Source organism: Colletes gigas, unplaced genomic scaffold (assembly GCF_013123115.1).
Source record: "Colletes gigas isolate AHSC1104 unplaced genomic scaffold, ASM1312311v1 Colletes_gigas_Sc00004, whole genome shotgun sequence".
NCBI classification, from domain to species: Eukaryota; Metazoa; Arthropoda; class Insecta; order Hymenoptera; family Colletidae; genus Colletes; species Colletes gigas.
Window position 1 is genome coordinate 6,000,089 of NW_025106633.1, and position 144,179 is coordinate 6,144,267.

The 144,179-nt window shown below is 40.2% G+C and overlaps 3 protein-coding genes across 3 annotated transcripts; 2 read left to right on the forward strand and 1 right to left on the reverse strand.

Moving 5' to 3' along the window:
* Positions 1-7,275: 7,275 nt before the first annotated feature.
* On the reverse strand, positions 7,276-74,572 carry LOC122405351 (retinal homeobox protein Rx1-like). Its single transcript, XM_043410031.1, has 5 exons — positions 74,398-74,572; positions 41,497-41,729; positions 9,794-9,891; positions 9,533-9,711; positions 7,276-7,439 (listed from the first exon to the last, which is right to left on the reverse strand). Exons 1-5 carry the CDS (start codon positions 74,570-74,572, stop codon positions 7,276-7,278), a joined length of 849 nt encoding a protein of 282 aa, XP_043265966.1.
* A 26,833-nt stretch (positions 74,573-101,405) lies between these two features.
* On the forward strand, positions 101,406-106,981 carry LOC122405319 (kynurenine/alpha-aminoadipate aminotransferase, mitochondrial-like). Its single transcript, XM_043409980.1, has 8 exons — positions 101,406-101,737; positions 101,969-102,156; positions 102,951-103,121; positions 103,510-103,770; positions 104,179-104,358; positions 105,343-105,469; positions 105,766-105,974; positions 106,108-106,981. The coding sequence occupies exons 1-8, from the start codon at positions 101,584-101,586 to the stop codon at positions 106,159-106,161; spliced, it is 1,344 nt and encodes a 447-aa protein (XP_043265915.1). The 5' UTR covers positions 101,406-101,583; the 3' UTR covers positions 106,162-106,981.
* Positions 106,982-107,855: 874 nt separating this feature from the next.
* LOC122405320 (kynurenine/alpha-aminoadipate aminotransferase, mitochondrial-like) lies at positions 107,856-112,869 on the forward strand. The gene is made up of 8 exons (XM_043409981.1): positions 107,856-108,055; positions 108,225-108,412; positions 108,688-108,858; positions 109,247-109,507; positions 109,807-109,986; positions 110,561-110,687; positions 111,075-111,283; positions 111,573-112,869. Exons 1-8 carry the CDS (start codon positions 107,989-107,991, stop codon positions 111,615-111,617), a joined length of 1,248 nt encoding a protein of 415 aa, XP_043265916.1. The 5' UTR covers positions 107,856-107,988; the 3' UTR covers positions 111,618-112,869.
* Positions 112,870-144,179: the final 31,310 nt, after the last annotated feature.

The window sequence follows — 144,179 nt, forward strand, 5'->3', positions numbered from 1 at the left end:
CCAGGTGTGGTCGAAAATCCTCTATATTTTTTCACAGTTCATAATAAAATTGTATTTTCTCAGATTTCAGGAAATGAATACTTTTAATATCGTTTCTTCCATTTTCTCGCGTATCGCGATACGAAAACGCACCGTTTCGATATCATGAAAAATGTAGAAGTATCAGTTTGCAATTATATACTCGTTTAAGAATAATTCTACCGAAGATTGTTTGAATTGCGAAGGAGCGAAGAGAAAATTGGCAAACGATGGAGTTTCGAGGTCGTTGGATGCCCTTCGTAACGACGGGAAGGGTTCGGTTGTACCCCAATACTCCGGTATCCATTTCCATCGTAGCCACCGAATTGTCTTCGGGACTGTTTGAGCATTCCGCCCCGTTGGTTTGGTGTTTCATTGATCTGGTTGGTCCTAAACTGGTCTTATTCGGGTCTCTTGTCGGTTCTTTACTTTGTCGGGGCAATAAGGTTAGGCAGGCCAGGCATCGAGCAATATTAGACAGACGACGGCTCTTCCAGAATCTAGGTCCTCCGCCGCTCTTACCCGCTCATCCCCCTTACCTGTCCCTAAACAAATTTAATAAAGCCACGATTTCCGTGCCAATTTCAACCCTTAAGAGATTGCCTGCCGCCTTCAATTTCTACGCCGTTGCTTAACGTGATATATCGCGCATTGGTGAACGGTCAGTTAGGTCGAATCAATTACCCAGCTACATTGATTCAACACGCTGCGATTGGAAATCGTAGGTAATTGATAAATGTAGGTTGATTTTAACTTTTCTAGTCGTCCATGGTTTAGGCTAGGTTTAACGTTTAGTTCATCTAATAGGAACGAAGCAAACATGGCTTCCAACGCCATGTTTCTTATTAATATTTGTGTACTTATTTTGTTTTATATTGACATTGAAATTAATTAATTAAATAATTAAAATGTGTCTCTTTCGCATGGAAGGAAGGGTTGGGGCAAAACACAATTTCTTCTGTCAACTTAAGATTGTTTTATAAATGTTTTTGCATCTGAGAAGAAAGTAGTCTAACAATTTCGAATAAATAAAACCAACGTGTAAAAATTTATTCGATCGAACATTAGTTGTATATCTGTTCGTTGAAAAGTACTCCACGAATCAAATTTCGAAATCAGCTACGTGCAAACGTTCGCCTTCGATCCGTAATTCGAAATTTGTATTCAAGAACCGTCTTCGGTACCGAACTGCAAACGCGTTCGGCGCGATACTCGAGGATCTCCGAGAGCCCTCTCGATCCTCTTGGCCTTTTATTTCACCACCCCAGTTTTCCAGCGTGTCCACTCGCGTCTCACGCATTCTACGATTCTAGAACCGTCTCTTTCGCGGCTCCTTTCGCGCTGCTCTATCACTGTTTGGCAGCTCGCCTCGCTCCCGAAGTATTATTAGTCTTTGGAGTTAGGGAGTACGCATGGACTCGAATCTCTAGGCTCGCTCGCATGGTTAACTTCTGCAAACAGGAATTACCATTTTATTGGGCGAGTTCTGCCACCCTCTTACCGCCGGCCCCTTCCAACCCCTCCGCCGCACTTCACAGCGACCCCTAACGCGACGATTGGAATACCTAATCGTTCAGGGACCATTCAGCACCATTGTTCCAGCTAGCCGGCGTTGTTGGTGCTGTTAACGTCGAATCCTTTCACGCCCCGTCGCTGCAGCCACCCCCGGTTTTTCCTCTACCCTCCGAAAAAGGATAACCAGCTAGCACGTTTGCTCGCGGCCTCGCGTATATCGTAGCCGTTTATGCAGTTTCGCGGATCATTTTTCTTTTTTTTTTTCTTCAAACGATCCTTTGTAGCGCAGCGTGCCACGAGGGATGAATTAGGGGCCAGTTTATCGATTATAATTATATCCCACCCCCTCTTCCACGGGAGGGAAGCATCCACGGGGAGGAATATTCGCGCCTGCTCTTTTATTAAACACTTTCACGATCGCGAATATAGAGTGCCCGCGTCTTTTAGACTTTCAGAGTGCAAAAGTCGGTAGCCTTTGAACCGACTCTGCGTCCGTTCATAAGCTGACGAGGGACTCGAATTAAGTGTCTTTTGGCTGTGTATCCAACTTCCGGGAAAACAAAGTACCCCGGGGGATCGCTCCATCTATGAATTATGCAAGCATTTCGTTATGCAATAATTACTTTTCTTTTAAATATGTATAGTCCGGCGGATATTGTCGCTAATAGATGTGTCGGGGCTCGACTTTTAATAATGCGTGGGGAACTTTTGGGTCAATTTGGTTAAAAAAGGAACGTGTACGAATGATTTGTTAGTTACTAACGAAAATCTAATGTTTAGACCTTGGTGTCCGATTTTAATAGAAGATAAACTTAAAAACTTAAGTTTGGTTATGATGTCGCAATTCAGGAATTTTGTTCCCAGTGCGTTCGTTACATTTTGTTCTAATGGATGACTTGGAAGTTAAAATTGAAATTAATTCCATCAGTATAGTTGCTATGTAACTAAAAAATGTAATACAAAATATAAAGAAAGGGCTAATAAAGAATTCAGGCGTAGGAACGTTTGAAATCAGCTGGAACGAAGTAATTTCCTGACATAAATTACAAAATGACTCTTAAAGTATTTGCAATGGGCACACATTAATACTTGTGTATCCAGATTGATGGAAAGAATCTATTTATGTAAACAAACGTGCATGGTTTTAATTAAATAACAAGTGTAAATGCACTTGTTTCACCAAAAAAGAAATTATATTATTAAGAAACTCTTTTCACAGATTTCTGTAGCCTCCTTTTGAAAAGAGCTACAGTAAACATAGTTATAGATAGATTTGGAGTTAATAATAATTTCTTGCTCTCTAAAACAAGAGATATTTAATTTAATGGGTGAAGTGCTTTTATATTAAAGAGATCAACATAGATGGTTACCTTTCGTGGTCTATTTAACGTCATTTTAATTCTGTTCGAGGAACAGTCTGCTTTTATTAAGCGAATTTTACCGAAAATAGTAAGACTCGAATTAAATTTACAAGAACAGAATCTTATCTCGTATCATTCTAACAGTATTCATAATATTCTCCTAAAAAACAGAAACACTTTTATAATAGTTCCTCCTACGTAATGAAGCGAATAAAAAATTTAATTCCAACCATTATTCTTACCGTTACAAATCTATAAAATAATAAAGGAACACGATGTCCTGCCACTCTTTCGAGCCTCTTCAACAACATCGTTGGCCTTCGACAACTGCAGAAACCGCGTGGAAGTAAAAATGGCGTTCCCAGTCGTCAGTATCCATTAATACCGATTACGACATTGCGGGGGCGAGTTCGTTGGGGGAGGATTTTTAATTTCCTTCTTTTTTCCGTCCACCCCTCCTCTCTTTCTCTCTCTCTCTCTCTCTCTCACTCTCGATGCCACGACTTCTTCAATTTGTCCCGACGGATCTTCGATTTCAATTAAGTCGAAAGTAAGGCGAATAACGAGATGCACGGTGTCGGCTCGAACTCGACGCTCTCCGCGAAATTAATTAAACCTTAATTGAAATCGTTCTTTGAAATGCTAATTCTTTAACAAATACGCGCGACCTCGCGCTGGAACAATTAAAAATGCCTCCGTCGCGTTCCCGTCGATTCCGTCTCGACGACGAGTTTCCTTCTTTTTTTTTTTATTCACGAGGCGTTATTAGCGTACGCGTATCGAGCCAGGGCGCGCGACGCGAAAGGTCGAACGACGCCTTGAGGGGGGGAAAAAAGCAGATTGGAAGGCTGTTCTTGTGGCAAAAAGAGCCACGCGAAACGCAGGAAAGGGACTTTTCATCAAGGGCTTTCACAAAACGTGCAATTTCATCCTGATCAGCGGGTATCGGGCTTCTGCGATTTTATTTCGATCAAGGGGGTCAACTGTTCAAACGATATACGTGGTATGATTAAATATGTACATCAAATTTTATTTTATCACGAGCAGGTATATATACAAATAGACGTTCGGCGGGAGGGAGGGAGGGGAGTGGGGGAGGGGGGGGCCTGGGTAACTGTCTACGTTCTCTCTTCACCCTCTACTTGCTTCTCTTCGTACAGCGTGGAAGCCGATTGGCGGACTTAGGCGAACCTCCAAACGCGTCTGAATATTTCAAGTCGATTAAGGGAATTGAAGGTTTGATCGTGCAAGGAGAAATACTAGCTTAAATGAACGAGAAATGAGCATCGTTGGAACCGTGGTCTTTCAATTTTCTTGTTGGAAGAGTTCAACGATGTCACGGAACCAGCAAAATGAGAGAAGTTTAGTCATCGGGATAAATATTTATGGAATAGGGCTGTAAAGAATTATGTTTCATAATAGTAATTAGCCATTCAGTCAATACGAAATCCTGATAGTGGAACAACCTTTTCCACGGACATCAGTTCGTCGCTAATAAGAATTCTTTCGCTGAATAAATATTTTTCGAGTCACATTTTCTTCTAACGCAAACGTCACAAAATTAATAAAATTGTTCAGAACTGACGTTCACGTCTAAAAAATTTTAGATTCATTTATAAACTAACTTCCATTTATATGTTTCTATTTCTCCTTGCAACCAGACCCTTGGAGACCCGCTTGTCCGGCCAATTGCCTTCCAAGCGAACGGTTCCGCAATACCGTAGTCGTTTATTACGTAATTATGCACAATTCTTCGCCTTAACGTATTAATACTGCAGAATATTGTTTATGTCAAAATGCGTCTGCCGCCTCCTCCTCTGCACTTTGAATCTATATGCTACAAGAGATATTTATCTAGTCTCGTGGTAACCGAGGAGCTCGATCATCATTTCGCGTTGTTTCTAAACAAATTCTGGAAGAGTTCGTTTTGTCAGAACGGTGACACTTGGCGCTCGTTCGTACGCACCACCGAAAGGCAAAATCGATCATCGCGCGGAGAACGCTGGATCCGTTCGTCGATCGTCCATCTCGTTCCACGGGATCTGTCGTCCGCTAAAATGAAACGAGTGACAAGTGTCGTCCGTAAATTCGTGCCGTGAGCCGCCATTTTGGCTGGCGTGTCTCTGGATTCTCGCGCGCTCATCCGAGGTACATGATTATCAAACAATTATGCTAATCGTATTTTGGATACAGGACCAGTTTAACGGGGAAAACGATCGTTCGGCCGGCCCGGGCCATTGACCCTTTGTACCAATTAATTTCATCGAGATGCGTCGCTCGCATGCTCGCCCTTCGCCGATCGATTCGATCCACCAAGCTGTTCCTTCGCCAATAATTCTCTTATTTAATCGCGAAACCGTTTTCAGAACGCATGGTCGCAGGCTCTCGATCTGTCGCTGTCGATGTTGAACTGACGGATCAAAAGAATTTAATTCTCATCGATTTAATTTAGAAAGCATCGAATAACGATTTCGAGAATATGACGATATTAAAAAATCGAATCGAAAGCCCTGGGACTCTCAACGATGCATCCTGAACGCGGCTCGTAGCTTCCACGAGTGAAACTGAGAACATACCATCGACTTTTTGAGGACCAAACTGTTTAATCGACGACTTTTCCTTGTTCGAACAGCTCTGTTAGGAATTGAGTATATCGTGCATACTAGGGAAAGTATTTTGGATGCAATCTGGTTTAAAATATACGACACGATGATTCGAAACAGATTTTAGAATATTAGTTTGCGATCGACTGCTTTTAGAAAAGAAAGGATCGGGGAAGTCTTATATGTTTTGATTTTAAGATTGCTAGTTTATACTGGGATTCTTCTTTTTGTTTTTAATAGACAGGGTATCCCAAGCTGTAACTGTGACCATGATTTGCAGGCACTTTTGACGATCCAAGAAAAAATGTTTTAAACAAAAATCAGTCAGCTGAAAATTCAAAAGAAATAATTTTGTATCGTAGCTGACCTCAAACCGAGTTTGACTCGAACTATGATCTATATTCATTGTGATCATTCACTATGATCTGTATTCGTGAAATTCGATCCAAGCAAAGGTTTCCACGTTACCGATTTTGAGTTCAAGATCATTGCAAGGTCACGATTCAGAATCAAAAGTATTGTTAACTGAATAGTCGACAGTATGTTTCTAGCCTAAATGTTATCAATCGCAGTCGTCTCGATTCGCCACAAAACACGCTGTGATTCGATGGCGCGTGTTCATCCACGCGCGATTGTCTCAGGCACTCGATCGGCTAACGCGTTAGCTAGCGACGAACTAGAAACGAAGAATCTCGGTAATCGACATCTCGAACTTCCAGCATCGATGCTACGAAACCACCAAATGCGTTTAATCGTGCGATTATTTGGACTCGGTAACGGCGGATAGTCGATAATTATCCAATTAATCGATCGATGCTTTCAAATATCCTAATGGTCAAAACATCCATCTTTTAATTCCAAACAATCACAATTGAATTTTTATCAAGAGTGTTAGAAGGACAAACACAGGCAAACCTAGCCAAATTCTGATATTCCGGCAACCTGGAAATAAACTTTCGACAGACCTTCGACCTACCAACTGCCACTTAACGACTCGTCAAGTTGCAATGTTGCTAGCTAACGCGTCGAAGCAACGTTCACACTCGGGATCATAAAATCGTTTCTGTCCTCCAGGATGCGCGCAAAATAAAATGATTCCTCGGCCGCGATCAAGGAAACGTTCCCGGTTTCATCGAGAACCGTGGTCGACATCTTTGAAAACTATATGCAATATATTACTTACTGAGCTGTACGGTTCAGGAAGTTAGGGGGGTCCGTGGTAGCTCACGCGGCCGGAGCTAAATCGAACGTCTTTGGATCTTAACTCTACCTCTCCTCTCGTAACGGTACAAAAAGTCTCCGCGTCTCTGACCTCTTTCTCGATTATTGCACTATTATCGTGAACTGGTACGCGACACCAACCGTCCAAGGGACGGTATTCGAGCTCGTCGCGAACGATATAACAAATTTGATTTACCAATCAGCCGGGCAATAACCGGACCAGGAACTCCACGTTCGCGATTACCACTGAACCGATTATTCCCGGTTGCACGATAATCCCTTTCCATCGTCCAGGACCCGGTGCTTTCTCGTCGCGTCCCGATATCCGATAAACGTCCCACTGGTAATAGAGACGACGAGTTCGAGTCGTTCACCCACTGGAAAGAGGGACGAGAGACGACGTCGGTCTGTCCACCTGGCGCTGGACGCTTCTTCCGGGGGGGCTGGAAGGATCGAAGGTAGAGCAGCTTTGCTTCTCGTCACGCCCGCGGCGTGAAAATCCTGGCCACCGTGCGATCCTCTGACGTACGCAGCCTTCGTGGGTTGTACGTTAAACTTCAGACCATTTGCAACCCTTTGGTGATGCTTTCGACGTGCTCCTTGGCTCTCATTCTCAGGGCCTGGATGCTGGTGGTGCGTGGATCGTGGCCAGGTGGACTTGACGGCGCCGCAGGAACGTGTCCCCCGTTTCCTATGCTCGTCATCCCTGCGCTCAGGGCTCCTGTCGATCAAACAACACGATTTCCGGCTTTAATGTCTCGATCCTTATCGCGGGCTACCAACTATTGCGTGCAACATCAGCCAAGAACTCTTGGGCACGGTAGAACCTCCATTACACGAGCCTCCTTTATCCAACGATCACACATTTTACAAATCTTCGCAATTTCGTTCTTTCGAAGACGTCATCGGACTTTACTGGCACGCAGGCAACAATTAAAATAGCGGTGCAATGATAGGTTATACACCCAGGAACAAGAGTTAAAATTATTTAATCAAAGTGTAACAGAAATGCAATTCAACGTCGCTGAAGGAACTCGTGGGATTTAAAATGATTCGTAAGTTTCAAGGAAGATCGTTTGTTCGTAATGTAGCTTCCTGTTGCTGTTTCTACTCGAATATAAAACGATAATGATTCGATTCGTTTCTCGTCATCTTCGAAAGAAACGAGATGCGAAGATTTCTAAAACGATATATGAAATTAAAATTGAAGGTATTCCGGAGAAATGAACATTTATTTTCTTGTGTGACTGGCCTAAAAGTGGACAATATATTCTTCCAAACTATAACAATATGTCTATCGACCCCTACCAGATCGGATAATGGAGGTTTTACTGTGTTTGAAGGAGTTACGGGTATCTTACTTGATATCCGCCGATACTATAATCAATCTTCTCGGTCAACGATCGATCGAGGTCGGTAGAAAACTATACTGGGCGCCAAATATTTTGGCCTCTCAAGGCCACTGAGGGGTAACTCCCACTATACCATCTAGCTACTCTGCCGCTCTACCTCTTCGCTCCGCGCTCGCTCCGTCGCATTGTTTGTCTTAAAGCCAATAAGAAAGAAAGAGAGACATCAGGCTACCGAAACGAGCATCTGTAGAAGAAGAGTGAGAAGGTAAATATGAGATCGAACGAGTCAAGCAAATATGTTTGGCAGTTAGAAGACGAACGAAGATTGTACTACGGTGGGCTGTGAGCTCAAACGGACTGGCCTTGAGGGGCCAAAATATTTGGCGCCCAGTATAGGAACCGAATCTCCGTGTAATTAACAATTCCAAAGTAAATGTGCCAAGTGTCTTACAGTTCTCTGTCCTAGACCTAATTCTGACCGAAATCTGAGTTTTCACATTAAAGTTTACTATAAATAGGTAACTGTTTTTATCGTAGCTTAATCTAGACCTCGTAGGTGGAACTATCGATAGAAAAAGATTTCTTTATGTAAGATATTTCCTGGACAGTGTGACAGTTTCTTCGTCACGGAGAAAATGTTTGTACCTGTTCGTGAAGTTTCTTGCACAGTCGCATGAGACTGTCCATAACACGTGGTATCCACTTTAGTGCATGACAGGAGACATAAAGGCAATAGAGAAGGTTTACATAAACGTTTACCCTGTTCAATCTTATTCCCAAGTTACAGCTATTTTTGTACTCGGATAAATGTTGATTATAAACTCAAGTAGTGATATAAGCAAGTCGAGAAAAGTTAAAGACTCAGAGACATGCTTGGGATCCATTCTTGATATGCTACAATTGAGTAAAATACACACAGATGCACCAGCCAGCGTCGACTAGTTTTCTCTTCCAACTTCCGATGACACTGGAATTTCTTTCGATTTCCTTACAATACAATTGATTCGACTAAAACTGTTTTTACACAACGCTTGATATCTCGTTGTTAGCTTTCAGCCTTGTCGACTATTTTCTACAAGTTACTCTAGTCCATTCTCTTGGAAATGCTAATTTGATGTTTCATAATTTCTTTATTTGTTGCGTGTTAGAAGAAATAATAAATAACAGATGCAACGAACACATGAAATCTTTGAAAGACAAAAACAACTGCAGATTTGCATTCAGCCTGATGATTGTTTCGTTTCTACGAAGGAAAGCAATTTTATATTACCGAGACACAAAAATGACTTTGGAAATAAGATTAAATATTGTTTGTAGAAATTTTTTAAACTGTTTTTATGTTCCCTGTGCGTTACTGAAGCAGGTACCACATATTACGAAACATTCTGTGTAGGTTTTCCTTTCCGAGTTGCTCAATTATCTTTGAATTCTCGAGGAAATATTATTAGGACAAGGATCTTACCCGGTACGGCGTTTCCAACGGCGGCGACGTTCGGTGGCGATGGCAGTCGTCTCGGGGACGTCAGATAACTGGGATATCCCGAATGAGGTGAAGCCAGGAAGCCAGGAAGGGCGCTTAACAGACCCGGAGGAGTGAGCCAAGGATCCCCAGGTAACCCCAGAGCCGGGCCAGCTACGCTTCTGCGAGAAACAAGGAATTACGATTCGTTTAAACGCTACGTCAAAATAAATATAGCTTCTTAATAATTTATACGAGAATCACCTCATGTTGGCAGCGTGGTGATACTCGCTGAGACCGAGTCTCGCTGCCTCCATCTTCTCCTGCCTGCGCCATTTTGCTCGCCTGTTCTGAAACCACACCTGAAACAATAATATATTTCATTCCAGACAACTATTTATCCAGCGAACGTTAGTGAAAATTGTCAACGAGAGTGGCTCACTAACACTAAACCTACCACGATTTTTTTTTTATAAAAAAGCGGATAAAATTTCGTATCAAATTCTTGTTAGCGTTCAATGCAAATAGGAAATACACAGCAAAGATGAAAGGAGAGAATCTTCAGTGTCCACTGTCTTGGAACAGTCTAACAACGCATATTAAAAATAGTTAAACTTTAGAGGCGTGCAGTTCCGAAACCACTAGTGTTTTATTAATTATTGAGGTATTGTTAGAAGCGGTAAAGCTTCCCCTTTAAAATGGCTTTTGGTTTTTGTCGATCCGACTTTTCGTTTTCGAGATATCGTAATTTATGTAAAGGGGTGTTTTTCTTAATTTGATTGTCTCTGTCTCCGTCTGACGTGTCGCGCTGGACCTCTTTGTCGCACGTGAAACGTGACTCTCGTGACCTAGTTTCGGGCGTAGTATTTCCAAGAATTTACTACGCACTGTTTACTATTTTCGCGCGCGCGAGTTCATTGATCTCAATGAACGCAACAAACGCTACGAACCCTTATATCTCCGGAACTAGCCACCGCATCGTTTTGAAACTAAAATCGCTATATCTCCGGAACTAATAACGCTATCGACTCGAACAAACGCTCGTTTTAAAGGGCATTTCATACTCTATCCGATGACTATACCAAAGTTCCGTGAAAAATGTAAAAAACAACATTCTTGAAGGTTTATTTAATATTAAAATATAATTTTGTCCATCTTTTGAGAATCTTCACTTTTGGGGTCTCAAATCTTTTGGATTTTACAATCCTCCACTATTAAAATATAATCACAGTCCATATCGATAGTAATAGTAACTCTTTTTATAATTTCCATACAAGTATCGCAAGATTTAACAGAAACTTCAGAAAGACAAGCGTATACGTATGTACATACGTACATAGATATCAAGATTATTTGAAACAGTTAATTTACTCATTCCATTGACAAAGCACCGATTTAACTAAAACTGTTCACATTAATTTAAACGACCTTTTCGTATAGACTAACACTCTTATACTGGGCCTGTACCATAAATAAATAAATGCTGTTGCTTCGAAACAACGAATTTTCCTGCAGCTATATAGAGCCCGATGGAATCAAATCTTTATCAACGAATTAAACGTTGCATTAACAAAGCACCGATTTACCTATAATCGTCCACATTAATTTTAATGACTTACTCGTGTACGCTAATACTTTTGTGCTGTACCCGTTCCATAAATAAATAAATAAATGCTGTTGCTTCGAAACGACGAGTTTTCGTCCGGGTATATAGAGCCGGGATGAAATCACATCCGATTCGCCCGTAGTTTCTGATAAAAGATGTCCCGAGGCAAACTAAACGAGGCGGAAGCGTCAACACAATCTGGAAATCGTGCTTCGGCTCGTGCAAAATTGCCTCCGAAACGGGGGAGGACGCGGCGAAAGACCGCGCGCACACCGCAGGGCCAGTCGATTGAGAAATTTTTACTACAAGCGACGAACGAGGAGGATCTGAGGGCCGTCGGGAAGGGAAAGACAACCCCTAACCAAGGGTGGCTGGAAAATGGAGTTCCTTTGGCGCGTTCCCGTGCAGCGCGAGAAAAGTAACCGCTCACGGGCTCTTTCTCTTTTTAAAATTTCCCTCTTCGACGTTGCCCGTCGTCTCTTTCGCCGTTTTCGTCCGGTTCTCAGCTTTTCCTCCGTTCGTTTCTTCGATTTCTCCCCGTTCTCGACGGAACGCTGGCAAGCAACGAGCAGCTCTGGAGGGCTGCGGAGAAATGTCTCTGGGCGGGGCGGTCCACCCCTGGAGGCAGCGCGGGGCAAGAAAAGGAGGTAAGAAGGGAGCCCGTAGGGTGAGTCCGCGCGGGGACCACCCTTCGACATCAAGAGGGTAACGAGGCTGCGGGGCGAAATCGAAAGTGAGCGACGTGACGGCGCCTCCGAGGTGGACCCGAGCAAAAGGCGAGAACGGCAGCCGTGACGAGGAGGGATGAAAAGGACGGGTCGGCCATGTTGATTTCTTTATTGTAGCATGGCTGCTGTTGGCAGCCCGCTAAAGTCTATCGCGATAAGTATCGGCTGCTGGCTTCTCGCCTCATGAATTATTCAGCGCCGCGGAGACACGCCGATAGGCCCTATTCGCTGTGTCCGCGAGGAATGCACGCGGACGACGGTGGAACGAGCCGCGACAGGAGAAAAGAGACGGTGGTAACGCGAACGATCGGTCCGGCTCGAGCGTCCTTTTTTGGCGGTGGCCGAAGTCGCATCGTCACGACCGCGTGGACGGGGAACCATTGTAGGCGGCCGTGATAGCGATCGCGTTGTGGCTTTTCGAATTTTTTGTTACTACAAAATTCGACGAGCTGCGACTTCGTCGAGAGCTCGGGGGGACGATCGTTCGAGGGTGGATATTTAGCAGAATGCTCTGGGTCTGACAGGCCTCGTGCGATCGCTTTGTTTTTCATGTACAGGGTCAGGTACGAACTAGCCCCCACGATTTTTCAGCCCCTGTTGGTGATTTAACGAAAAATGATTCCTATCGAAGTTAATCGGTATTTGAGGGGGTCTTCTACCGTAAAAGGCGTTTTTTTATGTTCTTGGGCCTCTTAACGCCTTGGTGGTATCGTCGAATAATTTCATATATTGTGGCAATCGATTCATGGCAAGTTTTAAAGTTTTAACACTTAAATTTTAAAGTTTTTAATCCTATTTTTTATTATTTCTTTTAACACACAAGTAACATACACTACGTATTTTAACAGCGTAGAACATTATCCGGACTGTTACAACATTTTATTAGACTCGTACAGATATTTTATTCAGTGTGGTGTAATTCAGCAACAGAATATAAATTCACAATTATAATTCACAGCAGTTAACGAAACGAATGTAGTTCCAAGAGGACGTTTAACAATATTACAACAATATAATTAAATTTGAAACAGTCAACTCTTGACGTTTATCCGGTAATATTAATTTGTATGCTGAAAACAAGCGTCCGCCATTATAGAATGTACCTGTGCGTATTTAAATTTAAAATACGTCACGTGTTCCGCGTTTATGTTATTTAATTATGCAGAACGCTTGTATTATAAAAACTATGTGAAATAGAGATCTTTGACGAAAGAAATCATAGTTTTAGTTCCCCATTTCGGTCCGATTTCTATTAAAATATGCATTTGTATCAACATTCACAGTATTGTTAATTTTGATATAATTTTGTGTTTTCTACAGTTTGTTTAGAGTCGATGTTTGACAAACCTGTTAAAGTTCAGAATATCTTTCATTATTTCTAATATAGTTTGTACGAAACACTTTTATTTTTCACAATTAAAAGGTTATAGTGTAGAACAACTTTGCATTTGGTCAACCTTTGTTACGTCAGTCCTTGAAAAGAATGCATTGCATTTAATAATACGTTTTTAAAAAAATTACTAGTTTGTCCAGAGTTTCTGATAAGCTTTCCTAATGAGACCTTCGTTTCTTTTTGTAATTAAATAATATCTAAAAGGGACGGGTTTAATTGAAGGATGAAATTCGTTTCACGACAACTGAAATTTCCTAATCGTATAATATTCACTGAATATTAATCAGCATAGCGGAAGCGTCGGTGCAAATTGCAGAGCTGCGTTGGCTGCGATTTTAGTTAAATACATTTAATCCGCGGGAGGATAATAATTTATCGTATAGAGTAATGCTGTATATCGAGATTAAACGTTTGTTTCTTAACATTAATTCTCGCTTGATTGTATTTAACCAGATTTCAGTTTAAGTTGCGTTGATTTTTCAATGAATGACGAATAAGTACAGATTAAATTGTTTCTATAATTTTAAAAATTTTACCAAATTGACTGTCGCAACAAAATATAACTTTTTGTACAAGCACCAGCTATGAGACTGTTACCTATTTAATTTTTTTACTAATTTTTAAACACCTTGACTGGAACAGTTCTTTTTTAACAAAATGCAGCTTTCTGAATGGGACAAAGATACTCTACTCTAACAAAATTTTTGAGAACCCATTAAAGAATTGCAGTTTGGACAAGAACAATTCTCAAAGCTGTCAGATTATCTCACACCTCTAATATCATCACAAAATATTATAGCAAGTAGAACTGAAGGTGGCAAGAGTCCTTAATCTTCCAAGCACGACATAACATTCAATCCCAAGCGATAGGATAAAATTTGTTTAAATTTTAGCAATTATTAAAGAAGTCAAGTCACAGAGAAAGTGATAAAATTTGATTGGTAAACATGAAAATACACACTCGAGTGTCAACAACTATGAAAGGTTCGTGGATTTGTAGATATTACGAGAGGTCGTGCACGAAGGGTTAATTTGGCGCGTCGAACAATAAAAGAGCAATCCGAGACGCAGACATTCCTATCGTTTACAGAGCGATTACTCTCCCCCGATACAGGATACAACGAATAAACCAATCCGATTTCGCGAGAATCTGCAGATCCTGAAATCGGATTTCCCCGGAAGACTTCCGTCGCAACGAATATCCTCCTTGTCTCCGGCGGGCCGTGACGAGACGCGCGCGCGTCACCGAACAGACCCTCTCTCCCACCCCCCACCCCCTCGTAAACTCGTCGCGTTCCACGCTGACGTCGTCGTAGCATTTCTCTCTACCTCGTTTTATTATGTAATCCACTCCATAATTTCCCGTTTAACTCCCTGAATTCCCTCGGCTCATCGTCTCGCCCTCCGCCCCTCTCCCGGCCGCCGCTTCACGATGCCGTGTCGCGTTCGAATAATAAATAACGAACAAATTGAATGTCCCGTCGTCGTCGGCGAGCGAGAAACGAAAGAGAAACGGCCGAAAACGTGGAAGGAACGAGGCTAGGCGGGATGACTACGGTGAGACGGGCGTAGTACGACGGACGAGGGGGGGCGAAACGAAGGGTGGAGACGGATATCGAGGCATTCCCGGGCTCATCAGGACGATATTCCGCTCTCGAGGACGAGAAGCAATTTTCTTTCCTGGCTGCATGGATGAGGAAAGGCCATGGACAAGATGCCACGTCGAAATGATGGGAAAATAAGCGAATTTCCCTTCGTATCTCTTATATATCCACTTCTTCTCGTCTTGCCGCCTTCCTCCACGGCGCGGCGACGCCTGTCGTCGTATACGAGCCTCTCTCTTCCGCCATCCAGAAGAATCGCACGGCTGGTGGCCGTGCCTCGTCCCCCGCCTCGCCGTCTCTCGCGGAAATATAAAGAACAGGGCTAACGTGGCTTAACCATTTTAGGTCGTAAATTTATTAGACCGGGTACTTCTACCTTCTCAGTCTCCCGGGACCATCTACGCCCATGTTTCTTCCACGTTTCGGCCCTCGGTCCCTGCCCGTTCTTCTTTCTCGACCGTTCCTCCGCCCACGACAACGACGTTCCCAGGTCAAACTCACTTAGACGGTTTAAATGCAGGAAAATTGGAATAAAATGAAAGTAATTCCGGGATTAAAATTGGACGTTGCGTTCGTATGCGCGAACCTCGCCTACTCGCGCAACATCGACGTGGGCGGAAGACGCTGGAACAGGGGACGACGTAGCGCCATTCGGCACTTCCAATCGCTGCTTATGGCCGACATAATGGTGAAATTCTTCCTTTCATCGTTACAGGTACGAAGAAACAATAATTGCATCACATCGCACATTTACGTTATATTGTACACGTAGAATAAAAATAAATTAACACCGTTGAAGCGACGTAAATTATAAAATGAAATTAACATTTGCTCGTTTCATTGTAAAGTGAACGTAACTCGTGTTCTATGTCATGGATTTTACTAAAATGTTAACGAACGATTCAAAATTTCTGTTTTACGAGTGTATCAGCCCCCTTTGAAAACGATCAATTATTTAAATATATAAACTATTTTGAATATTTTTTTCTCCCCATTCATTTTCTAATTAAATATTATTTTTAATTGTAATTCGTTTTATCGAAGTGGTTGGAATAGTTTTGGCCAGCTTTTCCAATTAAATACTCCACCGCGCGGCGGTACGAATATTCGTCGAATAAAATTCCTATGCTATTCGAACGGTTCGAGTCCTATTCCATCGCCTAATTAACGCGTCAAGTTCCATTTCCCTTCGAGACTCCCTTCGTTTCCTACGTTCTCGCGGGCACGGAGAACGTTGAAAAATTCAGCCGCGCGCGGTTTTAATCGTCGAGGACGGGACGGTTGCAGAATTTCCAACGGCTGTGTTTCCCTGTTGCGCAACACCCGTTCGAACACGAGTTCGCAGGGAACGTTGGCGCCGAAAACGCGTTCACGCCAAGCCCCGTTACTTTCGACAGAAAACCACTTCGCCGCTGGCGCGCGGCCAGTCGGACCTGGAAAATCTCGGTCGGCGTAGGAACAGAGTGGGAAACAGAGTGGTCGTTTACAGGGAAATATCGACGTTAACGTCGTTCCCGGCGGCTGCGTAACAGCCTTTAGCCGGATCGGCTCCATCGGGTGACACGCGTTGACGAGGCTCGCCCGACGAGTCCTCCAGGCTCGCGTATCGCGGCGAAAATCAGTTTTCCATTACGGTTGCCCCCGCGGTCGTTGCCATTTCTTTCATCGTCCCGTCGTCGTCTTCGCCCTGCACTCCGGGCCTCCATCGTTCCGGGACGATGATCGCTTTATCCTCGCCGGCGCGTCGCGGCGGCCAGCCTCCCGTCGAATTCGGATTAGCGCCGGTAAAAAGGTATCCGAGCCGCTCACGCCACGTCGAGCACATTGTCGTCCGCGACGGTATTAACAGATTTCGCCCATTGTTCGCCGACGGCGGTGGCCTTCGTCTCTTTGAAAGAGTTGCGGACCGGCCGAGGTGTCACTGCTCGTCTCACGCTTCCGCGATCTTGCTTCTTTTTTTTATTTCCATTTACCGACCGATCCACTTGCTTCTCGAGAGGAAATTCGCTGCCGCGGAGCGGAGTCCATTATTGAAATTTACATGCGTGTTACGAAGAAGTAACTGTACACGTGGGCTACTATAGGGGGAGTACTTGGTACCGGACGTTTAAGGTTTTAAAAATATAATATTTTACGCCCCTAATTTGTCACAGCAATAATGCCCATATATGGTGCATAACCACCAATAGAAACAGCTACAAAAATTCCCCCAAAGACACGTTTTAAAACGAGTGTTCAATATCTCGAAACAAAATGGCTTCGAGTTCCGCGTCTATTAGAACTTACTCGGACCGCTATTTGGGAAGAATTATTTATACATCCAATGGTTCTAAACCCCCCTCCAGGCAGTTAATTAGCTTCTGCCACGAGAATATTAACCGAAGTACGGATCAAATTAGCGTCGTTCGAGCGATATATGGAACCGACCGACCAGTTTATTCTCGATCTGATTCGCGTCGTGCTTATCTGCCGGGTACGTGGATGCTGTCAAATTACGGTCGAAATTTACGATTCAGATTCACGACGACATAGACTGGGTTAGTGGACGGGAAGAGAGTGAAAATTCGGTCAAAGAGGATGCCGATCAACAAGCGAACCGAAACGAGCCCAGTGAGAGAAAAGGGTCAGCCAATAGTTATTTTTCTTTCGGGTGTATTACAAGTTTATCAAAGCGCTATCGTTGTCGTGGCACAGAGAGGAGGTTGGGGTTACGAGAGGGGCGGAAACGTTTCGAATATAAGCCTAGATTCCTAGCAGGGCACCGTGACCATGGTATGCATAGAGAAGGGAGATGTTTGGAGCGGGTTGGAGTCTATTATTCACCGTGCTTTTTATGCCCCCTCTCCTCCGCCCCCTCTGGCAACCCTCCTTCTACCCTAGCCCATACTATTTCCCCTTCTCCGTCTACCCTGTCAAACTGTCGTGCAAATTCAATCCCTATACAGTCGTTCTCATTTCGATTCGGTTTCGAAGCGTGCCGAAAGTGCCGCGTCTATCCCATCCGCAGTGCGGATACGTTCCGACGATAATTGACGATGCGGCGTGACTCGTGCAGCGTTCGAGTTAAATCAATTCTACGCGGGCCAGGGGGGAGGGTGGTCGGTTGGTTTCTAGTTAAACGGTTCGAGCTGGTTCGCTTATCGGTCGAGTTTAGCTTCGATTTTGGCTTCTGGCACGATTATACAGCCACCGTCATAATATTTTCGAAAACGCATGCCCGCCATTCTGGCATCTCCCATACAAATATCCGTAAATTTCAAAACCAAATACCAAAACGTTGATTCACGCGATTCCAAACTACGTAATTTAAAATTCTCCCTGAAATTTATTTCCCTCGACGCTTCGATCTTAGAACCAATTGTCAAAGTGTTTACGAGAAAGCATCTTATCCTTCCACGGTCTTGTTTTAAACTGCATCAGGCGATAGACTACGTTCACTTGCCATGTTTTTCGTTTCTAAAAACGTTTCCAACATTTGCTCGAACCGTGCCGTGAGAAAGAGAAATATTTATTGGTATAATAATCTCGTCGCGTGACCAACGATAGTATCTCTACTCGAAAGTCGCGCGTATTAGGGTTTGGTCGTTGTAAGCGTCGTAATGAAACGTGAGATCGAGTCTCTTGGATACTTTTGTACGTTTATGGTTAATTTGGGAGGCAGATACGAAAGTAAGGAACATGGAGAAAGCTGGAGTGAGCGCCACTGGCGAGCTTCTCCAATAAAGCCACCCCTGTCGTTGCGTGTAATCACCCTTAAACACTCCAACGCCCCGGTCTAACCCCGGCGTACTGCGATACAATACTAATGTGCTACAAATAACATCCCAAACACGAGGCGATTTCACTTTTACAATGAGGCTAAACGGCTCCGTGTACGCCGACGACGGATACGCCACGGATCGTTCGTTCGTCGTCGAGAGGATCCTCGTGGACCCGTTGTCGAACAATGACTCCTGTAGTACCGTTCTTTTCAAGGTTTACGAAGATCGTTTTTGTCGGAAAGTCATCAAAACTCCATCAAAATTGTCTCTATTCTTTTCGTTTTAAAACAAATTCATTCGCATTTTGTTCGATCAATTTTCTTAAATATAGAAGCTTCATAAAGATCGTTTGAATTATCTTCGTTCAACTTGGGACTCTAAAAGAAGCGGAGACTCTTAAAACTGAAAAATAAAGTAATATTTTTAGGTGTTTTACACCATTACGTACGTGTTTATTATTTACAAATTCTGTCGAAGTATTTTAGATTTTTAATTTCATCCCACGAACGTTTAATCACAAGAGAGAAAAATGTTGCTAAACGTTGAAACAAACCGTATCAATATTTTAAATAGTATGTTATCTATAATATGACACTGGTCTATCGTTAGTTAGTTTGTACCGATAAAAAATAGAGAAATTATCGCTGTCGGGGTTACACGAGGAACGGCAGCAGGTTAAAATTTCAACGATTTCCTTTTTTAGCGTATCGAAGCACGATTGATTTTGCAGAATGTTTAAATTATTTTCGCTGCTCGTCCGTATTTATCGAGCCAGCTTCGAGAATAAATATACGAATATCTCCAGTTATTTGATTAACGAGAAATTATTCAACGTATCAACGGTTCGTCGATAGATATTAATCATTGGTAAAGAGCCGCTTAATCGGTGCACTTAAAATTATTTGGCGATGGCCTAGTTCGGGTGTCTCTTTTTAACGGCGAACGAAATACCCAGGAATAAATGTTATTAATACGTTAAATGCAGCTTTTCAAATGACAAAGGTTTATTAAATTCCGGATAATCTACGGGCGGACAGACGGAAAGCGAAGGCAGCCTCGCATAATTCTAAAAAAGGAAACCGCGCGCGCAACCGGGGGAATAATATACTGGCAATTACGCTCGGCTAAGGGTAGAACGATTCCTTTCCTTTCCTCTCTTTCTCTTTCGGACGGATTACGGACGATCGACTTTCTCAATGATCGGAGAAACACGGAAGTGTCAAGAACACGAATCGTGCCCTGAAATTCGATCCTTCTTATTAAGACCCTGTCGACGTCGAAGGAAAGAGGGGTTTAAATCGAACGAAAGACCCAGCACAGTTCGCCGTTACGGAGCAAAAATAATTCAGTGAAAATTATAAAAACGCCTTCCATAAACATTTGTTAAATATTAAAGATTTTGGACAAAATCGTACCGAGAATGGTCTCTTATTTACACCACTTTTAGCAGTCTATTTATCAAAAAAAGATATTAACGTAAGTGTGACACTTCAAAAATTTTATAAATCTAAAAGCGAATAAGATGAATATAAAATGGTCGCAGAAATTGGCCTGGAATTCAGAAGTCATTTATGTAATATAAAATTCTGGCCAGTAGTGAAATAATCTTTCCAACGATACCTTTTACAATCATTACACGAAGAAAAATATTTTCGAAGTTTTTCTCGGTCATATTTCATTTTATGTGTTCGATTTTGATTCTTGAGCTTGTTAACATATTTATACGCAAACCATATTCATTTTTTAATTTAAACTATTTTAAACTATCTTGAAATTTCATAATATATATATATATTTCATAGTATATTTTTTAGCTCTTCCAAAGAAACTGTGGATTTCTGTTGTTGTTTTCCTAAACATCTTGTATTTTCAAAGCCTCGTAAGAAACGCAAGGACGTAAGCAACCGGTCTTATTATTAACATAGTTAATTATCAACCCTAACCGCGGTGTTTTAATCGAAGCATCCAATCGCGGTGAAATCAAAGCTCGTGATTCTTTTATCCGGGAGCAGAGCGGAGCGTTGTCATCAGCTCCGGGTCTCGTTTTTAAAAACTCGATCACAATGGGTGGAAAGAACAGGGCCGCGTCGCTTCCGACAGAATCGCGAGGGTGTTTCGCGTGAATAAGGCACGCAGAAATTCGGCAAATTAGCCTTATGGCCTTCGTATTTTGACACCGCGCGTTCATTGTCCCGCGGACTCCCTTTTTCGTCGCCAGCCGCGGAATCGGATTCGACTGAATGCACCCTTTGTACACGGAGCTATTTACCCCGGCAATATGCTTTAGCAACCCCGTACGAGACCGGCTCCTCTCCCGCGGACGTCGAATCTTCGACTTCGGACGCAGGTTGGCCCGGTCGATCGACTGCTGGCCATTATGGAGAACCAACGAAAATAAAGGAACAATCGATAAGCGTTTAACTCGTGCAACCAGGACGGATTTGGTTTTTCTATTTCGGAACCGTTTATTGTTTTCTCTGTCCGTTTTGAAACGTCCAATTATGGCCGACGGATGGGACGAATCCGAGCCAATATATCCTCGTCGACGGAACCGTACGTGAAGAATTTCGTTTAACGACCCTGATCAACTGTCGCTCGTTACATGTGGATCTGCGATTTACGATCAATGGAAATATGCGCTTATGTTCGAAAATAGCATCGAATGATCTTTAGAATGATTCTAGAGAAAAATATTTTAAGGTTTTCTTCTTAATATCGATTTAAGAGATCGTTTGGAGAAGATTCTTGGTTAAACTAAATTCTTGAGAAACCTTTGCATCAATAAATAAGTCGTATCGATTGTACTGTACTGTCAAACTTAATTTGCACGTTGCTGTCGTTTCAGAATGCGAAAACACATTATATATTTCACTGTTATATTTTGAGAAGACATGTTTCTGATTGAAAATATAGTTGCGTTTAACTAATGTGGCTTTCAACCACATGTAAGGTATTTATATAATTTTCTTAAACTAATATCATTGTGCCCTGACAACCGATACTATAAAATGTATACGGGTAGTTTGCATAATCTATAAAAGAGTATAAATAAGATATCAACAGCGAAATGCGTGATAGTGTATCTCGTTTTGTGTAAAGTCAGCAACACGTGGACGCATCGTCATTAGCCATGACACTTTTAACATACAGAGTTAAGCATATTTATCTGGATAAAAATTCTGATTGACGAATAAATGGTAAACAACATTTAATGCGCCATTTGTTCAATAAAAATTATAATCAGAATTATATAACTAAATTATGTTTGAACGAACGAATACCGAATACCGAATCTATTCATCCGCTATTTTAATAAAATTCTATCAACTTTAAGATACAACAGGACTTACAAATGGTGGCATTTATCGAATGAGACAAGTAGTACATCAACCTCCTCGAGAATCATAAAATTAATTCTCGCGTCTTATCAAATCACTGGACTATTCTTACGTGTTTAGGACTATATAAAAATCCTATACAAAACTACTATTTAATTTTGCCTTCGTCTCAAAATATTCAACTTAAATATTCTTTCAGCGGTTGATAGATCAAAGGAAGTAAAGTTGCAGTAGTCAACACATTTTATTTCAGTAGTAGACGACGAGTCTCACCAGTTGATACAAGCTTCCATCGAAATATCGTCGTCGACGCGAATCGAGAGACGGTTATTTTCAGGGTCGCGTCCCGGAGTTGAAACGATCGCAATAATTGAGAACGAAGAGGTTCGAAAAAGGCGGAAAAACCGCGAGAGCGGGAAGATAAAGGAGAAACGCGCGCGGCGGGTTAGGAGCGTGGCTGCACGTGAAAATCCGTCGCCGATGTAATAACTCTAATAACTCGTAATAAAGCCCGGTTGGAGTCATATTAGCGTCAGGAGCACGCGTGGGCGCACAAAGGGCGGCCGCCCTCGACAAACACTGTGACTTTTGATGATTATTAACTTCACGGGGCCAGCCACGTCGACCAGGAGATGGGTAACGGAGGGAAAAGGTGAAGGGGAGAGGATCCATAGGCCGTACACAGTAATCTGTTGCCCCGAAGGCTTTCTGGTCCTGCCTACCACCCACCCCTCTTTGCTCCTTCCTGAGCGACTCCTATACCCTGTGGCCCACCCCTCCTTACTACCGCCTGGGAACCAAATTAATAGTTAGTTCTGTTGGATATATCTCGAATTCGGTGTATTCCCTGGCGAGTGACCCTGGCTTCCCTTTCCTTCCTTCTTGTCTCCGGGCTGCGTTTGACATCGGTTACTTGTTAAAGGGCCGCGCGATATCTCGATCAAACGGAGCTCTTGCGGCGCTCGAATGGGATTAATTGAACGGGATCTCAGAATTGTTAATTTACGGTGCCTTTTGACTCGGGACAGTTTTACGAACCAGTCTCGGCGCCGACTAACATTTCGGTAGGGGGTCGACTTTGTCGCGAAACTCGCGTTTTATAAACCAGAACAACTGTCGTACTGAATTTAGACTCCTTTCACAGGCAACAAGGACAACAGTTGTGCTAACAATTTTTACTATTCCGTAGCTTTTCTTAATTTTGATTATAACTGTGTTTAATCCTCGAGATTCTACTAAACGTTGCCACCTAAATATATTTTATATCATTACTGTATACAGAAATTAATTGTTCCTTTGTTCAGTATGACAAGTGCTGGAACAAGTAAAAATTCATTTTCCGAATGTATAAATTACCTAAGTTTTATGATAATAATAATAAAGAATCCTGAATTTAAACGTAATTAATAGGTTGAGCGAAAATGAGGAGACCTCAACAGCAGCAGGGACTGTAATAATAGCGAAAAATATAAAATAACGTCGAAGTAACGAAGCTACGTAAATTGTAAGCATCGACCCTTATATGCGACGAGGGGATCTAAATTTACAATCTGAAACGAAATGGACATTAATTAAATCTTCACAGTTACATCCTTTAATTGATATCTGTTTCATTTTAGGCTTTAGATTTAGATCCCCTCGTCACATACAGGGGTTGAAGCCTTTAATTTCTGTAGTTTCATTGCTTTGATGTTCTTCCACGTTACAGTTTCTATCTCTGCTCGTTTTACAAGTTTTTGTTTTTCTCGATGAACAATTAAGAGTTTATTTTTATGTAAATTTCTTGCATTTGTATCTCCAACTGACTGTTGCAGTGGCTTTTAAATATTAAGATACACTCTGTACGCGTACAGAGAAGAGTACCTGGACTATGTTCTTGAACAGAGTATGCTTGGTCTTACTTGTAATCAGTTCTCTGTCATCTGAATTTTAAACGATCCTTGATCCGACAAATTCACTTTGCCCAACATCAAACTTTTCTCGAGGAAATGAATCTTACCTAGCATGCACGTCCACTTCAAAGTTTCCTGCATTCAGAGGAAAAGTGGATCAGACTCGTCCGTTTCAATTCCATCGTCTTTCATGCGATCTTTTAACCGTCAAAATCAATTCGCCCTGCAACCCCGCGAGATAATTAATCTTGAGGAAAGAAAAATCAGATACAACCGCGAATGGTGCAATTTTTGGCCTCCATTTTTATCATCCAAACAGACACTTGGCCCCATCGACTCTATCATACTTTATTAACCTCTCAACGAAATCTAAACTATCCTTCAGAAGACCAGGCAGTCAGAAAATACTACTAATTAGAAGTAAAAACTTCTAATTTCCAGAAAAAAGTTGGCAAAGATGAAAGGTGGACGACTTTTAGAAACTTGAAAAATAGAAAAAGCTATTATTCGACAAAGTGTGAAAATTTTACGGACGTAACGTAACGAAGCATTGATTTAGCCCCTATTTATTTACTTATTTTTAGATATCACATCACTTATAACAACAGATCAATAAGATATATTTTCTTACAAGAACAGTATTTATTGGACTGTAGAGAGCAACTTAATTTTAGTTCTTTTAATAAATTACATTTACCAAACGTTTCGATTTCAATTTTCAGTTGCTCTGCTGGAAATATATTCTTAGCATTTCCGTAACGATATGTTTCTTGAAGAAAATCCAATAATTGGATTGAAACGTCGATAAACAATTCAGAAAACTAAAATTAAACTGCTTTATATTATCCAATAATTAATAATCCTATAACGTATTATCGGTAATAATCGAAAGAGTAATAACTTTATTGAAATTATCGTTTTAAAAGTTATATACATTTATTGCAATATTTTCTTAATTCAAATTGTACATTTATTTTTGTTTGATTTACATCATTTTCATTTCCTTTCAGTGCATTGTTCCTTTATGCACTGAACCTCAGCATGAACTCGTAAAAATTTATAAGACAAGTTCTTCACCTTAAAATCTCCAATTTTCCGTATTTAATACGGTATTTTCATAATTTAGATTTTTGTTAATATTTAAATAGGTTCAGTGAACAGCAGGGGTTATTCTGAGTATTTTGCCAGTACTTGCTACAAAATAATTTATATTTATTTAAGTGCTTTAAGTGATTCTAAGCTACCAAAACATCGTGTCAAAGGGAAATTATTTGTACTCAACCGTTGCTTTAATAAGCCCTTACAAAAAGGCCCAATCTGACTGCCTGGTCCCCTTAAATCTTCCTAGTCACTGAAGCACTCTAATTTACGAACGAGACGCTAATGGAAGTTAGTTTACGAACGCACTCAAAATACGTATGCATCGCGAGTAAAAAGGGAAGATCCCGTTTGCATCGAACGTTTCCCGGATCCTGGAGAAAACTAGACCAGATTTCTTATCCGTCCGGGTCTAAACGATCCTCTTGAATCGCCGATCGGGTAGCAGTTTAGTGTTACTAATCCTCGGTGCGATTTCCAGTTCGCATTCATCGCGCTAGATCGCAGAGGGGCCGGAGCCGCGCGCGTCGGTACCTGCGTTCCATCGCACAGGGACAGAGCAGAAATCTCAAACTCCTGAAACGGATATATTTTCACGAGGTGACATTCATCCTCGGCGCAGAGAGTGGCTCGGTCCTGCCTTTGTAAGGGATCCCCTGACGGTTGCATTTTGCATCTATGCGCCGGGCCCGAACCGTCGAGCGCATGCAGCGGCAAGAAATTCGATCTTAAAACCACTCCGGAAAAAAGAGACGAGCCAATGAAGGCGCGGAAAGGGGGCGCAGGGGACGAGGGGTGGGGGAGAGGGCGGGCAAGCAACCAGTGGAACTGAATACGTTTGTACCTGAGCCCGACAATGGACCGCGTAATTCGATTACAAGGACCGCCAGCTAATTGTTAATTGCTGGCCTCGGGACCATATGCCGACAAAGGTTTCATAACATTATATGGAATATTAAAACGAGCAGGCACATGCGTGGATTTTCTATGCGTGTGCCCTACATGAAGGTTCTTTGCCGGCCTTCTAACGCGGTCACGGCGAACCCGCGTCCTCCTAGACCTTTCTGCGCCGCTTCGTGGGAAAACCTCCCTATTCTTCCGGGTATAACTCACCCTGACTCCTCTGACGATTCTTTCGAATTTGGATATACGCGAACGTCCCGAGAGCAACGACGAGCATTTTTCTCTTTTCGAAACGTACATCGTGGATGACTCGAATCGTTCAGTATTCAGGGGGTAGTTTTCTCGGCCAACGAGTAAGCATCGTTGAAGAATTTATTTAAAGCGAACGGTAAAATTGATTTGTCTAAGGTTTTTAAACATGTTCTTATAATGTTAATATTATGACGACAAGTCGATGATATCGATGATATTGTTTGTCGAATAGAAGGCATTTCTAGGGTGGGAGCGAGCTAGTCTAAAAACTTCGGTTTGAATGAATTGAAAAAATCAGAAAAATAGTAAAAATTTTACACGATATAAAGTAACTTTGTATTGTTATATAGTGCTAAAGATATTAAAGAAAAAGTTTGTATAGTTTCCTAAGGAGACACAAGACTTTTAGAAATCTAAAAAATGTATAAATAAAAAATAAAAAATTTATTCCACCAAAATATGCAGCATTCCTATCAATAGTTTTTTCCTCGTTGAGATATTAAATAATATATTGATTTATTAAATGATACGTTTTTATATTATTTAAATACTCCCATTACTGTTTCTCGATCGAGGAATGTTTTGTTCATTATAAAGAGCTCCAAATGGCAAAAAAAGTAATAATCCATTCAGTGGAAGGTTCGGTATGTGAAAGTGTGTGTCCGTGTTTATAATCAATGAGGGTTGGTCTTTGGATCAATTTTTGGTATACGCCTCTAACATTTGCTAAGATTTTTTCGTTCAGTATGATGTGTAATATCAACCATATAAATGTTGAATAATTTTCTGATCATCCCGTGTGTTATTCAGTGTTTATTAATTATGGTCAATCTTCAGCTAGTCGAATATCGACAATTTCGTATGGTAAATTACATTTACTAATATATTTTTAATTAATTCTTAATCCCTTATTTGTATAATTTCTTTCATTTTTATAAGAAGGAGTTCTAAACGTAAGAAGAGCGAATTATTTTATTCCATCACTGAATTTTCCAATTTTTGCACAAGTATCGTATAACTATTTATAATCTAGACAAAACTGGGGTTACTAGCATGGAAGATTTTGTTCTCCGTTTGATGGGATACCGAAAGAATAATCTATTTCTAGCTGTTGAACCTTAATCGGTAGATCGATACGGAAGTTTATTATCAGCAATTGGAATGATTACAGTGAGAATTAAAAACGATTTTTCTTATTTGCTTAGTAGAGAACGTGTTCTTCCGAAGATAACTTATGGACGAAATCAATTGTTTCGGATAGGAATATCTTTTCTTTATATAAATGAACCTTAAGTCGAGTTGTGCAAAGAGTTAAATAAGAAACTTAGTTCAACGAATTTTAATTTTCCATTTAATATACTCGAAATACCTGATATCTACAGATTTTTAAAATACTCTTCGAGGGCATCTAGAACATAGAAGCAACAGCGTATGTGCTTCGAAGTAGAAGGTTCCTCGTCGTTAGGACACTTTCTGCGAAGGAACAGCAATCTGTCGTCGGTAAATATCTGAAGATTTCAACTTTTAGTCACGATGGAACGCGGCCAGTCCTCAATTAGCGAGATTCGATCGTTCTCGCGTGCCAAGCGGCATCGTCGAAAGTTTCGTATCGTCGCCTGGACATCGAGCGCAAAAACGCAAAGTCCAACTTCTCAGCGCGTCGATTTCTCTGCTGCGACTTCGTCGCGATTAATTACCCATGTAATTACGCGGGTAATTTAAGGCGTCGAACGATCGAGAGCGCGCGCGACCAGTCTTTTTTCAGCCGCTCTCGTGGCTCATCCCGCCCCAAGCATCGTACGCGTGTTCGTACCCTTGGTGTTTAACGACTAATCTGCCAAATGAAGTGTTTTTGTGTTTGAGCACAACACTTCGTCTCAATAGAGGAGCAAAACCGCCCTCGGGAAAAGGGTTGCTCCGACATGATTGATGCCCGAGGGGGCAGAGTAAGGGTCTCCGGCAACCCTTTTTAGCCGGAGCGCTAAACGGAGCGCTTAATTGAGCCACAGACCTCAGAACCTTGGACAGCTAATCTCCCGGACGTATTTACGTAAAACGATGGACCGGTGGTCTTTCTTGTTGCTGGACTTCTTTACCCCCGCGTGGAATGGGCGACGGTTTTCTGCTTTCGCGGGCAGCGCGACAACCGCTTCGGGACGCTTAATGGTTGCCCTCAAGCCACACGAGCACGTGATATACGTTACGAACACTTTTCCCGCCTCTTGTTGCGGTAATTGGTGCTCCATCAATGTCTTTGACGAGCACAAGTTTGTCGAACCGCTTCTAGAAAGAAACTACGGACTGTTTTCGAAGACTGTTGGTACTTAAATGCGCGTTAAATGTATGGATCCTAACCAACGAAGAATTTTACCCTCTTGAAGAATCTGCCACGAAAGTAATTAAGCTTCAGCTTCGAGTCCACATTTGTTCGAAGCTATTCCTATAATTTCGAGGTATAATATTGGAATTGGGGCTGTATGCTATTGCAGGAAGAAGTGAGAGCTTCGTTCTTCGATTCAACTATTACTAAATTTAACTGTAACGAAATTTCCATTGGATTGGACTATATGTAATAGAAATTTTCTTTTAAAAAACTGTGGCGAAAGATGTGTATAATTGTTCATGACAGACGTTGGTTATTCTTGGAACACTCTCATCGACAACTTTCGTTACTTAAATGTTTAAATGGTCGTGAGTACATTCTTATCGTAGACGATGCACACTCTGGTGAATATTCTTTTTCTCGTTCCCGTGGTGTCATCCCTCGAAGTTTCCTCGGTTTGTTCAGGAATTGAACCCGCGGAACGGCGCGTGGGCGTGCAAAGTGTCGGCTGGTTTGTGTCTGTGCGCGCGCGCGAACGAAAGGACGAACACTGGCCCGTAATGGAGTTTCCAAATATTCGGGGAGCCCTCGCTCAATTTCGAACAATTTGCATTTAGGGTGAAGTGCAATTAATAGAAGCGGGGGTGTTGTCCCGCGCCATTCCACGCCTATTAACACTATATTCCGCGGGAGTTTAGCATATCGAGGGGGCAATATTGAGTTACGCGACAGTAATTATAATACTCGTTAGACGGCACTGCAAGAGTTTACCCACTTCGCATGCTCTCGCGACCCGCAGGATCGAAGGACGTGTTCCTGCGCCGACTTAAGGGTCTTGACAGTCTGTTACCGAGAAACGACGAACGTCCCCCACCCTCTCCCCCCTTCGACCCTTTCCCTGCACCGTTTTAAATGGGAAAAAAATGCGCCGTTAATGAACCGGGGAGGTGTTAATGAATTGAGCGCGACTATAATTTCTGAACGAAAGCTCCCGCACAAAGGAAACAAACGCCTCTCGATTAATTAGCTTCTGATAAATATAAATCAAAAGAACTTTCCTTTTGAACTTTGCTCGCGAGCTAACGGACACTAATTTTAGCCTGGAGAAACTTTTCACATTCTGATCAGACTTCAAATTCGGTGTCTTAACGTTAAGTTATTTCTTTAGGCGTTAAAGTGTCAAATTTTCACGAAAAAGATGAACTAGTTATAGTCAAACTTCACTAGGATAACGAAGAGATCCATACAGTAATGATTCTTAAAATGAACACGTGATTCGTAAGTTGAACATTTCTATCCCTCCAAATCGGGCAGAAAAGCCATTGGTATCATTAAACCAGCGGTTAAAATTAAAAATTCAACACGTATACGCCTATGAAATATTAAAATCCACCTTTCCGATGTTCTTGCGACTCGTTCAAGCGCCCCCCGGTGGTGCAATTTCACCGAGTCCGTGCAGCGCGAGTACGTCTGACTTGTTTCATCTCTCACCACTGACACTCGATCGTCCCAGGGCGGACTGCACGCGAGACGGTCGACATTTTTCCGCTTCCTCGTAGGACTAGAAGCGTGCCTGTCCTACGGGATCCGTCGCGTTATATTTTTTTTTCCCCCCTTTCCTTCCTTCGTGACGCCCTTCGTCGCGCAGCAGGTGTCCCGGTCCCACGATCTTCGCTATTTCTCGACGCCCCATTTTCTCCTCTCCCGACGGGGCTCTCGCGCCTAGCGCGAGGCCATTATCTTATTTTCCGCCTGGAAACATCGCACCCACAAGAAAAACGATCTGACGCGTGGAAAGAGGCCAGGGGAGAAAGGCCATTGGCTGCTCACGCGGAAGATCAGAGGTGCTTGCGCGTAATAACATTTGTATCCGCGAACGTCTTCCTCTCCGGGGCGATATCGAGCTCGAACCGCTCTTTATCCAGCTCGTGGAGTTCCTGGTCCGTCAGAATTAGATGTATCTGGATCGTTTCGGCCATTATTAACGCCGTTCAGCCGTCCGTTGAACGATGATCGTGGGTCGGGCGACGATGATAGGGCGCGAAAAGAATAATAGAAACCCCGGATGGGTCCTGTCCTTTAACGCTGGGCGGTAAAACCGTTTTTGGTGCGCTGTTATGTTTCCTGTAGCTTGTAAACCGTTACGCGAGCCTGTCAGTGTGGAAAGTACTGTGCTCCATCATCCGAAGGGAGATGGGACTGTTCAGACGATAAAACGCTTGTTTCTTGACATTGATTATTCCGTGTTTTAGGTATACATTAAACGTCAAGAACATGATTTTGTACATAGGAAAATCTTGATTCAACGGTACCCGATTTAACCCTCTATAAATCGAGCTACGATCATTGATACACACTAATAATGACATATAAATTGAAAGGTAATGTTCTATTGTTAGCTTCTATCTTTGAAAACTCGTTCATACTACTCACTTGTATGGGATTTATTTGATACATGTTGTAACGTAGTTTTGCTGTAAGTCATTGATATTAAAATATACGTGGAACTTCTATCTCAGTAAATAGTATTACACGCGATCGGGGACCGTGAGCGGCAATTCGCGATTTCGTCAGGACATTATTTTGATTTATATCTAGAATCGAACAGCCTGTAAGAACATACCATTAGTCGCCCTTAACCTGGTGCGAAAATTCTCACTGTGTGCCCTTTGCTAAACAGCTTTACGGCGCCACGTACGGGTATTAATATTGCGTCGCGAGCTTATGGTTCTCGGTCTACTGATCACGAGGGGCACGAGCAGTGCAAGGGGACAGCCATATCCGTTCGGAACTACTATCGAACCGCTGATAAATAATTCACCACCAGGCTCGTAAAAAAGAAACAAAGATTGCTGAATCTATGTCGCAAAGTCCTTGACCGTTCGCAACCTCGTTAGATTAAATTACATTCCCGATGGCATACTTTTATCACCTTTTACGATAGTCAGGACATTTCAGTGGGCGGTTGATAATATGTGCAATATTACAGTGTTTGTCTACAGGTAGATAATCGTTTAGGATTGTCATTTTCAATTACTACATGCGCTTATAATTTTATGATATAAATATTCTTGCACCCATAATCAGCGTTAGAAAACGACAGTACTTATGGGATGACCTAATACTTATATTAAAATAATGTTACTTAGTTACGAAAGTATTGAATAGTATATGTTCCTATAATAAAACAAATAAATCTTGCACGTTTTTTTATATGTCCATTACGTTTCACTAAAAAAAATTCTGTATTATATTTTCGACACTTCTGCTCAAGGTTTCAGGTAGAGACACCTTTTATAAAAATCACGAATTTTATTGTCGTCGTGTGGGACGACCCACTAATTTTGAACAGTCGCGTCCGTCGTTCTGACGCGCGTGCGCAGGCACGAGGGTTAATTTCTGCGCGTTTTTCCGCATTGCGTGCGCAATTGCGTCGGAAAGCGACGCGCGGAGAAATTCGCGGCAGTAGCCATGGTTACGGGCGTTGATCGGCGGGGCTGGGCGAAGGCGGCGTGCGTGACTAATTTGACACCCCGTAGATATAGGTGCGCCTAACCCAGACAGTCACCTGCGATTCGTGCCGGCCTCGTGTCGGCGCTAACGATCACGATTTCGCCCTCTGCCCCCCTCCTCCCCCTCCTCCCTCCTAATAAAACCGAATTAAACGGCCCGATAAACGTCGTTGCCGCGGAAGAAGCAGCCGCCTGACCGATTTCGTTGGTTTCGATGGCGATTTCGAGATCACGACCAATCGATCGCCCTTCCAAACGATTAATTAACCCCCGTTTCGAAATAAATCGGTTATCGATGTATCGTAATAAAGGGGTGACTAAACTATGCCACACTCTGTGGCACATTTTGGCCTGATGTAAAATGTAACTTCACGCTGTAAAATTGTTTGTATATATAATGATCAAATTCCAATATTTCCAACTACCAACTAGTTTACGATCCAGAATGATCCAAACTAACTCGCAAAAAAATATAAATATTAATATTCTCCGATGTTCGTTTGATGAAGTGGTTGGTTCCGCAATGTATGTTAATGAACTGGTTTCTGTAGATTTCACATTATAATTCGCTTTAGTGAACTTTATATTCAGTTTGGGCGTGGGTTAGGAGCAAATTGAATGACTCTATTATTAGAGCTTCGGTAACTCTATTATTAGATCAATGTTGCTACGCAGGAAACCCTGATAGTTTTATTCCTGAGAAATAGTTTGCAAAATACATACGATAATTTGTGGACGTTGGTCATTATAAAGTAATTTGCGGAATTATTTGAATCCACTATTGCTTGCAGAGTAAACATAAGTATCGACTCTGCTTTAATCTTCATCTTCGCGAAGGTGAGATATTTAAGATTCAAACTCATTTGTTGAAAACTCACTTAAAAAAAAGCTACGGTAGTTTTCATAAAGCTTACATAAATCAACAATATCTTCAATTTCTGTCAGCAAACAAGCACTAATATATACAAATGATTTTAAAGACATTTAATTAACGAAAAACATATTTTGCACAGAAATAGAAAATTAAAAAATAATTAGTTTTCTGACCCACGTTTGTCGAATCCTATTTTCTCAATCCTTGAGCCTTCGTTTTAGAGTATTATATATGTATACAGCGCAATATTAGCTTCATCGTAATTGTTCGCAATTTATATTACAAAGTAAAGGCGAGTACAGTGTCAAAAAGATCAAAAGCTGTTTCTCCAAGAAACGATGTTGAAATTATTGTTACAAACGGGCGTTAATAGTTCATGGAATAGTTCCGTACAATGTTGTTAACGAAGTTTTGCGCGCAAGAAAATAGTCGTAGGACGTGTCTCTTTGGCTTTGTACGGGATTTCCATGCCGTCGTTGACGATAAATTATTTTATTTTGCGCGCGTTTGCTTCCTTTTCAGAATAATTTTCCTGCTCGACTAATTGATAAAATCCCTTCGTTGCATGTCGAACCGTTCAGAGAAAAATACAGCGTGATTTTAGTCATTTGGGGGTTTGTATTATTTTCAAACACTGTATTTTCGAACAGTTAAATCTTTCTAGCAATTATGACCAATATTTTTAATATGATAATTTTCCACAAAATATAACTTAAGGAGTAGACTATTGGTAGATTTTCAATGCAGGAAAAACTCAAAATATTATAGAGTCAAACGGTTTTCTTCTATTCATTGGAGCATTGTTATAAAAAGAAAACAGCTTTCGAAATCTTGTACAAAAATAATTTAATCTGAAAGCAATTTTCCAAGAGGCTATCGTTCGATGCTTTTCGCGATACTTTTTAGGCAAAGTATCGGTAAATAGTTGATGGGTCAGTTATTATGGCATCGTGGGTTACCGCTTGACCTGTGGGTTATAGGTTGCTGACCACTGGACTAGACCTTGCCCCGACCGATTATCATCGTCTCCGAGCAACGGTGTGCTTTTTTAATCGGGGCCTGATTTAACGATAACGACGCCATCAAACATTGATACGTTTAAAACCATCGTATTGTAACGATTAGTTAGGTCGAGAGAGCAAAACACCAAATTTAATTATTTTCGCAACACTTCAGCCTTAGTTTCAGGCTCCTCTCGAGACTAAATTTGTAGAATCTATCGACAATTAATTTTCCATGTTACAAATATATGTGATGAATGTTGTAAATAAAAAATAAAATTATTAGAAAAACCAACGAAGCAGTATACTTAAATAAATTTTTGATTTCTTAGGACATTCTTAGCTACCTCACTCACGAACCATTTCTCTTCCAAGGAACGGTACAGTCTCGCTAATAAGTTTTCGATGCTCAAATACGTGGAAGCGTACGATAAATGGCTTACATTAATTCCTCCATATTTCAGCAATAAAAAAAGAATATTTATATTTTTCATATGCAGTTACGACCCAACGAATTTTTCCAACGTCCAATATTTCTTGGTACGCGCAAATAACTTTCAATCGTCGTCGAAAAATATTTTTTCCACCCGTAGACACGGCCCCCGTCGCTATTCGGATTTTCTTTGTAAATGGAACGAAAACAGGGAAGATCGCTTTTAAATTGCGCTCTCAAAAGCTTTCAGAAACGATTGCAGGTTCGATATTAGTTTCGCATCCTTCCCGCTTTCAGCCACCCCTCGACCCCCCCACCCACCCCGTCCCCTATCGCCTGATCAAACTCGACGAATGTATTTCCCGTCGTAGGCGAGCGGTTTGAAATTCTTCCGCGGCGTGGTGTGCGAGCGTCGAAAAAAATTGTAATCGAATTGGAGTATTTTTCCAATTGGCAATCGTCGAGCGGCCGAGCGCGCTGAACGATTGGGCGTCCGACCATTTCTCTCTCTCTCTCTCTCTCTCTCTCTCTCTCTCTCTCTCTCGCTCTCTCGATTCCAAATTAGTTGGCCTACCGCGAAAAATCAATCTGCCCGCTTTTTTCCGCCCTCCTCGTCGTGCCCTCCGCCGTTGTCGATTCCATTCGCGGCGGTCAGAGGGAAAATACAGCTCCACACCCGCGTTCCCGCGAGCGAAATGTCATCCACGGTCTCGCCGCGATCGTCGCGATCGTCGCGTCTTCTTAGATAATGGGCTTCCGTCGAGCGCGTCGATCGATGGATCCGCGAATCGTTTCCCCGCTTTCTTTCATTTTGCAATATCGCGAGCCCTCGTAAAATGCATCGCGACGCTCGATTATCGACAATCTTTTTCCCTCGGGAACGTTACGAAATTGGGTGAAATGTAGGTCGCGACACAAACGATAAATTTTACTGATTTATTCGTTTAACGTCTTCGTTGCACATCCCCGGGTTGTCTAAACATTCGTTTGTCGCGAGAAACGAACTGTACGAAGACAATCGTATTGCATTTTCTGGAGCGTATCGAACAATAAATACTCGATCGATGTTTCGAGCAGAATCGGGCAAATTTTATTCGCGAAATCAAAATTTTAGATACGTTCGTAAATTAACTTTCGCTCGTGGCCTAATTTACGAACAAATTGAACATTTTTAGTTGTTATTCGTAACATTTATCGAGATCTAGTTTCCAGTAATTGGTCTGATATTATATTATTGATAAATATAGCATTTATATCGGACAATATCACATCTCAGTCGCAATAAAAAATATCTTTCGTGTTTCGCCGAACTATTAATAAATTGCTAATACATGTCGCCTCCCATTTAAAAAAACAATACGTTTCTACAAATTTTTAATAACAACATCAGATTCTGAATATTACTATTAAACAAATTGTTATACACACGTTCTCAGACTACTCAATTCCTTTCAACTGTTTACCGAACCTCCCATTTCGTGCTTTATACTTCGCCAATTAATTTCGTGTTGCGCATACGGAGAATTCTATAAGGCGATAATTATCCCAGCAGGTGTTCCAACGGAGTTAATTTCGTTAAGTGTTTCCAGCTAAGCTCTCCCTAGTATTGATTTCAGAACTAGTCATTCGGCGCGAATCGACACGGTCGGTCATGTTTTCCATTCTTCCTGAAACTTGCGTATCGCGTGACAAAGTAACGCCGCACGATAATTACGTGCCGGACGACTCTAACTCGCAACAATGATTTTCGTTTGCTTCTCGTTAAATATAAAGCTCGAACGGGACGGACGCGAATTATTTCGCTGGAAAAATCAAATGTCTCTTAAGTCCGGCATATTAAGCGAGCACACGTACGTTTCATTTAGCTCGTTCAGCTGTCAATTTCGATATGAGCTTTTTGCGGATAACGAACAGAGGAACGGAAAGGAAATATATGTTTCCGAGTATGGAAAAAGGAATTCACCGAGCACGGCAATCGGGGAATCGAAACGAACGTTTAATAATTCACAATCGAGCTGCAGCGGGTAAAAAAAAGTATTGGCACACCTTTTCTTCAAATATCTTCATACATTCGAGCGATATATTAAAACGAACTTTATCCTGCGGTGCCTTCTAACGTACAGAATTAGTGTATTTTATTTAGAACTTTCAATAATGGAGTTTAAAAAGAGTTGGAACACTTACTATTTATTTAATAAATGCACGATTATTATGAATCGTTAAATGCAAAACAGGTGTACTATATTTTCTGTGCATGCCTTTGGCATTAACTATAACGCCTCTTTTAAATCATTCTTGTTTCTTATTTTTTTCTTTCGAATTTCTAAAACATAAACATTCCATCGATCGAGTATCCTTCATTGGGTAATTTTTATACGTTTCATCGAAGCATTTTGTTACTGTGCGTCTGCGAGAAGTTGGCTAGCGAGAGGAATGCGGGTCTGATTGGTTCCCCACTCTAGTTCAGAGTTTGGCGCTATTGGTCGTACAACGAAAGTGGGGGGTGGGTGGAGCAAGCGAGTACTCCCTTGTCCCCTTACTACTATATCTGAAACTAGTGACGTTTAAAAAAAATGTTTCGGATGGAAGTCACTTTGTTTCAAGGGGGACACCTCAAAATGAACGTAACTTGGTTCTATATCATGGTGTTTCTGAGATTTCAATACAACTTCTGTATTCGTATTCGATGGAACGATTCACTTTTTTACTTGGGTGATGCATCTAACCATTTTCTATGTAAATAAATATGTACGTATTTGTCTCACGGAAGTTAATTAATGGAAGATCCTTTTAACTTGTTGTTTTAACAAAGCACGCGATCACAGCTTTGGAGGATCGTTTCCTCGCGTGATTTTCCGACCCGACTCAAATGCTGATCACGCGTTTCCAGCAGTAACAGTCGTGAGTAACAATAACAAGCTTAATAAGCAATTCGACGTTTCGATATCGGCCGAGGCGCGCAGGGCGCATCCAATAAAATCTCCGCACTCCGGACGATAATTATCGCGAGAAAACAGCGTTAATCCCCGCAATCAATCTGGCGTATATGCGGCAGGGGATGCATGAAAATCTGGAAAACGCGCTTTCCCGGTCGCAATCGGGCTACGGTGACCGCCGACCGGGCCCCTACCACCGAAACAACCCGGTTTGTCCAATAAAAGCTCCGTTTTCCCTTCGCTATCGCCACCCCCCTCCCCCTTCGCCGCTCCGCAAAACCATCTCGTCGAGCGGCCTAATAAATCCGACAGATAGGATTGGCGTGCGCTATCAATTAAAAATGATGAAACCGAACGTGCGTCCGCCTCTATGTTTCCCAGCATGGAGTTTTCCCTCCTTCTCGGTCCTTCCCTCCGTTATCTCTCTCACGTTTCGAGAGGAGCACACGGCTGATTCCTTCGCCTTGTCTGCTCGCGTAATAAGCTTAAGCGATTAGGTGTACCTTAGGGGCGTACTGGCGTTCCCTTCTTCGACCTTCCAGCTCCTCGGTTTTCAGTCGACGGGAGAAGCGGCCGCCGCGGAAAGGGCAGCAAAATAAACGATAGACCGGGAGAGAAAGAGAGAGAGAAGGTATGCCAACCCTCTGGAGAAAATTGAAAAAAAAAAAGAAAAAGTGGAACGAGAACGGTGGGCGCCGGTGCGACGGCAGCACCGGCAGGTTTTAAACGCAATTAAAATTTTTAATTGCGACTCTCCAACAGAGGGGAACACCTTCGAGTTCATCCTTCGTCCTTCTCACGCGATCGCGCTTCATCCAATGGACGCTTTATCGTGTCACTTTCCTCTACCGTTTTCTTTCCTATCGATTAAGCGCATTCTTCGCGATTCACCCCCTCCCCCACCCCCCGGGGGGCATTTGAGACTGATACAGGGAGTGGTAATTTCTTTTTTATAGCCTTTCTGGTACCTCGTCCTGTTAGGGTTTTATTTAAAACAATATTTGTTAAACGGAATATGATGTAATATAGATAACCCTTCTTTTCACAGACCACTTCGTACAATTTAATAGAGCTCGCTCTTTTTACGTTTCTCAGAAAAACGATGATAATTCCTACACTTTTTTAGTTTCAATTCTGGTAAACTTTTGATTTTAAATATGTACTTGAATTTGACTTTCATTTGATACTTCAAACATATGTATACCATGTCTTCTTTGTTATACTTTTAATCTATGAATTGGACCAAAAAATTCTTTGAATAAATTGCCTCTGGAAGGGCTTGTATTTAAAAAGTAATCAAAGCGTAATACATTTCAATTAGACACGACATACAGATTGCTCGAAACTTAAAAAATTTAACCTAATACTTCGCGTACGCTCTTTACATCGTACCTGGTGCACTCCAGATTTAACGTATCGTTGCGATGCTTCGTTGATCGCCCTACTAGCTATCGAGTTTCTACTTGTTACGATGAGTCCTCAAACTGATTCTTAAAATGAACTAGCCATCATTGAACATCTCTGTAATGATTCTTAAAATGAGCCAAACGTGATTCCTAAGTTGAACATTTCTATTCCTTCGACAAGAGAGATCCCTCTGAAGACACTTAAATTAAAGACGATGTTTTTTTTCTGATTTGACTACGGCCGTCGGTATAAGATAAAGGCGACTCTGAGGTTCAACGATATCGTCGCGTATAAATGTCTGCTGGTGTCGAATTTCGCCGTCTGTTATACGAAAGATAAACGTGCCAAGCCTGGATCGATGTTCGTTTTAAGAATCATTACTGTAGATGGCACGTTGAAGCGTCGATAACATCGCCCCGATGCCGGAACAGTCGGAACGTGTCCCCGGGTTCCCGGGCAATCGAACGGACGATGTGAAAACCGAGTGAAAAATCAATTCCGCGCTTCGACAGGCAAAAAAGCAGGTGCTCGTAAAGGCTGCTAGCGGGCAGGTTATTATCCGGGCCGCAGTGAACTACGGCGGCGTGCAACCGCCCGGCAAGCGTGCCCCCGGGAGTCTAATCGATGCGTCGTCGCATGCGACTGCGTGCTTTTATCGCTGTCACGCACATAATTAATTTAATTTAGTTTAATACGTCGGGCCAGCGTCAGGCGGCGATTGCTGTTCCGATTGTTTGCACGGAAACGCTACCATTAACCCGCCCCCCCCCCCTCGTCGCGCGCGCGATCGCGCTCAAGCGGCCACGACACTCGTATCCGCTGAATTCGAGAGAGATAAATAGATATTCATTGGCCTGGGATAATAATATCCTTTAAGGACACACGAAATATCAGCGTACAACGCGATACAATTTACAGCGAGTTTGTCGAACCCATTTTGGCCAATTTTCATTTTGCTATTGCGGCGCGGTTCGTATACGAATAGAATCGTAACGTAAATACTCTATGATTAGTGCTACGATCGCACACGGGGCGATTTTAAAGGAAAAAATAAGACAGAGACGACGGAATAAAATTTTTTCATAAGAGATTTCGGTTTTGAGAAAATCGATTTCGAAATTTTACCGGTGCTCTGTTCGAGACGAGACAGAAAAGATAAACAATGAGTTGGGCAGAATTTTATTTCATAAATTATTAAATAATACGAATTTTAAAGTCATCGCCATCACTTTATAAATTATTCTTTACATTTTCATTGCAGTTTTGTCAATAGACTATTTAACGGCTATATAACCGGCCATGGCCCTATTTAAATTATTTTCAATTATATCTACCGTGTTTAATTATGGTCAACTCATTTTTATCACGAAAACCTCTTGGATCTTTGATAACATTCTCATAAAGATGAAACAAAAAATACAGAATTTTATATCGTTTGAGCAGTCACCGCATCATACGCGTGCGGTGTCCCTTTGATCTTTCGATCGCTCGATCGCTGTTGGTCTATCTCGCTCACTCTTTGCCTATCCCATCTGCTCCCCTCGTTGTTCACGCGTGGTTAGATTTTGGTCCAAACTAGTATTAGATTCCGACCTTTCCTAATCGACATCTAGTAGACCCGACTTTTCGTCAATAAACGAGGGACTACTGTACGTCTCTACAATTAAATCATTATCGTCCAATTTCAATGAAAATGTCGTTTGTTTTTTGTACTATCAACCATTGCAAAGTCGATTAGTTTTCTTTAACTTGTTGAAGAAAATAATTACCCCTATAAAATATTTTTAATCTTTCTCAAAAAATAATAGAATGTTAAGGAGTGTTTTAAAATATATCAAGCTTGAAAATTTCTAGACACAGATTTTTAAAACAATCCCTAGCAAGGGCCTTTATTCATACCTCACTGTGGGTTAAAATAAGAGAGGGGAGTCATCAAATTTTTTCCTTGTAAGATAGCAAGTTTTCTATTAAGAGAAAACCAATTTTCTGTATTAGTGATTACTCTAATAGCCGAGGACATTCATTTATCATCGATCAGGGGAATATTTATTTCGGTGTACGAGCGCATCGGGTCTGTTAGTTTTATTTTCGTTCTCTTTTTGTTCGGTACTGTTTTCGTGCCGAATATAAAAGTCAATAGAGCGAGATTCGATTTGCGTGAATTACTGGCCACGTCGCGTTAAAGGGCCGATGGCAAATTATGAGTGAAGTTTAAAGAGCAACGTAGCGAGTTACGAGGGATTTTAATAAACGTTGAAGCCCACGAATCGCGGGCTCGATACAAGCTATTCCTTTTATGAGGGCTCGTTTCTTTTCGTTGCATCGTCGACGGTAACACGATCGGCCTCGTGGTGTCGTGAGGGTTAACGAGTTAATTCTTCGTTAGTCGCGTGACCACGCGAACCGATTATTTAAAAATGTACGAACGTTCGTTGTTCTAGCCAAAACCCAGTGAGAACGATCTTTAATCCAGTAATTTATCGATAATGCGATTTTTTATGTGTACATTAAGGGCTGAAAATCATCCTCCGATGGAAATCATTGATTTTGAAACTGACTTAATTAAAAGATAAACGAAAATGATCATTCGAGGGGTTGAAATGTTCAAATTCTATTTTCCATTTTCCAAAAATGGATGACCACGAGGAGAAAAAATATTAATGAGTGGTTTAACAAAATAACTGAGTTAAAAGTCATAACGTAAGAAACGATAGTTGTGCAACAATTTATGAAGAAAATAAGGCGATTTAGCGTTCTATTCCTGGACATTTCCACCTTCCTGTGTGACAAATCATATTTTCAGACGTCTACTAATTATATAATCGAACGAGACTCGAAGAAACGCGAGCTATCGGTAATTGTGGCGCACCGAACTCGGTTTTCTACAAACGACGCGAGTAACTCACCTGGACGCGGACTTCCGGAAGATTGACTTTCATGGCGAGTTCCTCCCTGGAGTACACGTCCGGATAATGAGACTTCTCGAAGGCCCTCTCGAGCTCGTGCAGCTGGTAAGTGGTGAAGGTCGTCCTGTTTCGACGATGCTTCTTCTTGCCGCCGTTCCCGTTTAAATCGTCCCCGCAGCCTGTCCCGAGTTCCTCGTCGCTGCCGCCGCCGGTGGAGTTGCAGCTGTTCTCACCTGGAACCCACGGGAGTGGTCAGGTCTCCTCGGAAACGGTCGTTACGGTTAATAGATACGGTAATGGTGATCCATTTATCCAGTCTCAGCTATTACCTCTATTATGCGCGTATAATGGTACCCATTACAAGTGTTGCCAACGCTTGTCCGACGCGTACAACCATGGATTTCGCGTCGATCCGTGATTTCTGTCGCTTTTACAAAAAAGATCAATTCCCTTTTTCCGGTATTTCACTTCACAATCTACTACGAGAAACTTTACTACATTTTCATTTCGCGAACCATGCGTGTATAAATAAAATTATCAGTCGATGTCATAATACTGTTTCAGAGGGTGAAATCAACCCCTCGAAGAAAGCGTTGTTTCTCCAAAATAAGTAATAAAGTTAGTATTGACTCTGGAAAGACCAGTCCCAAACTCTCACAAAGAGGAAAGTGAAATATTTTCAAGCAATTATTTACTGTCGCTTAAGTATTTATAATTCATGTTTAAGAATCAAAGAAGCAAATAGCGACAAGGTAAAATGGTTGCGTACTCTTCTAAGCAGACTTTTCAGAATTTCAGAATTCTTCGACCTGTAATAAATATCTTGTTGAAAGAACAGAATGAAAAATATACGAGTGTACACAACGTACAGGATGTCCCAACTTGAACACCATAAATATCTCGTTTCTTTTTAATGATAGAAAATATTATAATTAGTAATATACTTCCCTCAAAGTTATATTTGTCCAGGTTTTTAAAATTAAACCATATAAAATATGTAAAATCCGAAATGAAATAGGTACAATGATTTATAACGAAAAAGTACTATTTCCAAACGAATGTAAATTGCAAGTGGCAGGACGTAAATTATAAAACTAAGTTAAATAAATTTATAACAAGTTACGAGTGGTGTACACGAAGGTTATAATCAGAAGATTGGATTAGATTAGGCTTCTTTGTGTTCTTTTCTGTAAGTTACATTTGACCGTACGAAACGAACGTGGATTTTTGACACATGTCGTGTCGTGGCGCGTAATCCTTTTACGATACCGTCTACCAATTACAAATGCAAAAAGATCAATTTCACACGCGTGGAGATTTCCTAACACGGACCGGTTTAATAGCCCCGTTTGGGCGTTGTTTAATTTTAAACCACACCGTGGCCTCTCGACGATTATTGATTTACACGAACTTGTAATTATTTCCTCTATTATACAACGCATAACACGGCGGCTATTACAAGGGCTGTAATGCCGCGTAATAAAGCCCGTGCATCAAAGTATGCATACGCCAAATTGCAGGTTTTCGCCTGGAATATTATGCTACGAGAACGATTAATTATCCGTTTCGATAGTTTACGCGTTTGAAATTACTTCTCTGAACGTGGGATCTTAATTTTTAGTAATTTTCCGTCAATCGAACGCAACGTCGGAAACGCGGAACGAAAGCTGTTAATCGGGCACCGACGAAATCACCAATTACAATAATCGAAAATCGTATTTACGTATCTTTATTCCGTCCGTGGGATTGGCGATAAAATACTCAACGAACGTGACAAGGTTTCCGTAAAAATCACACGACCGATAAGAGAGTGTGAGGTTGAAAAAGATTGAACACTTCCAGTATGCACTGACACGCGCGGTCATACACCGGGTGACGCGTTTCGAAATAATGGGCTGCGAAATTTATTACTTCGAAAAGTTTTCCCTTAGCTAATTTAAAGCATAATGCAAAAAAGGTAATCTCTCTTGTTTATCTATCCGTTGTCCTATAGTTGATGTGTATTCTTTTTTTTTTTGTTTGGTTAATTGTTTTTTTTTCGTGAAATTAACTGCACAAGAAAAGCTAGACTAGAATAAACAAGTGTTAAAGTTCTTCTCTCGCTATTAGGGAATCGAAAGAGGTACTCAACGCCCTGAAACGAGAACACGCGCGTGGATGTCACATTTTTTCGCGAAATGAGAGGTTCCATACTCCGCAGAACTTGGCAATTAACCGTATAAATCAACTTGTCGACGCAGTTACGCAACGGAAATTAAACGACGAGCTGCGAAAAGGGATAAACACCATTTTTGATTGTCGCGTCGCACAGCTCATAGCAAATCCTTCACCGAAACAGCGGTTCCTCGCGTTGTTAAAAAAAAAAGGCAGAAATAAAACGCTAATGTTTTTTTTCAAATCATAATTTCCCGAACGTTCGATTTCATATTTTTAAACGATTAAACTTGAGTGAGACTTCGTTTATCAGTCGCAAAGCTGTCAATTTCGAGACGATAACGAGGTAGTTCGACGTTCTGGTGCACAATTTCTACGAACGGAGCGAAAATCAGAGTAATCAACTTCATCGGAGAACTTTCATCGTGGATATTCAATTGTGAATATTAAAAGACCGATAAAAGGAGTCGGAAAGATTTCTCGTTCCTGCTAATTTTCAGAGGATTTACAGCATCGCTGGCTAAGCGACAAGTAGCTCGTTTCTTGGCGCGACATTTCGCCGTCATTAAATAACTTGCAGCAGGTAACCGCGTAACCTGCACTTTCGACAGACTATTACACGGTCATTTTCGCTGTAAATTACCGCCGCCTCCCGCATTATCCGTCCTTATTATAATATCCAAGAACATGAACGCCCGTTATCAAGCAAGAAATTGATTCTGCGGGACCGCACGAGCTTACGGGGGTTCCCCCCACTACAAACCGATCCTCGAGACCAAATACTATACCTATAAAGATTGCACGCCATTTTATAATAGTACGTAATTCTGTTACTCATTATTTTAAGCAGTACAAAATTTTAACAAATAGTAAATCAACCTTTTCAACAGCTTTCCTGTATTAGTTCCAAATCAGCTCTCTTAACTTTCATTATCTTTCCAGTTCCAGAAAACGGAAGATTATTTTATAATAGAATTCATCGTAACACCAATAGTAGAATAACCTTTATAAAACTTCTGATTATTAAATCTGAATTCTATTCAGAATCAGTCGCCCCAGTATTAGTTTTAAATTAGCTTAGCTCCCAGTAATAGCTCTCCAACCCCCGAAGGCAAAAACTTAAATCAGAAATGCAGTAATCGGAAGTAATCATTTATTGTTTCGTTTGCATTGATTGCATTAACAGCTATATGCATTTACATGTGAATTTATCAGATTTCGTTTTACAGAAAATTTAAATAGACCTGGAAAGGTAGACTTTTCAAAATAGACTTGACGAGACAACTGAAATTATCGTTTTTCTGTTACTTCTCAATGAAAAAGAGACATTTTAAAATTGTTTGTGATAGATCACATCCGAGATACGATATATGTACCAAAGTTGCACGATTTTTGTAAAATGATTTATTCAAAATTAGTAATAAATTTGGAGAAACTGTGGGTAATATGGTCGCTATTATTCAATTGTTTTGAATATTGCTTCGTTGATAGTACTATGACACTATAAACATCTTGTATTTTTGTTTTTATCAAGCATTGCTTTACTGTCAGGGACTATAAGCTTCTGGAGGCCCGGAATCAGCGGTCTGTATCCCCCTGACCGCGCGGAACGGTCCCCATTGAATATCGTCGATTGTCTAACGCGGCTAATTTGAAACGGAAAGAGAATGGAAGACCATTTTCCGGCGCTCCTCATCCATAACCAAATTCAACAATCGAATCCAGCCGGGCTCCAAATGATTCTCTTTTCGCCGGCGCATCCCGACACCCCGTGGGGTGTATATATTCAGGCTCTCATTAACTGCATAATTAACCTTCTCTCACGTCGCAGCGTAGCGCATTAGATCGAATTGTGGGGGGTAATCGGGTGGCTCAATGGCGGCGTTCCCGAACACACACGGACAGCTGCGCAACGAGCACGTATTCTGCGTGTTCCCGTGTGTCTGTGCGGCAACGGCCCGGTGCTAACCAACAGCCTAATAACCTCGCCTTGCCTCGTGATTGACGCGCCTGTACCGGCTAATTATCAACAACAATCAATAATGGCCCCCGAGAGTGCCAACACCATCGTCCTCCTTCGGTCCTTGGCTCTCTCCTTCGTCCACCCCCACTGTGCTTGTGTGTATCCACGCTACCAGACAACACTCCTTCACCCTTCTTCCTTCAGGCTCTAACGTCGCCCCGGAGAGGGACTTCTGTTCTAGAAGACAACGATTTTCGACCCTACAGTACCTCGATGGATCGAGATTAACTCTTCCTGGCTACTGACGTTTTTCATGTTTTCCAACAATTCAATTACTTTCACTTGTACCCTATGGTTTATGTGTATTTTCTTACTAGTTCTGAACTTTTTTGAATATTTTTATTTAATTCTAATCTCTATCTTGTATGCGTCTTGCAATACTTGCAGTTCGTATCAGTATTCGATATAGAGGCGAACAGTGAGGGTCCAAAGAGACCCAGAGTTAGCCTTCTGTCGTCGAAAGGGTAAAGTTATCCAGAGATTGAAAGAAATAAAAAAATTCGTAGGTTGGCTGTCGAGTGTGTTACGAAAAAACTGTTAAATTTAATATTGTTTTGCAATAACACGCGGTTGATGATAGCGTTCGAAGACTTATTAAAACTGTACTCCGGAGGATCGTAACGTTGATAAGCAGTAACAATCCCGCGGTCGTTTCGGTCCGAGACTTCCGCTCCAATTCGCATCGCTCGCGATGATAGACGCGCGTCAGAAATTGAATTACGACGAAACGTATCGCGCCTGCGAGAAACCTTTCCTCCCCCGGAAGGGGTAACGGGTTCGTGTCGGAAGCTCGATCTCGCGTGATTGGTCAAAAAGTTGCGAGCCATGGATCATCGACGATCGACGACTCGCAAATGGAACTGTCGAGTCCCTGTCCCAGCGTAAAAGAAAATTTTCAAAAGTGTCTCCTGTTTACAATAATCCTCCATACTATCGGTAATCGAGGCCCCGTTTCCGACCAAAAACAACATCGAGGATTTAGAAAATGTAAATCTATTTGGTTTTGACCAGTCGTGAAGAAATTTTTAATTACAAACATAAATTTCTCTGTGAAAAAGGACAATTTTAATATTCTTAAAATGGCACCACAAAATTGCATTCAAGAGTATAATTGTACATATAACATTGATCGAATAATTTCTACTAAAAGTTGGCAGTATTTGTAAATAATATCTGCAAACATTTCTTGATAAAATATTAATTATAACGACACAATATAAATGATCAAAAATAGGCAATATTTTATTCGAATAACAGGTTAACAAATATCAATTAAATCGTGACGTTTACTCGATCTGCAAATTTATGATATTTGTCTTCTCAAATGAATAAAATTGTTTAAAAATCTGTTCGCATGACTTTCTTTCTGAAAGCTTCGAATCATACACTGTAGGCTATTAAATACAGTTTCTCCTGCAAGATAACTACAAATAGAAAAGTTCATTATCTAGTGAATTTTACACCCTCGACGCAAAATAACATTTACATTCTAATTTTAATGTGCCTGTCAATATAGCAGATTTTAACAGAGCAAACACTGCCTGTAAGTCTAGCGTTGAACTGCAACTTGAAAGTATGCCAATGACTTTTCAACATATTTGAAACGTGCAAAAATGTCACCAAACCGGAAATACCGTGTGACGTGTGGTGGTTGGAAAAAAGCAGCGATTCCAGAAGGTTGTTTTCGTACAAATTTCCCAAGCTAGCTATTCGTGGATTTAGTCGGTGATAAATAGAGAGTTTCCATGCGTTCGGAGTGCAATTAATGTGGATATACATATTATATTCATACGGGGAAATGGCGGTTTACGTAGGCGAGTATAGAATGTCCGCATAAATGGGCGGTGTAAGCGCGCGCGCGCGCACGCTTGTGTGGGTACGTCTGCGCAATAATTGGTTTCGGTCGGACAGAGTAACCATCGTGATTAAATTCTACGAGGCAGGTGCAGGGTAGTGGTGCGCCGTCGCCGTTGCGTTATATCGAGAGCACCCAATGTACCGTTCGAAGTGGCTCGAGTTTTCGTGGATTAAAGGCGACACCGCGTCGCAAAGCGAAAGTTTTCCTAGCCTAATTGAGAATCGGGATCCGGCGTCGAGCGTCCGGCATTAGAGGCGAATTTCCACTTTTCCATGTAAATGTCGGAACGTTTTTGCTTCCGCCTCGAGAGGAACAAACGTGGCGAATAGTTGCTCTCCGGATGGCTGATTCTTAACACGTTGCCCACCCGATTGGCGAGATCTTTACCTCACGCTGTACAGTGTGCAAATATACATGCAATAACCGCGTATAAATTAAATACAGAACTCTATGGAACTTGCAATCGAAGATAATAAAAATAATATAAAATATTATTTTGGCTTTTCTTGACAAATATTTGGCAAATAAAATAATTACTTCAGGGACGCATTCGATAACAGTAGAAATTATAACATTCTTAAGTGAAAGAAAACACCGAAAATTGGCAAGTACGTGAACTGATTGCAAATGATAGTAATATTAGGTTACTAATTATATATTATGACGACTATGGACTCAAGTGTCTACGTAGAGACTTATCAACACTGCAAGAACCAGGATGGCCGCTGTATGTGCTTAGAGATTAGCGAACGTCTCGTGCACATGGACATACAAAATCAACAGACAAAATACACATACGAGTCTTGTGAATTTGCAGACTATCCACGTATAGTGCAAGAGTAATTAATCAACTGTAAATTGCAAAATTAAAAACATTTACAGAAATATCTAAACTACAAAACTCCAATCTTGTCTAATTACGTAAAAATCCAATGTTTACAGTACATGGAGCCAGCTTCTTTTTAAATTAAAAGGGTTCTCTTCGGTTTAAAATTTGTATTAAAGCGATTTCATTGATTTCACACCGATTTCGTTGGTGGATACTCGATTGGTTTTACAAGTGGCTAGCAAATCGGTAAGCAATACGCGCTCCGTCGTTTCGATCCGGACAAACACATTCACGCGATTTCATTATCTTCCTTAATCGATTCTTTGACTCGATTAGTGGCCCGGGAGAAGAATCAAAAGGTGCCCGTGGCGTTTCGAAATTTATCAGCGATCAGTGTTGGCCCATTAGAGCCGGTGCCCGATTCGGGAGGCCACGATTCCTCTGCGGGCACTTCGTCCATTATATTATCTTCCCATGTCAATCTCTTAAGTAGCTGGAATGGACTAGGAACCGCTTCGCGCCAACGCGATACGATCTCTTCTCTATCGTGAACGGTGAATACCGATGCAACACGATTTGTTTCCCAAAAATCGAACAGAGTCGAATAATCACGGATGATTAGTGTCGCGTCGGGTTGGACAAAAACAAACGCAACTTCAATTCAAATGTAAAAAGCACACGGTTATTTCATAACTAACATTTCATCGTATATTGTGACCAGCGAGTTTGAAGATTGGACTTGTTTTATAATTTTGGCATAATTTTATGAATCGACGATCCACCAAATGGGAGCATTTTCAATATATTTTGATATTTGTATACCTTATGGTTATATTATTCATCAAAAAGGTAGTAAAATCTGCCAATAGCATCAATTTTATTAAAGAAACAACCCAAAATTAATCGATTAAATCTACATTTTCATAAATCGATCATATTTTATTTGATTCTTTTTATTTTCACTGAATATTTGTGTATTATTATGCAACATCATGTATAATGTATTATACGTTAATAAATTCATATATAAAATGAATATTTAAAATTATTTTTCTAAATAAGGCATTGCATTTTATAATAGAAAATAAAAAGTAGTTGTTAAAGTTATTTGCACAGAGCGCCAAAGTCACAGAGGCAGTCCCTGATTGCTCTAATTATAAATACGTATCATAAAGATATCTGTCTTCCTATAAAGATAAAATAACGTATAATTATGTCAGCGATTATCAGCCATAGATTTAAAAATCATGTAGAAGTTAGGTCAGCCGTTGTGAGCGTGTTAAAGCGTGTGCCCGTGTACGAACACGTGACAAATAGCATCACGTGTAGGACAGTACGGAACCATAATTATATGCGAGCCCGTGAAATAGGAGACGAGATTAGGTTTGCATAAAATATGGAATATTACGAACCCAATAGGAATTCCAAAATTAAAAACAGTTTTCGAAGTTTCTTATATTCGTTTAAAACTCTTTTACATCGGCAATATTAATGTAAATGTGTTCACTAGTTAAACGATGAATTAAAAAAATATTATTCGAAATACTTCGAAATAAAAATATATAAATTCTTGTGTGTTTGGTAAATGAATAACTAAAAATACAGATCTAATCGATCATATAACGGAAGCGCTTGTACCACTGAACATTAAATTCGACTCTATTTATACGTTGTTCCTCTTTCGTCGCCACTTTAGATTCGTTATCTCGTTCATTTTTCTACGATCCTTTCAATTTATCCACGGAACGTATTGTCGACCAATCGAATATGATTCCTGCGAGTCAAGAGTTTCATATTCGATCGATGGTGGATTAATGAATGGCATCCTGGTAGCTTGACGGAAAGGGACACGACTATATCGAACATTCGTTATTTAAATATTGCTTATTTTGTTTAAAAGATAGCCACGAGCACGATAAACATTTCGAACCAATGCCACAAAACGATTAAATGACGTAATGTACGTCATTGTTGACGGTGTGCGTAGGAATTCGGGGGCATGTATGTTCACCAAAAATGATTGTAAACGACCCCCGCAACCGAAAATAATTTTTCCAGAACGATTTATCCAGGACAACATAGTCTGCCTAATTCACCCTTGAATTTTTAGGTCGGTAGGGCAGTCAGATTAAAGTCCATAAGGTGTAAGGTCTACTCGTATACCTCGTCAGTGCGCGAATCATCGATAGACGATCGGTATAAATAACAGCTCGTCGAGGCAACGATTTCGTCCACGCGAGGAGTATCCTCCATCCTCTTCCCCGTCGCGTCCCCGTCCAGGTGAATTCATGTTTGATGTTGCTTCGTCGTTTATACTTAAGCACGGCTGTCGATTCGAAATCTAATTTCCTTGATCGGCGTGGGAGGACAGGGCGAGACAAGGAAAGGCAAAACGAGAGGTGGAAATAAGAGAAAGAACACGGTATGCCGTCACACAGAGGGCTTAGCTCGCCGACCAAAGAGGATTACAGAATTTGTCTTCTCGTGGACCGTCACCGGTGCACCTCTTCGTCGACCCTCTCTCGTTCTAGCCTCCTCTTTCTCCCTTACACTCGTTTACCCTGATCTTTATTTTCTCCTGTTCCCCCGGCTCCTTCTGCTCGCTCGTGTCTCTCCCTTTCTCTCTTTTCTTGGTTTTTATCTCCGGAACGAAACGCAATGGCCACTTTGCGCGGCACAAAGTTTCGACGGAAATTTCTTCGTAAAAGCCACTGTCACCTGTCGCGTTCTTTAATCTGACGCACGTATCGATCCACGAAAAGTGTTTCCATCCCGCGGACGCTACCCTTTCGTCCTCCTCCTCGTCCTCTCCTCGTTCATCCCGTTCGACCGCTGTTTTTATTATCGCCCGATACCGCGAGAAGTCCCATTAATACTCGTCGATATGCGTTCTCAATGGATGAACGATCGATCCTGCTAGCCATTGAATCCAAGTCCCCCGATTTTGCACGCATCGCGATGATCCTGGTAGTCCCGTAGACTGTCTGTCAGTTTCGGGTCATTTAAAAGCAAAACGTCGCGATCCAAGAACGTTTCCGATTTCTTAAACTTACCATCCGCTGTTACATGTCTGACTTAAGGGACTGCGTCTGATCGACATAATCTGGGTGCAATTTTTTATTCATTTTGATGGAAATAAATATAATGTATCGAACGATTCGTTTATCGATTAAACAAATTTCTTATTCTTATACCGTCGTCCGGGACCGGTCTCTGTTTAAACAAATATGTGTCGAATAAGTTAGTGTAATAAAAAAATCTATTTCAAGAATTTATATTTATTCGTATGTATGTATGTTTTTGCTATAACTCAACAACGAGTCTACGCGTCCTACCGACTCGGAGAATGGACCAGTTTCTACCGGTCTTTGCTCGTAATACCTGTATTAAGAAAAGGAATTTACCGGATTGTTTTAAACCAAGACGTCCGCGCGAGTAAGAACAGCAAGTCGCGTTCCCCGTCTCCGGGGGATTAAGCAGAGTTTTACGGGAGATCGTTCGACGAAGAGCTGTTAGCAGCATGTAAGTAAGAATCAGGCTGATCGGATAATGATTTTTCTAGCGTCGATCGGCCGATGCGCGGTAGTCGAGCGATGAATTTTATTCCCCGTTCGAGTCGGGATTGAGAAAACGGCCAGAGACGCGGCGTGGCACTGGAAGGAGGAAGAAACGACGCGAACGTGATCTCTAGATTGGCGAGAGGAGAGTATCAGGTTCGTCGATTATTCGCGTACCGGCATCGAATTATTAAATTGTCAAAGCGGTGGCGAGAACGCAAACGAGGAGAGAAAGAGCGAGATCGCGCTCGCGCGTCTTAAGAACGCTCGGCGAAAGGCTCTTAAGCTGTCATCAAGTTCTTGCGACAGGGATAAAATTTCCTTCTAAACGGGTCAACGTACTGGTTATCATCTCGAGGCGCGTTAATTGAAACGATACCCGAGTTACAAATTATCTAGTTCGTTCAAAGGAACACGCACGAGCTTAATTAAACCACAGACGAGATATATGAATAGACCTTTCACCTTATGGACTTTCGCGGCCTAATCTGACTGCCATACCGACCTGAAAATTCGGAGGTGATTTTAGCGGCCTCTTCTCTTGGATGGCGGTCAGTTGAGAAACTCACTGAATTAGTGTGATAGGCAGCAGCTAGTTGCATGTAAATGCATACGAGTTGAAAAGTACGAATTATTCGGCATTCCTTGACTAGTTAAAGTTGTAAATAATTTGCTAAAATCAGTCTAACCGCGGTTTTTACCTGAGGCATCCCTCGGGTTCGTAATATCACAGACGAGGTATACGAGTAGACCTTTCACCTAATGTATTTTTTCGGCCCGTTTCTCTGGGGTCCCGGGACCCCATTACCATTTTCGTGTCACTCGCAACGTTATCAACAGATTTAGAAATGAATTTTAATCCCTTTCATAGCCAACTCACATGGATTTACGCAAAACTACAGCTGTTTGCCTATCAATACTAATTCAGTGAATAATTTCTCAACTGACCGCCATCCATGAGAAGAGGACGCTGAAATCCCCTCCGAATTTTTCGCTCGGTATGACAATTGTTCGAACTGACGTACAAAAAGACAAAAATTAACGAGATACACTCTTCCAAAATGGAACAAAATGTTAAAAAGATCATGCATCAAATTGTAAGGGAATCCTCGTAAGAAGGCTTTAATCTTCGTAATGGTTTTAATGGGTCGATGATCAACAATGACTAGTTTATGGTCACTGGTGGTCAACAGTGAGGTGAGCATCAAGGTCAGCGGTCCAGTGAAGATCCAGAAATGGTCAAGAGGTGGGACCGATCGAAATAGTTTCTTTGTAGACGAGACAGTCTTACCTGTTATCTTCAACTTTGGCTCTGACTGGTCTCCCCACCCTTTCATCACCTTAGTCATATAAGCAGGGTCACTGCGAAGATTTCTTCAGTCGCGTCGCGAATTCGGGAGTGGGCAAATAGCCAAAAGCGAACCGGGGACCGCTGCTGACCCCTGCTGGCCGTTGCTGACCACTACTGGCCAGCGCTGACCACAGCTGACCATGGCTGACCATGGCTGACCAATACTGACCAATGCTGACCAATACTGACCACTACTGACCAGTGCTGATTCGCGTTCCTGCCACTACTGACCACTACTGACCACTACTGACCAGTGCCGGACGGTGATGACCAACGGTAAGAACTGTTTAAAAATTCTCTCCCCTCTTCTATTCTATCATTTGATGCCAATTTTGCTTCAATGAACTGATTTTGCCTTGTTTATCTAACCGATGTTGCTATAATATGAATATTTTCTTACTTTACAGCTGGCCCTTATGGTAACTAGCCTATGTACTGACAACAAGTAGTAAGTCCACTCCACTTATTTATATTTTATTATTTTTATTTGTTTGTTTGATGTGAATTCAACTGTATTTATCTATTTGATTTTATTTCGTTATTATGAATGTTCCTTTTCTATGTTTCTACTTTTACATTGTTTGTCGAATTTATGTGAATGCTTTGATATGTATAGTATTGCAGGATATAATAATGTAGTATTGTTTTCAATCATATACTATATTCGTTTCTACACGATTCCATGAATTTTTATTTTTACCTTCTTGCTCGAATTCTCGTAATATTCTGCGGAGGTACTTCCTTTGATTCTTCCATTTCGTTTGATTGTTTGGTGTTGATTCAATTTGGTGTCTCGATCCAAGTTCCTATCGTTGTTACGAATGGTCGTTTTGAGTTGTATCACATTGCGTCGATGTATATACTGTATTCGTTTCGATGATACCGATCATTAGAAGAATGTTCGGTTTGATACGTAAAACATGGTGTCGATGGATATGCCATATTTGTTTCGATGGCACTGATTAATATAAGATTTCTATTTTTACGTTTAGCCCCTTTAGCTAGGTGATAGATTATTTTTAAGTGTTTATTAAATTTCCTACCATGTCTCACTAATATAAATATTAGTTTTGATTTCAGTTTAAATTTGGATTGATCGCAAGGACACCGAGGGAGAACGCCGCGCCCGCCGAAGTACTTTTAATTCCGAGTTGATTAGTCTTAAGCTTCGTCGCGAGTATTAAAATTAAAGTCGAAGCCTTCTTTATTATACGTGTCTCCGTGTCCTACCAAGCAATTATTCAATAAGTAGATTGTGTCTCTCGCTCGTTCCCTCGTTCCTAGCTTCGGTCACCGCTGTTTCATCGATCGAGACATGTGATCGGCCGTGTAGCTGGCCCGACAGATCTAACCGCCTTCCCTTGGTAGCTCGATCCAGGGAAAATGGTACTCTGCTGGAAGGTGTGGAGTTTCCGTATCCTGCGGAAACGCATACCTTCCAGCGGAAGTCGACACTGAAACAGAGGTACTCTCTCTTTGTCAGACAACTTGAGTCGGGTCCTTCGGGCTCCCGGCGGGTTGCGTTGGAGCAATGGAGACCTTAGATTCGGAGTCGCAGCCGTCCGTTATCCTGTAGAGATCTAGTTAGCAAGGGCAGTAGGTTCGATCCTCGGATCCGCTGCACGGTTCAGCTTCTCGTCGCGTCGTGTCGCGTCGCGTCGCGTCGCGTGTCCCTCAAATTAACTTCGTCCCTCTTTTTAACCAAATAATTGCTTGGTACATCCAAGGAACTTTGTTTCCTTCTATCGTCCGAATTTTAGTTTCAACTTGACCAGACTTGAGCTTCGACGTTAATTTTAAGTCCCTATTGTATGCGTCTCCCAATATTGCCAAGTAATTATTTAACAAGTAGCTTCTCTCGACTCGTTCTCTGGTTCCTAGCTTCGATCACCGCTGTTTCATCGATCGAAACATGTGATCGGCCGTCCAGTTTGTCCGAAAGATCTAGTCGCCTACCCATGATAGATCGATTGCTAGAAATAGGAATCAATCTACCAAGGGCAGTGTTGATTCGATCCGAAGATCTGCTGCACGGTTCAGCATCGCGTCGCGTCGCGTATCCCATAATTTAGCTTCACCCCTTTTCAAACGAAATAATTACTTGGTACAACTAAACCAGAAGATCGAAGGAACATTGCTTCCTTCTATCTCTCTAGTTTAGTAATCCAGCTAAGCTTAGCTAAAAGGGAGATCGATGGAACTTTGATTCCATCTATCTCCCTTCGGGTCTCCACTCGCAGCAACCTCCACGTGGTGAGACCTGGGTCATATTATTTAGTATGTAATTAATACAATTATTAATTACATAGGAAATAATATGAGCTAATGGCTGCGTTCTTCTTATAGTTCCACATACCTTGTTCGTCCTGGTGTGCGGTCTAATAACACTGATTTCGAGTCGCAAATACGTTTCTGCCGAGTTAGTTTTTAAATAAATAATATATTACAATTTACAATAAAAAATAGAGGATTTGCGGTGTATTTATCAATGAGATCCTTACGTATTTTAATAATTTTGAAATCTTTAAATAATCTCGATCGATTGGTTATTCCAATGAAATTAATCGATCGATGCTCAATTCTGGACCATACAGCTTTCATTCCGTTAAAAAATAATAAAATTTATGTAATTTTATTTTCCGTCTCACTTCCTCTTGTGTTAATTTCTAAATCTGTTGATAACGTTGCGAGTGATACGAAAATGGTAATGGGGTCCCGGGACCCCAGAAACTCCGGCCGAAAAATTACATTAGGTGAAAGGTCTATTCATATACCTCGTCTGTGATTAAACTCACGGAGACGAAGTTGGGCCAATCTTATTCACGAATTACGAATAAATATTCCACGTTCGTTTCTATTTTTTGATGGTGTTTCGTTCGTAGATTAAAATTCGTTGACAAATCTTTTTAAGCAATTTGAGAGATGGGCAACATTCTTATTAGAATAACCAATGAAAATAAACAGCTGCTTATTTCGAACACAATAAATAAATACATTTTTTTCTTTAGGGTTCGTAGAATCTTTTTGGACGTTTTTTATTTGCATTTCAACGTGATTATGTTTCGACCACTTTCGTAGTCCTTTTCAAGTTCATAATAGACTACATGAATATTTTGTATGAAAAACAAACTACAATGCAAAAGTATTCTGAAGATTTTAATATCATAAATAAAACGTGGTGACTGATCGAAAACTTTTCAACTGTACTGTACGTTATACAAACGTTAGTTAATCATCTCCGTCGTAACGTATGCATTATGTTTACCAGTGTTTTTACAGCGAAACCTTGTTTCGACTATTATAAATCGCCTTGCATCGCGAGCTTGCTAACTACAATTTTTTTCCCCCCCGGCTAACAATCCACGGTCTCGTTAACGCGACATATTTCTTTGCGAAGAAACTAGAAGCCATAATGCAAAAAGCTATACGACAATGGTCGTGTCGGGGTACTTGTTTGAGTTCTTTGCACAAGTATTGTAATCCGTGGCCTCGCGTAGCCTTTATTATGATAGTAATCAACGAGGGTGATCGAGTAGTGTCAGCTCACTCGCGAAAACGATCAAATAATCCTCATACGACTATTGTTGTATTATTATATTATATAGAACGTTTTCCATCTTCTGGATATGCTGATTTTATTACTTTTGAAAGGCCCGTTTTAACCTGTGAAGTACAGCCACCATGATGGCAGCATATTTTGTAAGATTATTTCTTCGAATTCTTAATTATAATACTACGAAGAAATTAAAGAAATATTAAGGTCAGGCGTGCTATAAAGTCTGATATATTGCGCCCCGTGTCCGACACGCCTATTCAAGCGCACCGAACTCTGCATTTCCGGTATTTTGTGGCTCTGGATCAATGTCACTATTCACCCCGTTATTTTATGAAATACCGTCGTTGGAGTTTATAGCGAAATTGAGGGTACATTTACGCTGAAAAGAAATTCTGCAAGATACGTATTGCCGTTTCCCAGTGTACCTACAACGAAACTTTGTTCCGACTATTATAAATCGCCTCGCATCGCGGGCCTGGCTAACTGCAATTTTCTCGCTGGCTAACAATCCTTGGTCTCGTTAACGCGACGTGTTTCTTCGCCGAGAAACTGGAAGCCATAATGCAAAAAAAAGAACCGTGTACGAGAATGACCGAGCCAGGGTGTTTGTTTGAGTTCTTTGCGGAGGGATTATAATTCGTGGCGTCGCGTTGCCTTCATTATAATAGTAATCAACGCGGGTGCCCCTCGTTATCGTTACTACTTAATAATTTAATTGTTCGGTGGCGTGCAGACTTTATTGGGATATCTCGGGCTGCATCGTGCGACGGTCGATCGCCGTTGGTGTGAGTCTGTACGTGAATGCGCACCCGGTGTTTTATAAACGTGCTTCGAGAACGGCCGCGGTAAGTGCCGCGAAAAAATTGATTCGAAACAACGCTTCTAAGTATACGATGACAGCATCGTGAATATACGATTTTTGACTAATTTAGTACTCTATTTATTGGTCCACAAAATTTCAAATATCAAAGCAACGATAAGCAAATCAATGTTTGATCAATTTTTCTTTATATAGCTTCGAAGACTATAATTATAATTTAACGAAGGAAAATATTTAGTCCGTTATCAGTTTAATACATTATGCATGAATTTTATTTTATCTTCCAAAAAGAAATTGTTAGCTATTTGTGAGCTATTAGATATAAGTTAGTCACCCAAGTATTTTTTTACATCTAATTTCAATTTCGATTTTAATTTTTTAAAATACTTTCGTATCTTTGAAGCAGTAAAAAAATTGATAAGGAAGCTACTAAATTCCATTGTTATCTGCCCGATCCACGAACTCGCAACAACACTGAATATTTATTTCTACATTCCAAACGTAACCGACCCTGGAGCAGCCTACATACATACATTGCTTTTTCTTAACACGTTAGATGAGTGTATGATAATCACGCGCGATCGTAATAGTCGGGAGTCTGCAACGATCCTACAAGAAATCGAACGCTCAGCGAGCTTCGAAAGCAGGCCAGGAACCGGATCCTGCCACGCAATAAAACACCCCGTCGTGCACAATGTACCTACTAATAATTTAATTGTTCCGAGGCATGCGAGGCTTATTACAATCTCTCCATCGACGTCGTGCAAGCACGAAACACGAATTCTCGCGTACACGCGTTTCTGAGCGACTCGACTTGTGCCCTGGGATGCCAACGATCACCCTCTGCCTCTCTCTCGCCCTCTTCCGAATACGCGCGGTACACTAGTTCCTCGCTGTATGCAGCAATTCGTGTCACGGATACTTGCGACTGATCCTTCCACCGTTCATCTTTCCTTGCGCTGATTCGAACAGTCAGCCGCTGTGTTGAACTACTCCACGTCAGATCGATCACTGTCGACCACAGAGGGGTTTTAAATTATCATTTCTATGATTTCGTAATTGTATAAAAAATAGAGGTTCTCGAAGCTTAAAATCTTCATCAATTTTTACGAAATTATATTTTACATTTCACATCCTTGAGATCCACATCTTCGATCTATCTTTAACAATTCCAAAGTAAGAAATTCATTGGCGAAGACGTTTCTCTAGTATTTTTTTTTAGCAATTACGAAATTAGAAAGATGATTGATATGGCGTGGAATGGCCTTCGATTAAAGACTCGTTCGCGCTCCGCGAGTTTCTAGCTTCAAAAAGAGAAGCAGTACTGTGCTCGGATTTTCAATCGCGAAGCGTCCAATCGCTGATCATCGTACGAATCACGGGGAACACCCTGCCACCTAGCGTCTCCGTTTCCTGTGTCTGCGACACCCCTGGCTCCAACCCCCTCCATCGTGTCTGTCTGTTGCTGTATCGTCGTTCGATGATGTGTCTCATTGGATTCGTCTAGGCATGGAACCCTGTCTGCTATCGATCACGAGAACGCTTCGGTATCCGAGCGAAATAGCTTCCCCGACGCTCGGTGTACGATTGATCGACGACACCTGTGCGCCAATTACCACTCGTGAGCTTTGATCCAACGGTAATTCGGTTAAATCGGCGCGCCTCTCGCCCTGCTCCTGCGATCAACTCGCCCTTGTCGCTGCGACTCGTGCACGAAAGAACAGAATTTCCCGGACGTTCGCGGAAATCGGAATGGAGACGAAATTCTGAATGGTTCGACGACGACGAGCAACGCTTCCCTTACTTTTTAAATACGAATTTACCCGGGGAGTTTATTCGATCCGAATGTTCCTCAAATACCATCTACACTATCAATCTATTTAATGACTTTCGAAAGTAATTTAATGAAATAAAATTTAATTTTACAAAAATAGAATACTTGAATTCGTGGAAATGGTAATTTTATTTGACACGATCTAATTATAAACAGAGAAAAACGAGGGGATATATTACGTAGTCGGTTTTTATGAATATTTACAGCGTCGACGAGCGACGAGAACTTCGATGCAGGATATCTGGTGCTCTCAAAATAATTGACAACGAAGGCGCACTTAATTTGCTTCGTATTACAGGTACTTCGTCAATCTTTCGCGACAGTGACGGGATTATCTTGACTGCCGTAAACAGAAAATCAATTTCTCGGTACGAGTCCACGGATTCGAATGAGGGTAATTTCAACTCTGTTCCGAGACTTCGAGGCGAGTCGGGCCAACAGAGTTGGAAAACTTTCGGATAATTTCCTAAAACGTCCTGGAAACCAATATCGTTCGATTGCGACAAAGTTAATTCATATCGTTAGCCAACGATACACGACAGTTTTCGATCGTTGAAACTTAAAATTTCGGATCATTTACATTAGCGTACGGACTTTGTTAAACTCTTGATATTGGAGTATATAAATTGGTAGTTTCAACCTGTTTTCTTAGATTTTCAGAAATTATGCATTTAAGAGTTAAAAAGAAGTAAACATTTTCAAGAAATTCATTTTTACTTAAATTATTGTGTATGTATTCTTTTCGAATACAATTTATGCAATCGAAAACACACAGAAGCTTATTTCTTTAAAACAGTTGAAATTTAGAATAGAAATTAGCATTACTTTCAAAACGAAACGATGCAGCGAAGTGAAAGCGTAAAACATGCAAGCGTTATCAATATGTATTATATGCGATAATTAAAGTCACACATAAATAAACCTAAAGATAATGGCTATGAATAAAATTACGTGTTACGTGTACACGTGTAATAAATGTATTAAACGTAGTGTTTATCTTTAGACGTATTTATATGAGATTTTAATTATCACGAATATTATAATATATGGGTTACGATTGTATATGTAATACACTACATTCATTTTCTCTGCAAGTAACATCCATTTCTACTTTTTATTTCGACTCGTTTGAATAAAAAGATTTATACGTTACTTTCTCGTTGTATAATTTAAGCGCAGTAAAATTTAATCAATACTATCCAACTAAATATGTTGGAAAGACGATAAACCGAATTAGTGAACTGAAAGATAGCATTTAAAGGTAAAGAAATTTAGACCAGCTGTAAAAGAAAACTTTAACAATCTTGTAATAACTATATAAAAAATTTAAAAACTGAAAAAATACACAACACTGAGAAACTTAAAAATAAGTATCATAATAAAAATCAACTGTTTATAAAGTATCAAACAAATAAAAATATTTATAACATTCCTTTGTTTCGATCAACCATTATATGTTGCGAAAAAGGTTTTCAATAATTTTAATTTAAAAAACTACTCGAAATATATGGAATATCGTCAGTTGCAAAGAGATTATGGCGCTGTCTTGTATAATATCGCGAATACGCATTCTTTGAGGCGAAATCGATCGCGGAGTCGTCGATTAATTAGAGGCAGTCGGCTTGTTTCGAGTTCTGCCGATCCTGGCCGATCGCTGTTAGCGAGGCTCGAAAAGCAGTCGAAAAACGAGCTATCCTAGCAATAAATGGGTATGAAATTACACGTAATTGCCCGTGCCTCCCTCCCTCCGTGCTATATTGCCCTTGTCACGCGATCGAAATTACTCCCCCTAACAAAGCACTTTTACCTACGGCGTTCCAGAGCGCCGCGACGCCGTTACCTCTATCCCGACTGCTTTAATTCCGCCGTTCCTTTCAATGGGAACATTTTCCTCCCTATTAGTTCTTTGTTCCACCATTGTTATTTACAATTGTAGCGTGCACATATAACTTTTTGCTCGTTTCCGTCGTTGTGCTTGCCGAAAAAGGTTCGCGGTTATTAATTTTACATGAGTTATCCACGAAACGAATTGTTACAAGTTATTTCGTCAAGGTTGATGTTCCCCAATTTTGCAAACAATTTCTACAATTTTGAGCGAACCTTTTTCTGTCAAAACTGTGGCCGAGGAAATGATTTCAAGGTAGTTGATGCAGTATGGATAAAACAAAAATTTTTTGACTCGCGGAAAATGTAATTCTAGCGGGCATTACGCCGTGACTCGTGCAATTTTGAATTTAGCACGTTTGCTACGTGTAATTGAAATAGTAGTCTCTTGTCGAGAGATTCTCTGTACAGTGATAGGATAATATGTCCACGATGCAAACTGCATGGAGTACAATCAACACACTTGTGTAATCCCTTCTGTTAACAGAGGATCCTTAATTACAATTGCTCGATTATTTGTTGAACAAGGTAATGTCATGTTCACGACTACGATCCTTTTATGGAACTCCAATTATCCTTGCTGTGGAAATGCAATCTTCGAGTTGCAAAGTCGAGCACGCGTTTACTTTTCCACGTAGGATTTTTCGATAACGCGTGTGGAACAATTGAAATTGCAGTCACTCGCGATAAGAGATGTTTGATTGAACAGCGAGCGATTATTCCTTAATATATTACACGTTCGCGTTCATAATTCTTTCGCAGTGTTTTGATTGTTTGCACACTGTGAGGCAATTTTCGTGTTGACCCTCGTGTTAGCAGAGTATATTTAACTACGAAGGTTTCAGCATTTGTATAGTAATTACAAAATCATGTTGGACTTTGATTGTAGTGCTTGCAAAAATGGTATTCAAGTTGTACAACTCGTTTTATTTCTCATAAATATGTTCTACGTGCTGACCTAATCATTATAGCAAATTTTATACCTATCCATTTAATGCAAAACAGAAGAATTCAAGGAATTTTATATGACTGTAACAAATATATATATAATTGAAACAGATACTACAAATTTTAATAACATAGTAGAGTATAAAGAATCAAAGTGTTGGTTTTACAACGTTCGTTCGTATATTATCAGTGTATATCTTTCAACTACAGGAATCTGATTACTCATATACTAAAGTAACAACATATCGATAATAACAACTTGTCGTATCCGAAAACTTCGATTATAATTACCTTATCGTGCACGAAATTTTGATAACGCGTGTCGAACATCCAGCTGAGATTACAGTTACTCCCGGTGAGAGTAGATCCCTGATTAAATAGCGAATTATCCCATAATGTCTGACAAGTTCTTGATCATAATCTTTTTGTACCACCTCTAATTGCTTCCATCGCGTGAATCTAATCTTGGAATACTACGGATAACATCTACAACTAGACTCTTACGTTAATAGAGAATGTGAACATTAATCTTGTATGAAATTTCGATAGCATGCGTGAAACATCCAGTCAAAATTATAGTTGCTTATAACGACCAAATCTCAACCAAGTAAACTATTTTATAATATGTAACATACGTACTTTTGACTAGATTCTCGTATTAAGACGGTATTAATCTAAAATGGTGTTTTCAAGTAGTGCAATAGAATAGAGGCTGTCCAATTCTATATAAAATGGGTTAGACTCTATTCTATTGCTCGAAGACACCATTTTAATTCAATTCTATAATAGAATATCTCTGGTTAATTGGCGGACGATATGAACTTAGAATGATGTCTTAAAGTATTGCAATAGAGTAAAGCCTGTGCTAAATGATAACAAAAGAATTTAGCCAATTAGCGAACTATCCCACCAATTGAATTCATCTACCAGAGTCGAATCCAGGGAACTTTTATTCATTTTACATTATATTCTATGAATATTTTCAGTTAAGAACTTGTATAAACGAATAAGTTTTCAACCCTTCTTTTCTATGGACCACTTCTGACACTCTGCTAAAGCTCATAAACTCCTTACTCAGGATGATCACTATTCCTAAAAAAATTCTGCTCTAAATAAGAGTATATTATCCTCTTTCAAGTATGATAAATTTCATTTTCAAATTGATAGAGAATATTAAGTATTGTTGTGGCACAGAAAGGCTAAGATTGAGATTCTCAAATATAATATCCGCAATAAAAATAAATGTTTCATAATTCTCCATGGAAATTCCCCACGTTGTTAGTGCAATAAAACACAGGATAACCAATCCTCCAGGGATATCTTATCGGGGAACATCCAATTGAGTTTGCACTTTCGCGGTTACTCGCGACGACACGTTCACGGTTAGAAACGGAATCTTGGAGCAGCAAATTCCAGACAAGTCGATCGTTTTCGGGGCGATCTACGTCTCGATCGATCGTACCGATTCGAGTCGTAACGCGGTACTCGAATTACGCTTAGATCCGTTAAGACCGCGCGTGATTAATTGGAAGCGTGCTTGGGCGCGGTTAGCACCGCGCCAGCCGGAAAATCAGAAAGGATAATTGTGCGAATTACGAAGGAATTGATGCAATTACGCCGCTGAGCCTCGCCGGCATTATCGCGGCGTTAAGGATAGTTATTCGTTCGCCGCGCGCGGCTCATTATGCAGCGAGGAATTAATGAAATTTGAAAGTGCATTAATCTTCGGTCCGCGCCAGTACAAGGCAAGATTGATCGCGGCACACTTAACGCTCCTCCTTCGTTCCTTTTCTCTTTTTTTTCTCGATTCTCCTATCGCGACCGATTCATCTTGGCAACGTGTCGCTTCGAATTACATTCCCGCGCGGGAAATTCATCGGGTGCTCGTTCGCCTCGCGAATCGGACAACCTTTTCTCGATAAAGGCCGTTTCGCGCTACGGTCGACGTACGAGCAAGGGTACTTTTCTAAACAATGCGTGTGTTCGCATTAAGGTTGACACGCGTTACGCGTTACGCGTTACGGAAGCCAAAAGCACGTCAAACTAATGACAAATATTCCTTCTTGGAAGAAACCATTGAAGAGAAGTGGCGTTATTGTAAGAATTTTACTCAGAATATTTTTACGGAATTTGTATGGGATATGTGAAGAAAAATTCTAGATGTAATTTATTTTTATTCAAGCTTGCAAACAGGCCAATTATTCAATCTTACGGTAGCCATATTGCCCGAAAGAAAATAAAGGATAAGTTTAAATTAGATTAGCTTTTATTTAGCATCATTTCATTGCCTAAGTTATTTCGATTATTGCAAGAATTTTCCCAATTTTCTTTCGGAACACGTTTACTAGACTGTGTGTGTGTCCGCGGTTCTTTCATTTTTTTTATTTAATTTAGAATTGCGTTTTCGTACGAAGGTTTATCGACTTTTGCTACAGTGGAAATCGGCCTTAAGGCGTTTCAGCCAGGCTGGGACGCGCGAGCGTCATGATGCATTCGACGTCGCGCCGACTATCGCGAAACGATCGACGATTTCGAAGTGGTCGTGGCGCGTTACGGGGCCGATTGATATCTTCTCTAATTGAAAATTTTAACGATCGTTCCCGTACACGTCGAAGGATCGAATCGCGTGCTCCGACGAGATTCATTTTATTAAACGCATGCGGGAGGGGGGAGGGGAGGAGGATTAAAACGGACGACAGCGAGTAAAACGTCGATTATATGAAAATGCGAGCAAAACGGTGCTGTTTAATGGCTTTTCCCTCTATGACAGGGGTGCACAATTTCAATCAGTATTTTCCAAAGTTAAGAACCCAACCTCTCGCTAGTCATGGGGGGATGATAATTTTAAATGCAGAAAAGTGTGTGTCTCAAACATTTCTTTGCAATAACACCAATTATGTTTCTTTAACCGTACATACTGTATTAACACAAAAAACTGACACGATTTTTCCCCGGATAACTGAAATGGAATCATTTAATTGAATCAATTATATTGAAAATTACTATATTTTGCGACCACAAATACAAATTTACTTTCAAATTTGGCGGAACAATATTTTTCGTCTACTCCCCCCAAAAACGCGTGTGAAGAATTAGTTAATTTCATTTCACTCACACTCGAGGATGAATTATTTACATACGGTGCAAGGAACTGTTTTAAAAGTTACTCTATAAACAGATCAATTTAATTTTGTTCGAAATATTCAGATACTTTTAAATGGAAGAAAGACGTAAACAATTAAATACACACGAGTACTTTTTCCCCCAACGAATTAGAGTATATTATTTATTCTGTCAAATATCTTAAAATGTTTGTTAACAGACGTCTAGACGATGAAGTTTAAAATCTTTAGCCGGTTCTAGAAAATAAAATTTGATGAACTTTGTTATTCGGTGACCCAGACTTACGCGTGCTATATTTAACAGAGTTTTCTGTTGCATTTATTAATTTAGTCAATACTCGTTAAAATCATTCGGCAGACCACATATTGTGTACCACTGCAATATAGTATTTCTTTTCCGTCCTATTTATATATTTCTATGGAACGAACAATCCAGTTACGATCGATGATTATCGATCATACGACGGACGTTCAAATCACGCATGAAGAAGATGGAAGAGTGGCCACGAGGAAGGAAAGAGCATGATTTATGTAAATTTCGTGCAATTGCGATCAGAGTTAATATTATATATTCTGACTGTTCAATTTGTTATGATCGAATCGTACTACTAGATGATTTTTTTTCTCTGATAACTTGGGCAATCTTTGGTTGCGAACAAAATTAGATTTGTGTTATACAAATCAAATAATTGAATTTGAAACTTGTCAGGATAAATCACGGTTAGGTTGCAAAATAATAGTTTCTTGAATCTCACCCTCTCGACTTCATTTTTTTACTATTTACGATTCAATATCGTTAAATAAAACTATAAATTAAAATAAATCGTTAAATCGCACGCGTGCTCCAAACACATTTAAGATTATTTTTTTCGACAACAAAGCTCCGTACAAACAAAATTCATTGCACGTTTTCGATTTATTTTTGATCGCAGAATTTAGTATTAAACTTTAACGTCAGTATCTAACAATTTATACATATATGTCTTTCCAGTATAATTTTATATTTGTTTCAATTATAGATCAATCGCGTAACATTTGCTACGAAGAGGACTTGAAAAACCGTTAATCGAAAACGTTTCGAATCAAGTTGCTCGAATCGACCGACACGAGTTCCAGGTTCAATCATTTTTCCCCCTCCCATCGAGTCGAATAAAAATTTCCATTAGACTCGATCGCTGAAGGAAACGTTGCCGAAATTTTAATCGTTGCAGTTAATTGAAAATTAATTCAATTAGGACGCGTACTCCGCGCGCTGGAATATAATTACTCTGCAACGAAAACCGAGTGGACCGGTGGGCCGTACGACGTAAAAAATCACAACGACCTTTCACGTTTAATGACTTCATGAATTCCCTCGATGACTGGGACGCGCGCAGAAGGTTTTCGACAGGAATAACAGATCCGTTTTAAACCTACGAAAGTAGCCGCGCCGGTAATAGTGGCGGTACACGAGGAAGGAGAAGATAAGGTGGAAGAAGAAGAAGAAGAGGACGAAAAAGAGGCTGTAGAAGAAAGTAGATGGGGCAGGCGCGATCCATTAGTAGACACGTCAATTCAGCTCTTAAGAAGCGACTGACTTAAAGCCGCTTCCATCTATCTCTTTTTTCGCCCCGCTCCGGTTCATTCCTCCCTTCTTTCCATCATACTTATTAGCGGAGGCCGACCTTGCCTTTTACCTTTTCTTCGTTCTCGCGTACGGTATCATAATTAATGATAATTCGATTAGCGGGACAAGACTGGGCCCCGGCTAAGCAGCCACCCGTTCCTTTTCTTACACACCGACCACTTTTATCCGCGTTTTGCTTTACGTCGCTCCTCGATTTCTCCTTTCAATTTTCTCGCCACCATCGCCCGGATTTTCTGAATTCCCCGGGAGCGCCAAGGGTTAAGTGGCTCGATTACTCATCAAGACATTACGACCCCCTTCGTTTTGCAGATACTTAATACGATTTAGCCGGCGGAATCGTTACGGTAAAAAATTCCCTCCAATTACGGCACTGTCAATATTTTTTCTCTCGGGATCAAAGTGTCGGGTCATTTCGCGAGTCCTCGGCCATTTTTGTTTAAGTAAATTGCGTTACAGGACAATTTGCACGGATGGAAAGGAAGACCAACAGAGAGATGATCTTTGAGTACAATGTTCTTTCCATCGAGGAAATATTTTACAAGTAATACAAACCAAGATTAATAATTTTTCAATGTTTTGGTTTAACTAAGATAAATAAATGTGTACACATAAATGTGAAATGAAATCAAAATTTTGCATAATTAAATACGTAGACTTTTGAAACGACCTGATAGTTTGACAGTTTTCCCTCGAAAGAAAAGTAGTCCAACGATGCCATTATAATTTTAGAATAAAGTAAATCAGTAGGATTGCCCAAATGATTGTGCAGCTCTCTTATACTATACAAAACATTTTAGAAAGTCGCCGATCTATCATTGGCATTCATTGGTATACTTCGTGATTACTATTTATTACACATGATCTGGGATTGTAACTTAGATGGAACGTATGTCGATTTCTCATCATTAACATCATCTTCGATTGCCTCTGACGAAAAACTGGCAGACACTTATACATATGTATATCAGTGACTGACCTATTTAGTTTAAAGCAAAGAAATTTATTTTCTACATCTATGATCATGTACCTAATATTAGCTATAATTTTATTTAGCACGAAATTATCAAAATTATTAAGGGCACTTTTGCAATTTTTAATAATATTAAATCTAATTTTTTGAAAGGTAATTATATCAGTTTATAAAAAAAATAGCTGCATAAAATTTTGTAAACAAATAAATTTATATTTTGACTAGAATCTCCTCGAATTTACGTGATACTTTGTAATTTCCCACTAATTTGACTAATGAATGTGTACTTTAAAGTTTTCAATTCGCCAGTGATTGTATACTTTCGCTACTCGGCGTTAGCGAATGTTGTTTACTATAGCAATATGTGTGTTTGTGCATTCCAAAGTGAAAGCATGGGAGGGTTCATAGTATATTTACGCTTGACTCATTACGCCCTCCCCCACCACACGCATCGGTGGTGTGTCGTATTGTGATAATTTGTCGTGAGATATTTTTACCTGTAATAGTTCGTTGTGTGGTATTTTTAACACTGCTATATTCTTTAATATTTTACCACGCAATGTTATTGTTTGATGATATTTTGCGTTGATTGTTTCTCGTATACATACGTATAGGGTGAGTCATATAACTCTACCTCGTATACGTGCACTAACTATGCCTCGATTTGTCAAATGATACTTTAGATAGTTGAAATTGCATAGGACTTTGCAGTTGGTAAAAGTCAATAAAATACAAACAGAAATATTGAGAAATATTTTAAGAAACAATCGCAACAATTGTCTAAAGTACACCCATGCTTGAGAAATTTTAAAAACAGATATTCTCGAAAATAAAGCCTCGTCTGAATATTTGCTGCAAATTTTCAATTTATTTTTACACATAGAATTAGTTTCTTTTTGATTGCATTACGATTTCAAACGCTTAGCTCGTCGTAACCGTGAGAAACGGTGAGGTATTTGTGTTTTAAAAATGTACGACTGAAAGCTGATTTTATATTCAGAAGCAGTCGACGTTGGATCATCACCGGCTGTGAACATTCCGTAAAATTATCTTCTTCCTGAACCGCCGCGGCGCGATTCGTTAATCGAACTTCATTAATTATTTCTCGGTACGCGTGGTTGCCGGAAGCTCTGATTTCTAATTCTCTCGCCTCTCTTCCGCTCGCATCGAAACTAACGACGACTCGTTCGGCTACTAAGTTGCCGCGGTGGCGCGTCAATGCCGAATAATGAATACGGGAGCGACTATCGCGACGCATTAATCGTCCCGAGAGAAAGAAAAAAAGCCCCGACGCCAACGGAATGGTCAAATAAATCGGAGAGTCGTCGATGACGACTCTCTCTCGTCCACGTGCAAAGTCGATCTGTCTCGATCTCGGAGACGATAAAATCAATCGAACCATGAGTGGACAGTGACAAACGGTTAAGTGCATTATGCAAAAACGCTCGGTTATCGATCACCGACACCGGTCGCGAGCAACGAAATTACACGGGGCTTATTATCGCGGAGCATCGCATGCACGGATCTTAAGGACACTATTACTCCACTTAAAGCTTTTTTCCGATACTCAAAATCCATTAAATCATTCCGCGAAATTAGTAAATTCGAGGTTTTAAATGAATATTGAATCATGCAATGTGTAAAGGAAACTACATACGTATATTCATATTTCAAAGTATGTATATATGTAGAATAAACAAACGTTGAACATTTGTCTCTATATCATATTGTCTGCCTGTCGAATTGTTCACCCAACGTCACTGTATGAACAAATTATATCCAGACGTACGTGCATTTCAGAATTTTGCCTCTTGTTATTTGACTTACTGCTTCTCTTCAAAAATTATAAACGATATTGTAAATTGCCTTGAGATTTTGCAACTCTTTAAATTAAACGTACTTTCGTCATTTATGAGAACGTCAATCATTTTAGTACTAACGTAAACAAACAATGTGAAACGGTTCACCTATGTATCCACCCTTAAACATCTTGTCAAACCTCACCTAATATTCTGTTCTACTCGTATCAAAGGGTAATTTCTACACCTGTAAATAAATAATAATCAATATTTACAAACAACATATGCGAATTCCCTAGTTTCTCCACTTTTTGGAGTTTCCTGATCCATCCTGTCCCCCAGTTTTTCCCCGAAAAGTCCCAAACGGTGCCTGTTTTTGTTCCCCCACCCTCCCCCCGGGGCACGAAACACGAGGAAACGCTCTTAATATCGCAAACAGTGGATCAAACGAACGAACCTTAACCGGACGTAGGGACGAGGCGTCGAACCGCGCTAATTCCCATCGTCGAAATGGTCGGCGATTCGCGCGGTGAACCGCCCCTTCGTCGATCCACTCGATGCACGAGCCCTCTTCTGGCTGTAATTTTTTTCGCTCGACGGTGGCTTTCGACGGGGGCCTGTGTGCAGCCTGAAAAACGAGCCAGCGCCCGTACGAAATTGTTTTGTCGATTTCGACCCTTCCGGGCGAAAGTGTTACGTCGATGGCGGCGCGCGACCCGTTTGCTGGCGATACGGCGGCAAGAGTGACATTATAAACGACAGTCGGTGGCCGGGACACCGTTTTCGCAACGGGCAACGACAAACATACGAGCGAAGTCGACGACAACGGTTCGACTCTCGAAATTGGAATTATCGGAGATACGTTTCGACGGGCCGATACAGTCAGAGGTTCGCGTTTCACATCGCCTCCGGACGACTAATTAGCGCCCGCGCACGGTAGCGTGCCACCGGGGAACCAGATCGTCGCGATACTAACGATTTTTCAATTATACGCTAACGTCGTCCGTTGCAAACACTGCACAATGCTCTGCTGCCGTTTCAAAACGAGAAAGAAAGAGCACCGGGGGTTGGCGAGAAAGGCTATCGAAACGTCAACAAGTAGCTAATGAGGGATCGATGCAGCTGATTTCCTCGATGGAAATTTGTTGGACTTTGGAAAATGGACTCGACAAATCTTTCCCAACGGGACGGTCTACCGCGATCGTCAATCGTTGATGATCGCCTAATCCTCGACCTTTGGACCAGGTGGCGACGAAAGATTTACCTCCGCGAAATAAAAGTGATTTTAGATATTTTTCTTATGATCGAAACAAGAAAAATGAAACGGAGTTCGAAGTGAAACTCTTGAACATAGGTCTGACGCAGATAAAAATATCGAACTAACAGTTTTTAATCCGATATTTAAATAGAATTACCACGCAATTCTAAAATCAGAATTGGGCAAATCCTGAAACTAGATTTAGACTGAATGCCAATCAAAAACATTCATTTATAAATTGTAATATGCGGAACTCTTTAATTTAGTTAATCGCGAATAAAAGGATGCAAACTTATTAGAGAAACTCCTTAATGGAATATCCACATCCAGTATAAATTATTGTACTGTGTATTTATTCGTCTATCTAGTAATTGAAATGGAAAATGAAATTGTAAATATAATATGCTCCCACCGACTAACTATTTATTTATTTTGCTACTCCAATTCACAAGCAATAACTTAATTGTTCTACTCCTAAATTTTTCTATACACTATACGCTGCGTGGTTAAAAAGTGGAGGATGGTAAGAACGATTGATAGTGAATTATTTTGTGTTAATAAATTTGTGGTTCGATTCTGATTAAAATACGATCCAATAAATGATTCGTTGCTATGTTTTGATTAAGGGAGTTGGTCGTTTAACACGCGAATAATGAATAATGTGCGTGTGAGATAAATGTATAAATTGGACGCATTGGTGAACTGAATATTTATTCATATAAAAATTAAATATGTAACAAGTTATCTCAAAGCTGCCATCTGCGCAATTCCTGCACGGACCGTTAATCTTTAGGCACCAAACGGACCATTTATGGTCCCCGGTATGCGTGACTGTTTTATTTCTCTATTAATAAATACCAAAATACATACGTTTTAAATATTACATAGGCCTTAATATTGCACGATTGCGAAACAACTTGTAAGTTTGTATACACAGTGTATTTAAGTATCGAATTATACTTGGATATCTAAAACAAGTGGTGAGAAATTTAGGGTCATATAGTACCATTAAAAATAGAAACAAACATGTAGCTAATGCTGCATTGCATAATGTGACAGTTCAGAATTGTGAAAATATCTAATATATTTAGTCTGAATAGTAAAAATAATTAAAAATGATTTCTTTGCATAATTATTGAAAAATAAGCTACATTAACTGTCAAAGTAATATACAATTTTCTATCCCCATAAATCAAATTAGTTATTTGCACTCATTCGTCAGACACTATTGCAAGACAAGAAAGATTATTAATTACGTCAAATTCTTTTATCACGTTTTGAATTTATGATTCCACGACTGTTCTTATACAACAATAATTACGACAAATGCTTGCCTTGTTAATAAAACTGCGGCTGTAAAACATCGCGTACGTAACAAGTTATTTATTTTACATCGTGCATAATCATAACGTACGCTTTTAGTCCTTAATGACTTATCCATGCGCAAGATTAACAAATAAAGTCGTTCGCATTACTGGAGCTGAAAAATTAGACAGAGTTTACTTACGGACCTACGTGAACTGGATATTATGTCATCTACTTGTATGATAAATGACCCTAAATTCCTCGATTCCTTTTTCAGGCTTGTATATTCAGCAACACGTAGAGAAATAATTATGGAAAAATCGTTACTCAAAAAATATAATACGAAAACTAATTTTCGTTCGTTTCGTTTGCAATAATATCACGCAAGTCCCAATTATCGATTAGCATTCGTTATCATCAACTGGCGACTGGTAAACAATATCACCTTCCCTCAGTCGGTCATGTCTTCATAAAGAATGATTTATTACTCCCGCGCATTTGCAGTGACTTATCTCGATAAAGCGCGACGGGTATTGTAGTCCAAGGAAAAGCATATAATAAAGCTAATGTACACATGAATCGTCTAACAAGGAAAAAACAGCGCCGGTCGGAAAATCGCGATTTAAATCCACCGTAATTGTTACCTGATTTCTAATTCCGATTTCTAACGAGAAGTGCCGAAAGCGCTAATGCATTCCACCAATTAACGTCGCGCCACGAATCGCGCCAGAAACGCATCAAGGTTTTCACGACAGAATTATCTCGATCGTCATCTCAATTTGTTTAACTAGCGCATTACTAATTGCCTCGATCGAAACAATACCGCCACGCACGTGGAAAAGCAATTTATTTGTTCTAGTAATTGCAAGAGACGCATCGAAACAATCGGTATGTTCACTGACGATCGATCAGAATATTGGTTAAAAATATTAAACAAATTCTACGAGAAATATCCAAGAAGAATACAACGGTAAAAATTCAAGAATCTCTCGATAACAAACTAATTTATATAGTTTTATATACGTCTCGACTCAATGTCGGTGAGTCTCCTTCTATAAACAGAACATATTTAGTTTAGCCTGAAAAGATAGGAAAATGTACGAAAGCACTGTAAAGAAATTAACAAAAACTCTTCGAGAGATTGAAAAGTGAAAAGTTTTTATATTTGTATCAAGCTAGATCGCATCTAATGCGATAAAAGCTTGATAGAATAATTCTGTTCAGCCGCATTCGCCGATAAATTATCAGTAAAATGTCAAAGATCGATATAGATACGATGGTTCGATCAACGTTCACGATTAAATCGAAGTCTTGATTGAAGCGGGGGATAATAGCGAACCCAATAATTGGATGAAATGATTGATCGAAGCTGCTTTGTTAATAAGTCTCCGGGGGTAACTTGAGCCGTTTTGGGATTTGGGATCCAGTGTCCTGGATCTAACACAGGGGTAGCAAAGAGGAACGAGATTCGTGCGACTCATGCGTGCCCGTCGGACAGAACGTGCCGCGTACAGCTTTCTTTGACTATATCGTCGAAGCAAATTGGCTACCGACGTTTCTGAAAACTGCAAGTGTTTCGAATCGTCGAACTGATGCACAAACAACCGCTTATGTTTGTCCAATTATTATAAGTATTAGTTCAGAAGTTGAAAGACGTGGGAGTAACAAAAGCTAATAGAACGTACCAAAGAAATTAGAGGGTAGCTCTTGAATGGGTATGGGTAACCTAATAATTTATTTGTATAATTAATTAACTTCGTTAAGTAAAATTGCGTTGGACAGTACCACTCCAGCAAATTGCCTTAATGGAAATTTCTAATCTTCCTACGTCTGTAATTTAGGAAACAAGGATTGAGTGTTTGTTAATTACGAAAAGTAACATTTTGTGTTACGACAGACACTTGTCCTTTTCGCCACCTAACAAAAACGCTTAAAAATATTAACAAACGATGAGAAACTAGATTCTTTTCCCTGACCAGTAGAAACGAAGTTTAAGAGAATGTTACCAGCGTTTTCCTGGGTGTCCCGCGCGGTATCCTCCATTTCTTGGTGACTTCTCTTGTTATTAGCCAGTCCAAGGATCGCGTCGATGCTGTGTCTCGGTGTGCTGCTCGCTGGCTTTGGCAGGACGATGTCCTGACTGTTCTGCGAGGCTGTTTCGACGAGCTGCTGCGAATCCATCGTCGGAAATCCGAACGTCTGACCTTCGATCAGCTACTGGTTGGGCCACTGTCGTCGCCGACGAAAGGATCACCCGAACGATCCTTCCCAAACGCACTTAGTACTCGATCGTGACGCGAAATGACTGTTCAGGACACGTGTTCTCAATCGGAAAATACATTTTGAGTGACGTCGTCGCGCTACCACGCGGCAGGATCTGCGACCTTTGCTCCGAAGTATCCTTCAGCCACCACTTCGATAATTGTCCACAAAGTTTCTCCGGTTATTTCCAAACGGTTGGGCCTAATTGTTCAACGAACAACAGTTTCCGCGCGGAACTGCACACGACTCTGACACCGATACCATCGGTTCGAGGTGCGTCTCATGACGCGCAACAACACTAACCGTCAAACCGGATCCTCGATGATTTCTTGGACACTGTAGATTGACTTTCTCTTCTTCCCCAGGTGGTTCAGTTCGGTTGTTTAGGTTCGAAAACCTTCAGAGGCATCGCGTGTTTGACGGAACGTTCGTTATCCTCTATCCGATATGCACCTTGGAGCGATCCCGGTCGATCTATCTTCGGTTAATTTGCCTCCGAGTGTCTCGTTGGCTGCACGGATCTACCTGGTCGCCGGATCATCGAGCCAGCGGGATCGAGGACTCCCGGTCCACTCGTGTGTCGACCGGTCCGTGGAGTCACGGTGAGCCAAAAAAAGGAACTAGAAAATAGTCGGGCGGCTAAGGTCGAAGCTGTTGTGCGTGCGTCGTGCCAACGAGGACTAAGTCGGCTGGCCGTTCGGCGGGGTGGCCTTTGTTGTAGCTGCACACAACTACTCGGCCAAGACATTCGGTTTGAAAGAGGTGGTCCAGGAATCGTCGGCCGAGGCGTGGCCTGGTTCCGCGAATCCGCGTCGCTGTTCGTCGGAACAGGAGCCAATCGGAACGGGGATCGAAGAACATGGCGAGACAGTGGTGCTCAATCGACAGCGTAGACGGTTAACCCTCCCTTGCGGTCTCGAGGTGGGGTTAATTCGCAGGGGTAGAGAAGGTGGACTCTCGTCGGGCTTCTGTGACACCGCACGCGCACAACTACACCCACTGCGCGTGTACGGGACGGTTGGGGATGTGTGAGAGATCCAGAGACGGGATACACAGGGGCTGTGCGCGCACACGCGTCTCGAAAAGGGGTGGCTCGCCTAAACGGACGTAGCACACATGTGTTGGGCAACGTGCGCGCGCGTGCGATCAACGCGAGCGAGCGCGACCGGTGCGGCTTGATTCTTGCGGCGGATTCTGGCATCCCCTGTAATTGCCAGAAATGAGGTAAAGCTTACCGCTTACGCCAAGCCTCTCCTACGCTTCTGGATGTGCCTCAGCGACTTTGCGCGCGCTACCTGACCGCCGTACGTTATTATGCGTGCACCGAGCGAGCGCGGGCCCGTTGTCACGGCTATTTTTCGAAGACGGTCGTTCACGGTTGTTAAGCCGTTTAACTTCACTGCCGCGGTGTGTTTACCACGCGCGCAGGGGACGAATGACGCTTCAGCGGTCGTAATTGCTTCGTTTCGATCCTCTTGCGCTCGCCCGCTGCAGTAATTTCGTTACTCTTTCGCGAAAGAATGGTCGCTTTTAAATTGACGGTCCGCGGGATACTTTAACGTCCACGAGACCAACAACGTTTCATTCTTCACTCGTCGCTACCGTCCTGACCATTTAGCGCCCTCAGACCGGGATTTTCAACATTTTTTCAAATTTTATTTTTTTTATTTGGTATAAAAGTCTGGGAAAATTTTACTTTACGTAACACTTGATTTTTACATTCTTTATTCAAAGACTTCGGTTTGATATTTTATTTTGTCGTGGTTCAAAAGAGGTTTGAAAGAGTTTGTATTTTTCTATTTCTTGTTTTCACCACCAGATAGCTGTTTTGGAGAACGTTATCTCGACTTCGACTTGAATTTTCTAAAGCCAGGATTTATCGAATCGCTTGTCCACGATAAACAAAGCAACCAAATAATAAGTGTAATTGTTCATAATGGTTATGATATTTTTAACACACAGTAGCACAATGTACTGTCCAAATTTACCATCGTGCGATTAGGTTTAAGTGCCAAACCACGCCAATAAACTGATGTTTACAAATTAATGGCCAGTGTAAATAGCTACAGTATAATCTTCAGAAATTAGTTTACCTTTGCGACCGAACGTGCTGAGTATACGCCCAACTGACAAATAATGGGTACACACACCGTATTGTTTCCATCCCTCGTATTTAATTAATGCCCCTGATTCTCCCAGGAACGTTGTCTCTTGCTTGATGCTAATTGATCGAACAATTACAAGATCCATCAATCCTCTGTTGAAAATATCGAAAGGGCACAATTTTCAAAATCCGTTAAATATAAAATTGATAATTAACAAGGACGTTTCAACGTCGACGTACATAGCGATAACTAACTGGTCTCGTTATTGAATATCGTAAATAACGTCAAACATTCATCAGCTCGTTAACGACAAAGGCACCGGATTAAATATTAGGAGAAAAATCAGCCACCGCCATGGATGAGGCAACGCGTTATTTGCAACGTTATTTTTCGAGAACGTCACCGGAGCATTCTACTCTTTGAACGCGCGATCGAAACCGCGTCGCAACCACAGACACTACGACCGATTTTTATCTCGATTTCCTTTCACGGGCGTTTTTTTTTTCTGGAATTAGCTTCGTGACAAAGAGACAAGAACTGGACGCTTTTGCTCGTCTGGGATGTCGCGTCCGGCTTGGAAATTGTTTCTTTTTCGTTCGCGCACCCGAAAACCAGTGCACAAAACAAATCCCCGTTTCCCATTCCGCATTCGATTCCGTCGCGTATCGTCGTTACCATTTGGCGTTTTAGCCCAGGGGGAAGTGTACGCCCACAAAACCGCGACACAAAAGATATCCGCCTGTAGCGAAACAGTAGCTGCTCAAAATCGATCCAACTAAATCGAGGCAAATTATACGTTGCGGGCGAATTCACCGTTCTTCCGTTATAGAAAAAGCCTCCCGCGTGGTCCAGGGACGCGTCTCGATTATAATTGTTCTGCGAAATAGCGCGCCGGAGTTCGCTACCACAACCTCCTAAACGCCCTGGCAGTTAGGCGTTATTGGACTTTTCTGAATGACCCGCAGCTAGTAACGTTTCCCACTGTAATTTAAGTGGCGGGTTAAGTACAATTTTCGCGCTGGCATTACCGACCTCCTGTTCGCGATTGCAAAATACAGATTTAAGTTGGGACCCATTGTTACAATCAAACGAACTTCTCCGCTGTTGCAACAATCTATAAACTCGTGATTTAAAAAACAGGAAAATCAAAATTAACAGAAGCACATTAATTCTGCTTTGAGCGAATCAAACTCCTGCTGTATCTATTTTTAAACGATAGAAATATAAATTAAAATTGTGAAGTACTTAGGAATTTGGAGAAGAAACTGATGTAGAACAACTTAAAAAAGAATTAAATCAAATCCAAGAAAAACAAAACCAACTACTTCTATAGATATTATAAAAGATTCTTCACGTTCTAGAAAGACTATTCACTACGATAAAAGTTGTCTCATCTAGTTGACGAAGAATTAAAATTCACAAGGTAATCTTTTTCCTTCCGGGGACCAGCTGATAGATTATTTCGATGTAAAATTAAGCGACGGTTGCTATTGAAAATGTATTCGATATAAAAGTGGATCGATCCGTTCGACAGCTTTTGTAAACTTGTATTCCCACGTGCTCTTTGTCGCGTTTACACGCGTTAACAAGGAACGCGCGTCGAACGGCGCCATTTTTCCACGGGGCAATCTCAGTCACGAATCTAACGATGGGCAGCACGGGAACGGGAGAAAAGGCTTTTAGGTCCCGTAGAAATCAGATCACAAGAGTTGCATTTAACCGGATCCCACTTACCGCGATAAATATCTGCCAGGAGGATCGAGGGACCGACCGAGTTAGATCGACGCGTTTATTTCGTGCCGGGCACAGTTAGAGCCACGGGAGCACTTAGCTCCAGTTTTAGCTAATTTCCTGAACGTTGATCCCTGCGACCGAGCTCAAGGGATCCCGAGCGTTCCCAGAAGATCGTTGGGAGCCCAGAAAAATTCAGGTAGCCATGACGGTTGAACGTTTTAACCTGTTTGACGTATTCGGAGCAGCTGATACCCCGGCCATCCTCGAAGATAAGTACTCCGAAACTCGTCGAGGGTTCGACCAAACTCTACTTTTCAAAATTTCCTTCGATTCTGATCAATGCCGAAAAAAACTGTTCTATTTTGTTCTTGGTGTTTAAACGAAGCTAAAGAAATGGAGCGTTCGTTATTGTTTGGAATCCGGTTCTAATTTTCTGTACTGTATCGTATGTATACTCAAATTAAGAAGGCGTATGTTAAAATGTCGGTCACCGATGGCAGATGTAACTCGAATAGAAAGAGTGACGGACACCGGTGACCGTCACGGCACTCGACGCGTTAAGATTTCGACGCCTGCAGATTCCTCGGTTGGAATAGATATCTATACACGCGTAAGAATGACCCTCCGCGCCCAATAAAAGGAACAATATCCAATCTCCTCGAAAATTGCCCAAAAACTCTATGGCCATTGGAAAATTCGGGGATTCACGATCTTCATTGTGGATAATCTTCGGAGATCAGCGATCGGAGGCCGTTCACAATGGCGCGTGTCCAGGCCGTCGAAAGGAGCAACGCGGACACGGAACACGGACCAGAAAACAGTTTGCAAATCGGACGTGAGTCCCCGAAAACGGGGCCTAATAAAGGAAAAACCATCCCTGGAGCATTCACGCGGACGCGTATCCTCGGAGGAACCATGCAGCTGCGCTGATGGTGGCCCCCCTGATGACCGAGATAAGTCTAATTTCGTTGTATTGGCCATTGAGACCGTTTCACAGAGGCGGGATCCGCTCCAATTTTTCCTTCCGCGATCCTCTTGCTGGTACTTTTCTCGTGCAATGATCGTTCGTCGAGGTGCGAAACGGGGGCGCAAAGAGATGAAAGGAATCCAAAGTGCGTCTAGTTTTCGCTGGCCAGGCCGATCTGTTTCGCTGTCGGCCTCGAGAGCTGGAAGAAAAGCTTGTTTGGCCCACGGTAGCCACGGGTGGTGTTGTTCCGAGCGTCAGTATTGTCGACGATAGACGGATTTCGCGACAGGTTTTGGGAAAACTCTCAGCGGGTAGTCGGGAACGGGAGAACCTCTCGAGACGGATCTTCAGATTTCCGACGCTTAAGCCCGTCGCGCGCCACTGTGCGCCGCACTGGAAAATTTTGAACCTCCGCTACCACAAAGAAGGCGGAGAGATTTAGTCGAATTGATACTGGCGTTTTCGCGAGAAAAGGTATTGTTTGCAAATAGTAGCATTAGAGAAGTACGTTACCACTTCTCGGCGTTACGGAGTGTCTTCGAAACTAGCTTTACCATTGCAATATAAGCATGTCCTTTTATAGGGTCGAGTACGCAATAGGATTCTTTATCAATTATGTTAACACTTAATTCGCGTTTTGAACATTCGTTCGTAATGCCGCGCACAATGCGCCGACAATCGCGCAATAAATCCTGCGATGGAAGAGTGAAAAAAAGCTTCGCGGCGCGAAAGAAACGCGCACGATCGATGGCGGGTGGCTTTTTGTTTACCGGATAATATCGACCTGGGGTCGTCCTCGGGTCGATTTTCCTTCGGAGATCTCGAGATCGTGGGTCGAAATGATCCCTAGCAGTCGCGTTTTGGCCTCGATGACGTTTGAGAGCCACTGAGACTGCATATCCAGAGAGCAAATTACCTTTGCAGCCCACAGGACAAAATCGTTCGTCTCTCTCCGACTCTCCCGGCGTGCGAGTGCGTTTACCTCGTTCTGCTGTGGCCTCTCCCACCCCTAACTCTCTCTCGTTCTCTCCCGTTCCCCGGTATCCGTCTCTGTTCGCCGATCTACCGATCTACCAGCTCTCTCCTCTCTGCCCTCCACCGTCCGTGGTACTCCGGCTTAATTAACTGTGTATACACTGCAGTCAACTCCTACCGTTGTCTTGCTCCCGCCAATTGGAGCCCGAGCCGAGTCCTCCAGCTCCACACGCCGGCGACGACGACGACGACGACACACGCCACGGGTATCCCCCGTTTAATTCTCGCGGCATGATTTCATCAAGTCAACCATCTCCGAGTTCTATCCCACTCGCGTCGTCTGCTACCTCTCTTTCTTCCTTCGTCGTCTCGCGCTTCAGCGAACGCGATTTAGCATGGCCGAGATCGGGCTCGGGCATCGCTATGCCCCACTAAACACAGAACCGGCGACTTTAGAAACGAATACATCTTCTTTTAAACGGTTCGTAATGGTGTAGGTACTACAGCGAGTAACGAAAATATTCCTTATATAATATAAGTATTTTTTATAAAAAAATGTTACGTCAGATAATAATTTTCTGTTGGATAATGTGCTAATCTTAAGCTCGTTACTGTGTACGCAATTATGATTTCTAACGGACGTACAGTGACCGATTTGATAAATAACGTGTCTCAGAAGTATGTGTTTTACTTTTTCGAGCACCATTTTGTGCTTAACGTGATACGAAGACCAGACTACTGATGCATGCTCGAGATACGGCAGCACAAAAGAGAAATTAAGCGTTCTGAGGATGGAGGGACTATTAAATTCTGACGTAGATGCATACACATATGCAAGAAAGGTTTTCATGGCGGAGCGGAAGATAAGGTTAAAATGGTCGATAAAGTTCAGACTAGAATCAATGAGTATTCTTAAGTCACGAGCGAGATGTACGGATCCAGCAGGAATTATACTTATCGAATAATTCAACATGATCGGAGGCATACTACGAGAAAATACTACGAGATTAATTTTTTAGAGCTGGAAACTAAATATGACAAATTATCTGTACAAATTATTTTAGAAATATAGTAGAAAGAGCAATTAAATGTAATGAAATAAACGTTGGTTCCTGAGACTTGTCCAGTCAAATAAAAAATAAAAGTGTATGTTTGTTAAAACATAATTACATTCATAAGGAAAGGGTTAAACATAGTCTACAGCACGTGGCACGCGTTAGGGGTGGCGGCACGGAAGACGACACAAAGGAATCTAGAAACATATATGTACATGAAGAGGGAAAGTGACGTAGAGTCCAAAATAATTAATTTCCAGCGGGAGATTTAAGACTTTTAATAACCTAGTTCCGTTTGTAAATTCAAAGAATGCTATTCTCAGTGTTTAATCAATATCACGTTTGTTCTTAAACGTTTATTAAAATTGTGCTCGATATTTGTCTAAATTTTCCCACATCCATAGTGTTCAGTTTGGCTTAATTTTAAAGTTAATTAATTCATATTTATTTACCGATCTACGTTGTGCATTCTAATATGCTTTTAGGCGGATAAAAATTCATCCGACTCTCAGGAACGAAAGGTTATTAGTTATTTAGACAAATGTACATATACCTAACGCTGGTCGAGACGCGTTCGTTGAGATGTCACCGCAGCAAATTAATTAACGACTGGCCACCGATTGGCATATCATTGTTCCATGGCGAGATCCCGTTGAAAGGCTCGCAGTCATCGAGATTGGACCCATTATCGTGCAATCGAGGCGAGTATTTCGGTCGTTGAAATTGTGAGTTAATTTTCACTCGATAGAGCTGACGAGGGGAATGCTTGTTGGCTAGATAGAAATTGTTGGTACTCAAATACGATCATTATATTCTTACGATACGTGATCTTGTGAATACTAACAATGCCTCACTGAATTTTACAAGTAATAATAACAATGTTTTGCACAACGTGCTAATACATATCATCGATTCTAAGACATCAATATTATTGTAACGATGAGAGTTATTGTTTCGAACATCCCATAGGATAGAATAGTTAAGTCGCCATATTGCCCCATGCTCTTAAATTCATCACTTTATACTCTATAAGAATACAACGAAAACTTAATGCCATTCTATTCGACATATATTCAATCACTACAAAATGTCGACAAAGAATGCTCATACGAGATTATCCCCGTAAACATTTCCGTATCTTTCGGAGCATCAGAAATCTTCAATAGCCTCGTAGACACCCCATACTGTATACACTGATACTCATCTCTGATCTATAATACACCCTTTATAGACGCCTCAACGTACACTGCAAAATGGACAAATTGGGACATCATGTTGGTCTTCGCACATTTTTCCTTTTGTGCATTGTAAGAATACATGATCCTTATTTCTGACCTCTAACTCCCTCAGAATCCTAAAAAATATTTTACTCATTAATATACTATATAGAACATCCTTTCAAATTTTCTAGCAATATACAACAAAATATATGAGCTCGAAACGTCGATAAAAACCCCACAAGATCATCCCCTAATCATTTTCATATCTACCACTTTTATCTGTATAATACGCTCTTTCTACTTCATGTATCGCATCTAAAGACCCCCAGAAATGTTTCACCGGTATAAGTGTTAGAGTTTTCTTTCGAATGTCTAAGCGAATAATACGTAGAAACGAAGAAGCATCCAACGGAAAATGACGAGCCATCGCGTTTACCGATTCTCATACACGGCAGGTAGTGTAATCGAATTTCCGCGCGTGTCACGAGGCAAACGGTGTTCCACGCAGCATTCGACGGTAAAAAACGTCGTTTCGCGGGTGTATAAACGAACGAGATTCACCAACACACAATCGTCCCGGCGATCCCTCGGCACGGTGTCGCGCTCGGCGGCCGAAATCGCGGCAAAATCTCCCCGACGCCTGCGTTATCGCCCCCGTTTCATCGCGACGAAGAGAAAGAGAGCCAGCCTGCCGGCGAAGTGGGAGAGACAACGATTTGGCGTGTACAAAAAGCACAAAATTAAATTTCGGTCCCCTCGCGCACGCAATATACGAGCCTTGGTATATTCCGGGCGGGAAGGGACGCGAGGTCCTCTCCAATGGCGTTTAGCGGTACGTTAACTATCATTCGGTCTCGCCCTGGGGCCAATTCGCTAACCCGTGTTTACCGATGCCCAGGGCGCTGTTAAATAAACTACGGGGACGAGAGACCCGGGGTCAGACAGTCGTACGCACGATTAAAAGCGTATCCGTGGGCAGGAACCACTTGGAGATAAGCGACCATTCGGCTAGGGCTTCTGTCCACTAAACTTCCTACGTACGACACTGATTTCCTCGTAAACCTTCGTTCCTACGTGCTTGTGTTTAGATCGTTAGATGCTCAGGATCAAGCAATTTTTAATATGCAATTTGAAAATCGACAATATTTATTTTTCGTTGAGCGAGTATCTTCTGGGACTTCTCGTTCAAAAGTATCACGAACGAATTGAGAAATTGACTGGATCTGAGCTAGTATTGACCAGTATCTCGTTTATAGAACACTTAGAAAATCATTCAACGTAAAATAATTTGGTATTAAATGATAAAACTTTAAAAAGACACTCCACTAACAGCTGGCTAGTAACCTCCTATCACACGAAGAAATTATTTCTCTTTTTAATGTATCCCTAGCCACCCACGAATCTGCAACAAGTTCTACGACTGTTGGAGGAATAATGTATATCTATTAATCTGAGGCTGTATCTGAATCTTAGATGTTTTGTTCGAAAAAAGAAAGCAATAAGTCCAAGTTCGAAACACCAGGCAGTCGTCTCACGAGTAAATCGATTCAAACTCCGGTTGATCGAGACCAAATTACAGGCACCAAAAATGTAAACTCACCGACCCGAGCGCATCGACGAGTTCTACCGCCCGGCACTTTACGACTTTTCCAAGCGTGAACGATTTCATCCATGGCCCCAACTTCCGTCCTATTACGCGCGGCTACCAATTCCATCAAAAACAGATCAATCGAAGAAGGAGCGATAAACTACGCAGATAAGAGAGGATCGTTCCGTTCTGGCAATCGCGCGTTAGCGTCCGCAATTAGGCGTTATCAAATTCGAAATCGATTACGGCCTTTGTCGTTGAATCGGATCGCTGCAGATGGACCGACCTCGCTTCCTGCTGCGTGCATATGTGCAAGATACACGGGAGAAATACGCGAGGCGTGCGCTGGAAGTTGCGACGTATTTATCCCTGTTGGATACCTTTGTAGCCGATACGAGAGTACCCTTTCGGGCCATGTGTTCCGTTTACTAAGTCTCCTCTCGCTCTCTCCCTCCCTCTTTAACCATTATTACTCGTTACCAGCGGTGATCCGTGCTTGCAATAATTGCGACGGGATTTTCGTCAACGGGTATCATTACTGGATCGTCAGGCAGGATAACCGATGATACGCTTTGACTCTGCACCGCAGACGCGTTTCGATTGCACAGAGAGCGTTGGCAAAGTGTGTTTGTCTATGAACAAAAAATTTGCAAACACACCTCAATGAGGAATTGAATGGTAATTTAGAAAATAAAGTATTTTGAATGTGTTTCCTGCAGAGTCCAAAATACTCGGGATGAAGCAAATCGAATGTATCAAAAGGCAAAATACTCGGAATAACTCCTGCTTTACACCGAACCTGTTTAAATAGTACATAGAATACGGAAAACGGAGATTTTGAGATAAAAAACTTGTCTTATAAATATTTTCTTGGAAATTAAAAGTTTTTACATGCTCGTACTGAGGTTCGGTGCGCAAAGGAACATTTTTGTATTACTTTCGAATAAAAATTGATTTTCCAACTGCCTGGTCCCCTTAAGTATTTCGTAAAGCAGAATTGAACAAACGAATAACAAACATGGCGGCTACGAAAGTTTAACCGCTCTCATTTGAGAACTCTCTAGTACCCATTTAGGAAGGAAACGGTAAACGGAAGCGACAGCGTTGATTTCGCGAAAGTCGAGCGAAGATCAAATTTCATGATGCGTAAGGCACCAGACAATTTTCCTCCGAGTTCCTACTTTCGCTCCGTGCGCCCGTCGTTGTCATCGCCCGGGTCTCTCTGTCGTCGTCGTCGTGGTCGTTTATGCGAACGGAATTTACGCGTCTACGGCACATGGTGCATGGCTGACTCGGCTTCATAAATCCGATGTTCGACGGCGTTGTGTGTTGGGATTCGGCGGCGGCGAGGCGAGGCAAGACGAAACGAGACGAGCGCCCTCCGCCAGCCATGTTTGCGGGTTTATAAATTGGGTTCGGCGCTGGGGATTTTTCTATTAGGACAAAATTGGTTCTTTCAACCGCCACCAGGGCGGTCGGTCCTTCCCTCTCCTCCCCATCCTCCCTCGTCGTTCCAGTACCCACGGCGTTCCACGCTCACCGAACTCGTCGATCCTCTCTGCAGAGCCCTCCGTCCTCACCCTCCTTCGCCCACCCGGTTCCTCCTCTCTTTTCGATTCTCCGGGTCTCTCTTTCCCATTCTCTCCTCCCTCTGGCTCGGTTTCTCTCGCTCGCTCGCCCACCGGGCACGTCCTCGTCCCTCGCGAGCGAACGAGAGGTACGCTATGATGGGGTGATTTGCCAGGGGCTGATGTGCCCCGGCAAGGGGAGGGGATGCTCGTGGCAGCTCTCAAAAGTCGATATTTCCGTCACCGGTGTTATCGGTGTTTCCTACATTCTGTGTCCAGCGTCACCATAAACGAGGTTACCGATCAAAGTGCCGCCGTCGCCGACGCTGCCGCGGCATCTCTCGGCTCTCCGCGGACGATTCCATCGACATGGATTCGCCACCAATCGTTTTCCATCGTGCACCAGGCTCCGCGTAATGGGCCGGAAAGGCGTCGTCGCTGTCTCTGCCTTAACAGCCGTTTTCCACGGCCGGCTTTCGCGACAGAAATATAATAATAAATCTCGAAAGTTCAGCGACGAACGACATCCACCGTCTTGATGAGAACGTAATTGCGCCCGTAATTATTCCCGGTGCAGCTTTCATTGCATGGGCATTACTCTTCGTTACGGCAGTTTTCAGGAACTCGTACAACGGCTGCAAGAGCTAATTACGCGCTGATTAAGCGACAGATTTTTCAATCGCCCACGATTCCTTCGAGTTACGGAAGAACAGCGTCTCCGTCGTTCGTTACGGAAGGAAAATCCGTTTTAACCCCCCGACACGAATCAGATTTCCAACACGACCGGGCTAAATTTCGCTATTTTCTAACTAAATGCACCGCCATTTTGTCAATATTGGAGTCTTCTATTTTGTTACTACTTTTTAAAAATCTCCATTCATATAGAGCAACAATTTCTTCTCATTATTTTCAATTATTAGACGAACCCCGTGTTCATAACATTTCTTAACAGCACCGGATTATTATTTATAACTCGTACACTATTGCACTAAACAACACGAAGAAATTCGTGTACCAGCTTCGCAAACTCGGTGTGAACAGTTCGAGTTCAGTACGTCGCGTACGATTCTCCAAAATAAATCCACAGCGTCATCCGTTTTTCGATCCGAGACACAAGGAAACAGCCTTAACGCGACGTATCGTACCAGCGTTAACGGCGAACCTAATTACTGACTTTCAACGAATCCCTCGGCAGAAATTGCGAAATCGCCGCGCGAAATAACGTAACTCGGTTAAACGCGCCACTTGAAGGGGCTTCAAAGTGCTGCTGATCAAACTATCCTCGAGCGCAGCTGCGAAACACTTTAGAATCGGTTCTTATTAGTTTCCCTATTCACGGTTACTTCGGCCCGTTCTTAATAGGGGGATCTAATTAGTCGCGCGCTTAACACCGCCGGAATTAATTCGATCGCACCGCACGATTAATGGGACGATTGCTCGCGATATCCGACTTTAAGTGGCGCTCGCTCGTTATATCTCTCTTTTTTTCCACTGAACCGTTCGTCCACAGCGCGGCTAACTAGCCGCCGCCATTTTTCCATCGGGCAACCTATTATCGGCCATTGAGGCAAGAACCGGCAAGCCGGAATAGAAGTTTAATGAGGTTTACCGCGGCAACGGGGATGATTTCGCGAATATACCCGAAAACGAGAGCGCGCTTCGATTTTGAAAGCTCGTGAAATTTTCCATGATAACGCTCGACGCGATCGCGTACGCATTTATCGTCGGGCGCAGAAAATGTCTTCATGGATCGTACGAATAAAATACTCGGACCATTGATCTATTCACGGGCAAACTTGGCCGACTAGAAACATAGTAGGGCGCAATTTGTTGGAATATGTTTATATTCACAGTGGAATGAATTGAATTCTGTATTATCGCTTAATATTATATGTCATGGTATAAGAACCACCCGGTGTATAACTCTTTTGTACTCTGTCACAAATTTTTTATCCCGGACTTACAAAAATCTGATAATCTAGAATTACGGAACTTTAAAGAAAAGTACTTAGCAGGCGGAACTCTCGTTTCAGCTGGATAACTTGGAGTGTAGCGAGTAAAAGAATTTTTAGTAGAATTAATTATTAAATTTTCTGCGATACGATTGACATTTGTGAACATTCGTGAAGAACTCAAATATGTTAGTTTAATGTGTGTTGAGATACGTTATATCAAACGTTCGTTTTGTGCTATTCTGCTTCTAACTATATCTGAGAAGCACCACATGCTCGCTAGTTTCTTATCTTTCGCTAAAGTATAAACCCAAGGAATTTTAATTTAAAATATTTCATTAAAATAAGTATCGTCTTTAAATTGTCTTTGAAGAAGATTAGTAGTAATTTATTATTCTGATTTCGTGCTCTCGTTAAAGATTTAAAAACTCGTTAATGTCTTTTCTTTAAGTGTACATTATATACCTCCTAATAATCGAAACGTTAATTAGTCAGATAATTAAACGATTAAACGATTATCTGTTGCTGCTCGTGACTGAAAATAATCACACATTTTCATATATTACATCATATTCGAATTTATCGTGGAACTAGATTTATTGGTATTTTCAGGAATATTTAAAATGAACAGAAATTTGGATTGATATTGTCGTTTAAAATAAAAATAGATAAGGATTTTTATTGACATTAAATATATGTGGAGAATTTACCACGTGTTCAATTAATTTTGGAAATATATATTCCTATGTATTTATCTTGCATTTGTAAACATATTTCCAGAGGATAAATGTTATGGCCCCTACGTTCGTACCCCAAGTCGTGCCATTTAAATTTAAAATACCCCGAATATATAGCGTTTATACGAAACCAGCGTGCAAGATGGACTAAAAATCGTACGAGCGAATTCGCCCCCGGTTGCTTCTCGAATGACACTACGACAGTGAACGTAACGAGGAATAAAACACATTTCGGTCCATCCTCCGACGGCGTGCGCGCAAGGGTGACAGATTGCAAATATAATAAGGGAAGATAATGGAACCGGCTTCCGTAACGAGCGACAAATCATAATCTGTCTCCCGATTTCTTCGCTAAGCAATCTCGCGGGCCGCGCCACCCTCTTTGTCCCGGCGAAAACGAACAATAAACGCAAGTTATACGCGACAGGCAGAGGCTAAACGGAAACAAGCGACTCGCCCGTCCCGTTCCCGTTCCCGGCCGATGAAATTATTCGATTTGCCCTGGCGAGGAACTTGAAAGTTATCGAAAGTCCCCGAGGGTGAACGGCCAGGCTACATAAGAGGGTGAGCCCCGGTCATTTGGCTTGACTTCATAAGTCATTAGAATCAGCCTTGAATCGAGTCGTTTGTCACGAAACACCCGGTACACACCAGCCAGCGGACGAGGACAGTGTCGTCGACGTATAAACGGGTACACCGCGGGGGTTGCTGGTTAGCAACGAGCTAAAGAGAGAGAGACAGGGCGGGGGAGGAGCGGACGGGGGTGCGCGCCTAACCAAATTACATCAATCCCATTTCACATCGTTTTGACATGGCAATTGAGTTGAGTCCCGCGCAACTGTTATGTTTTTGCTCGCGCGGACGAGCGAGAATATTCGGGAGGGGATGACGAGGAGCAAAGGAGCGGATCCTCGAGGACGGGCGGGCTCTGCTACCCCTCGCGAGGAGCAACTTTCCGCCTCCCTCCTTCGAGCTAGCGAGCCGCGGAGGGCTCGGTTCACTGGATGACGGTGGCGAGGGGGCAAGTGCCTTAACTTTTCCTTATCGAAAATAAGTCGTTAGCCGGCCTTTCATCTTTAAACGAGTTTTCGCGGCGCGCTGAGTTTTTACCCGGCCTCTGCTCCAACCCTCTAACCGCCCCGCTGTTCGCTGCCTCTGTCCTGTCCCTCGACGGTGCCCTCTATTCCCCCGACCCGTAGCCACTTTTGCCCACGTTTCCTCGGTTTAAGGGATTTTTCAATTTCGTCCCGTGAGAAGCTAATTCAATTTCTGACGACGACCGATGCACCGCAAGAAACCGGTTACCCGTAACACTTGCCAGCGAACGACGTTTCTTTTGATCGAAACCGCGCGTGAAAGGAAGCCTCGATGTCATCGAGTCGATGCTGACGATCACCATGCGTCGAGATTTCGATCGCGTGTCTCCTGTCGGGACCAGTCGGGTGTGTTAATACGTTCGTTGCATGTCGATGTTTAAAAACATAAATACTCGGTAATTCTAGTACCAGTGGATCGGGGGTGATTCTACGTGCGAAATAAGTCTAAAGAAACGAATAATATTTTTTCGTTTTAAGGTTCGTTTACGAGAAAATCGAGTTTGAAAATTGTTTCGAGCCTTAAAGTTGCGTTACGTAGCGGAGAACCTTGGAGCAAACAACGCCGCGCGAGCGAGCAACGATCATGTTCGAGCGCGAATCAAAAGTGTTTGGAAGAATCGACTCGTACACCGATCCGTTTGATTGCCGTTTCTCTGTGGATGAAAGGAAAATAGTTTCTTGCTCTCTCGAGGGAAAAACCAAAGCTGGAAAGAAGAACGCGAGAGAGAAACTTGGAAGCGTGTTGCCTCATTGTCGCCGTAGCTCGAGGGGGGAAGCGAGAAATAACGGTCCCTGCCCCTCTTGTCAGCCTCGTGGTGCGGCTTAGAAGAGTACAATGCTGTAAAACCGCCAGCAATCCGCTTACCAAGTGACATCTTTACGCAATTACCAATAATTGGTCACTGGTCGGGTCCAAAGCCTCGTAAACCTAATTAGGATAAAGAATGCAATCGGAGACGTTTCGAGGGGAAAGCTCGTTTCGTTTGTCGAGGACGATAAGGATTCGCAAGCTTCGCGACTTCCGGCTGTCGAACGATTTCAAGGCTACGGGGTCTTACAATATTTTTTTATCGTTTAATATTGGCTGCTGTTTAAAATTTTCTTTTAGAATTTTAACACTCTAATGGCCGCCCGTTTCGTACGAAGACTGTTGCCTTGGTTGATTTTCATGTTATTTTTACATTCAACATTGTTATAAATATTCAACTATTACCTCTACGTAGCTTGATCGTCGAGCAAATGTACAAATATCAAGATTTATTCGAATAAATACACGTCTTTATCTCCTAGACATATTGATAGTAATAATCGTGCGCACGAGTAAACACGATAATTAAATAAAGAAGCAAACCGTCTTACAAAATTGCCAACAAAATTTAAGAAACTAATACATCTGACGTTTCCTTTAAGCAGCTAAAAGATTATATAATACTTATCAATGTAGAACGAACTGTCCGTTATTTTTCAGACTTGGATTTATGGAAAGAGCTGTTTCCAATTCGTTGAAACTTCTAATCTGGTATGATAAACCTTTTAATATAATCGTAATCACGACCACGCGTGCACATCGACCGTAGCTCTCCTCAAGGAGTCGAGGACGTAATCGATTCACAGGCGCGAACGTGATAATCGCATTATCGAAATCGAGTAATAATCAAATGAAAGCATTTCGTCCCGACCCAGATGAGCGTCTTAACGAAGTTCCACCGAATGATCAGCAATTATCGGTCCTTCGGTGTAATTCCGTTAGCCACGCCGAAGTTGGAAAAGGCGCGAACTAAAAGCGTGTTCCGCCGAAAGGTCAAATCAGATTTCACCGTTCGACGACCGGGAATCCTCTCGATTAAATCAGAATTTTCCCTTTCGCGGCTCGCCAATTTCGTAATTACCCGAACAACGCGGAGACCACAAATCCATCGTCCCCTAAGCAACGTCTTCGAGGACAACAGTCAAATTTCAACCGACAAAAGTAACAGTAAAGGGATGATTCGTTCATATTAAGAACGTACGATTTGGTTCAGAGACTCTATAATCGCGAAGTTAGAATTTTATTTACTTATATTTGACAGGATTTGATCGAAGTTAGTCACGCCTATCTACGCGCAAAGACATCCGTTCGACCCAATAGTAGAACTATTCGCAGGAAAGTCCATAAAAGCGCGGGAAAGATATCCGAGTCCGCCCTCGCTGCATCGAGAAGCGTTCATGCTCGAATTGTAACCGATACGTTCGTAAGGGAAACCGAGATCCGTTGATTCCGCCATCCGTGTCCCCGAGCACAATAAAATTGCCCTCGTTCGCTTTGCTTTCTTGTTCCCGATCTTGGAATACCAACAGAACTCCGCGACGTGTCGCGTATACGGCCACGAAACGAGCGAATCGGGTGACCTGGCAAGAAAGACAGAGAAGAGGGTTGTATCCGGTGAAAAGGTGAAACGAGTAAATCGACGAGAAGGACCGAGACGAAAAGACAAACGGCGAAAATGTTGAAGAACGAGCGACAAAGGGTGAGAAACGGAGACAGAGCGACGGGGGTTGGGTGACGCATGGCCTCGAAAGGGGGTGAGGTGAAACATACGTAAACACATGTTGTTACACTTGGGAAAGCACTTCTGTTGGAGGGTCTCTTTCTGAGACGGCTTATACCGTGCCAGACGAGGCGAAGAAAACGTCTCTTACTTCTCGAAACGACGTGTGGCGACAATTCTATTGTGCATTCCATTCGGTCGGTCGCTTTGAGATACAAGCACGCATACTCCCTTTGTCCCGGACAAGAGCGCGGAAGGTCAGGCCCGCCCGAACGGGTGGTGGGGATGTATAGGTGCGCGGAGGATTACGAAAGGTGGAGAGGTATTTTGACACCCCGTATAATGGCGCGACCGCGGGGTGCACCCAATTAGGTAACGTTGGGGCGTGAAGGGCCCAGTTCGCCGCAAGAATAAGATACAAAACTATCTCGCTAGCCGGGCCCGGCGAACGCTGAATGCACGGAAACTTTCGGCTCCATTCACCGGCTCGTTTAGGATTTTTCTTCGCCGTAAAATGGAGATGTTTTGAGGCGCGAGGCGTTCGTACAATTTTAAACAATGCGTTTTGTGCCCGGGTTTGTTGAAGCTTGTTGTGATTTGCGCGGTTGGAACCAAAGCTGGATGCTATTTCACCTATTTTACCGACGGATTTACGATACATTTACACCTTAGTAAACGAAAATTTTCGATCGTTTGAAACCTTCTTTAAATAGAATAATCGTATAATAAAATTATAACTGTGTCTATAATAATAATACGACAACGTAGTCCTACCAGATCGAATCTCATGACGTCCATCAATGTTTCGTATACAGTCGTTGAAGTCACGAGCAAAATGGATAAACGTGCTCAAAGACTAACGAAATATCCTGGTAGAATAGACTGCCTATGAAGGGTAAAATAACTACTGGGCTGATTCTATTGATATACTAAACTATTAAAAACGCTGCTACCCACTTGCATGCGTGTTACCAGGTCGGACGGGTTGGCCAGGTGTTAGGATTCTTTGCATCAATCGTGTCCTGAAACTGCGAAGGAAATTTCTTGGAGCTCGAGAGGCCCAAGGAGCAATGCCAGCGCGACGAGGTACCAGCGGGAAAATAATGAAATTTGCAGGATAATCGGTAGGCAATTCATAGTCGCTGAGTGGTTTCTATTAAGGCTAACGACAGCCGGCACAGGAGAGACTACGGAGTCCTCGAAGGAAGACAATCTCCCGTGAGGAGATGGGCCTTTTTTTCGTTCCCCTTCGCGCTCCGCAAGCGTCACCTCCTGATCCTCGTCTCGCTCAACCGCCAATCGCGAGGATCTATTTCCTATCGACGGACCCGTCTCTTTCTTTTTCACCTCTTTGCCCGGCGAACTACGTCGCCAGCTACCCGATTTCTCCTCCATCTCCTTTTCTAGTTTCTTCCCCTTTCCTCCATCCCTCTTCTTCCTTCTTTACCCCGTCTTTCGACCTCTTTGTCCCACCCATGGTTCATCCGTCTGATCGTCTACCCGTGTCCCCGTCGACATTCTTCCCGTCTCACCTGTAGAGCCGACGGGGTTCAGGTGGGAAGCAGACGTAAGCGGAATCGTCGTAGAGTTGATTTTAGGTCGGCTAATGTCGTTTCGCTTTTAATGAACTTCTCCGTTCGTTAAGTACGTTTCTCCATCTCCGTCTTGCCAATCCGCGAACCGACGCCTTCGCCGGGGGATCGGGATTGGCCGATTTCTATTTTTCATCGTGGCTGGTTTCGCCAGCAAATCTATCGAAATTTTTGAATTTTCATGGAAACGTTCGAAAGAACTCCTAACGTCGTTCAAAGTTTCGATCTTGAATTTTGTATCGAGGCAACTAAATTTGTTATGAAACGAATGGACGAATCGAAAGTTTAGGGAGGAACTCCAAATGTCGTTTCGAGCATCAGCCTTGAATTTAGTACTAAACTTTTTTAAAATTTTCTACTAAGAAATAATTAAATAAAAGATGCGACCGGTTTGAAATTAATATGGGGAAGCATATTTTAGAAAGGAATGAGTTTTCATAAACGCTCTGGAGGTTCCAGCATAAGCAGATTTTACGGAAGATCACGATTATAGAAGACCTTCAAAATTAATTAAGATTATCAAGGCAAACAAACATCTGCAATACATTTCTAATCGTACGATGCGTGACGCGATCAAGGTCTCATCTGTTATCACGGAAATGTTAAGTAGTTCTGACTATTGCATCACGTGGAGTGAAAATATACTACACTCAAATACGATTGCAGAAATATACTCTATTGTCGATCTCCAGACAAGCGACTTGTGCAATTTTTCACAGGATCTAATATTTATTTGCATCTAAAGTCCCTTTTCGTCATTCATTATAGGATCATCAGAATCTACTAAATGTACTCGACAATCGAATTTTATAGTTCGTAAAAAATACTGTCAATCTTTACGATTATATAATTTCATGTATCGTCTTCATATTAGATCTTTTCAAATTGTGGCCACTCTTGTTATAATTTCAAAACTCCGAGACCGCGACAACCATGCATGCTTGTCGCAAGCCCGATAACTCTTTAACACCAGTTAATTAATTATCACTCGTGACGGCTTATTCCTACTTGAGGAAGATGAATCATATCAGTTTCGGTAGTGTTTTCGAAAACGTCGTTGTAGTCGTAGAATTCGATCTCGACCTCGTTTGAAGACAATATCTACCAAACGAAAGTGTCGCGTGGAAGTAAATACACTGTCCCAGTTCGAAAGTGAAAATTTTGTCAGTTTGCGTGGAATCGAAACAGTTCGTGAACATTTTGAAACGTGAAAAGAACACGGATGACCTTCTCTGTTATTGTGACGAAAAGTGTTCTGACACGTGTTTGATCTTCGATAAATGTGAACGCTTGAATTCAGTGTAGTTGCCAGCACGGTTTTCTGTCATTGATGAATTAGTCGTCGCTTAATGAACTTTTAAATCGTTGCAGTTGATGAATAGAAGCACGCGATAACCCGAAGTGTATGTATGTGTATTGTTTCTTTGAACGTTGTCTTATTATGATCCAGCACTATCGCGTTGACGTATGCTTAGATGCTTGAGAACACGAAAGTTAAAAACAGAATCGGTATAGAGTGCCATTATCTCCGTAGTTTATTGTAATCGACTGCGTTCCATTGTTCTCATTGAGATTCCTTCGAGCTATCAGTCGTATGGCGTCACTGAACTCGGAGAATTCAAATGTGCTTACAAATTTCAAAGGGTAGGTCATGGACGATTCTCGTAAGAATTTTTATATTTAATATTCCCATTAAAATATACAGGTTCATAGGCAATTAATATCAAAACCTGCTGGTGTAAAATGGTAAATATTTTACGGGTTCTACGAGAAAAAATAAAACAAAAATCAAGAGTGACGAAATATCGTTTGACATTTGGGTCCGAGATTTAATTAATTGCTGATAACACATGAAAAAAAAACTTAAAATTTAGTTTATTACATACGATGCAAAAAAGTTTATCTGACTTTTTTATAACAAATTTTGTTCTCTCTGAGATTTATTTCAAATATCTTTTTAATGTTTGTAAGTACCGAATGTATATCAGAAAAACCAAAAAATTAGAACAGATAATTGTTACTATGTATTTATGGACCGAGTTTATTCGAAATTTAGTCAGATTCTGGGATGAGAATATAAAACTTTAATATGGAAGTTTATATATGCATATTCACCAAATTCCTTTATTTTCACAATAAAACTGCTATTCCATGAATTTCCATTATCCAATTGTTCGATCATTCACCCGTTTTACTATTCGAACTTTGTATTTTTATATAAACTTTCTCCATTTGACATTTATTTTTGAAGCACATTATACTTATAGTACGTCAAGATATGCAAGATATGCAACTTCAATTTTTAAAATCTTCATCCAATTATTAAATGAAATCCAAATTATCGATGATAGAGATGGATCATTTGCAAGAATTTCTGGTATTAATATATATGTATATCTTTTGATAAATACCGTCAGCAATTATTCGAATGTTATCGAATAAATTAGCAGATCAGTAAACAGTGAATGATAACTATACTTATTTGATCGATTTACTTCAGTCATGATCGTGGAACACTTGATATCTTTATTTTGCCACTTTGTTACATAATCTATCGAAATTAGAATGCTTGGACATCATCAAGATGAACAATGATAGCTGTTGTTTGTATATTTAGGGAAGTTGTATCATTTCTAGTGCGTACTTTAGTTTTCAACGAACGTCATTACTTTCTAATATGTACGTCTTTACAAATAGATAAGACGTAAATATTTGGTACGTAAGTACGTCAAATTTCCTCGTACGATTTTTCTAAGCTGTTGCACCATCATAATTCGTAACTGACGTAAAAAATCGCTTGCATTGTATGTAAACAATTATTGCTACATGGACCTCATTTTATCAGATATCTTAACTTGTTTTTATTGGTTTATAGGTCGAAACAACGTGACGTTCAGATTTACAAAAAAGGAAATAAACGAAGTTCATGAATAAAGATTAATTTAGAAGGGGGAGGGCAGCAGCCCAACCGTAGACGAAAGAAAAATAAAGCGCGTTTACATATTCAACAGTTTTTAATGGTATCGCTCTATTATCTTCCCGAATGTCATATTTTTCTTTAGCCAAGCTACACCCCACTGATACATCCCTATTTCGATATCTGTAACTGTATTTTAATAATTGTAGCAACAAGATTATTGATTAATATCTGTTTTTGCAAAAAGGAAATATAGTTTTCAGCTAATAGTAGTCTTATTATAGTTGTTAGCCGTGATGGGACTTTGATTCCTGCAGAAGCTTCAATCGAGTCAAGAATGTGGAATTCTCAGTTACTTTTGACACTAAAATAACACAAAACTATTAACGCGTTGAATTTTCTAGAAGTTTTGAAAGTCACGAGAGTCTCGGAAATATTTAAACTTTCAACAACCTTGACACTGCTTGATTACGATACCGAAGAATTTGTTCATATTTAACTTACACAACTAGATTAAACGATACTACTACCACTGTCAATCAAATTTTTGTTTCTGCATTCCTTCGGAATTTTCCTCAGTTTTGTTTACCGTTTTACTCAGACCTTTAACAATTTTAAAACTTTCAAATCTCCGGAGGTTCAACATATTTAAAACTCAAAGTTACCAAGACATTGAAAGCATTCAACGCATTCAAGATAACTTAAACATTCAGACACTTAAAGAACATTCAAGATATCCAAGAATTCTAAGGCTCTAACGCATTCTCTGTCCAGTGACTCGCATATGGGTTGGGGTGGTTCAGACCCAACAAATATTGCTACGATTAAACTGAAAGTTCTTCTCAAACTGAAACAGATCAGTATATTGCGAAGGTAATAATCTGTACTGCTAGGTGAAGAAAATAAAATATTATTTCTATGAAAATATCGACATTCTATTCATTCTTGTAAGCTCTGTTCACGCATTTGGGGAACTTTCATAACATATTTTGCGAATTATTTTGATGCTTCCCTGAGGTTTTTCCTCGACTCAAGATGTGTCGAAACGGTTCGTATCCGATCGTTGGTTACTCCCCAACGCGGCATCAAAAGGAAAAACGCAGTCGCGCAAATCCTGCTCGTTTCTTGCATCAGAATGGTGCTTACGAAATTGCGAGTTTCAGATTAGCTACTGGCAAAAAGAAAGAAAGCGGCGTGCTGCCGAGATTCTGGTGGGAGACGCTCAAAGATACATGCTTAAGTCATCGGGGTGACTGATACGGGATGAGAGGGAATTTATCGAGCTAGATTAATTAACTACTATTTCCCAGGCGTGTGTCTGGCACGAGGAACGTGTGTCACGGTTCACGGAATATCTATCGAGAGTCGTTCTTCTTAGATCGCTTCGAAATACTCGCCGAGCGCTGCAGAATCGGATAGAATTTGGTAATCGATGAGAACCGGGGAACACTATGATAAAAATGTAAAACTACCTCTGTAAATTCGCGTCGCGCAACGTCGTTCGTCGTTGCATGCCGTCTCGTTGATTTCGCATAAAAATACGAGTGTTTTTCAAATTCCCCCTTCGACGTTGTATCAGAAATCGAATGCAAAATAGCGTTTCGACGCGTTTTGCTTCGTGCTCGTCCACAACAAGGGATTCGATACGCTCGGAGGAACAATCGAGGCAGGATATCGTTCTTAGTCTTGTGACGGCGATAAACCGTTCTGTAAGAAACGTCTTCGCGATTTCGTAACCAGCAATTAATCTCGCGGGAACGCTATATAATTTATCATGGTTATCACCGAATGAAAGTAGACATTTTCTTTTTTTTTTGACAATCTCTGTCTAGTAACGTCTGCTCTGTTACTAGACTTAAATGGATAATCGCTTCTGGTTAGGTTGGAGAGACGGAAAAATTATGGTTTGCAGAATTTCTTTATTATACGCAGAGAGATTCGGAATTGTAGGTGGAAAGTTAACCGATAAAGGAAATTCGTGGAAAGAAACGAGAAAGATTCCACGTATCAGTCGTTCTTGAGATATTCGGTTTTTTAGCTAATAAGCTCTACGCACGAATGAAATTTTATTTATTTTTCTTTTATAAATCTAACGATATCTCAATTATTTTTATTAGTTGTTTACACTAATCTTTTTCCCCAACCTAAATCTTTGACGTTATTATCTGACTAGTAAAATAGGACTTGTGTTTTATTTATCAACTAAGTTGTCTATGTATATCACATCTTGTACTGTGATAAGGTTTCAAGTTTATATAACTCTGCAAAATTATCAATTTTCCTTCTTTTTGTACACTGTAGAGTATTACGTTACTAATAACAATTTTTTTTTTTTTTTGCAAATACAGATTTAAAACGAACAAATGAATTAAACGCTGATATGATTGTATTATTTTAGTAAACAACCTTAAAGAATTTTACAATTAATTATTTAAGTTCTGTGCATCGAATTTTAAACATAATCCAGCCTTCAATTATTATATAATTTCATTAATATTATTTAGTGAATTGGTATACTTAAAATTTGCTGACATTATCGTGACTGATCATAATTTTAAACATAATGACGTTCAGACGTAAAATCAGCATATACATTTCATCGATAAGTGTAAAAAAATGTGTTCATAATTAAAAAGTTAATGTCGCGATGATTCGCCGCAGAAAAAGCTTGTAAATATTTAATATAAATATGTATATTTTCATGCCTCGAGTTCGATCACAAATGCTATTATCGAGAAACAACGTTACGCAAACGGTAGTACTCCGATTCATCTAGATATCCCGCCGCAGTTTTGAAAAACTTAGCAGTGACATTGCCGGAGGAATTAGGTCAGTGTCGTTGTCATTTTCATCATTCATTCAATACGACGTAACGTGGATCTGTCTTACATCATGGTTTACAAATAGTGCGAAAATTTTCGTCAGATTTTCGTGGAATTCCTATCGATCACCGGAAACATAAACTTTCCCCGAATGACTATTTCCGCACAGAAAAATTCGAAACTTTCGTCGCAGTAGTTTCTCTATTTGCGACTCAATAATTATCCACAAGAGCAAACTTCTGGACCACAAACGAGACTGTTGATTTTTGTTTCGATACATATTTTTAAACGTGCACTTAAAAGTGCCGTTGATCATTCGTTTCCACGTAATTAGTCGAAGGTAATTGACCTCACAAAGTAAAAAAATAAAAAAATCATCGGTGTTTCAAAAAATGATTTTGGGGTTGGCAACGTCCAATTACTTTAGGCGTGGCAGTCATCATCAAGTATCAATGTATTCGACAATGTAATGAAATACATAATAATTACTTTTCAAACATTTATTTATGAAATGAAAACAAAGCAGATTACGAGATTTCGAAAACCCGTTAGAATTAGTATGTTGGTTTTATGTCTGGACTTTTCACTTCTATCGCGAATGCTATCACTATTTGGGATTGTATTACCTCGTTTGGTATGAAATAATATATTACAATGTTGCTAATACGAATAAATTTAACGTATATATTAAAAGATCGTTGAAACAAATTGACATAGATTGTAAATTTAATATTGAAATAATGTGCAGTTAAATGAAAATGGACGTTCACGAACTCAAAAATTCAGAGAATTTCTAAACGTTATATTTTGAAAGAAGCAATAAGATTATTCTATGTTCTCCCTGTAAGTATAATTTCTAGAATTTATATTTTTGGTCTTATTTGTAATTTAAGCTATTCAAATTGCGCAATAGAAATTAAAAACACATTATCCGTGTATAAAAATTCGTTAAACTTTATAGTTGACTGTCAATATGTAAACAATGGTCATAATATTAAAAACGTAAAAAACAGAGAACTCTCTGTACCCCTAACTGCGTGGTAAACTAAACTTCTATTGAAGAATTTAAAAAAAATATACCTTGTCTTATTAGGAACTGTATATGATCAAAAAATATAGATAAAATTCTCTAAAAACTTCAACGAATGCTTTCTTCTCAGAAAAATGAAACATTCTGTTCAACTAGACTAGTTCGACTGTAAAAAAAAACATTTTTCGTTGTTGTTATAGTACGGTTGAAGAAATCACCTCTTGCAAAAAAATGCAGATTTTTCTTTTTCACTGAATATTTCCAAAAATAGCGGAAGCTCTCGAATAAAGTTTCTCGTTGAAACTATCGACAAAAAATCTATTAAACTACAAAAAAATAATTATTGATAACGTCATCCTATTAAAGATCTCGTTTGTATACAATCATTATTTTTGCGCGGCTTTGGAGATGCAAAAAAATGATGCAACTTTTGTGAAAACTTCTTTTTTTTATATTTCTTCACTACGCCAGAGATTTAATTTCATACGAAAAAAAATCTATATTTTTGACGAGGGGTGACTTCATCCCTTCGAGTCGTATTACGACACAAACGAAAAATTCACCTTAGAATTCAAACTTGCTTTTTGTTTCAAGAATATCCCTCGTTGCCCAGAGAATTCGTAAATATTTAAACAATAATCGCTACAATCATAGTTAAGGAACGTGTCTAAAACATAATTACTATATTTATAATTGTAAAAGTTGGATCAGACACGAGATAAAATGTAAATAGTTGACTATTAATGTTTAAGTGCGCAAAACTCGCATGTTCCTTTTCGAATACGTCAACGAAGTCTGACGCAACCAAAGCTATCGTGAAATATAAAAGCTGGGTAAACGCGGGCTGCTGTCATTATTGATAGTACTAGCGTTGGCATTTGATCGAAAAGAATGTATAGTCGAGTGCACCGCTTTTCGTGAGTATATCGAGTTGCAGAAGAAAATAGAAAACGAAACAAGATTTTATACGTCGGTTTTACAATACGATAGTTATACCATAGTACATTCTTTAAATAGAACTTTGAATAAAATCGTAACCCTCTATGTCTCGACGATCGAATATAAGTGTCGAGAAACCGTTGGAGGTGAACCCTATTGCGAAGATGCACAAAAATAGGGAGCAATTTCAAATGGATTACTCTTCGTTCAAAACGGAAGTCAGTAAACGGAGGCGGTCGGCAGCCACCAGGGAATTAAGTAAGAAGATTACTTTAACGATCTTATTCGTTTGTCACGATTAGGAGCAACAGAGTTCAGAAAAACACTTTAACCACTCTCCAGTCTAGCTTCTTTCAGTAGCTTCGGAACCGTGACATACTTTTACTTCACTTTTTAAATATTTAAAGTCACGAAGTTGTGTTTATAAATTTGTAAACTCCTTTTATTATTTATGATTTTAACGAGTCTTTATTTTCTTGTTTGTTATAGCGAAAATAGCGTACTCCGCGCCAAAAACCGTGATTTCACTGGCAGAGGGAATGCCGAACGAAGAAACGTTTCCTTTCACAGAAATTTCTATCAAACTTAACGATGGATCGTCTTTCAAGCTCGAGGACAGGGAATTGGGCGCTGCTTTGCAATATATTCCCACGCAAGGATATCCACCGCTTCTTCAGGTACTTAAAAATTGGATTCTACAGAATTTTTATTATTCTTTTACGAGAAACAAAATGTACGGAAGGTCTATACCAAACAGAGTGAAAGAGCAAGTGAATAAAGCTGTTTTGCAATTTAACTCTAATATAAATAATTTATCAGTTCAAAACGGTCCTCTTGGAAATTGATCTTACAAAAATTAGAATGTTCGGTACATTTAATGACTCTTCGTCTTCAGCGTATTGTCAAGATTTTGTGAGTTTATTGTAAATCCCTCAAATGAAAACAAATCGGACATTTATTACTTTGCAATTTGAGACATTGTTTTCGAGATATAAATATTTGAAAATTTTATGTGTGAGACCGTCATGGACACGTGTTTTGCGTATGTGTGCACGTGTGGCGTGACTAGCTGGCTGAGATATAAATAATCATCTGAGAATTACAAATTAAATCAGTAAAAAATATTAAGAATATATATTGTTGCCATTCTAAAATTTGTACACTTTCAAAGAAAACCAATACTACGTTCACATTTATCCAATAAGCGACAGTAGTGTGCGAATAATGTTATAGAAATTTCACTGTTCCAAGTACTTTGATTTATTGCCGTCGATAACACGCTTACGTAACGAAACACGATAAAATCTTGTGTTACGATCGAATCTCGAGCAACGATTCCTGTTTATCGTCGACCGCGTGTCAAATACCCGCGTAACCGCTCCTCAGTCGCTTCCTCGTTCTCCTTTTTTCCCAGGAATAATGCAATTGCCTCCAATATGTTTAACGACGTTGGACATTAAATTGGTTTCAGAGCCTGAGGGAGTTTCAGAGAAGGGCGCACGCACCTCCCTTGTGGGAGAGTCGCGACATTGTGATCGTCTCCGGAGCTCAGGACGGATTAAGCAAAACTCTCGAGGCTATAATCGGCCCTGGTGATCCGCTCCTGGTGCAGGATCCTCTTTATCCTGGCGTGGAAGTTGTGGTCAGTAATTCTCTGCTGTTCTCTGTTTACATTCGCCATTCTTTAGGATCTTCTCTCGCTGAATTTCACATAGATAAAATTCTATTGCTTCGACGAAAGAACGGAATCCTCCACTTCTTCAAAAATAATTAATCCAAAACTATGCATTCGGTGGTATCGACACAATCATGTAATTTGCCACAACCCCTGATATTGCATAATTATTATTGTGTTATTCAAATATAAAATCGTACAATTATGCGTGTCAGCCTTTGATGAAATTCGTGTGATACAAATATGGAGGTGTTTGTACTTAGTTATTTCATTTCTTGAGGCGTCAAATTTTCAGCACTGTGCGGTACATGGTTTAAAGGAAACAGACTCGAAAGGAATCGTTTTTCGTTTACAGGTCGCCCCGCATGAGGCGGAGCTGATCGCCATTCCCCAAGACGAGGATGGCATCGTTCCTGAAATTCTCATGGAAACGTTGAGGGAAAGGCAACTCTCAGGAAAGAAAATGCCGAAGTTAATGTACATAAACGCAACCGGGTCGAATCCCACCGGCGTTGTTATTCCGTTGGATAGGCGGAGGGAGATCTACAGGATAGCCTGCGAGTACAACTTCCTGATCTTGGACGACGATCCTTACCACTTCATGCACTTTGAAGAAGTGAGTAGTGTTTCCTGTTCTTACATTGCAATACTATAGACAACTAAATGCAATCGAAACTTATTGTATGAAAGAAACACAATAATACAATGATTCAGAGCAAAGTAAAGATATTATCCGACATATCTAGAAAATTTCATAAACTGGTTCGTAAACAATTCTCTAATTGCTTCGACAACGAGCAAATCCATAAAATTACTCGATTTCCCATTATACGTTATTAATATCAGACATAATTTATGAAATTGTTGGTCAATATTAAATACAGAGGCTCACGTAATTATTGTGTACATTGATCCGTTTCTAAATCGATTGTTTCATACAGTATTAGAAGCGAGAAACTGTTTGGGATGGAAATTAAATTTTGAAGGAAATTTTGAACTGAAACGTAACTATTCTTATGCACAGACGGAACCTAAATCGTTCTTATCAATGGACACGGAAGGTCGTGTGATCAGGTTGGACTCTTTTTCAAAAGTGATCAGCAGTGGTATCAGATTGGGATTCATCACAGCTGCAACGCCACTGATAGCAAGCATAGAGCTTCACTTGCAGAGCAGTCACCTTCACGCGCCTACTTTATCACAGGTTGGTAGCATGGTTTTCGCTTCCCCATTGTTGGTACAGTCGTTTTATCCCTTCGAAAAGGGGAACATTACCCCCCTGATATTCGAAACTCACTCTCGGCCTCTGTTATCCAAGATAGATAAATTGCAATGAATATTGCATCTTGGTCAAAATAATTAATCGATGATTTGTTCAACCAGTATGTTAAATTTCGCGGCCACAAAAATGAGTAGAGACTGTTGCCACCTATCCGATACGTTTACGTAATTCCTTCATTGATAATGATCTATTATTCATAAAACTGTTTCACTGACATTCAGTTAAATTATAAAAATTATTGATAAATTACATTGCACAGTGACTTATTTTCATTGAACAGGTGATCGATGAATGAAATAATACTTATTCTTTAGTATGTGTGTGATACACTGAGTGATCAGTATGTAACGATAATTGTGTTACTGACCATCTCTCAAACGCTATTCTAAGCGAATTCAGTGTACCTGCCATTTTTAACCCCCTTTATTTTGAATTAATAATTCGATCTAAAATCCAGCTATTAAAAAATGAAAGAGGATCTAGATGGAAGCTACTTAAAAGAAGAATTACAAAAGTTGTAAATTTGTAAATGTAATGATTGATTGTATATTTCTAACAATACATTTGTAAGTCGAATACTCGAAGACTAAGATACGCGAAGGCGGCAGCAAGTAATAAATCATAAACATATGTTGATACATAATCGTATCACTGCACGGTTAATAAATATATCTTCTAGTATCGCGAAACGAGGCGTTCGAGCGCGTGTTGTAAATATTATTCTCCCTGATATGATGAAATATGGTTGGAAAAGTATCTGACCGTCCCGCACGCTTCGAGCGATTATAGTTCGACGCGCGCGTAAGGTGGCGCGTGTCGACTCTTATCAATAATGTTAATACCCGATCGACTGTTATCGACGCCGAAACCACAAACGATTTATGCGTGACTATTCTGTATTTGTAGGTGATAATATACAAGCTGATGAAAACCTGGGGGTACGACAGGCTAATGAACCATTTCAAGAGGCTAAGGTGTTTCTACAAGAAACGCAGGGACGTTATCGCCGCTTTGGCTGAGAAACACTTGTGTGGTACGTATTAAGAAATAAATTACAAACTGTTCGATTGTTGCCTGAATTCTCTGCGTATCGAGTACTATCACACATTTTCTTTTATTTGTTATCCTTGACAACAGGAAACGGAAGATGATTGCTATAAAAATGACAATAGAGGAAAATTTTGAATTAATTTAATTAGTTTACTTGCAATTCGTTTCTATACACGACGAACTCTTGAGAAGAATTAATATGCAGAGATTGTTCAGAGTTAATTACATTATCGTTGATGTTGTAGCAAATGCAATTACAATAGATTGTCTGTTCTATAGGCCTGGCAGAATTCACGTTGCCTAAGGGAGGCTTCTTTCTGTGGATCAAAGTTCAAGCCATCAAGGATACTTGGAAGATGATCATGCAAGGAGGAGTCAAGGAAGGCGTCATAATGGCGCCTGGTGCAGCCTTCATGAAGGATCCTAGCAAACCTTGCAATGCTATTAGGGCGAGTTTTTCCAAAGCAACTTACGAAGAAATGGATATGGTACGTTATAGATACTCACTTCTATCATCGACGACTAATTGAGCATGCTAGAAAAAGAATATCTTGTTTATAATGTAAACATTACCAACTGTGAGCATGCTCGTATTGATCTTTTATTACATTTTTTTTCCAGGCATTACAGAGGTTGGCAATGCTGATTAAAGCCGAGCTGGATGATAATTACTGAATAATAAATAGAAATACGTAGCGTTAATAGTAGTATTACAATTGTCTAAGTACCATAAATAGCATTTTTTATACTACCAACAGTGACTAAGAAACGACCGTATCGATAACATAGGATGTTTGAATGAAATACTATCTGTTGGTAAAAATTGAATCGCGTTATCGAATAGAGGTAACTTATCGATGCATACTAGAATAGAAGTTAAAAAAGTACTTTCATAAATGATGGTACCGAACCCCATAAAAATATTTTTCATCTCGTCTTTTAGAGAAGACAGCAAAACTAAAGTTTGTACCGACGTTTACTATTTATAATTGCCTATTATAATAATCCTTTTTTTATCATTTAATGCGACGAAACCAAATTGGCGATATTTCACGACAATCCTGCTGGATTCATCCCATCGTTCATTCACGAGCTCATTATTATTCATTATGTCATCAACATCAATTTCATAACTTGCCAAACATCTAATGCAAATTTCGTATGTACTTAATTAATGTAAACGAACTACTCAGTTTGCTCCTTTTATATTATATTTATTAATTATCTTATTCTTAAATATACTTTCTATATTTGACCGCAACACGCGCTCGATTCCTTCTGGAAAACAAAAGAACGGGGATACGACCCGACGCATCATCGCTAGATGTTGGCCCTCTTATACATTAAAATACAAATGTAATATCCAATAATTATCATGGATGTTTGTAATCATTCATTATTTGACGCGTGATTCTATCACAGATGAGCGAAGCATTGTGTGAATATTGAACTTCTTGTAAAATTATCTTTTTGTAATAAAATTTTGTTAACTGTACCAATGTGCAAAAAATTTGACAGACCTCCAAAACAGACCACCAAAAATTTGAAAGAAACTGGCGCGCGTGTAATTTTTCACTGCAAGTTGTGAAACAAGAAAACATGCAAGTTTCTTAAATTATAAGACAGTAGCTTCAGTTGCACGAAAGAATAAAATAATTATTTATTATAAAATGGTGTAACTTTGAAGTAAAAATCTAAAAAAACTGTGACAAAATTCAATTTTTCTTTTAATACCACGACGAAACTAATTATTCGATCGAAATATTTCTCATAGTTTTTCCTTTATTAAGATTTTAAATATAAAGTATAAGTTTCTAAAAATATCAATTTTTCACTGTTCTCGTATTATATAGAATTTTATTGTTTCATAAAATGTGTATTTGATAAATAAAATGTACAAATGAATTAGACTTCTACATAATTATATTATATTTTAATAATTTTTGATTGCATATAGTATTCCAAAATTTGTTCATATCGAAAAAGCTTCTTTTTTATCAAACGTTTATGAATATTTAAACTATAATGACTTCGATTACAATTTTGAAGGTCATCCATTATAATAATCAATTAGAAACGTAAATAGCCGAAACATATTTACTATAATTACAACCTTGAAGAGTCACTCACGATAATGACGGCGAATAATTAGTTTTTAAAATGTTATTCTTGCAATACTCGTATTTTTCCTGTCGGGTATTCGTTGTCAAAAGCAATCAGAGATATTGCGAAATATAAAAGCCGGATAAAAACAGAAAAACCTTTTAAAATTCATAGTATCGAGTTTAGCATTAAACCAAAAAACATGTATAATCAGTCGTCCCGATTTCTATGAGCATATAGAAAACAGGAAACGGAAGATTTTATATGCCAGTTTAATAATACATTCATTAAATAGTACCCCAATTAATATCCTCTGTCAACAATCGAACAATAAGTAACGAGATACCGTTGAAAGTGAATCTAGTCCTCAAAATACATCAAAATAGGGACCAATTTCAAATGGATTATTCTTCGTTCAAAACGGAAGTCTGTAAACGGAGGCGGTCGGTAATCACCAGAGAATATAGTAAGAAGATTACTTTAACGATCTTATTCGTGTGTCATGATTAGGAGCAACAGCATTATTTTTATTTCACTTTTTAAATATTTAAAGTGACGAAGTTGTGTTTAGAAATTTGTAAACTCCTTTTATTATTTATGATGTTAACGAAGCTTTATTTTCTTGTTTGTTATAGCGAAAATAGCGTACTCCGGCGCGAAAACCATGATTACACTGGCAGAGGGAATGCCGAACGAAGAAACGTTTCCTTTCACAGAAATTTCTATCAAACTTAACGATGGATCGTCTTTCAAGCTCGACGAAAGGGAATTGGGCGCTGCTTTGCAATATATTCCCACGCAAGGATATCCACCGCTTCTTGAGGTACATAAAAATTGGATTCTACAGAATTTTTATTATTCATTTACGAAAAACAAAATGTACGGATGATCTATACCAAACAGAGTAAAAGAGCGAGTGGATGAAGCTGTTTTGCATTCCTGACCCCAATTTAAATTACGTTTTAATATGAATAATTTGTCAGTTCAAAACGGTCCTCTTGTCCGCCCCTCAGTCGCTTCTTCGTTCTCCTTTTTTCCCAGAAATAATGCAATTGCCTCCAATATGTTTAAGGATGTTGGACATTAAATTGGTTTCAGAGCCTGATGAAGTTTCAGAGAAGGGTGCACGCACCTCCCTTGTGGGAGAGTCGCGACATTGTGATCGTCTCCGGAGCTCAGGACGGATTAAGCAAAACTCTCGAGGCTATAATCGGCCCAGGTGATCCGCTCTTGATACAGGATCCTCTTTATCCTGGCGTGGAAGTTGTGGTCAGTAATTCTCTGTTGTTCTCTGTTTACCTTCGCCATTCTTTGGGATCTTCTCTCGCTGAATTTCACATAGATAAAATTCTATTGCTTCGACGAAAGAACGGAATCCTACACTTCTTCAAAAATAATTAATCCAAAACTGTGCATTCGGTGGTATCGACAAAATCATGTCATTTCCTGCAACCTCCGATATTGCATAATTTTTATTCTGTTATTCAAATATAAAATCGTACGATTATGCGTGCCAGCCTTTGATGAAATTCGCGTGATACATATATGAAGGTGTTTGTACTTAGGTATTTAATATCTTCAGGTGTTAAATTTTTAGCACTGCGCGGTACATATTTTGAAAGAAACAGACTCGAAACGAATCGTTTTTCGTTTACAGGTCGCCCCGTATGAGGCGGAGCTGATCGCCATTCCCCAAGACGAGGATGGCGTCGTTCCTGAAATTCTTATGGAAACGTTGAGGAAAAGGCAACTCTCAGGAAAGAAAATGCCGAAGTTAATGTACTTAAATGCAACCGGGTCGAATCCCACCGGCGTTACTATTCCGTTGGATAGGCGGAGGGAGATCTATAGGATAGCCTGCGAGTACAACTTCCTGATTCTGGACGACGATCCTTACCACTTCATGCACTTCGAAGAAGTGAGTAGTGTTTCCTGTTTTTACATTGCAATACTATAGACAACTAAATGAAATTAAGGGATCAGTCGTTTGGGTGGTTCTATGATTTGGTAAAACGAGATCTTAGAAAATTGTCAGTGTCCTAGTTTTTGCGATCTCATCGAAGATTTGCAGGGGAACCCGATAAAATGCAATATCAAATTGTCGAATTTTATTATGGAAAACTGAAATAACTTTTAACTTGTTTCGTGTACATCAATTTTTGTGTTTCGGATTAATTTTGGAGGAAGTCACTGAAACATAACTATTCTTATGCACAGACGGAACCTAAATCGTTCTTATCAATGGACACGGAAGGTCGTGTGATCAGGTTGGACTCTTTTTCAAAAGTGATCAGCAGTGGTATCAGATTAGGATTCATCACAGCTGCAACGCCACTGGTAGAAAGCATAGAGCATCACTTGCAGAGTTGCCACCTTCAAGCATCTACCTTATCACAGGTTGGTAGCATAGTTTTCGCTTCCCCATTGTTGGTACAGTCGTTTCATCCCTTTAAAAAGGGGAACATTATCCCCCTGATATTCGAAACTCACTCCACAGACGAGGTATATGATCATATATACCTCGTCTGTGGTCACTCTGGATGTCTGTTATCCACGATAGATAAAATTGTGTGTAAATACGTGTGAGTTGACTATGGATGAGATTAAAAATCGCAATTTTCAAACGACCATAACTCCTACAATAGTGAATGTATTTCATTGAACTTTATTTCTGAAGTAGAGGTCATGGATAGCTACTAAAAAGTGTCTAATTTGCATTGATACCTATAATTTCACGATGGGAACGTTTTTTAAATGGAATACTCGAAGGCCAAGATGCGTCACGGTGATAAGCAGCTAATAAATTATAAACATATGCCGATACTGTCATTAAAAGTCATATCAGCGTTCATTTACAAATATTATTCTCCCCGATATGATAAGACGGGCGCGTGTCAATTCATGTCAGCAATTTTAATACCCGACTGTTATCGATGCCCAAACCACAAATGTGACTATTCTGTATTTTTAGGTGATACTATACAAACTGTTGGAAACCTGGGGATACGACAAACTAATGAGTCATTTTGAGAGTGTAAGGTGTTTCTACAAGAAACGTAGAGACTACATCGCTGCCTTGGCTGAGGAACACTTGAGTGGTTCGTGTTAATAAATAATTTACCAACTGTTTCGGTTATTCTTCGAATTTTCTGCTCATACTCCTATATTCCATTTTTTCGTTTCTTTTTTTGTAAATACAATCATTCTACATCTATCAAGTTGTTTTTATCTTAAAGAAACTTTTAATATTTATTATTTATAATAACGTTTTATGCATGTTCTTTTATTTTGAATCTTTAATAGCAAAAAACATAAGGCGGTTGCTATAGAAATTACGATAGAGCAAAGTTTTCAATTAATTTAAATTATTTATTTGCAATCATTCACCGTACTCGGTGAACTTTTGCCATAGAACACATAGTAACTATCGACACGCAGAAATGTTATGATAAAGGCAATTACAATGGATTCTATCTATTCTATAGGCCTGGTAGATATCACATTGCCTAGAGGAGGCTTCTTCCTATGGATCAAAGTTCGAGGGGTCAAGGACACTTCGAAAATGATCGTGCAACGAGGAATCGAGGAAGGTATCCTAGTGCTACCTGGTTCAGATTTTATGTGCGATCCCAGCAAACCTAGCGATGCTATTAGATTGTCGTACGGCCAGGCTTCTTACGAAGAAATGGATCTGGTACGTTATACTTAATACCTAAGCCAAAATCTCTGCACGAACTATCGAACATACCAATCTGAAGTGAATTATGAAACATTTATACCTAAGTTCGAATTTCGTCTTCATTTATTGTATAATTTCCACATTTATAAAAAGCTCTATTCTAATATTGTTCTTACAAGACATTGACTAATATTAATCGTTAATTAGTAAAGCAGGTATTGTTTGAATAATTTATCATGAATGAATATATTTTATCCTCTATTAATCCTCCATTGAGTAAGTTGTATTTTTGTTCTCTTTTCAGGCGTTCAAAAAATTGGCGAAGTTGATCAGATCCATACAAGATTAAGTCGAGATACTGACTTAATAAATGACCAGCACGAATGCTGAATATAGCATAAGATAGCACGTACACAACTGATCACCAGCGTCGATTCGTACCTTTTTGATTGCAACTCACCAATCGCTAATGCAGCTGCTTAGCGATTCCTGGACCCTACCCTGAAAACGAACGCGAAAAAAATAATCGCAACACTAAAAATACTCGCGATCAAATTCATACTATTTACAACTAGCAAAGCCACTAATATTCTGCAAACCGAGATTAATGTTTATACGCAACTCTACCCTGGAAAAGAAACGCGAAAGGCTCTGATTGTTCGCAACCCTAAATGAAACTATACAATTTATGCAATTAATTTGCATCATTGACTAGGCAAATAAACGCGAATAATTCGTACTTCGCAACGCTAATGGCAAACCGTTATCAGTTCTTGTTCGCTACACTACTCTGAAAGAAAATGCGACAATATTATCCGCAACTCTAACGTTAATCATGATATATTTGTATTCATCGCAACACTAATGCAAACCGCGATTTGTCCGAAACAACTGATCGTTGTGGTACAAGTACCATCTGAAAAACTACAATTACTACAGCACATACTACCACTACTACTACTACAATTACAGACGAATACAGTGACACAATAGAATCAAATAATGATTCTCCATCCTCATCCGAAGATGAAGATGAAGAACCATTCGTTGCAGCCCACTCTTGCGACAGTTTGTCAGGGCCTCTTCGACTTCATCGAGTCTTTTCTTTCTTCGGCGGTAATGCCGAAACCTGAAACTTAATACTAGGCTCGAGATTCCGTGCAATACACAGTCTTCCAACAATTCTACGAATTGTTATCGGAACTGGTGTGAAGAAACTCGAGCGGGACGAGCGTTTCGAGAGGGGCTAACCACGACCGCGAACGCGAAGAACGACTTTAAAGTCGCGGCGATTCCAAGAATGGAAAATAACACCAAAACAAACGGTACAAACCGTTTGGATCGGCCAACTTTTCCACTCTCGAATCGAACTATAGGTTACAGGACTGCCACGCGAAAACGCGCCTACCCGAGAAAAGACTGTGGACAGCCCTGCCCTGACCCTACCAACTTAGATCTAACACACGCGTACCAGAACTTAAGTGACCTACCTACCTAACCCTATATTTAAAAATTTGCAAAACGCATTCTCACAAACAAACACTCCACGATTCTCATACATAATGTTCGGGCGCGGCCTAAACTAGGGAGGACGCCCCGAGGTTCCTCCGACACCCGAACATTGCAAACATTCACACTCTAAGGTACGTACCATTTGCTGAAATCAGCTGACAAAAACTAGCGTCCATTGCGTATGTCTAATATATGTATACCATAAAAATGTTTGAAAATATGTAATATAGTTTTTAATAAAATATAACGAGAAGTTAATCTATTAAGCATTGTATGATATTACTATCGCGTATGTAATATCAACTATTGCCAAATAAATGGTAAATAGAATTTGAAATTACTATTATAATTAATAAGAATCTGGTATTACCAAATTCTGAATTACAGAATAATGAACTTTTGAAACGACGCAGTTCCACAGCCTAACCACACACACACATGTGGAAATACGTCGCGCACGATACACTAGCATTGTCAGCCTCCCACATAGATTGTTCTTACTTTTACAGTCTAAATCATCGTGCTTATTGCCTTTGCTCACCCGCGTAGCACCTGCGCACGTGGATGAGTTCAGGCAACAAACACGGAAAATTATGCTGAAAATCCTCAACTAGAAAGACTGATTAGTAAATAATAACGAGATAATATAATTTTTGTTCGTATCTTATTCACAATTGCAATGAAAAGATCTTTTATTTGTAATAAACGAAGACCAAAAATTTGGAATATATTAATATTGGAAAATGTTAATATCGAAGAAATTTCTATAATCAAAATTTAATTATTTAGAAGAAAAGACTTTAAGACGAAGTAAATTACTTTGGAAATTTAAGACAATTCTTTGGGGGGAATTTATTGAATTTTTAATTAAAATATATAACTACCCTCGGGTCGATTTCGTTGTCAAAGTGATTTATTTAAAAAATGAAAATAGTAAACAATGCATGTGACTTCGACTTGGAAATCTACCCGCCGCGAAATACCTTCCTGTATATGAAATGCAACATCATATTTTTAAACGACTAACAAAAGACTGTAGTATCTTCCATAGACACTCATCGAATTATATTTTAACATGAAATAAGAAAAATATAAAAAACGATCAATATTCAATACATGTATTGATATAATAATATCAATACAATCATCATTCTATATTAAATATAATAAAAAGTAAAAACATATAATTTCATTATAATTACTTTTCATATTTTAACATTACTCAGTTGCATGCACATATTAAAACACGCGGAATACAGGAAGGCCCTAGCCTGAACTAAATAATAAAAAAGTACAAGTCACTGTATCCGTCAAAGATAGCACGTATACAACTGGTCACCAGCGTCGATTCGGACCTTTTTGTCCTACGACGTGATTGGGGACCAGAGGAATAAAAATTGGCATGCAACTCACCAATCGTTGAATGCAAATTCCCGGACGACGTTGTTGTCCACTAGAAGTCATCTCCGAGGCCAGCAACAAAGTCAGCAACGAAGTCATCCAAGGTGTTATCTGGATCCGCAAGTAGATACCTTGATGGGATGTTAAGATCCTGTAAAAAGACACAGCAAACATTACACCCTATTTGTTAAATTATAGAGCTTTGAATTTCAATAAAAAATTTAATGTAACAAAATTTAAAACGAAGAATTTTGTTCTAAATGCACTCGGAACAAAGTACGAAGATACTTACATTTTTGCTCGTGGGCATCGCCAAATACTCCTGTTCAGTGATGGACTGACTCTACTATAGCGTTTCATAAAGGAAAGAGAGCCCCGGTGCTCAGAACAAAATTCAAGAGAACGTAATACACACTGACTCGACTCCACGAATCCCTAAAATCGAAACGATAATCTACCAGAAGCCTCTGTGCTTCGAAAAACAAGAAACTCTAAACGATACAATCACTGAATTTACTGGCCGCATTGCGCGCGGTCGTTAAAATTTCTGAAAGAGAAAAAGGAAAATGGCGTTAGAAATAAAAAATAATTCAGTAAGCACACAGATCTGTCTATTTATCGATTTAGTATTAAATTTCATCGATAAAAACAAAAAAGTATGTCAACATACATGGGTATATACTCACTTGTTATAATGAAATTAATTTTGCCAATATTGCATTTCAAATTCCTTTGACATGGCGTGGCGTCCATTAACATGGCGGCTATTGCATACCGGTAGCGCCTCTTAGAGTCGAATTGCAGCAAAGTCTCGAACAGCAATAAAACACAAATTACGGTCTAATGCGTTCAAATAAATGTTCCTTTACCTTAATTAAACATCGACAGAACCCGAAATATGGTCTATGAATTGATAATTACGTTTAGAGGTATCATAATTGATGTCGATTAACACGTAAGAAATCGCGCGTAATTGACTCTACTTTTTCCGCGATTCCGGTTGAATTTCTAATAGACTCGTGTTAATATTGCATGAAAGCATCAACAAAGAGTAACGGAAAGTACTACGCGCGATTCGGAACATTCAGATGGCAATAATTAAAAATTACGTACCTCATTAGACGCGAAGCCTGACAACGCACGAAGGACGAGTGACGAGCGCCGAGCAGACTAGCCGTCAACCGAGGCGAAGGAACTTGGGCAGAGTGGAGTGGGGGGGGGGATGGTCCAACGTCTCGACTCTCGGTTCGTATTTCCCAGGGAAAAGTTAACCTTATATTTCGAATAACATTGATAATATATATATTTAGGATCTGTGGCTGTAAAATAAATACAGAAACTTTACTTTACGTCGTACGACACATACTCCCGCTAAATACTGTTCTAATCTATTACACGTCTGTACGGATTCGTTGTGTATTTTATCATACTTATTCAAAGTAATTTTATTTTTACCTCTGCTGACATTCGTAAACCAGGATCAGTGGTTCGAGATACTTGCGTTTTGGAAACTCAATCAGTGCGTGTTTACATCTTTAGCTGCCGGCCTCTCGACTTCACCTTGGAGCTGGGCTCACGAGAAACTGTGTTTTTACACGTCTACACGGTCATTGTCTGGCACGTTAATCCGTGTGGCACGAAAAAACTATTGCTGCTGACATCTGTGCCTGCACAACAGATTACCCAATGTTATCGACACAGAATCACGATTTGTGTATCCAATAACAGCTCGATATTCAATGTTCTAGCAGAGCCAATGAGCGGCTTGCATTCTGACGTCACAAGAATCTAACGATAATAAATCATTAAGTAATTAATTGTTTGTTTGATATCTTTCTGCATTTATTTTACAGCCGAAAATCCTAAATATATATATCATCAATGTTATTCGAAATATAAGGTTAACTTTTCCCTTGGAAATACGAACCGAGAGTCGAGACGTTGGACCATCCCCCCACTCCATTCCGCCCAAGTTCCTTCGCATCGGTTAACGGCTAGTCTGCTCGGCGCTCGTCACTCGTCCTTCGTGCGTTGTCAGGCTTCGCGTCTAATGAGGTACGTAATTTTTAATTATTGCCATCTGAATGTTCCGAATCGCGCGTAGTACTTTCCGTTACTCTTTGTTGATGCTTTCATGCAATATTAACACGAGTCTATTAGAAATTCAACCGGAATCGCGGAAAAAGTAGAATCAGTTACCCGCGATTTCTTACGTGTTTAATCGACATCAATTATGACACCTCTAAACGTAATTATCAATTCATAGACCATATTTCGGGTTCTGTCGATGTTTAATTAAGGTAAAGGAACATTTATTTGAACGCATTAGACCGTAATTTGTGTTTTATTGCTGTTCGAGACTTTGCTGCAATTCGACTCTAAGAGACGCTACCGGTACGCAATAGCCGCCATGTTAATGGACGCCACGCCATGTCAAAGGAATTTGAAATGCAATATTGGCAAAATTAATTTCATTATAACAAGTGAGTATATACCCATGTATGTCGACATACTTTTTTGTTTTTATCGATGAAATTTAATACTAAATCGATAAATAGACAGATCTGTGTGCTTACTGAATTATTTTTTATTTCTAACGCCATTTTCCTTTTTCTCTTTCAGAAATTTTAACGACCGCGCGCAATGCGGCCAGTAAATTCAGTGATTGTATCGTTTAGAGTTTCTTGTTTTTCGAAGCACAGAGGCTTCTGGTAGATTATCGTTTCGATTTTAGGGATTCGTGGAGTCGAGTCAGTGTGTATTACGTTCTCTTGAATTTTGTTCTGAGCACCGGTGCTCTCTTTCCTTTATGAAACGAGATAGTAGAGTCAGTCCATCACTGAACAGGAGTATTTGGCGATGCCCACGAGCAAAAATGTAAGTATCTTCGTACTTTGTTCCGAGTGCATTTAGAACAAAATTCTTCGTTTTAAATTTTGTTACATTAAATTTTTTATTGAAATTCAAAGCTCTATAATTTAACAAATAGGGTGTAATGTTTGCTGTGTCTTTTTACAGGATCTTAACATCCCATCAAGGTATCTACTTGCGGATCCAGATAACACCTTGGATGACTTCGTTGCTGACTTTGTTGCTGGCCTCGGAGATGACTTCTAGTGGACAACAACGTCGTCCGGGAATTTGCATTCAACGATTGGTGAGTTGCATGCCAATTTTTATTCCTCTGGTCCCCAATCACGTCGTAGGACAAAAAGGTCCGAATCGACGCTGGTGACCAGTTGTATACGTGCTATCTTTGACGGATACAGTGACTTGTACTTTTTTATTATTTAGTTCAGGCTAGGGCCTTCCTGTATCCCGCGTGTTTTAATATGTGCATGCAACTGAGTAATGTTAAAATATGAAAAGTAATTATAATGAAATTATATGTTTTTACTTTTTATTATATTTAATATAGAATGATGATTGTATTGATATTATTATATCAATACATGTATTGAATATTGATCGTTTTTTATATTTTTCTTATTTCATGTTAAAATATAATTCGATGAGTGTCTATGGAAGATACTACAGTCTTTTGTTAGTCGTTTAAAAATATGATGTTGCATTTCATATACAGGAAGGTATTTCGCGGCGGGTAGATTTCCAAGTCGAAGTCACATGCATTGTTTATTATTTTCATTTTTTAAATAAATCACTTTGACAACGAAATCGACCCGAGGGTAGCTAAATATTTTAATTAATAATTCAATAAATTCCCTTCAAAGAATTACCTTAAATTTCCAAAGTAATTTATTTTGTCATAAAGTCTTCTTTTCTAAATAATTAAATTTTGATTATAAAAATTTCTTCGATATTAACATTTTCCAATATTAATATATTCCAAATTTTTGGTCTTCGTTTATTACAAATAAAAGATCTTTTCATTGCAATTGTGAATAAGATATGAAAAAAAATTATATTATCTCGTTATTATTTACTAATCAGTCTTTCTAGTTGAGGATTTTCAGCATAATTTTCCGTGTTTGTTGCCCGAACTCATCCACGTGCCCAGGTGCTACGCGGATGAGCAAAGGCAATAAGCACGATGATTTAGACTGTAAAAGTAAGAACAATCTATGTGGGAGGCTGACAATGCTAGTGTATCGTGCGCGACGTATTTCCACATGTGTGTGTGTGGTTAGGCTGTGGAACTGCGTCGTTTCAAAAGTTCATTATTCTGTAATTCAGAATTTGGTAATACCAGATTCTTATTAATTATAATAGTAATTTCAAATTCTATTTATCTTTTATTTGGCAATATTTGATATTACATACGCGATAGTAATATCATATAATGCTTAATAGATTAACTTCTCGTTATATTTGATTAAAAACTATATTACAAATATTTTCAAACATTTTTATGGTGTACATATAGTAGACATACGCAATGGACGCTAGTTTTTGTCAGCTGATTTCAGCAAATGGTACGTACCTTAGAGTGTGAATGTTTGCAATGTTCGGGTATCGGAGGAACCTCGGGGCGTCCTCCCTAGTTTAGGCCGCGCCCGAACATTATGTATGAGAATCGTGGAGTGTTTGTTTGTGAGAATGCGTTTTGCAAATTTTTAAATATAGGGTTAGGTAGGTAGGTCACTTAACTTCTGGTACGCGTGTGTTAGATCTAAGTAGGTAGGGTCAGGGCAGGGCTGTCCACAGTCTTTTCTCGGGTAGGCGCGTTTTCGCGTGGCAGTCCTGTAACCTATAGTTCGATTCGAGAGTGGAAAAGTTGGCCGATCCAAACGGTTTGTACCGTTTGTTTTGGTGTTATTTTCCATTCTTGGAATCGCCGCGACTTTAAAGTCGTTCTTCGCGTTCGCGGTCGTGTGTAGACCCCCTCGAAACGCTCGTCCCGCTCGAGTTTCTTCACACCAGTTCCGATAACAATTCGTAGAATTGTTGGAAGACTGTGTATTGCACGGAATCTCGAGCCTAGTATTAAGTTTCAGGTTTCGGCAGGACCGCCGAAGAAAGAAAAGACTCGATGAAGTCGAAGAGGCCCTGACAAACTGTCGCAAGAGTGGGCTGCAACGAATGGTTCTTCATCTTCATCTTCGGATGAGAATGGAGAATCATTATTTGATTCTATTGTGTCACTGTATTCGTCTGTAATTGTAGTAGTAGTAGTAGTATGTGCTGTAGTAATTGTAGTTTTCCAGATGGTACTTGTACCACAACGATCAGCTGTTTCGGACAAATCGCAATTTGCATTAGTGTTGCGATGAATACAAATATATCATGATTAACGTTAGAGTTGCGGATAATATTGTCGCATTTTCTTTCAGAGTAGTGTAGCGAACAAGAACTGATAACGGTTTGCCATTAGCGTTGCGAAGTACGAATTATTCGCGTTTATTTGCCTAGTCAATGATGCAAATTAATTGCATAAATTGTATAGTTTCATTTAGGGTTGCGAACAATCAGAGCTTTTCGCGTTTCTTTTCCAGGGTAGAGTTGCGTATAAACATTAATCTCGGTTTGCAGAATATTAGTCGCTTTGCTAGTTGTAAATAGTATGAATTTGATCGCGAGTATTTTTAGTGTTGCGATTATGTTTTTCGCGTTCGTTTTCAGGGTAGGGTCCAGGAATCGCGAAGCAGCTGCATTAGCTGCATCAGCTGTGGTTCTTCATAGCCTGGGTCGACTGTTCCTAATTATTAATCGCGACTTAATTCCACCGACTAAGTTTTCAATTCCACCTGTTAATCGATCGATGCTCGATTCTACTCCATATAGCTTCAGATCGTAAAAAAACAAAAGGATTCCTCTAATTTCATTTCCCACCATAATACGCGCTATGGTCGTTTTCTATAGCCCGTTGGTAATGTTGCGAGTGACATGGAAATGGTAAGGGGGCTTTAGAGTCCCATAAAAATGGGCTAAAAAATATATTGTTCGTAAGTTCTACTCGTACAACTCGACTGTGGTATCATTTTCGATAGGATTAAAAATAAATGAGGAGCGACTGTGTCGATGAAGTAGGGTGTTTGAAAAAAATACCGTTTGTTGTTAAGAGGAGAATCATGTTATCGACTTACAGGGGAAACTTATTAATGAATAGTAAAGTAGAAGGTTAAGAATTTTCACACACCAGGTATACTACATCGGCGATCGTATACCTCGTCTGTGGAATTTCTTTCGGCTATGACGGTAATAAAAGACCCAAAAAGTACTTTTTGTCTCGTCTGTTAGAGGACATAGGGAGACCAAATGTTCTATTTTGCTATAATTCAAAAAATAATTAATTTTAACTTTTCTCGGACGTTTTCATGTCTGTGCTTATGGTTCTATTCAAGTATCTATCTGTATAATATAATTACAATAAGTATTAATTCGAGGAAGATAATATAGAAATTGAACTACCTTAACGATTTATGGGTTTGACGATCATGTGTGTTACTTTGAAATACATTTTTAAAATAAATAAAATACTTACTTGATGTTGATTAGTTTAGCATAATCATGAAAATTTGCCAGTAGTCCAGATCTTTGCTGGATAGAACAGTGAAAAGCAAATGGAAGATCGGAAAGGGTGAGATAGCTATGGCGCGAGAGGGATAAATGGAAGGGAACGAAAAGTTAAGGAATAGGGGTAAGCGGACAGGGACTAGACTCTTTCACTTAACGCTAAACATCTTAACTACCAATTAATTGGACGAAATTAATTTAATCTGCTGCAATACAAGCTGAGGAGATCCGTCCTGCGGCGTGCAAGCTCCCTTGACGTATAACTCGCGTGCTCTGTTTGCTCTACGTAGGATCGAACTTGTTAAATTTGTGGCTTTCCAAAAAATCTTTACCTTTTGCTTAAAATAAACAGAAATATGAATTGATTTTAGCTTGACGAATTCTGACGCGTGTTATTCTTGGTTTTCGCGAGACCGCTAAGAATAAACAAAAAAACAAGTAGTACGTCTCTTACCCTCGAGATCAGTAGCTGCGGTATCGATTTCCTATAAAGAATAAGTTCCAAAAAAAAGGAAAAAATGGGAACAGTACCTGTCAAGATGAGGTCTTGTGTGATTGTCGGAAAATTGATTTTACTAACTATATAATATTGTAGCGTATAAAAATGAGAGATACGCCCAAAGTAGAATCTCCTTTGTTCGAAACTTTGCTACGTTCTTTGTAGCCATTTATTGAACTATATATAAAATTTATTCTTTCAATATTAGCAGACTATCAATCGAAAAATTTCTGTACGTTATTTGATTTTCTGACAAGAAACACACCAAGTTCTAAACTTCCATTTTGTGTAATATCAAGAAGAGTGAAAATTAAATAGGAATTTAATACCATGTGAGGAAGAATTGCTTCAGAATAACTGTTCTAATTTTTTCCAATTAATCAAATCTCATTATTTCGTTGGGTTACGTAACACGTGACAGATACTATTGAATGCCTTTTTAATACCTATACCTTGCATTTTGTTTACGAATCGACACGAATCTGGACAATGTTTGCAATTATTAGAGTTACATTATTCATTCGACACGTTCCAACGTTTAATAGAATTTCTTTTTTACGTACTTACCCGAGAAATGAGAGTATGCTGGAATTGATTTTTACAGTTTGGCATTAGCAAGCATTAATTTCTCATTTTCATGCGTGACCCACGCATACAGAATGCGTTCCATTAATTCCTACTAATACACGATCTCCAGGATAAAAGAATCAAAGTTATTAAACCCATTTTTTGTCCCATTTGACCCGGATTTCATCCCTCAAAAAGTGAATATAGTTCATTTAAATTATTCGATAGGAAATGTTTTGGAATTTTCGTATTAAAACCATTCTTTTTAATAAAAATTTATTTAATATCTTAAACATTTGTGAACGATGTTCGTTTACACGACCGAGTGCTAATAAAATGGAACAAATTTAAATTTAATCAAGGTTGGTTTTGTGAAATCGCCAACATTTTGTAAAAATTCGTCTTCGATCTATACGAATGCCCAAATAAATAAATATGAAAAAATGTATTCTACGAAATTGCGACCAAAACATTTGCTCTTATCAGCACGAGGGTGTAAAACGAACGGTAAACGAGGTTAATGCTCGAGTAATGATGGATTTAAGACGGCCTTCTCCTGTATTTTTTCTTAGAGGGAAAACGAAGGGAAATCCCTGGGCCCTTCGAAGATATAGTGTATATTAAAAGACGTTTCTGGGAGCCGTTATAGGGGATGCACAGATACGGCCGATCATACGAATGACCACATTTTTGGGAGTGGGATTTCGACGGGAAACCAGTTCACTTTCGTTTTCTGTTCGGGGATCATCGAGGTCAGTTCTGTAACTTTACGACCGACGATAGACCAACAAATACGGCGTGCCGATAACGTGTTGTTCGAAGTGTCTTGAAATAGTAAATAAGGATTCCCAGCCTGAACTTTATTAGGTAGAGAATCGAAAGTCTTGGCTGGTTTTTGAACTGTGACTTATTTCATCAATTGTATCGTATTATCTGGATCGAAGATATCGGTCGTCTACAAGAAAATCTTTGTAACAGTAATTACGATCAAAATTAACGAGAACGAATCTATATGAATTCGATGGAAGATAGCATAAAGATTTTATTATACATCTTAATGGAATAGCAAAGTATTTCCATTTGAATACTTCCAAAAATAACGATGCAGTGACCGAAACAATTATTAGAGAATAATAATTGTTTTGGACGTTGAAAGTATATTCAATGCCGTGAAACGGGTACATAAATATCATGGCGAAAAATCTCATCTGACCCAGACTTACCAACGAATAATAAATGGATGAGTTTATATCTGTCAAAAAGGCACTTAAGCAATACTAATTTCGGACGATGGAATAAATGTAGTGTAACCAAGATCTGATCGACTAAACGAGTCATGATTGACACAATACCCTATGAAAGTGTGTAAAAGTCTCCAGATACTCCACAATAAAGTAGCCTCACGATAATTCGCTTAAATATTCGTTCGATATATTCGCGAGACAAAAGTCTCGCGTACGTTCGAGCCACCCTCGTGGTGAAAATTTACTCGAGTCATCCCTGGCATCGAGAACGCGCGAATAGCTCAGCGAAAGCTACCAAAACCCAGGCAGTTCCTCAGTTTCGAATATTCCATTGCACCGAGTCGGACGGGAGCATTATTTTTACAAATCTAGTCCTTGCTCCTCGATCCGTCGTCGACGGCTTTCAAGGATACGCGAGTTACTCCGCGCGGTACAAGGAATACGGAGACGCGGAAAGGAAGCCCGGAATTCTTGGATTCGAGCCGTATCCACGGTCGCGGGCTCGTACATAGTCGTGCTCTACGCTTTCTGTCGCTCCTCTATTCGTTCCCGACGCTTCGTACAACGGGAAGGGGGTTATTCTCTCGGGGGTAGGTGAGATCGCGAGGTGAGATGCGGAGGCGGCAGGGGGATGGCTCGGGGAAGGGAAGAGACTCGTGGCGGTCGAAGGGAGAACGAAACAGACGGGGAGGCCGAGAGAAAGGATAGCGAGAAGAGGCATTGCGAGAGAGAAACGCCATGTTGCGAGAGAGTAAAGTATCGAGTAAGAGGCAGAGGGGAACGGAGGAAGGTGTAGGTCGAATGGAGCGAGAAAGGAGAGGTTGGCAAGGGTGCGCGAGGGGTAGTGCAGTTTCGTGTTGGCATTACTCTTGATTTCCGTGGTGACGTCGCTACCTCGCCTGGCCTTTCCCACCCTCTGCTGCCTGCTCATTCTCCTCCCGATTCCTCCGTGTCTTGTGTTTTGCCGTTTCTACGCGGAGCTCGACCGCCCACCCCGTCGCGATACGGAGAAAGACCAGCCCGGACTATCCGGCAAAGATAGATCTTTCCGAGCCACCCCCATACCTATATCGGTCCAGCCACCAACGGAACACAACACAGCCCTTGGTTTCCTCGCCGCGGAAAAACCCCTATGCACCGGCCATTATATATCACGCTCGAGAACATCCCCGGGCCTTCCGATACCACGTTACACGGTGGATAATAAAATATTAAGGGACACCCCAACCGGGATGGTTCTAAGTGGCCTCTAACCTCGCGAGGACCTAACCGGATAAATGACGGATAATGAACGGGATGTTACGCGGGAAGTCGGCGGCGATCTTGGAGACTTCGATGACGATTAATCGATCGATCGAGCAGGGTTATTATAACTAGGGATGGGACTTTTTGTTAGGTTTTTATTTTTTATTTATTTACAAAAAATTGTTGCTCTGTTCGTGTAATCGATAATGCAACACGTCACAGGCGTGATACATCGCCTCTAGATATGGAATCCATTATACTAAAAATTCACAATTATTTCTCAGTGTACACAATTAGACCCGAGACCCTGAAAGAATTCTGTACTGAAGCAGACGTTCAATATAGGCAGCTATTTTATCATTCAAAGACTTATCGGTTGAGTTTATTTCGGGCTACCGAACGTATTCTATTTCCCAAGTATTAAGAAACCACCCTTATTAATAGGGGTGGTCTTGTTTTTCGTCCATTACACTAAGAATATTTTACATATAGGAATAGAAATATTGGAAATACACAAGAATTCTATTATTGAAACAATAAAAATACTCAATATTATCGTAAAAATCTTGGAAGAAAGAGAAGTGAACAATTTCTGGTTTTGTGAATATTGATTACGGATATTGGAAGTCTATCCGATACTATGCAACAAGTAAATACATAACGATAAATCTAATTTAACAGATAAATTTAATATATTAGATAAATCTAATATAATTCGAACCTAAGCAGATAAATTACGGGTAATGAACAGGTACAAGCTCGAATGTCGTGTCGATCTGGAGAGTTTGATGATCAGGAACTGATCGATAGGGCCTGGTGGTTTTGAGAGAGACACTTTAACGATAGCAAACCAGAAATCCTGTGTTACTAATTTCGAACGTTGCAAGTATATTCAGTACTTTGAAACGGATTCGAGTGCACCATGGTGTTAAAATTAGTCTAGCTCAGACTTAATCAATTAAACGCGAGATAACGAACAGTTCATCTGTTTAGAGAATTTAGAGAAGCGGTGTGAGAGTCTAGGTATTTTGTTGATACTGAGTTTAGATATTAGAAGTATGTACAGTGAAAACTCGATAAATGTCGCTACTCCGGGTCCGGTCAGCAACACTTACGGAATAGGAGAATCGTCTTTCGAATTTGATTGTAGTTTGCCGACGCTTCGAACGTAGAAAGAGTCAGTAGCTAAAGAAGAAAGAGGGACTGAAACTCGGATTTATCGCCCCAGTTTAAATATCCGCGTCAGTGTGACCACACTACTGCACAGAAGAAAGTTTTTTATTTTTTACTTTTTGTTAATAAAAATTTCACTATCATGTTGGGTAGATTTCTCTGATTAAAATGAGGCTAAACACGATATAAATCGGTCAATATTTGGTAGCATAATATTGAATTAAATATTGTACTTGCGAGTCTTTCTCTCTTTATTTATCCTTCTTGTGCTGTCCTTTTCTATGCTCGGAAATATCAAAGAACGACGCATCGAGGTGCTGGCTACATTTATCGAACGGGAGGTAGCTATTTTCAAACGGAACGGTTCCACCGTTTCGTAAGTGATCAAAAACTGCAACACTTATGAAATAGGGGGTTTCGTTAGCTACCACTGTTCGATAAATGTACCAATCCACTGACCTTGCGAAGATACGAGTACACAATATTTAATTCAATATTATGGTAACAAATATTGGCCAATTTATATCGTGTTTAGTCTCATTTTAATTAGAAAAATCTTCCCCACATGATAGTAAAATTTTTATTAAAAAAAAGTAAAAAATAAAAAACTTTCTTCTTGTACAGTAGTGTGGTCACACTGACAGGGACATTTAAACTAAGGTGACGAAGGCAATAAAGATTTTTAAAGAAAGCCGCTACGTCTCCGGTTACACTTCGCCTCACTGGTTCAAGGGGGATCCCCCTAGTGGTGGGGATAAAAATGTATCATTTATGGAACAGCTCTTAAGGACATTTATCGAGTTTTCACTGTATATTCGGAACTATGGAACGCGTACGAGAATATCTAAGTGATAAATTTAGTCTAACCCAAACCTAATCGACTAAATGTGAGATAATGAACTACTGCTTGGATGTTGCATCGGTTGAAAGAGGTTGATGACGAAAATTGATCGACAGGGTAATTTTAAAAGAGCAATTGTTCCGATAAGTGCCTGTCTTGTGAGGAATGAGATGTACAATATCTTCTTTGCCATTGCATTCACAACAAAAATGTATATGACAAAACCGATTGGATAACAAATTTTGAAACTTTTCTGTTTCCTGCCAATTCTCGATAGGATAGATAATAACCGAGATATATACGCTTTCTATCGTCAATACCTTGCGAGGCATCAATAAAGTCTCGTTTATTAGTGCCTTAACAAATGGAACGAAAATATTTAGTAGTATAACAGGAAGCGCTAAAATAAGTCCTGCATTTTATCCCAGACGTCGTGTTCGAATGGCCGTTAATAATTCTGTCGATATTCGTTCGGATCGACGAAAACGGGACGCCCTGTGTAGGATATTTAATTTTCTGTATTGAACGTTCGACGAGATATTTCCTTTGGCCAGACGTCGTCTTCTGGATCCATTTCTAAGGAGAAGGCGGAAAAAAGGGGATTCGCCTATGCAAGCCGCTCGGAGGTAAACTCAAAGAGTGGTCGCTACCTGTTTCGCCTCGGAGGCGCTATCTCTTATCCTGGCTTCGTCGTTAGTTTTCTTAACGTCGACGGAAAAGGCGGGTGCGTGTTACGAAGCCTCTTTATTTGTCCAGCGTGCACGTATCTCTCGCCTTCCCGTTTTCAACCCCTTCCGTCTCTTGGTAACTGATTTACGTTCGCGACGAGCGTCGCGATCGCGATCCTTAGGAAATGTCTCGGGCGCAGGATAATAGGCGACAGCCATTTTTTCCACAAAATATTTTTTCCGTCATTCGTAATCGATAGTTTTAAATACTTTATACATTGTATAAAATAACCGTTTAACATGAAAATCGACGCGTCATAAATATGTGATTTTTTATAAAAATTAAGCATTCCTAAAGTAAAGTAACCAAGGACAAAATAGTAAACAATTAATGTATCAACGTATTGAAATAATATGCAAAGATTCGATATCTATTTTTTTGGTATAAGATTTAAGTTCAAGTACCCTACCGGTGGATGACTATTTTTGAATCCTTGAAAATCGCGGGTATTTACGGTGACATTTACACAGACGCGGTCGGGGTTTCTTGATTCTTTAAGTGCTTTCATGGGCAACGATCTGTAGATTGTCCTTCAAATTAAATTAAACTACTTCCTGTTTATCGGTCGCCAGCTTGATATTGCATTTGATGGAACAGTTCGCTCTTATACAGAATGCATCGTGTATACTGGTTGCCTGGAACGCTCGATGGCCAGGCTAATGTGACGTTTGGTACAATAAATTTGATATATTAATTGTTACATGCCGAAAGAAACGACGCGGTCAAGAAACGTGTGGCGTTTTAATCATTCGTGGGTACGAATTTAATTGGTCGATGGCAGCGAAATCTTGATGAACGAATACGTAGAAGGAATTCAATTTCTTTTCTTTTGCGACTACGTATAAATTGAATAATTCGTATATTGTTTTATAGTAGATAGCTTGGAACGCGTATATTTCCCGACAGGTATGTTCAATTAGAATCGAAATGCAGAATGGCCTGCACATCAATCTTTGCTTTTGGCATTTGTCTGATGTTACCGTTATTAGCGACGGATGATACTTAAGTTCGGAATAAATGGAAATATCTAATTTATAGAAAAAACGTATCCGGCCGTTCCAGTGTCATTCGTAAAGAATCGATTCATCAGCAGATTTGGCACTTTTCTGATCCCAGTTACATTTGTCGGCACGTTAAAATTTATATAAGTTATAACAAATTTGTTTTATAATATTAAACGTATCGTAAATATTGGTAGAACACGAATCTGGGGAAAAATGTAACATTATCACTAAAGAATAAATAAAATAATGAATAGTATACGGTTTTAGCAATTTGTAACATCGATTTGAATAATTTTCGAAGGCAAATATCAACGGTATCGTCAATAATAATCTGCTGTAAAATAATTTCAATTTGCTCAAAGTTTACCAGCCAAAAAGTAAAGACATCACATTGTCGTCCACAAAGTTACAACTTTTATTCACTCGCGGTTCACCGACCAATAGTACACGGTAGTTTTCACAAGCGTATCAAACTTTCAAGCGCATGCAACATCCGTAATTGATCCAAGTAAGATGCTTCCAACAAATTTCACTCTGCAACACCAAGGATATCACAAGTACTTGAAACGAACTACCACGATAATGCTTAAACTGAATACTGCATTTATAAACACTGTCTGCTGCAAAATTTCAACTTGTATTTGCTCAAGGTTTACCGAACGTATATCTTCCGCAAGCATGCTAAACTTCCACGCGGGAGCAACGTCTCCAATTGATTTAGGGTAGTTGCTGTTCGGAGATTTTGTTACGCAGTCTCAACAACCTTAAACGCAGCATTTTTAATCGCTGTCAAAAATTAGAATTTTATTATTAAATTTCGATATGCCCCGGCTTTTTGCATTTCCCCGTGTTTTGAAATGCCTTGAGTTAAAAAATGTGCCAATTTATGTACACACAGAAATACAAAAATCAATATGTTGGTCTCCGTTGTGCTTTATATTTCAGGAATAGTTTGTCAGAAAATCAGGATAATTGGTATAATTGAATTACACTTCTGAACAAAATTAACTATATTTTCTCGTTATTAATTTTATTAATTTTAGGTATACATATGTGTAACGTTAGACTAACCGTACTTACTATGATTTAATACTCGAAACAAAGGGGTATAACACGTAATAATGAAACACGTAATTATCGTTAAAATTTTGCTTCAATTATTAGATATTAATCTCGGTATTCGGTATTTGATGCAGTTCAGAATAATACGTTGAACTATAAGTTATCTATTGTATAAACAATGCAGGTATATATTTTCACATATATTTTAAAACTTCTCGTCCAAATGGAATGCATTACCATCAGTCACGCAGATGTCGTTACAGTTCGACGAAAGCTAGCAAAACTATAATACCCTTAAAATATTTCTTGTAGAATCATAGACCAAAGGAGAAGAAAATATTTTCTCAATATCTATGAGTATTTTTAAATACAAATTATCATATATGTATACGCGATCAAAGTAATAATAATAAACATGGACAAAAATACAAATATTTTTTTGTAGCTTTCAAATAGTTTGAAGATGAAAGGGTAAAGTATAATTTATTGTTTTTGTTTAGTTTCTAGAATCTGGGTTTTTTTTTAATTTGGAGCGCCGGATTTCATGTGGCGAGGTTTGGATGAGACTTTGTTTTCCGAATTAGTCGAACTTAAATAGGTTTTTAAACAGCATCGCGTGGGATTTTTAACCCAATTCCGAACTTGAATCATTTAGTTTTAGTCAATTCAAAGTAACTTGGAGACATGTAAAATTAACGAGATTAGAATCTAAAAATACCTAAAGTGGGGAATATTAATTTTATTAAATCAGTGAGTTTAAAATATTAATTTCACGAATTTTTTACTTCGACCTTTCTATCAATTTTTCGTATATTGAACATAAAAATGAGGGAACTGCTCCGAGCTATTGGTACTAAAAAGTAGTGGTGTTTCGTGAGACTTTGCCGGAGAAAAATGGCGGCACCTTGAAAAAAATCGAGGCACTTGCGTCGCGAAGTCGAATTCCATAGAGCAAAAATCTATCTATAGTTCGCGGGGCCTAATCGAAAAGCCGATCAGGGTAGGTCGAACGCGGAACATCGTGGAACACAAGGGGCGAAAGGATGCCAATGGTGGGGTTGAGAGGGGTTTGGATCGGCGTACAATATAGCCTCGCGATTGCCCAGTAAATATCGGGGCGAGGTTATAGCCGGCTCCGCGGCCCGTAAACCAAGACATTAAATTTTATAATATTGCGTCCCGTCTCGCTCCCGTCCCTCCTCGACATCGCCCCCCTCCCCCTCCCCCAGCACCCTCTCGCGCGCTCGCGCGCTCACCGTGCTTTTATTGGCTATTTACAGAGGAAATGGCCTCTAAATTAACTGCAGACTACCGGATTGCTACCTATATCGAGCGGGCTCGTATAACGCCTCGCTGCTCCCGCCCGTTAAGATCAAAATCGAAATGACAGACCGGCGACGATTAATTTCGCGGGCCAAAATGGAGGCGCGATACTCGCATCGACGCGCGGAACCGCGCCAGAGATCGTCTCGAGAAGGTGTCTCGCGCGAAAGATGAAGGAGAATCGTTATCGAGGACGAAGGGTTTTGGTTTAATCGGGCTGAGAAATTTTTTATTGATCACTTTATACAATTTTCGAGGTCTATCGGGGGTGTCTTTAACGAACTCGTTGGGGTGAAACTTTTCTTGCGAGCAGTGAGACTCATATTGCTTTTAACGATATAGATGTATTGTTTCTACAGGTATAGACTCTACATTAATGAAATAGTAATTTCAGATAACTCTGGAGTAGTGGTCCACAACTATTCTTTTTTTTTTGTAACGAAGCTAGTGGACTTCTGTCTCGCGTCATTCTTTCGTTTCATGAACGAATATTTAAGGATACGTTGAACTTTGATTCAGTTTCAAAACCAAGATTTTATTTTAAGTTAACATTTTAGTCAACCTTTGCAATTTATTTTTGTACATAGAATTTTCCTTCCCTTCGTGTCACTCGTTGCAGGACAAACTATAAACGTTGTAGTACTATTCGAAATAACTGTTTTGTCGTTGAAGTAGGATTCGACGGAAGTACGAGCAATCACTGCTTAAATATTTATTTATTATAAAGGCAGGTTTCTCCATTATCTTCGGGCGTCAATACCTAGGATCGACGTTGCGTCGAGAGGCTGGGATCCTCCTTTAATTGCACCGTGAATTCTTTATCATCTGGTTAGAAGAAAATTCACGAGGTTTAGGTTTTCCGCCGGTAGCGACCTTAAAGAATCTTCATCAAACTTTCACGGCAAGTAACAAGTTTGATATTGTTGGTTGAGATGCCTCTTGAATCTATAGTGCCCATCAAACGTGAGAGGTGTAGACAGGTGTATCGAATATGTTGGGTATTATAATTTGACATCATGCTGGGCGTGTACACGAAATATATGATTTTCTTTAAAGGTAGATCTTTTCTCTATCTCGTAAAAAATACTAGAAAAAATCTGGTTTCAATAATTTGTGATAAAAGGTAACGTTATTTGATGAAAAGGTGTTGTTTTAATGTAAGTTTGGAAACTTTTATCACGGAACGCGTGTAGTCGTGGTCCCGTCGTTTATCTTCGGGACGCGACACGTAGAGCATAAATTTACAAACGGGCCGCGAAGTTTTCATCAAGAATATCGGACCTGACAACGCGGTGCCAAATAAATTTCATATCTCAATTAGTTTTTGGGCCACGCGCCGTCACGTGGCCCGCCGTTGGCCCCGGTTGCTCGCCCCATTTTCTCCCTTCTTCGTCGCCCGTGGGCAGGGGCGTAATTCAAACGCAAATATATTAAGTGTTGTCTACGCCAAGGTTCTGTTTAGGGTGTCCGTTCCGTTTAGCCTGATAAGCAGTCGTTTCGCAGACAAAACGCGATTCCAACTGACAGGTTTGAACACAGGTAGCAATTTCGAGGGCACGATTCTTTCGATTGATCTCAGGTATCTTTACATCGCCATTATTAACAAAACGTGATAAGATTCGAGCAAATTATAATGTGACATTATTGATAGTTGCATGGTTTAACAAACAAGAGTAATGATTATTTGTTGGTACGTTTATAAATTGTTGATTTCAACAGTGTGTAATGGGCTGGAAGATTTTTTGATGCATGTGAAATCTTCAATTTCCAATTGTCGAGTTTATATTTCGCCTACTTGCCTGGAAGTATATTTATAAAGATAAAATATAATGCTGTTGTGAAACTTAACCTCCATCAACAGCCATTGGGTTAACGTTTACCGAGTACACTTTACTAATGATCTCAATTAATAATGTTAAATGAATAAAAATAGGTAATCGATTTAGTCGGAAACGTTGTGAGGATATTCGTGCAAGAAGTATTCGTTTAAAGAAAATATAAATCGAATGATCTGTAACGCGGCCACGATCTCCGTATTCCCTACGCAAACACGATCAGAAAAGACATATGTTTGAGCAGTGTAATATATACATAGTTTCTTCTCGGACACATCGTCCTACAACATATTAACAGCTTAGCCGGTAAGCCTTTTATATTACATTTTTCCCTCTATGGGGTCTCCTAATCCAATGGGGTAGCTGGCTGGCCTATAACACGGGGGTGCACATAGCGAATTTGACCTGAATCGAAGTTTAACTTAGCCCGCGTATCGAGGAACCGCAGCTTCTTCGGTTCACCTAAATAGACACGATAATATAATCATGCATGGATAACGTGTCACTTATTAAAATTACAAATATTTATCGTATCGAATTCCAGAGTTTCCACCGACAGTACTTTCTGATTATGATAGAATATTCATCGGTCGAGTATTTTGGCGAGAAGACGAGGTTGAAAACACGCAGACGAGCAATTGACAACCGGTTAATTGTTATAATGAGAGACGAAATATTGGGTAATTAGGTAGGTGATTAGAAATAAGAAGAATCGGTTGGCAATTTGGGCCACGAGGATGCGGGAATAACAAATTGAAAAGTCTAAAATAAGAATAAAAGGAGGCGTGATTAATAACTCATCGATTATTCAAACCCTTTTTTATGCTCGAACTCTCGATGGTTCCAGAGTTCATCTGTAACTGTGGACTCCCGGCTAATGAGCCAATAACAAGTCTATGTCATTTAACACCGAGGCAACACTCCGAATAATACAACAATATTCCAAAATTATGCAAATTTCCCGCGAGAAGATGGAACGTTGATGGATGGAATTTTTTTTAAAGAAGAAACTGGTACAAAATTGTGTAATCTTGGGAAAAGTACTTTTGCATACCTTCGATTCTACGATTCTAGCTTCTTCATTCGCTTAAAAAGTTTAACTAGTTATCACATCGTGCCAATCTTTTTTATTATAACAATAATGATGTTGTTTAGACAGTAATTATCAATTGTTGCTTTACCATTTTGTAGGCAAGTTGCAGAATTTGAATAGTTCTAGTTTTTTATCGTTATATTTTACGATCGACGTTTCGATCACTAGGGACTTTACTAAATGGTAATCACATAAAAGTAAAACATACATTGTAAATACGTTACTGTAATAAAATCATGAAATGAACGGACGAACAAACAAGAAGATAATATTCCTAATAAAGTAGTAATAAATATTCAATAATAGAATTAAAAGACCCTCGATACGTGCAAAATATTTAAAAATCTGTGTTCCTTGTCAGACAAGAATAAATTACGTACTCCAAATAATTAAAAAATTACAAATATAAGGAAGAATTAATAGGTTCTAAATCCCATTTTTACTCACTATTATCGTCTATAAAAATGGTACTATTAATAATGCATTGGCTTCGTCAAAGTACTTTAAAATATTTAAGGGGGTATTCTACTTTAGAATCTTTAAAAAATCGATTTTTATACGACAAACCTTTGCACGGTATTTTAAAACTTTAAACACGATTTTCTCAAAATCACATTTTTCAAAATTGGTCACTCTAAGATTGCCGTAATTTTTAAAATATTGCATATTTTTAAATGAAACAAATTCTTTTCGAATATTGTAGATCTAAATATATGTATTAAAACTTCCTACAAAAATATTTCATGTTCACAGCAAAAAATTCCAAAGTAGAGTGAAAAAATTGCGCGTCATAGTAGAATACCACCTTTATACTCAGCCCTCCAGACGCTTCTCCATAGCGGTATCGTGCATTTCCCATGCACGTCCGTACATCGATGATCCGACGACCACTTTTCTAGCGACAGTCGCTTCCTCCGACTTGACTTTGTGAACATTTCACGCCCGAAGCCCCAATTAAATAGAATGACTGACCCGACTCGGCGTCACCGCGGATTTATTGTCCAAAGTTCTTTGCCGGGTGTCGATCGACGAACCTGGACATAACTTTGTCGGTCGACCAGTGTTTGCGGGGCGCACCCTGACCGGGGTTGGCCCATTGTTTGCCCTGAAACGCACGCAATGCGGAATCATCCCTCGACGCGTGACTTACGTGCCTCTAAAGCCAAACACAGCGGGACGCATCGCGCGCGGGAACTTATCCTTTGGCAAGCGATGAGTGGTCAACTTGGACGATCAAACACCGTTCAAGGTTCGTCCTGACCGAACCTGGAAGAAATTTTGCCTCTTTTACGTCGTTACTGCCGTGGAAGTCGCCGCGGAGCCCAACCCTTTGAACTTACAACGTTTCCTTAAAGGAAGACAACCGTTTGAACTGTCAACATGCATTTCTTATAACTTATAATTTATCAATTCTAGGAATTTTTACAAAACATTCTTGGAAACGTCAAGAAACGATAGAATTGTCGATACTTTCAAACGGTTATCCCTTAAGGAGGCTAGACAGTAAAAAAGTCATTTTCCCTGAATGAAATTTTCAAATTTAGTAGTTGCAATTAGTCTTTCGAAAGATTTGTTTCGCCTTAAAAAATAAGTGAAAAGATAATCCGGATCTGGATAAGAATTAGGACCAACTACGAATCGTTAATTCTTTGGTGTCCCGGTGGATGTAAAAGAGATAATTAACTAGCCTGTCTTTGGTTTAACACGTTATACGTCTCGGTGCACGCAAGAAGCTATCAAAATGCAGAACATTGCATCCGTGCGCGGCAGTAGTCAAGAATTTGACGATATGAGGGGCCGGTAATAAATCTTTAGACGGGACTTAAGTTTCGAAGTAAATCTTGCCACGTTTTAGCAGTAAGTCCAGAGCTCACTGCGGAAAGGGATCAAGAATACCGACTTGCTGGATAACAGCTTGCACGGCCTCGCCAGCCAGCGGCTGCGTAGACTAGGAAAGGTGCTAAATCCACTTGTGACGAATTTAAAATCGACTCTATCGCCCATACTGATGCGTCTCGCCTTAATCCGATCGAGAAACGAGCGAACCGCGGACTTGCGAACGCGTTTTTCGGACGTAGCCTGTTCGTTTAAGACTGACGAGACGAGTTTGCACCGTCTCGACGGGAATTCGACGTAAAGTATCCAAGATAATTCAGTGGCAGATCCGGAAAGCATTTTTAAATCAGCAAAGGAGTTGAAATAGGCAAAAATATATTTGAACTTTGTTCATAATTTATTTACTACCTGGATACGCTCCTCTAATACTCTTTGCTAATTAAAGAATCTTCGAACGTCAAATACAGAGAACACCATCACGGTTTAACCATATTTCATCGTTGAATTTAATTTGATTCGAAATTTTAAAGGATAATTAAAAATAATCTATTTAACTGGTAGTAAGAAGTTTATTCCATTGCATACGCGTTAGTAATTTATTTTTAGTCAAAATTATCATATTTGGTACTATTTGATCAACTATTCGCAACACATTATTGGTACGTTACACGATACAGGTTAATTTTCACCGTTGAATTGGCATTAATGTCGTACTTTGGAACGATTCCGCGCACCATAATTAAATCAATGATTACATCGTTTGGAATTTCGTAAATTGTTTACCACGGACCGCCGGAAGATTAAGCGATCGAACAATTATATCGAGTTCGAGAGTAAACGAGTCTGTTTAGGATGGTTGGTGCGTTGCACGAATATTCGCGAAAGAAAATCGTTGGCTGAAGAAATGCGAAGAACTGGGTGGGTGGATGGAAGGAGATAAAGTTTCGGCGAGTCTGGAAGAGAGAGCAACGTGATTCAGATATCGCCTTCTTGCGGTAATCAATTTCCATTAACGAAGTCTCGGCACAGTTAGGGAGAACGAGGGGTCAGGGGTGAGGATTGAGGGAAGCTGAACGTGAAATGGAAATAAAGAAAAACCGAGACGCTGGGGACAAATCTGAAGATGCCGCGCCGTAATCAAACTTTCAACAGTTTTATTCAAACTTATATCGACGAAATATGTCGTTCATATCTTTAAATAAGCCATACCGAGTTGCCAGAAACATCATTTTTCTACCAGCGAATTTATAAAAACAGCCATCGAGTGCGTAAAGAAACGATCAAGATTAGGTTCTCTACCAGAATTATTAGGAAGAAGTTTGAAGAAACAGAAATTAAAGTACTTTATGTTCAAAATTAATAAATCGAACATCAAAGTTTAAACGTGAAAATATTGAAGTATATCATTAAATAAAATGTCAAAATATATTCTGAGCAAGGTTGTGAAGTATCAAAGGAAAGGAATTAATTTGAGCAACGACACGTTTAATTCTTAAGGTAATCGAAGGTGTTCGAGGAGTTTAGCGTTTTGTAGGAAGTTTTCCATGGACTGATCTTTCTTGGGATTCTTTAAAATAGCAATAAACAAATCTGAGATAACGAGAGAAGTGTCGGAGCGTCCCCGAGCCTTTCCCGGGGAAGCCCGTGAGCCGAGAAAATTGAAAAACTTCTCGGTAAAATTGTCTCGCCACTACAACTTGCACTAAACTTAACCTGCCCCTGCTCAATACATTCTAAAAACTAATTAAACTTTGGATATACACAAGAAGAGACCCGACCACAAGTTTCCGTCGAACGATTCTCGGGGGTGGATTAAACAGGAGTTCTCACTCGCAAAAATGCTTGCAGCTGAAGGCTGAGAGAAACAAATACAATTACGAGATTGAAATAATCAGACCGACGACAAGATTTTAATCGTACTTCGACTGCACGATCGTTGTAGAAAAACAAAATACACCATAAAACACAGCGATCTGAATTAACTCAGGGATCAATTTTAATATTATTGTTTTAAGAGACCTTTCAAGATGTAATATTTGAATATTTTAATGAATTTAAAAATAGAGTTAACAAAATTGCCAACAAATACTCGCATTAATCGTTGTCGAAGAAAATCGTTTTTAATCGAGCAATATTAATAGTAATCTAAAAAAGAAATATTAATTCGATTAATTCTAATACAAATCTATACGATGGTTATTCGAAAATTTTAGATGATGCATAGGATTTCTATACTATATTCGTAGAATATCTTTCTCGTTAAAAATTTACGCGCAAAAGTAAAAAGTATTCCATCAAAGTCCACAAAATATAACGAATTCACAAAATTCGGAGTTCAAACAAAATTTCAATTCGTTCAATTTGTACATGTTGCTCCGAATATTTCACAAAATGTGTAGTTTATGCAAAAGTTTAATTCGTTCATTTTGAACATTAATGTTTACACTATATTCGAGAGGATTCTTTTTTCGATAAAAATCTTAATAAAAATCAATAATATTGGAAATTTTTGCAGAACGCGGAGCTGGAATAGAAGTGTCCGTTCCATCAATTTACCAATTTTTCCCAATTCGACGATCCACGACACGATTAACCGTACGGATTCTTTTTTTCCCCGTTGTGTTTGAAAAAATGCAAAAATACCGGACAAAAAATCAATGTTCAATTCTAGACTAACAGAAAAGGTCTAAAAATAAAAGTAATGAAATACGTGCGCTTAACACTAGCGACACTAAATGAGGTTGTAAAACTTGTTCGTTTCGTTCCGACGTGATTGGTCATAATTTTCATAGAAATTTAAGATATGTATAGTTTAATATGTGTACTTATAGTGGCCAAGTATCTACTGTGCCTTATTTTTCAGTCATTTTGTTGCAAACCTATACAGTTCCCACTAGGAACGTTAGAAACATTGGTTTTATATTGTAAACGACACGAATGAGACCCATTTGAAAGCTACGTAACCCAAAATTTAAGTATATATTTTCGTAACCTCGTAGAAGTTCTATTTTCCTCATCGCCTCGTCTCGAGAATTAATTTCTGTAGATTCTCAGCAAAAATTCATGTCATCTATACGCGTGCGAGGCATTAAATTCAGAAAAATCCGCGCCGGAAATCCCGACGCGAGGCGAGCGACGCCGGTGTCGGAGGCTCTCTGACGGAAGATCGACGGAGACGCCGCGTACGAAAACGCGGTTCGGTAGAGAGCCTGCGAGCATAAACGCACATAGAGACCAGGCTGCCGGCAATTAAGCAAAAGCCGGCCGCGTCGAGTGGCAAAATATTTGCAGAAACCGTGGCATCGCCGTTCGGAAACTCGTTGGTAGCCGTAACTGGAATGTGAGATATGGCTGGAACTCGATCGACGTCCAAATGAAGCACGCCAGAGAGTCGGCAAGTACCTGGTCGGATATTATAGACCTGTGAACGAGGCTGAGGGGGCGGTTGCCGCGTTAAATTGAAACGCTCGAAGGTAACGTCTAATGAAAGCATACGCGCGCAGCTAATATCCACCCCACTAGAATGTAATAATTTCGGAATGGTACTTCAGAGAGTGGCCGTACTTCTCCGACAAAGGTTTAAGCACGCGTGCAGAGCTATTCGGAATCAGCGTGTTGCCCGGAATCACCTTTCCTCCCCGCCGCGACTCGCTCACGGGCGTAAAAGTACCCAGGGCCCGGGGGTATAGGCGATTTATTAAAAAGTTCATTCAATAATGCGGGCCGGGGCCGCGCTTCGCAACGCGCGTTGATTTTGTTACCCCGGCGAGCTGACGTAACGAAGGGCGAAGGCCAACCGGAAAATCAAAATTTGCACTTCGACCTGGTTCGCTCGATAATTGCGTGCTTCTCTGCGTTTCCGCGCGTACGCGCCGCCCGCACGATGGGATAAAATCTCTGAAACGCGGTTCAAATCCGCGAAGTAATTGTAACGGTAATCGACGGTGCCTCGGTAACATATTTCGCGATCAACGTAGAAATGATCGTTGTTGGTGATGGCACTTCAGACAAATTATATAAACCACTTATATATATTTGAAAGACTATGCAATTATTATGAGAAGATAGCCAAATTACATATATCTGAAAAATTATTCATTATTCTTTCTTGTTTATTAAATGCTTCAAAATTGTTCGTCGATAATATCGCTAAGAAACGTTCAAGAAATGTTACAAACGAAGTTCTTGGATATACTACTTATTTAGTGAGAGCCTATCACAAGCAGTTTACGTTCCCCTTCGTACGAGAGATTTCCTCGAAGGAAATCACATCGCTCTTGAAAGAATCAAAGGCATTTTTTAATCAGTCTGAAGAAATGGCTGGCGAAGGAAAAGAAATAAATTTCGTTGTCTCGAAAGGAAGCATCGGTGAAGGTAAAATCAATTATGACAGTGACTATTGAGATACGAATGTCTATTGAAAAAATTGTACAGTTTTATCGCGTAGTAAGCAATAACAACAGTTACGCGTGGAGGCAACCGATCTTTTGTTTCGTGAAAATCTGCAGCGAGAAAGCTTTCAATGATCGACTGTGATCGGATATAAGTGGCAAGGTATTTTGGAAATCCGGCGTTGAAAAGTGTTTTCAAGAGTTCCAACTAGAAACGCGCGCGTAGAATGAATTTCGTTGAAGGACCGTTTCTGTGCGATCGTGTGCCCGTGTGTATGTGTGTGCAGGAGCGCGAGTGCGCGCGCTTTCGCACCTCTCGTCCGTGGAACAGTGCTAAAGGGTGGGGGCACGAGAGCATGTGGGTGCTGTAAGCACAAATTGCCACAAATTGGAGAAAATTGAATGAAGCTTACAGCTTAACGAAGGCACTAAATCCTTGTGGAACGACCTATCTTAACATGCAGCCCATTTTCGCGATAAGTGAGGAGACGTCGTACGTTTAAAATGCTCTATTGACAAATCGCGATTAGCCCGACTCGGGCGATTTATCCACCAGACTCGTCACGTAGGCCTCTCGTACTTGAAATAAATGCAATTTTCTGCGGTTTTTCACTTGCAATTTCGAGCTACCCCAATTATGTCTTAGAACAGTATATTCAGTTGTATCTCTTTTATAAAACTGTACGCTATTAACGTATAATATAATTTTACTAACGATGCCCCGAATAATAGGTCGAAAACGTTTTAAATATACTGCTCGTTTCATTCACAATGTCTGGTAACATTTTATGTATACCTTTTCTGCGATGGTAACTATTTAAAAATAGATTATAAGTGCATTAATACTTTATGACAGAAACCGCAAGCATTGGATCGAAAACGTTAAAGTAATAATTCTAACAATAGAATCTATTAAATACAACACGAACTGCAATAAATTTGATTTGATCGAATAAAACGATGACTTTTAGTCATAGAACCAGTCGTTTATTCATCAACATAAACAACGAGAAGTTCATTCATAAATGTTTTCGACCTCTTCTAGTAAATGTAATAAATTCAAACAAAATTTTTCTCTGAGAAAGAATAAAGGTTTGATCGTTTGTTTAATAGTTGTTGTATCGATACTGATAGTTGTGTTGTACTTTTACGAGGAAAACAGGTGGATCTTGAGTGTCTGCATATCTAGCGCATTATTTCTTCATTAGACCACGTAACAAAGTATAAAAATTGTATATAGGTACAAGAGAAAACATTGGTTTTCTATTACTGACTGTACAACATGACTATTAGTACGGAGGTACAAAGCAAAGTGACACGGACAAAGCGTACCATGGGTATTGGACGAAATTGCTGGCTAATAACTCAGTCAATATGGCGACAGAACGGCGAAAGCGTACTATTATTTGAAATATCTGCGACGACAAATATCTAATAATAAAATTAACAGCTCAACCTAATAAAATAACCTTGTCACGATTTTACAACTATCTTAATTCGTCTAAAATGTAATTAGTGTGATGGCTTGGAATACTGTTTCTCTTCTTTGGTGCCAATATCACTCCTTGTACACTCGATACGTAATGTTTCTAATAGTTTCCTTCGTTCTATAATATTAATTTCTAAATACACATCTATGATACCGTCCCCAGAAACTTGGAATTATAATAAATTACTGTTCTTAGCTTAGATTTTCAAAATCTTTATAAGTAACATTTACCATTTTGGAGCTCACGATGTATTTAACTTTTCAATCTTAATTGGCGTTCTACAATTCAAAACCCTTACCCGCAAGTGTATAACTCCCGTTGGTGGAAACAACAGTCCTTGCATACCGCGTACGAAGATGGTATCGAGGTTAATATTTCTCAAGGATTCGTAACAAATCTCACTGATCGTTGAACAAATCCAAATAACGTTCATTGGAAATCCCTCGGGTGGCGTTCGAACTTCGATAAAAAGTTTCCCAGCCCCGGTAGAAAGGAAGAATTTTATTCGAGTAGTCCTTCGTTAAAGAAGCCCCCGTCGTTCGCGGAGGATCGAAATCGAAGAGGAGAACGACCGGAAACGGAACGAGAATGTCGAGCGAGAGGGAAAGAGGAAGATATAGACGGAACAGTTCCCTATTTGTAGCAAACATGAGACACTGACGAGAACCGGGCAGGCGTGCTAGACGTGGAATATGTCTGGCGTATGTGGAGAACCTCGTACACTCCCTCGGGATTGTTATGGGGGCATTCCGGCTTCTGGTATGTAATATCAGAAATTCCTGACTACCTGTGTGTCGCCTGTTGCCCGTGCACGTTGTTCCAATTCGAACAGGCGGGGCACACGGTGCGTCGCGAAAGTGGTATTACTTCTGCCGGCATAGAGGCCCAGGAGGGTGAGCTTGAGTGTCTGCCCTCTGATTCGTCGAATATTCGGAGGGCGAAACTATGCGAGTCCTGCGACAAAAATTAACTACACACGGAGGATCGCGGACGTTTCGTTTGACGCGACGAAACGAATCCGTTACCTCGGAATGGGCTTCCTTTTAACTCGATTCCAAGCACACGCTCGTTCAGATCATCCAACAAAGGCGTGTTATATATGATTTCGTACATGGTTGTATCGATAATTGTGAAACGTCTTTCGTACTTTTTCCCTTTGACGAGGACTAACTTTCTGAGCTCTTTCAAAGTGTACGTTTGTTAGTGTATTGTTGTATGTTTGGTACGGTATTGTTATTTATTTGTTTTCATATTCTACATGTTATTTAGTAGATCGTATAGATTGATGTACAATTGTATTTCTTCAATTTCGTTTTTTTACCGAACCTTAGGCTTTCCTCAAGTTCATAGGTAAAAGAATATTTAAGAAATAAGTGAAATCAAAATTCAAGTCGTGACTTGGTATTACGATTATCAACACACACATCAAATGAGAATATACGGAATCTTATTGTGGATCATAGTTAGAAACCAATATTAGTAATAATACATTCTTTGCTTCGAAGAACAAATTTCTTTTTTATAAGTTTACAAATTTTCGACGACCAAAGAACCACGCGGGGGATCGGTTGCAGTAAAGTCTTGCGGGCCAGACGTGCATCGTTGTGTCTAAAACGGACCACGACCTCGCAACGCGGAAGGGTAGTTTTAGCCAGAGGCATCGGTTGTCTGCATTCGACACATTGTCAATTTGCCGCCGCTCGTCTCGCCTATTTAAAATCGATCGGCTACAGGCACATATGTCTCTGCCTGCAAATACATTTCCGGCCACCCAAGTGTTTCGCCGCTGTTGCCATTCATCCCCCAGCGACCAGAAAAATAAATACGCTTTTTTAAAACACCCTCCGTTTCAGATACTAACGACTTTACCTTTGGCTAAAACACCATTACCAAAACAGTTTTATTGGAACATAGAAACAGCAGAATCGAAAACTATTCAAACTCCCTCCTTGTTGACATCCCACTTTATTTTGCATATTTACATGAGAAATACAGAAATAAATCTTAACGCGTTCTCTGTCATTTTTTACAACGCTTAAGATGAATAGGAGGAAAAGAGCGAGCATTAGAAAAGGGACTAACGTACATCTCGAAACAAAGATAAATCGACTCCGTTTTCGTAATGTATCTGTTTCAAGATGATCGTCGTTATTCCGTGCATCGATGCTGGCACGTTGCGACAATAATTGTACGGTAATCAACTTTTCCAGCGCGGAAACCGCCGCGTGCTCGTCAAGGATAAAAAAAATCAGCTGGCGGGGAATATTTGAAATACATATGCATCGCCCGGCGAGGATTCCTGCGGTACGCGCACGGATCGCGCAGCGCATTCCCCGTTTATGTCTGTTTCATTAAACCGGAGAATTCCGGAGCATTTTTGGAAACACTGGAGCCGGGCGAAACCGCTGGTTACATCATTCGCCATGGACGATCGCGTTCGTTGGCGAATATTGTCGCGACAAGGTCGAAAATTTCTCCGCGTGATCGAATACTGTGTGGACCAGCGACGTTAATTATCCGTAATACGATTAGCGATGTATTTGCACATGCCAACACGAATGTTTTCGATGCGTGTCCCCCGCATTCGAGGAAGGGGGGTGGGGGAGTATGCAAATGAGAAACGAACGAGAAAAATCAGTCGTCTAATGGTCCTCGATGCCCCTAATTACCTCGTTGTTTGTTCGTTTCGACTTGGGGAGTTTATTCCGACTCGAAGGCATCTAGTACGGGCGATAATTTAGATGTTCAACGCGAGAAATTTAGTTGAAAATATAGAACGAACGTGTTTTGTACGTGTCTTTGTTCTCGAGACAACTGACGTTTGAAAATGTAAAGGGTACTGTTGCAAGTGTACCTTGTCCAATGGGTCTGTCCATCGGTGGTTATTTCTACTTCGTGTTATTAGTTTGAACCAATTCTAACTAGTTAAAGGACGATAAAGTTAATGGGAAACGAATAATATACGACGCTTAATGTTTAAAAACATCAACACAAGTAGAATTAACGTGTATTGGACAGACACATTCGTGTCGAATCGTATTCACAGATACGCGTGACCGATGAATATTCATAGCGTCGTACGAGAAAATTTTGTACTATTTTTTCCGTTTATTTTCATTTCCCCGGTTGGAATAATCGTATTCCTACGTGTACCATTCAATTATCGGATTTCTTACATTTGAAATTTATTTC

Bases quoted from the DNA above. Each gene is read 5' to 3' on its own strand.
- LOC122405351 (XM_043410031.1), bottom strand. From the start codon at position 74,572: ATGGATTCGCAGCAGCTCGTCGAAACAGCCTCGCAGAACAGTCAGGAC. The intron at 9,892-41,496 runs GTGAGTTACTCG...TTATTGTTTCAG, and splicing joins TTCCGGAAGTCCGCGTCCAG to GTGTGGTTTCAGAACAGGCG. The intron at 7,440-9,532 runs GTAAGATCCTTG...TTTGATCGACAG, and splicing joins CGTTGGAAACGCCGTACCGG to GAGCCCTGAGCGCAGGGATG.
- LOC122405319 (XM_043409980.1), top strand. From the start codon at position 101,584: ATGTCTCGACGATCGAATATAAGTGTCGAGAAACCGTTGGAGGTGAAC. The intron at 101,738-101,968 runs GTAAGAAGATTA...TGTTTGTTATAG, and splicing joins GGCAGCCACCAGGGAATTAA to CGAAAATAGCGTACTCCGCG. The intron at 104,359-105,342 runs GTTGGTAGCATG...CTGTATTTGTAG, and splicing joins ACGCGCCTACTTTATCACAG to GTGATAATATACAAGCTGAT.
- LOC122405320 (XM_043409981.1), top strand. From the start codon at position 107,989: ATGGATTATTCTTCGTTCAAAACGGAAGTCTGTAAACGGAGGCGGTCG. The intron at 108,859-109,246 runs GTCAGTAATTCT...TTTCGTTTACAG, and splicing joins ATCCTGGCGTGGAAGTTGTG to GTCGCCCCGTATGAGGCGGA. The intron at 110,688-111,074 runs GTTCGTGTTAAT...TCTATTCTATAG, and splicing joins GGCTGAGGAACACTTGAGTG to GCCTGGTAGATATCACATTG.